This window comes from Vipera ursinii (assembly GCF_947247035.1).
Source record: "Vipera ursinii genome assembly, chromosome: 3".
In the NCBI taxonomy this organism is placed as follows: domain Eukaryota; kingdom Metazoa; phylum Chordata; class Lepidosauria; order Squamata; family Viperidae; genus Vipera; species Vipera ursinii.
The window spans coordinates 16,983,302-17,127,480 of NC_139516.1; the positions used below are offsets into that span (position 1 = coordinate 16,983,302).

A 144,179-nucleotide genomic window follows, 5' to 3' on the forward strand; every position below is an offset into this window, starting at 1 on the left:
ATGTTTATGACATTATACAGGTAGTCCTTGATGTATAACCATTTGTGTAGATCAGGGGTGTCAAACTGCCAGCCCATGGGCCAGATGCATCATGCCGAAACCGCGGCCACCCTAGCTCTGGCAATGGGGAAAAAGTCACAATACGTTGTGACACATCACGTGACATGGTGAGTTTGATACCCCTGGTGTAGAGACTGCTCAAAATTACAATGGTACTGAAAAAAAATGACTTATGACTGTTCTTCACACTTATAACCATTGTAGAACCCCCATAGTCACATGATCAAACTTCAGATGCTTAGCAACTGGCTCATATTTATGACAGTTGCAGTGTCCCAGGATCATGTAATTAATCACCTTTTGCCACCTTCCGACCAACAAAATCAATGTGAAAGCCAGAACACTTAACAACTGCAGTGATTCACTTAACAACAGTAGCAAGAAAGGTGATAAAATGGACCAAACCTCAACAAATATTTTGTTTAGCAACAAAAATGTTGCACTGAGTTGTAGTTGTAAGTTGAGGACTACTTATACTGCATTTTTATACTTTTTCTAACAAAAGCATATCTTTTTAGCTGAACCTTTGTCTATTCCGTTCCAATTTAGCCTATTAGGACTCACACTGGCCAAAGGCACATAAGTAAAACAACATGCACAGAAGCCCTGAAGCATTCAGAATGTAAAAGTATTTGTTAGGATGAATGATATCGGGCCCAGAATGGTGGGAGCAGAGCTGCCTCTGTGCCTTTTGCTTTCCTTCCATATATAATTCCCCTGTGCTAGGTTGAATGCTTACAGGAAGTGATTGAAAAAGATGAAAAGGTAAGGTTTTAGAAACACTAGACGGATGTAATGGAAATCTGAAGTGATTTGCAGAGCATCAGCTAGTCCTGTCGAAGAGGCTGTACGTAAGCACCTTTGGGAGTTCCCACACAGCACAGAGCATTGTATGATCCGAGATGGAGCAGAGAAATCAGCAGTCTTCATTTCTTTTTACATTTTTCAACACATTAATAAAGGAAAAAGTGAATTGAAGGTGAGATTTATCAAGTGTCTGTCAATTGGATGTCTGCACCTGCTAAATAAAACCCTACAGAGAAACAAATTGGACTGTCTATCCATTAAGTGTTACACTTAAGCAGGCAAATATAAAGTAATAATGGAGGGTTTTCTGTCAGGGTTTTTAAAAGACTGACAATTTCCTGGTCTGAAACATTTGATTCAGTTCCATAAAGCAGAGCAAACAGCACGGCTGTTTTTCAGTTCCATGCCTCAAAATTCAAAAAGCCCTCACAGCTACTGGATATTCTTCATTAATTATTCCAGTTTGTTCTATTAGTTGGATTCTTGCTGCAGATTTTGCATTAACTTCAAAATTAGGGATGAATTTGGAGATTTTGCTTGGTGCGACAATATCCATGACAATGAGAAAATAATGAAGAGGGGTGAGGTACTGAATACCAGATATTTCAGCTGTATTCATCCGAAATTCTTTTTTCTAGCCAATAGGTGTAGGTGTTAATAATAACAGTAATAATAATAATAAGTTGGAAGGTACCTTGGAGGTCATCTAGTCCAACCCCCTGCTCAGGCAGGAAACCCTATACCATTTCAGGCAAATGGCTGTCCAGTCTCTTCTTAAAAACTTCCAGTGTTGGAGCATTCACCACTTCCGGAGGCAGGTTGTTCCACTGGTTAGTTGTTCTAACTGTCAGGAAGTTTCTCCTTAGTTCTAGGTTGCTTCTCTCCTTGACTAGTTTCCATCCATTGCTTCTTGTCCTGCTTTCAGGTGCTTTGGAGAATAGCTTGACTCCCTCTTCTCTGTGGCAGCCCCTGAGATATTGGAACACAGCTATCATGTCACCCCTCACCCTTCTCTTCGTTAAACTACACATACCCAATTCCAGCAACCGTTCCCTATATCAGGGGTGTCAAACTCAATTTCACTGAGGGCCGCATCAGCATTGTGGTTGCCCTCAGGGGGCCGGGTGGGTGTGGCCTGGGTGGGCGTGGCCTACTGGGTGGGCGTGGCTAGAGTGCGTATGGCCTACTGGGTGGGCGTGGCCAGCTCTACATCGTTCGCATCAAGGGTGCCTATGGGGGCCTGGGCAGGAGTGGGACAGATCTGAGGGTCTCTGGCAGGAGGAGGGTCTCTGGGCCAGGGCCAAGGCAGTGGGGGCCGTTCCCTCACTGTTTTGCGGGCCACAAGAAACCACTTCGTGGGCCGTATCCGGCCCCCGGGCCTTGTGTTTGACATGTCTGCCCTATATGTTTTAGCCTCCAGTCCCCCAATCATCTTTGTTTCTCTTCTCTGTACCCTTTCTAGAGTCTTGACATCTTTAGATCTGTTTGTGTGTGTGTGTATACACACATATGTATACATACATAAGCATGCGCACACACATATTGTTCCACCAATATGGGTAAGAGGGCATCATTTAAAATGAACAGAAAAGGGAAGAACGGTATACAGTAATATAACTTTTCCATGCCTTAAAGGGCCTATCTTACACAATCTTTGGGGGTTAATTTTGATTTGGACTAATGCAGTTTTGAGAAAGACAGCTCCTCTTCCTCTTCTGTTATAAGCTCAAGACATTGGTGTATTCTATTATTGGTCTGAAAGTGAGCTTTAAAGTATGTATGCTAAGAGGACATTTAAAAAATGTATTAGAATGTTTTAATTTTAGAAGTGTTTTTAAAGAAAAGCTTAGTGTTTTAAAATGGATGGGGAAAAAATCCCTTTAAGGTTAAAGAATCTGAAAGAATGCAGTGAATTTTGTTAATATAAATGGTGATAGTTTATAAAGATTATCAAGTGCAAATAGAAATAAATATTATTTCAACAGCAAGGAAGATAAAGCATTAATGGTTAAATTGGTTGTTCTATTCAAAGAAGCAGATATACTTACGTTTTTTTTAATTATTATTATTTGGATATCACTTCTGGATTTTGTGCTTGTGATAAAAAAATGAAACTTTGACTTTGGTTTTGCAGATTAGATAGATTTGTTGTTATAGAAATGGCTAGTTATATACTAGTGTGTAACAATACAAAGCTGAGGTTGTAATGTTATACTGTGCTAAAAAGAGTCAGAAGTCAATGCCTTTTCCTTTTTCCCTTGCACCTCATATTTTCTCTCCCCCTTTCTTTTTTCTTTCTTTTCTTTTCTTTCCTATTTTTATTTTTCTATGTATTTTATACATTGATAAAACAATGAAAGTTACACACACAGAGACACATATGGTCCAAAGTCACATACAGACAGTCCTTGAAATTCTAATCACAACTGGGATTAGAATTTCCATTGCTAAGCAAGGCTGTTGTCAGATGAGTTGCATCCAATTTTACAACCTTTTTTTCCCCCATGGTTGTTAAACAAATCACTTATTTAAATGAATCATGTGGCTGTTAATGGAATCCAGCTTCCCGCATTGACTTTGCTTGTCAAAAGCCAGCTGGGAAGATTGCAAATGGTAATCTTGTGATCCTGGGTTGCTACAACTGTGATAAAGACAGGCAAGTCCCCAAATTTTGATCACGTGACTGTGGGGATGTTGTAATGCTTGTCGGTGAAAGGGCCAATCATATGTCACTTTTTTCAGTGCTGTTGTAACTTTGAGCAATTGCTAAATGAATGCTTGTAAGTTGAGGACAATCTGTAATGAGCATTCAAGACTGTCTGCAGTCTTGAACCAGAATTAGTCCAACAGCTTAATCACGGTCCCATAATGACTCTTTTCTCCCTGATTTTTCCTCCCTTATTCAAATTTTTATCTTGTTCTTTTCCTCCAGGGAATTAGGCTGGCCTGTTAGTGGAAACTGGAATGTGTGTATTTTGATTTATGCTGTTGGAGACTGTAGTTTCAAGTTGCTGGAGAATTATTGAGGGTAACTCTGTTGGGTTTTTTAATTGGTTGTAATTATTATGTTTTATTTTTCTGTTTGCTGTCCAGGGTTACATTCATTAAGATTGGTGGCCAGCCTTATAAATTTCTTAAATAAATAAGTAACAAAGCTTTCTGTGAGAGCCAGTTTGGTGTAGTTGCTAAGAAACTGGGAGAGTGGAAGTTCTAGTCCTGCCTTAGGCAGAAAGCCAACTGGGTGACTTTGGTGCTGTCAAGGTTTTGGTAATGGTTTTCAAGGCCCTACATGGCATGGGTCCGGAGTACCTCGGGGATCACCTGCTGCCGGCGTCAACTTCCTTCCGCCCTGTGCGTTCCCACAGAGAGGGCCTCCTCAGGGTGCCACCAGTCAGAGAATGTCGTCTGGTGGCCCCCAGGGGGAGGGCCTTCTCTGTGGGCGCCCCGGACTTATGGAATCGGTTGCCGGTTGAGCTCCGGACGGCGCCCAACCTTCGTTCCTTCTGATGCGATCTGAAGACCTATTTATTTGAACAAGCCGGCCTGGCCTGATGGGGGATGTGTTGGGGTTTTTTATTGTGTTTTTTTTACATTATTATTTATTGTTTTAGCTCGGGCTTTGTATTTAATTCTCTTTTTAACTTTTGTGCCTTGTATTTTATATGTGCCCTGTTCACCGCCCTGAGTCCTTCGGGAGAAGGGCGGTATACAAATATAATAAACTAAACTAAACTAAACTCTCAACTCTAGGAAGGAACCTTGCCAAGAAAACTGCAGGACTTGTCCTGGCAGTTGCCAGGACTTAGTAGTGATTCAAAGTCACCCCTAAAAGGAATGCTTTCTGCAAGTCAGTCATTCTTCAAGAATTGGGTCCATGGCCAAATGCCCTGACAGTATCTCAGTTACTATAGCAGGATTGCAGTCAAGGTCAGCCAGAAGGAAAGGAGAGATGGTGTTACGTGAAATCATGCAAATGCTAAAGTTTATTCCTGAAAGAGCAGCTTCCCATTTATCAGCTCTCCAGTGTCCCACATTGTACCACCTCATGGTAGGAAACTAACTGGTATTGTGCACTTAACTTCTGCTTTATATTTCAATCAATCAGAATAGAGCTGGAAGGGAGCTTGCAGGTCTTCTAGTCCAATCCCCTGATCAAGCAGGAGACCCTATACCATTTCAGAGAGGTGGATGTCCAGTCTCTTCTTAAAAACTTCCAGTGATGAAGCACCCACAACTTCTGAAGGCAAGCTGTCCCACTGGTTAATTGTCCTCACTGTTAGGATGTTTCTCCTTAATTCCAGGTTGCTTCTCTCCTTGATTATTTTCCATCCATTGTTTCTTGTCCTGCCTTCGGGTGCTTTGGAGAATAGCTTGACTCCCTCTTCTTTGTGGCAGCCCCTCAAATGTTTTAATACTACTATTATGTCACCCCAAGTCCTTCTTTTCTCTAGACTGGCAATGCCCAATTCCTGCAGCCATTCTTCAAATGTTTTTTTTTTGTCTCCAGGCCCTTGATCACTTGATCACAATAAAGCAATTCTGTCTCCTATCTTCCTTCCACCTCTTTTTCCTTCTGTCCTTTCGCACCTGAACACATTTATCATATTTTTTCCTTATGATTGTACTGCATGTGCCCCAAAGTGAACTTCACAGAAGAGTATTCCTTAATACATTAGGTTAACCTTTAAGATGCCACTAAATTCTTTATTATTTTTCTACATACTTCTCTGGAATCTTTGCAAAAGTGGATCATAATTACAATGTCCTTAGTTTGAGCAGAGTGAGAAAAATTCTGCCTTCTGCACCCTTTTCAGAACATTTAACAAAAAATAGTTTCCTTGGAAACACAATATGGGTTATTAAGTGTCTTTTGTTAAGATACACGCTTTGACCAGATGACTGCTAATCCAACTCACAGAAATTTTATAGAGAATTCTACAGAGAAACAGATAACAGAAATGGAAAGTTTTCTCTCTTAACATTAAACTTTCTTCTTTTTAAGCAGTGAAGAAATCACAGCTTTGGTATACCATATACTTCACATATGTCCATGTATATTTCCTGTCTTATTGCAGGAAAAGCATGAATCATATCTGTGCATTTTGGTCAACCACAGAAGAATGGACCTGAGTATGCTTCATCATCATCCACTTCATCTCCAACCCTGTCTCTCTGTATACGTTACTACTACTATATGTTATTCCTCCTCCTCTCTGTATACGTTACTACTACTACTACTACTACTACTACTACTACTACTACTACTGTCAGAAGCACCAAAGTGCTTCTGTGGTGAAAATTTGGTGGTGACATCACTGTTGCCCAGGGGACACTCAGTTGGGGGTTCCTCTTGTGTCCCCAGGAAATTACTCACTGAAATGGTATCCATTTATCTACTTGTGGTCACCTGCTTTCGAACTGCTGGATCATCAGGAGTTGGAGCATGTGACTCACCCCACCATGCAGCAGTGATTCTCACATGCAAGCCTGCCAATCGTCTGCCCAGCATTCTAACCTCGTGAGCCACTCTGCTCCTTTCTGTACAAATTGGAAACTTATGTCTGCCAGGCAGGTGTAATCATATAGATTCTACACTCTATGCAGAACCATGTTAAATTTGGATTCTTAATGCCATGGAAAGTCTACGAGGGCACAGAAAGCTGTCTTTGACAGACATGTCACCTTTAGCCTATGAAAGATGATGAGGCGGGCTGATGGGATTAACGAGGGATGGCTACACAATTCTAATGGTGCAAGATTCCAATGTAAAGGCATTTAGACATGGATCTCAATATGAAACAACTATTAAGGAAGGACTTGGAGAAACTAATACATAATCCAGAGATTGAATCAAGCATGAAAAAAAATTCAAATATGTGAAATAGCAATTGCTTGATTTGGTTAGTATAGGAGGCATTCAAGAGAAATTTGAACTTTGACAGTTGTAAACTTAAAACTTAAATGTTGTGGTGAAGGTGGTTAAATTGCAGCTTCTGAGAACTCTGGAAGAAGTGAGTTATCTGAACCCTTTTCCTATCAGGGTTCAGGCCTGGATATGGAACTAAGAGAACACTGATTATTCTTAGGTCACTTCTTGGGTGTAAGCAGGTGGGCATCCATCCTTGCTTTCTATCTTTCAGTGGCTTTCAAAACCCTTGATCCTGGTATCCTTCTGGACTGGCTCCAGGAATTGGAGGTGAGCGGCACAGTATTGTGCTGCTTCTCCTCTTTCCTCTAGTGTTGGTTCAGTCAATGTTGATGGGGGGGGTCTAGTCTGCAACCCCAATTTTGTGCCTGCTGCAGGACTTAGTACGCTCTTCCTTTCTGTTTGACAACTACATGAAGCCTCTGAGTAGGTCATCTGATGGTTTGAGTCAAGGTACCATCAGTATGCTAATGACACTCAGTTTATATCTCCCAGGCCACCTGATGTTGTAGAGGTTATGTGTCAGTATCTTGAGGCTATGGGGGGTCTGGCTAGCATACAAACCCAAATCTTTCTCAACCCAAGCAAAATGAATGGCTCCAGGTCTTTGGACCTCCTGGTTCTGGGAAAATTCCATTTTTGGTTTTGGATGGTATGGCCACTGACCCAGACAAAAATAGAGTGCAGTCTGGGGGTCTTTGTGTTCTTGCAGCTCCTTCTTAAAGATCAGATGCAGCCATGGCTAAGAGATCCTTTGTGCAACTTTGAGTTGTGTGCCAGTTATGCCTTTTTCAGGATTGGGAACCGGCTCATGGATATCATGCCCTAGACTACTGCAATTCACTTTACATGGGACTACCCTTGAAGAGCGTTTGAAAACGTCAACTGGTGCAGAACTGGTGTCAGTTATTGATGCTGAATACTCAGCACATGTGACATCACTGCTTTTCCAGGGAGCTGCATTGGCTTCTAGTGTGCTTCTATATGCACTTCAAGATGCCAGCTGTCACCTTTAAAACAGCATGGCTTGGAACTGGGTTACTGATGGAACCATCACTTGACAGGATGGGCATGCTCCAGGTACTATTAGCTGATTGAGCTCAGAAGGAGAGCCTTTTCTGTCCTGGCAGCTGTTCTATGGAACATCATCTTCCCCCCCCCCCACCAGAGTAGATTAGCCCCAGGTAATATCCTGTTGGCATTTCATAAAACCTTCAAAACTTGGTTTTGTGCCCCAAACTGGGACCCTAGGCTGTACGTCCCAAAGCTCCATTTTCAAGGCAACTGGAGTTTCTTAGTCCTTTAAAAATGTACCTTTGGGACATCCATGACCTGGATCTGAGAATCTCCATAGACAACTAGGCTGTATGGATGATTGATTGGATAATGCCTGGCTGCTATGCATTTTATTTTTATTTGTTGTGTTGTACATTTTATTGTAAGCTGTCTAGAGTCAGGTGAAAGTGAGATGGGCAGCTATACAAATTGAATAAGAAAAGAAACAAACTCAGGCAAACTTGGAACAGGGTTAATGTCAGTTCTTTGAACTATCTCAAAACATAGATATCAAAGGGAACCCAGGAATCTTGAAAGTCTGTCCAAATTTCTTTTTGTCAGGAGAAAATGACTGAATGCTGTATATCTTTTTAGAATACACAGCTTAGGAGGACAAATTCTATTGTTTCAACCTCTCCAGAATCATAGATCCATATTATAAGATAGCAACCTCTCTTACAATATAGAGTTTTCCTTTTTCCCCAAATAGAATTGCTGTGTGAAGGCTCTTAAGTAATTGGGAATTGTTATATTGAAAAGATAATTAACTGGCTTCAGGGAACAATTAATTCTATCCAAATTAAAGTAACTCAGACTTGTGACACAGCCAAATAACAATCCATATCTCTTTCTCTTTATTTAACATTGGTTCTGAGACTCCCTAACCCTAATACCAAGAGTTCCCCTGAAGAAATACCATGTAGTTGGGCTTTTGCCTCCAAGTGATGACTACAAGAAAACTGATATGATTTGTCAATAAAATGCTATTTCCCTGCTAGATTTTTGTTTCCCAAGCAGGATAGGAAGAGTATTGATGGTTTTGAACTTTAGCACTGGAGAAGACACCTTATCAAATCAAATAAAATAAAATCTTCATTATGGCCATAGACCAGCATGGCAGGTGGGAGGGGGTTACAGTCAATTAAGAAGCATTAAAAATGTACCAGAGTCTTTAAAAAATATGAAAAGATACATTAAAATAGGAATATGCAAAAACAAGAGTCAATTGGAATCCAAAAGAAAGGGTAGGAGCATTAGATGGATATAGGGTAGCATAAAAGTTAACACAGGGTGAAAAAATATCTATCAAATTTCAGAGCACTTGGTGTAGGGAATTAGATGCTCATTAAATCTATTTTATGGCACAGGTCATTATCCGTCAAATTTTAAGCATTGCTGCACAGATCTTAGCAACATTATATGTCAGGGGTGTCAAACTTGCAATGTCGTGTGACCTGTCACAACGTATCGTGACTTTTTTCCCATTGCCCACAATGGGGTGGGTGTGGTTTCGGCATGATGCATTCGGCCCGTGTTATATATTGTAGCCAAAATGGGACAACTCGGTGTGGCCAGCTCACCACTGCCAACTCATCACTGCCAAGTCACCACAAGACAACTCAACACGGCCAATTTTCTATGTGGACAACTTACTGTGAGCAGCCAGAGGGAGAGCTGGGCGGGCAGGTGAATGAGCATCTGGGCAGAATGCAGAATGGTGACAGTGGAGGCCAGATGAACCCCATTTTCACACACCCCACTGCCACTGCTGCGAGCCATTCAGAGGCAGCAGTGGTGTTCAGGCTGTTTGTAATGACCCAGGGCACAGCACAGAGGCAAAACAGTCAACTGGCAGTTCAAACTGCCCTTTATTTGCTCCATTTTTTCCCAAATGCTCCCATGTTTATGGCAAGCCCCAGAACAAATTAGCACACACACACCTTCAGCAGCCTCTGGCTGCATGTAGTTTCACATACAGTTAGATTAGAAGAGTAATTTACTCAAGGACATGTAGGTAACAAGGAGTGAGACATACATCCAAAATCTAATGAGTCTGTGGAAATACAAGCTTGCCTGAGCAGTTTCAGAAGAGAAGCCAAAATGCAATCCGAGGTCTTTGAACAGCAAATCAAGTTTGTCAGCCAGTCCAATGGTCAGAGTTTCAGGGTTTCCAAGCAGAAATCACAACACAGAACAAGAGATCAGAGAGTTGTTTCCAAGATCAGCAACAACACACAAAACTCCAAGAAATCAGTTTGTTCCTGTCAAATGCCCCTCCCCACAGTGTCTCCTTAAGTCTCAGTCTCCAGGTGTGCCTTGTGGAGAGGGGCGGGGTGCTCTCCTCATGAGTAGTTGAATCTGCCTGCATTGTTCTCTCCTTCTCTCCACTCTCCGTGCTCTAGGATCAGGAGGGGGTGGCCCTTGCTCATCGCCTGAGCTCTGTCTCTCATGTTCATCCTGTCCCAATCCTGAAAGGCCCTGGCCTGCCTTGGCCTGCTCTTCCCCACATTCCTCTGAAGCCACAGACACATCTTCTTCCACCTCCATAGGGTCCCCTTCCAGCTCATTTTCCTCAGCAGATTCAGGCTCCAGCAGAGGCATGACCCTCTTTGGTGACAACAATGGGTGGTCATGTCCCATTTTCATATCCCCCACTATCACCACCATGCTGAGCCCCTACTTTTCTTACCACTGCTGCTGCTGAATGGCCCTCAGTGGTGGTGGTGGTGGTAATGGCAGTGGGGAGTGTGAAAATGGGATGCGCCTGACCTCTGCCACTGCTACTCTGTGCTCTGTCTACCTGTTTGCTTGCTCGCCTGCAGGCTCTCCTTCCAGTGGGAAGCCCCCAGCTGATGCTGCCACTCTTTGCTCTGCCCATATGCTTACTCACCTGCCCACCTGGCTCTCCCTCCAGCTGCCCATGGTGAATTTTCCCCAAGGTGAATTGGCCTTGTTGAGTTGTCCTACCAGGTGACTTGGCAGTGGCAAGCTGGTGGCAACGAGCTGGCCCCTCTGAGTTGTCTTACATCCTGTTGTAGCAGGATTGGTATATGAAAGAAGCAGAGAAGTGTACAATTGTCCTGTTGCATCCCGGGTATTTATGAAGTAATGATGAGATGAGATTACTATGAATGTCTCTGTCATATAAGTACTAGGGAAGCATGTGATCTGTTGTTTCCAGGGATCCTGAGTCACAAGAGTATTGTCACTCCAGGGAAGGAATCTTATGGTATGGCTTCCGAGAAAACTGCAGGGGCTTGTCGAGTTCGGGTAGCCCCTGAGAATCAGTCACTATTGAAAAGAAGAAAAAGAGAATTGTGTATATAAACAGTCAATATTTATATACTGAATTATTTAATACTTACAGTTTCTGAACTATATCCAAATGTCAAAAACTGTTTTCACTCTCACTTTGCACTTTCTGGCAAATTATACAGTGAACGCCTATCATATGAATTAATCATCTAACCCTGTGAACTGATATACAGTAAGCTAGACTTCCACTTAAGACCACCAATAAAATAAATGTGCAGATTGAAGAACAAAACAACTACAGGAGCACCCGAAAGGGGATGCAGATGCTTTAATGCTTTGAGGAGGCATGACTTGCTCATTCTAGTATGCATTTGCAAAACACCCCTTAGGATTTCTTTGCACAATCCTGATGAGAAGCAGTTATGCTGTCTTCAATTAACTGCATTTAAATAAGATTCATCCCCACCCACCCACCCACATCCACCTCGGTTTGGTTTATGTTGGAGATTGTTCAGCTCCCTGTGCATCAGCCAAAGGCCAAATTGGACCCTTGACGCTACAAGTTGTGTGTTCCACATCTTCAACCCCTAAATCAAATGTTGGTGATGAGAAGTGTTGCCACCCTAACATGTTTCCTCAGGCCTTAACTTTCAGATGCTGAATGTTTAAAGATTTTGTTAGCTAGCTTAATGATGACAAAAATTGCATTTATCAGGTCAGGTGCCTAACACACAGGTTAATTTGAGCTGTGCTCTCACTTGGTGTATAGCCTGCAGGATTCAGCCACAGCTGTAGACCTTGAAGTAGTTTCAAAGATGATGCTATAAGGCAAACATCAGAATATTTCTTTCACCCCTGAATAAATTCAATTAGCCCCTTCACACAAAATTCTGCATGTGCAATACTTGGAAACATAGCTTTCAGCTCAAATAGAAGAATTTAGCTATGAAGGCATCTGTGTTTTTATTTTGGATTAAAGTAATTCCATCCTTATGGGGAGGGGAAGAGTCAGCTTTGGTATGATTCTTGAGGTCTTGGTGATTCCATTGATAAATCCATTTGAAGGATCCTCTCATGTCTTTGGAGGCATGAGAAGAATTGGAGGCAGTAAAGAATTGTCTAGAGATAAAGAAAATACAACATGGTTTTTCTGGAAATTGCTGCTAGGAGTGGCCACTGCACTTATTCTCACAGAATGCCACTAGTGTAATGCTATGATGGAGTCTCAGAAGCACTGAGGGGGAATTAAAATAGTGATTACTATTTATTTATTTAATTTATTTACTTATTATTTATTAAGAAAAATTATACTGTATTGGCTGCCCAAGTCACTCATGGTGATTCAGGGAGGCTTACAGAAATAAAACTCTAATACAAAACCCAATAAATCCCAACCTCCCAGTGACAATAATCAAACCAACCACTTGATGGGCTCCATATCATCCTTGGGTCCCCAGGCCCATTGGTAAAACCATGTCATCAGGGCCTTTTGAAAGAGTGTCAAAGTGGAGGCCAATCTTATTTTTCCAGGAATGCTGTTCCACAGGGAGGGAGCCACCACAGAGAGGGCCCTGCATGGTCCCACCAGATGCACCTTCTTAAGAGATGGGACCCATAACATGTAGTATGCTGTCTCCATGCTCTGGTGAGTCAGCTTGATATAAGTGGGAAAAGATGATCTCTCGAATGGCCTGATCTCAGGCTTTAAAGGTGACAACTGGCACTTAGCCACAAAAACTTTGGTTCAAGCATTAAGAGGAGTGCTGGGATCAAGTGATGGCACTTGTCTGGATTGCCAGCTGTATGTGAATCTGGCAACAATTTGAATTGAGTTGTCACTATTAAAATCCAAAAGATATTTGACCCCAACTATCCCTCTCCTCCCTTATGATTCTACCCATCTGTCTTTGGGATGTTGCAGAGAAGAAGACCTTTTTTCCATGGAGAATGCAGAACTGCCTCACAGTACTTTTCTGTCCTCTACAACGGGGGTGTCAAACTGCCGGCCCATGGGCCGGATGCATCATAGCGAAACCGCGCCCACCCCATTGCCAGCAATGGCAAAAATGTCGCAATACGTCATGACACGTCACATGACATTGTGTCACATGACATTGACACCCCTGCTCTACAAAGTCCTTTTTTTTTGCAAAGCATTAGAATTATCTGCCGCTCAGTAATTGACTTCTGATTGATTATTGGTATTTTAGTCCTTTATCTACTACTTGGTATGTTTGGCTTTACTTTTATGTTACTTCTTTGTGTTTATTATATAATTTGATTTAACTGGTGTCCAATGCAGGGGGATTTTTTTTAAAAGCAACTTCCTGCCTGAAAGCCAAAGACCTCATTTTCTATAGTTAAGCTCAGCAAATCATCCCAGAGCTATTCACCTCATGCACTCAGCAGGACAATTTGGTTGTGTGAATAGGACAATCACTATGTAATGAGTAAGCACAGAACTGCTGAACAGGAGCCACTAAAGCAGAGTTCTTTGGCTTTCTATATATCTTTTGTAACACAGCTCTAATCTTTATTCTAGCCCATCAGAATGCCTGAGGATAAAACAAGTTATACATAAGTTTAACTTTGAGGACGTTTCAATTTCATAAACCTATTTACTTAGGTTATGTGATTCAGTACAGCTTAGGTCAAAATTTCTCATACTAAGATATGGGCAATCATAGTTTTTTTTTAAAAAAGTACATGGGCAAAACAGCTGTCACTGGGTAGTTAGAATAAATGAATTAGTCAGTACATTTCTGTCTGCAACATGAGAAGAAAATATTATAGCATATAGCCTTCCTTGGACAATAAGTTGAGACTGATCTCCATTTGTGGATTCTAAAATAGTTTTGGATTCATTTCATTTTTCCAGCAAAGCATGTCTGATTACCAAGTGTAGAAGCAAATCAGACCAATCCAGGATTGCCCCCCACATTTTTTCCCATTTAAAAAAAGTGCAATAGTCAGCCAAAAGAAAGCTTAGTTTGAAAATTGAGTCACAGTAGATTTAGATTTTAGATTTTATTAGATTTATATACCGCCCTTTCCCAAAGGACTCAGGGCGGTTTACAGGGCATTTTAAAATCACATCAATATAAAATACAAAGTTAAAAGAGAATTAAAAGATTAAATTATCCCTGAAAATAAAACCCCAGTTAAAATTCTCAGCCTGGGTCAGAGAGTTCAAAGAGCCAAGTCTTCAGGTCCTGGCAGAATGAGCGGAGGTCAGGGGCAGTCCTGAGCTCCACGGGCAGCTGGTTCCAAAGGGCAGGTGCACCCACAGAAAAGGCCCTCCCCCTGGGTGTTATCCGCCAGCAATCTTTTACTGCCGGCACCCTGAGAAGACCCTCCCTCTGCGAGCGCACTGGACGAAGGGAACTTGATGCTGGCAGCAGGTGTTCCCTCAAATATCCCGGACCCAAGCCATTTAGGGCTTTATAGGCCATCACCAGCACTTTGAATCTCTTTGATTTGAGATAGGTACCACAAGATTGATTGATTGATTGATTGATTGATTGATTGATTGACTTTATATGGCACCCTTCTCATTATCCAAAAAAAGTCTGGGTGGCTTACAATACAATAAAGGAATAAATATAAAAATACTAAAGTTAACAAGAATTATATAAAACTAAGAACCAGGTGCACAAGTAGTGTAGAGGTAGAATCTTCTCTACTACACCTCCAGCACAAAGCATGCCAATTGGGGTGCAAGGAAAACAACAGAGCCAAGTCTTGAGGCCCTTTCAGTAGAGCAAGATGATAGGAGCAAGCTCACCTTCGGTAGAAAAAAACTCTTCTCTAGGAAGAGAAATTTCCTTAACCAATGGGAGCTGAAACAAGCCCCTTCAGTCAGAGTGAGTGGGGTGAGCCAATCCCATTGGGGTAAGATGATTCCTCAGAAAACTTGATCCCATGCCATGAAGGGGTGTAAAGGTGTTAACCAACACCTTGAATTGACTTGGAAACAAACTGGCAACCAGTGCAGCTCACATAAAAGTGATATCATGTAGGCCACCATAGCTTTGGTACCAATTGTATCGAAGTCCCAATACTCTTCAAAGGTAGCCCCTTGTAGAGTGCATTGTAGTAGTCCAAATGAGAGATGAATCAGAGCAAAGGTGAGCGAGCTGTATGAATATATAAAGATGTATAAATAAGTGAGCAAATATTAATGAAGGCAACCCCACAGATAATTCAATTTGCCCAAAGTTTGGCTCTGGAATTGCCAGTTCACCAGTGCTTAAAAGTCTGCATCACAGAGTGAACTGAATAAGCAAAGAGTTCCCACTTAAATTTAGAAGCAAGAAAATGAATGGAAGGTGGCTAGAGAAGAGGTACGTTCAGTGTGCATATGGAAAAGCCCCTTCCCAAATAACTGTTGGAACATGAGAATGACAGCCTGAACCAAGAGATGTAGAGCTTCATGATCTCCATCAGCATTTGTCAACCATGGCAGCTTGAAGATGTGTGGACTCTGACTTCCAAAATTTCTCAGCCAGCATCTGGGACCTGAAGTCCACACATCTTCAAGTTGCCAAGGTTGAGAAACACCAATGTTCAGCATGAAATCATGAATTTACAGTTGATTACAGAAAGATAGTGCCTCATTGAAAGTGAGAAAAAGGGCTTCCTATATTTAACAGCAGGGACGCGGTGGCTCAGTGGGTTAGTATGCTGAGCTTGTCGATCAGAAGGTCAGCAGTTTGGTGGGTCGAATCCTGAGTGCTGTGTAACAGAGTGAGCGCCTGTTACTCGTCCCAGCTTCTGCCAACCTAGCAGTTCGAAAGCACGTAAAAATACAAGTAGAAAAATAGGGACCACTACGGTGGGAAGGTAACAGCGTTCCGTGCGCCTTTGGTGTCTAGTCATGCCGGCCACATGACCATGGAGATGTCCTCGGACAAGCACTGGCTCTTCGGCTTTGAAATGGAGATGAGCACCAGCCCCTAGAGTCGGAAAGGACTAGCACGCATGTGCGGGGGAACCTTTACCTTTATATTTAACAGCATTTTGACAATGGAACAGTTACCCAAAGAACTGGTGGGCTCTTCTTTACATGATATTTTCAAGACAAGGTTGGGATGGTTTAATCTGAATTCCAGCACTGAGCCAAAAATTTTGTTTCCCCAAATGGCCCTTTCTAACTTTATGATCTTAAGGGCTGTACAGTGATTCCTTGGTGAAAGGGTCACTCCTGCCCTTTATGCCTTAAAATGGTAACTGGATTCACACACTGCTATGCAGTATGTGCATCCATATATCCCCAAATTGTAATATGGTTTATTTGATTTTAAGTTCTTTTTTTCTTGGTCATTGCATAACATCAAATATTTGTTTTCTGGAATTTGATTATCTGCATTCTACTGGGACTATCCTTACAGTCACCTACCTTTGGACTATATGTAAATTCCACATTGCATCTGGTGAAGGAATTCAGTAAAAACTTTAGCCAAAAGCTGATTTCTGCAAATAGCAGCAGCTATTTTGTATGACTTGTAACATCCTTTTGACTTGCAAGGATGTTTCACACAATTCCAACTTTTTTCCCTGTTCCCTCTTATAGCCTCACGCACAACCGTCAACTAGCCCAGATACAACTGATAAAAACTATAAATCCTAAATAGGTGACTGTTATTATTTTGCTGTAGATGAAAATAGACCAATAGATCTATTTTCCAAAGCACCAGAAGGCAATACAAGAAGTAATGGATGGAGACTAATCAAGGAGAGAACCAACTTAGAACTAAGGATAAATTTCCTGACAGTGAGAACAATTAACCAGTGGGACATCTTGCCTTCAGAAGTTGTGGATGCTCCTTCACTGGAGGCTTTTAAGAAGAGATTGGACAGCCATTTGTCTGATGGTATAGGATCTCCTGCTTGAACAGGAGGTTGGACTAGAAGAACTCCAAGATCCCTTCCAACTCTGTTATTCTGAAGAAAGAAAGAACCTAAAACAAAGAAAGATCTTAGCACTGAATATGACAATAAAATTCTAATTAAATGCCCTGTTCTGAATCACAGCAATGGATCACATTGTTTGAACTCATTTTTCAGAAGGACTCTTCCATTGCAGGCTGCAAAAGGGAATCAACTCTGGATCCATTTGTTTTCATGTTGTAAACAAGTAAATCAACTAATCCATCAGCAAAAGAAGTACATCTTTTTAAAATGAGTGTCAAAGAAATATTGCAAACTATACTGATGCTCAATGAAAGATTTAATTTCTATTAGTCCTTAATCACTTTCTTCCGAAAGATCATCAAATGTGATTTTCCCCCCATATATTTTTGCAACTTTGGTTTGCAGGAACAAAGCAATATGACTTAATGAAGGAATCCTTGTTCCCCTTTTATATTTTTATTCTTCTGAGAATAGACTTGTATCTGTAGCACTTGTGTATACTTTCCAGACATACAAGGACTCCTTGACTTTTAACAAGGAACTGGAAAATTCATCACTGAGTGGTATTGTCATTAAGCAAGGTATCACATGTCCACACTAGATTTTAAGAACTTTTTTGCCATGGCTGTTAAGCAAATTACCCATGGTCATTAAATGAAATATCATGTGACCATGACTTGTAATTCCATGACCTGATGTCCTGGAACCTTAGATGACATTTGGTTCGACAGTACCATAAACAGTAAGATTTTTGGTAACGGAATGAACCTGGTTATTTATTTGGATCCTCAAGCTGGCTGTTGACATTAACCTCCTTCTGGTTTCCCCACTGACTGCTTATCAGAAGCTGCAAATGGTGATTCTGTGGCCATGGGAAGCCACAACGATTGGAAATCCAGGGAACTTGCTGAGCATCCAGATCTTAATCACATGAGCAAGAGGATGCTGCAATGGTCATAAGTATGAGGGCTGGATGCAAGTCACTTTTTTCAGCTCCAACATAACTTTGACTAGTTGCTAAAAAAAAGTTGCTAAAGTGAGGAATACTTGTATATATAGAATATGCTCATATTTGAACTGTGTCCTGAACTGGTATAGCAAAAGTTGGAATGCAATGGTAGAGACTGGGCCACTGGTCATGACCCCCTTCTCCTTCTAGTGATTATTAACTGTGAGCGGTATAGGTAATAGAATCAGGCTGAATTACAGATCTGTGTTTTTCCCCTGGGATGTTATCTTAAGCTTCATGGTGATGTTAAAAAAAAGGTCCAGTCATATCTGATTCTAGGAGATATTGTTCATCTCTGTTTCTTGGCCAAAGGAGCCAGCATTATCTGAAGACACTTCTGTGGCCATGTGATCAGCATGCCCATACACTCAGGTGCATGGAATAGCAATAGCACTTAGACTTATATACTGCTTCACAGTGCTTCACAGCCCTCTCTAAGTGGTTTACAGAGTCAGCATATTTCCCCCAACAATCTGGGTCCTCATTTTACCCACCTCAGAAGGATGGAAGGCTGAGTCAACCTTGAGCTGGTCAGGATCAAACTCCTGGAAATGGGCAGAGTTAGCCTGCAATACTGCTTCTAAACTACTGCACCACCATGGCTCAATGCTGTTACCTTTCCACCAAAGGTTCCACTCATATTTGCCTGCTTTCGAACTACTAGGTTGGCAAGAACTGGGGCAAGAACAGGAGCTCACCCTGTCACATAATACTTGGCTCTTGAATTGCCAACCTTTTGGTCAGCAAGCCCAGCATCTTAAGGACTAGGCCACCCCACTACCCCTAATGGTGACATTAGCAATCTGCAAGAACACCTCTATTTTTGAAGATATATTTTAATCCACAGAGATCAATTAATCCATTGATATTTTGAATCATTTAATTCCACTTAATTGTCTTCTTTGCTTATGAATATATGTTAAGTCAACTATTTGACTTAACTTACCTAAGAGCAAACAATATCAAGAAGATGGAGAATTCAGAAGAATTTAAAACTAACATACAATTGGAACCAAAGGCTTTTCTTTTAGGACTAATGGATAGACAGCTGGGGGGGGGGGAAGTCATGGAACTTTGTTTTTATATGTGACAGCTGAAGTAGTTATTATATACTCAAAAGTGGAAAGCTTTGGCACTATGCAAAAGGAAAGAATGGTTGGTGAAGATGATGGAACTTGCAGTGATGGTTAATCTGACTTCTTTGATTAGAGAGAAGACAGCATCTATATTTATTGCTGTCTGGAAATCCCTTGGAGATTTTTTTTTTTTGCCTGAAACTGAAAAGATAAACTTTTGCTTTGGAGTTTTGATGATTAGAAAACATTAGGTAACAGAAAAAAGAGCTTTTTTGTAACCACAGAATAAGAGGTAATAAGAGGTAATCATACTTGTATTTGCTACAAAGGAAATTGGAAACTTCTTTCAATTTTTATCTTTTCTTTTGTCTATCTTTTCTTTTGCCTATTTTATCTTTTCTCTTACACTTTTGTCTTCTCCTTTCTTCTCCCCCCCCTTTTTTCTCTTTCTTTATATTTGTATTAGTTTTTGTCAGTTTTTAACCTTTTAAAAACTTCTAATAACTACATCAGCTCTTTTCCAGTCCTCTGGTAGTTCCCTGGTGCTCCAGGATCTCTGAAAGTTATAGTTCAGTGGTTCTGAGATCATATCTGGCAGTTCCTTGAGAACCTTGGGGTGTAATCCATCTGGTCCTGGTGATATGAACTCGTCTATGGTAGATAGGTGCTTACTTACCATTTTCTTGCCTATTTTAACTTGTATTCCTAATAATTCTTACCAGAGATCTGAATTGACTAAAATGGCTTTTCCAAATAATTCAAAGTCTGTATGAAGTTTAGGGTGAAGAACTCTTCATGCCCATAAGCTGCAGAATTTCCACCTCTGATTTTTAACTAAAAACATGTTGGGCGATGACATGCTGAATATTTGTGCATGTATTGCACGTGGATTACAGTACCAAACTATAAATGGGTCTTGGCTCACTCCCTGAGGACTATAAAACAGTCTCCAAATCTCTATAACCTTTGGCTGTTATAGAAGATTAGAGTTGGAACAATCCATTTAGGCCAGAGGTCTCCAATCTTACCAACTTTAAGACTTGTGGACTTCAACTCCCAGAATTCCTCAGCCAGCATGGCTGGTGTGGGAATTCTGGGAGTTCAAGTCCACAAGTCTTAAAGTTACTAAGGTTGGACAGCCCTGATTTAGGCCATCAAAGTTACCCCATGTTCAGCAAAGGAATCCAAATAAATTCTCCCCCCCCCGCCCCCAGAAAAATAAAATCTGCTGAAGGAAAGCCTCCACCTTTTTGGATAATTGATTCTACCCTTTTCTGTTCAGGAAGTTTTTCTGTCGTTCAATATGAAACTGCCTTCCTGCAATTTACATCCCTTATTCTGTACCTTTTAGTCAAGAAAAATGAAAAGTAGATCTTGATCTTCTAAATGAAATCCATTAATGTATTTGATGAATATTTTCCTATTCCCCCTTAATCTTTTCAAGGTCAAACATTCATGAGTCTTTCAATGTCTCTTCATAAGACCTACAGTCCTCTGGCTATCTCAGTTGTTTTTCTCTGGACCTGTTCCAGACACAAATGTCCTGTTCCAGTGCAAAATGCTGGGCTAAATTGAGATTTGTTGTATTTCACTACAACATGCTGTTGCTGATAATTTACAAAATGTATGTCCAAATCCTTATATATGTATTTGATAGGCTGGTGGTGTCAGCATACTATAAGGAGAATGTGAAACTCTTAAGAAAGTCTGGTTTTCCAAGGCATGAAATATTGCTTATTTCTTTGCTAATCTCAACCAGCCACATGGACAAATAGGGAATAGCCTATTTTGAAGTCTGTATTGATTCCTTAGTTTGAGAATCGAGATTGTGAACAGAAGCATCCCGTATCCTGAGGAAATGAGAGCAAACAGCCAGCCCAAACAGGAATCATTGCTGATCTAAAAATAGCAACGTACAACAATAAATGTGCCGTCCATTTCTCCAAGTTTAAATTAAAGCAGCACATTTTCTGCATTACTTCAAAGCAACTAACATGACAATATATTAAATGTACGTATCTGTCTTATCCCTTCATTTGAATTATGCTGAAAAGCAGATCATCAATTATCTAACAGTATGCAGATTTCATCAAGATCAGTATGAGCTGATGAAAAAATAAAATGTTGCTGCTTATTGTTAACACCAGGTTTAGAGAGAAGGATTGCCTCTCTGTCACATAAAAATAGAACTGCTGACTTTAAATAAAAACTTATTGAAATTTGCAAACTTCTTTATAAGTAGTGTAATGAATTTGAGATTTTTTTTAAAAAAAAAAGTAGAAGCAAATAAAACTGGCAAATCTGCGCACATACATGCGGGGCACTTAGTTGGTAATTACCTCCTAAAATCTGAGCTTGAATTCCTTCTTTCTTGGGTCTAGGCTAGGACAGCTTGCCATGAACAACTTGTCATGGTCAACTGATCCCAAGAAACAATGGCAACAACAAGTGGAAAACCTGACCAATAAAACTAAGTTGCTGCCTTCCTGTTTCTAGAAATTTATAATCAGAAAAGGTGTTGAGCAGGGGGTCTTCAAACCTGGCCCTTTTATGACTTGTGGACTTCAACTCCCAGAATTCTTCGGGCAGCATGCCTGGCTGAGGAATTCTGGGAATTGAAGTCCACATGTCTGTTGTGACTCAGGGCCAGCCTGTGGGTTCGGCAGCCGGCTCAGATGTATCGGATGACTCAGATGAGGGGGAGGAGGAGTGTGTGGGAGACGAACCGGCTGATGATGGCTTGGAGGCTTGGCAGAGCTCCCAGCCGGGGCCCTCTTCTCAGCTGCGTGAGCCCGATAGTGCGGAGGATGATGACCCACAGCTGGCCCTGTTCAAGGACGCCCGACGCAGGAGGCAGTCGAGCAGGACCAAGCAGAGAAAGGCTGCGGGTCTCCTCGGGAGGAGGCAGAGGGAGGCCACGCCCTGAACTCTAAATAAAAGGAGTGTTTGGGGAAGGGCTGGTTGCTGAAAGCAACCCTTCCGTTTGAGGATTCAAGTTCCAGTGTTTTGTTTCTTGTTCTGTTGTTCGTGTAATAAATCTTGGCAGACGCTTTGCAGCCTCAGACGCTCTCCAGTCTCTACTGTTTGAACAGGGGTTTGCCTTATTACAAGGCCGGTAGTTGGCTGGTTCAGAACAATGTCATAAAAGGGCCAAGTTTGAAGATCCCTGGTGTTGAGGATTGCAAAAAAAAAAAAAAAAAAGAAAGAAAGAAAAAGAACTCAGGGGTCTCATTGTGGAATGTTGAAAACCTATGATTATGTCCATGTATGAATGGTATAAGCTTCTTTTTCATTGATACAACCGGTTCATAAAGGATTCTTTGAAACCTTGAATGATGTTGCTAATCAAGGAAAGAGGAACCATTTGTTACAGTGATTTGATGCAATAGGACCTTCTCTGCTATGGCTACCTTCTCAACAGCATCAGACTCTGATGAATAAATGCTGGTTTCTCTTGAATGCAATGTCCCTTTGAGCATTGCCTTAATCTGCAGGGCAATACCATGGCATCCCTATCCAGCAGCATCTGATATTTTGTAGTTTAAAAATCCCACTCAGGGTTTCTTACAGTATACTGCATGAGTGTGAGCAGAAAAGGTTTGCCATGGGCCCATATATGTGTAGAGAAGACAGATCCATTTCATTCAGTTTCATTGGAAAGACCTCATTTGATGGAATGCTGGGGTCTCATGCTGGCACTATAGCTCTGCCAGTAGCAGAAGAGATAAAGAACAGAGGCCGGATACAGGAAATGAGAAGTTCCAGAAGTCAGATAAAAGGAGAAATAAGTGTAAGATATTTTTTGGCTTTATTAGCTATAAACCCCAGTTTAGCCAAGGATCAAAGCATGGAGCAGGATTGATAAGCCAAATAAAGTTCTTGCTATTTTTTTCTACTCATGGGCTCCTGTTCCTTTGAGATGGAAAAAGAGAGACACCTAGTGTTTAAAGAAGCAAAAAAATATATATCTTATTCACATTTTCCAAGGCATTTTTATTTTCCCAATCAGTTGAGAAATATCTGTTTAGAAGGTCTTTGGAAGCTGAGTTTGCAAATGGAAACGATGTGAGATTTCTATTGTGTTATTCTTTGCTGGAGTCTCAAGGCATCATTAGTCAGTACTTGATTGCATTTGCATATTTTATTTTATTTTGCATTTAAAATAAATAGCAGTGGAGGTTTAGAAAGAGAATACATGCAGGGTGCTCCAGGAGGCAAAAGAGTACTATAATAGGAAAGAGAAAAAAGAAAACTAATTGTTAGAGTAGAATTAGTGGGGGGGGAGAGATGATTTTAGGGAAAAGACAAAGTGGATCTATAACTTTTACAGAATTATATGTCACTTTTGTCACACTTCATATGACATGCCTAAAAAGGGGGAGGGCTTTCAATGAACAGATACGGTCTCCATCTTGACTTTTTTTAACCTCTCTTGTAGACACCCCCCATAACTTAACGTATCTGCTGCTTCAGTCGTTGTTGTTGAACTGAATCTTATTTTTTTTAAATAAATATATTATTAATTTTCTAGTTTTGCAATCATAAGTACTTAACAAACAACGTATTGTCTGGGTCCATTAGTAATTCAGTAGTACATATTAACTTCTTCAATCTAAATCCAATACTACACCATCCAGTGCTTCCTCTCTTTTTCTGGTGGTACACATTTTTCTACACTAGGCAAATACAATTCTTATTGCTGTTAATACATATACAATTGAATATCAACATCTTCATCACATTTTTCTAATATTATGCATAATATCAATAGTGGCAGTTTAAAATATCTTTTTTAACCAAAACATATCTCAATTGCATTTGCACTTAAAATCCATTTGTTCAATAAATATTCCTTTTTTCCCGCCTTTAAATTTTTTTTGATTTTCCATCAATGTTCAAAGTTTCTCTATCGCTTATAGTTTTCTCATAATAAATTATATATGGGTAACCAAAAGCTTCCCTTATTCAGACCCTCTTAGCATTTTCATATTTCCCTTCTCATACCAAAATATAGCATTCTAGTTGTAGATCCTACCTTTCTAGTTATAATAATACTTTTATTTCTAACAATTATCTATTCTCTTAGCCATGTTCAAACATCTATTTAATAATATAATATCCCATCTAATGGGTCAAAATCTCTATTTTCTTCAGTCTTACTCTAGCTTTCTTCCTTTGCCAACTAACTTTCCAAGTCAATGCATTTGAATCATCAAGCAGTTCTTCCTCTAGTTTTGTGTATATTGTTTGGAATAAGAAAGACAATTTGATTAAAGCATTTTTGGAAGAATGCTCAGCCCATTTATATTCATTAAACAGCCTCCCTCCTTCTCCAACTTTCTCCAATTCTCCTAACAGCTTTATCTTCCATTCGATCAGCTCTTCTTCCTTATTCTCAAATGTGTTCTGAGATCTTGACAAGTAAGATATATTTTCCATTTCTGGTATTATTGCTATGTCTTCTAATTCTTCATTTGTCTGAGTCTGTCTGTTGATTCCTTCCTTTAGGTCCTCCATCTTTGGATCCGCTGCCTCTAGTTCCTTCTTTGCAGTTATTTTCTGAATTTGTAGGTTTAGATTAGAAAATTGTTCTTTTATCTCCTTTGTGTTATTTTTAGTCTCATCATGAGCTAAGTCAATTGTCTCTTGTATTGATTTCAACATGAAAGAATTTCTTTCTGAGATTCATCAACATTTTCTTGTTGGTATGTCAAGCTGGGGACTTTAAAGACAAGTATTAGGTATGGTTTTTTAGCATTTAAAACTAAGTATGTTTTATTTTTGTATAGTCCAAATTATTTAGGGATTTAAAAAGTTTCAGTCAATTGTCATTTAAACTCCAAATTATCCAGCCAGCCTATCAGTCCATCCTTAAGCCTCTTCTAAACAAATATAAGCAAAATTCAAGTATTTTTTGTCCAATGAAAAACATATCCTTTCTGTCCAGAGAGAAAAAAGCAATTAAAAGTTGTTCATCAATCAAAGATTTATAATCTAAAGTATTCCATCATAAGCAAAAGTCTTATCTGAGTCTGGGCTTCAAGCCAAGTTTCCTTTAAGCATAATAGATTGTAATGCAGTGGTTCACCACTAGATGTTCATGACGCCGTCTTCCAGTTTTTTAAAATCCAAACTTATATTGCAAGCTTTTCAAGTCTCTTTTCTAACAAAGTCTCAAAAGCACTTTTAGTCCCCAAATTTCAAAGCTATATATTTGTATTGATTCCAAATTAATCTTGTAATTTTCTCTGTTTCCCCCCCAAGCAATTAGTTCGACGCTTTTCTTTTCCTGAGGGAATGGGACAGAAATTCCCCTTTCCTCTCTCATCAGGGAGGATTCTTTGCTTTGGGTAGTTTTTTTCCAAGAAAAAGTCTTAAAGTCATAGAGGATAAAGTCTTACTATGTTGTTCAAAAGTTGCTGGTTAGTATTTATTTTCTTTGGTTGTCAGCAGCTTCTGACTGGTCACACGAATGTGGCCAGTCATTCCCCTGCCAGTTTGGCTATTCATACCTTCTGCTTTGAAACAACCTAACAGGATGAGGTTCCACTTGATGTATTCTGGTTCGATACATTTGAATGCAGTGGCTCAGTGGGTTAGGATGTGGAGCTTGACGATCAGATGGTCGGCAGTTTGGCAGGTTGAATCCTGAGTGCCGAGTAACAGAGTGAACACCTGTTACTTGTCCGAGCTTCTGCCAACCTAGCAGGTCAAAAGCACATAAAAAATGCAAGTAGAAAAATTGGGACCACTACGGTGGGAAGGTAACAGCATTCCGTGTGCCTTTGGCATCTAGTCATGACCACAGAGATGTCCTTGGACAAGCGCTGGCTCTTCAGCTTTGAAACGGAGATGCGCAACGGCCCCAAGAGTTGTAAATGACTAGCACACATGTGCGGGGCAACCTTTACCTTTACCTTTACATTTGAAAAGTGGGAAGCCACAGTTTCTGAAGACTCTGGAGACTGACTGCAAAAAGAGCAGGGCATTTACTGTATGTACATACCTGGTCCTCCTATCACTAAAAGAAACCAGGGACAGATTTTGATCACATGGTCGAAATACTTCCTGAGAATAATTAAGAATAATTCACAAGAGTAGAATGAATTAGCAAAGATTTGTTGGGCTCTCTTTTGATGGAGGTGCTGAAGGACGAGCTAGGTAACCATCTTGGGAATTGCAATAATCTGGAAACATACAGACATACTTGTGTATGTGTGCACAAATGTGAGTGCACATATAGGTGTGATATGAGAGAAAAAGTTGTGTTATGTATTATTGTTTACATTATTATTATTATTATTATTATTATTATTATTATTATTATTATTATTATTATTATTATTGACTTTCCCCCTCTTGGATAGGAAAAACATCAGAATGACTCTAAATTAATCGTAATGGCACTGAAGGAACCTGATCAAATTGAGTGTTATAGATAATATAATAGATATATCTCATCAAGCCCATATTTGAAATGATATCAAGTTAAGTAGTTGATCCTTAATCTGCTTAAGGACTGCTTTTGCTATAATTTTAAAATCAGTACAGTAGTTGTCAAGAACAAACAAGCAGCAACAAATGACAACAGCAATGCCATACTTCTTAGAGAGTGCATAGGGGTTTAAAGTGTTCTTATCAGAATCTAAAAATTAATCCCAAGAGAGAAGGGTGAAGAATTATGTATTATACCAGTAATATTCTCATTTTCACAACATTAAGCAAATACATTCTTGCTATTATCAATACATACAAAATTAGCTATACACATTTTTCTAGTGTTTATACAAATAGCAATAAACTCAGTTTATAACATCTTTTCTAACCAACTTATATTTCAATTGTATTTGGAATTAAAGTCAAGGAAAGCATGGGATCGTGCAGTACTGAACAGACCCACACTGAAGAAGTTGAAAAGTAATATTGAGTAACAAATGATCCCAGACATCACATTGTTTACTGAGCACATATGATTTGTAATTGACAGAAAACTAATAAAATCTTTTAAAAAAAGAATTATGTTTTATAGATCTGCATTTTTCTTAACTCATGAAGGAAAGTACAATCTGAGTTTCCTTGTTTTAGATACAACTTAGAACAGAAAATTTTCATTTAAAATATGATTTTAAATGAAAAGTCAATTAAAGTTACAGGGTTTTTATTCATTTGGAACAAAGGAAGGTCAATCTGCTCTTGTAATAATGAAGTGACACAGAAAAGCATTTAATAACTTGAAATCTGAAGCTAGCACATTTCAGCCACATAATTGTATACACTGTTTACAACTGCAAAATAGCAGTGCAAACTCTTATAACTTGGACACTTCATTTATGATTAATGATCAGCTACTATTACTTTAGGTTGCCTCTCAGCAAAGCATCTTAAGCATTTCATAAATCCCATTGATTTCAGCACATGCTTAGCTACGAACAGGATCACTCATTTTCCTGCTTTTACTCTCCATAGCACTTGAGAAAATGAAGTGGGATTGGGAGGTTGAAAAAGGAAATAAAATCTGCATACACACATAGAGAGAGAGACACACACATAGACCTTTTCATTTTTCATTGTAAGGAAACAGAAACTGGATCAGATCATTATTTCATAATGGCATTGCATTGTTGCAACACCAGCCCCATCTTTTTGCAATTGACTGATGGTGAGTTTGTCAATGTTGATGGTGTTGAAGTAGTGCTCTAGATGTTTTGGGATTGCACCCAAGGTGCCTATTACCACAGGATCCAATCTAGATCGGTCACTGGGACCAGAGGTTTTTGTCTTCCAAGCTTTGGGCCTTTGCTGGATCCTATCTTCAGGGAAGTTCTCTCTCTAGCACAAGTCCAAAAGCTCAGAAGAATAAATCTCTGGTTCCAGTGACCAACCCAGATTGGATCCTGCAACATTATCCTGGGACACATATATTTGCCTTCATTCATGCCTATTACTATTGGTATTATCTTTTATTTCTTTTGCCACAGTCATTCCATTTGTATTATTATGGTTTATCGCACAGTCAGCCAGATGTTTATTCACTTATCAAGACCTTGTGATTTGTCGCACAGTCAGCCAGATGTTCAGACTGGATTTGGCATTTTTGTCTATGTATTGAGTCCTGTCCAAGGACCTGGGACATGTGGGTATTTGAAGGTGCTACAAATAACACTGCAAGATGTAAGCTATTCCAAGTAAAGCTACCTTTTGCAAGTCTGATGGCGAATTTGTCAATGCCAATGGTGTTCAAGTGATGTTCCATTCATTCTGGGATTGCATCTAAGGCACCTATTAAGAAGCTAATAGTCTGCCCAACTGATCCTGATTATCAGCAACAAATACATGTGTGTCTCATGAATTTCGGCAGTTTGTTGACATGACCCGTCATATACAATATTCAAGTCATACAAGAAATACAGAACAATGTAACATTATCTCTGCAATTTTGTTTTCCTTCCTACAACTAATGCAGGTTTACCAAATATCAAGTGCTGCCTATTCAAGGATCCATTATTTCAAGGCCAATGCAACGTAATTACTTGTCTCACAAATAATTGGACTGTTCAGCAGAACATAAAGACTTTCTGTATCAATTGCTGAACAAATAAAGTCTGAATAGAAATATTTACTGAGCTACTATTTTCAAGACAAAGTAACAGATGCTATCATTTAGTAGAGGGAATGTCTTTATCTCCTAGATAAAGATTTGCTTACTCCCAAACTGCCATTTAGATCACTTATTTGCATGAGTATTCATGTCTGAAAATGAATGGTTTTCTTCTTTCTTTCTTTTTTTAAAAAAATCTTTGTTTCAGGTAAATAAAGCTCACTGTGTAACTGGGACCAGTGCCTTTAAACAATGAGGTGTATTGATTTCCCAGACTGAGAAACATAATGCTATTTAACTTCCTTTCATTTCATGTTGATCCCTTTTGCCAAGGCAAACTCTATTTTACAATGTCCCTAATGTTTTGTTTTCATTATTTTAGTGTCTAATTTTTTTGTGCAGATCCTTCTGTTCTGAAAGGCCTTTGGCATTTTAGATCCCATCACAGTTCAATGTCAAAGTTCCTTTTCCTCATTCACAAAGCAACATTTGGCCTAAGTAGGCGTACTTGCTTCAGATTATTCACTGTTAATCAGTTCATTCATTCTCCTGGTTTTTTCTAGAGAACTCAAGCAATGTACCTCAGTTTTTCCCCTAATTTTTATCATTGCAACAGCTCTGATTCTTATGCTGATCTGAGAGTGATTGATACCAATCAGACATCAATTTCAAGGTCAGGTGGTGATTTGAAGCTAAGTATTTCTGGTCCATGTATTTCTGGTTTATGTTTGAAACTCTAAGCATATGCAACACCAGATCTTGTTCTTCTTTTGCCTTTCTCCTGATAATCTGGCATCTCTGATGAATCGCTAGGCATTATTTTCTTCATTTGGAGGCTCACAACAAAGACATGTGCCATCCTCATGCATTTTTATTCTTCTCACTATTAATATCCCATTACATGCCTTGTGAAATCTCAAGCTACTGAACATTTGGACTATACACGTCCAAATCATCTCACACAGATTTCTTTATGTTTATTTCTGCAGATTGTATTTACTTATTGCTTTCTCTCTGTGTTCTAAATGTTAATTACATGGAGCATCATCCAAATAAATCTCACATAATCTTGAGAAAGGCATGTCCTTTTTTCCTCCTAGTATCATCCCATTAACAATAAGGATCTCTTTTGTCATTTTTACATATGTGTTTATGTACTTAGCATGTAGAAGACAGGCATGGTTTCCAGAATTTCAGAGCGGATCTGGGGAAAAAAATGTCCCAAATCCTGAAAAGCAGTTGTTAGTCTGTGCCAAAATACTGCCTAGATAGGAATTTCCTGCGTTCTTTGAATTTTAGTGAAATTGGCTTTTACTGCATAAAGCAATCATCTTACTAATGGCTTTCATGTTTTGCTACATCCATATTCTTCTTTTTATTGTTGGTACTCTTTTCTTAATATCTTTCCTTTTATTTTCATCACCTTCATATTAAATTTCATTGCACATTTTGATTTTTGCTTTATTGGTTCACTATAGATGTACAGTTGCAGTTATGAACTCAGCTTCATTTTAAAAAGGAAAGAACAAAGAAATACAAAATGTTTGTAATATTGTTTATTTGATTCTGTTTACCTGGAGTTTGGTGTACATACACAGGTAAAATTTAGTAATTATTTCCACTGATAGGAATGTGTACATGCAGTTGGACGTGCACTGAACATTTTGAATTTTTCTATACAGGTAGTCCTTGACTTACAATCACTCATTTATTAACCATTCAAAGTTACCATGGCACTGGAAAAAAGTGACTTATGACTATTTTTTCACACTTGGAATTGTTGCAGTATCCCTATGGTCACATGATCAAAATTTGGATGCTTGGCAATTGGCATGTATTTATTACAGTTGTAGTGTCCCAGGGTCATGTGAACACTTTTTGCAACCTTCTGATAAGTAAAGTCAATGGGAAGCCAAGTTCACTTAACAATTGTGTTACTAATGATAGCCATTGAAACTCAACATTAAGAAAACCAAGATCATGGCATTTGGCCCTCTCAATTCCTTGCAAATAGATGGGGAAGAACTGGAGATAGGGACAGATTTTATTTTCCAGGCTCCAGGATCACCACAGATGGGGACTGCAGCCAAGAAATTAAAAGGGGAGGAAAGCTATGGCAAATCTAGACAGCATACCAAAAAGCAAAGACATCACCATGCTAACAAAAGTGTGTATAGTCAAGGCTATGGTCTTCCCAGTTGCAATGTATGGCTGTGTAAGTTGAACCATAAGAAAGGCTGAGTGCCAAAGAATTGAGGCCTTTGAACTATGGTGCTGGAGAAGACTCCTGTGAGTCCCTTGGACTGCAAGGTGATCAAACCGGTCAGTCCTAGAGGAGATCAACCATGACTGCTCTTTAAAAGGCCAGATCCTGAAGTTGAAACTCAAATACTTTGGCCACCTAATGAGAAGAAAGGACTCACTGGAGAAGAGCCTAATGCTGGGAAAGATTGAGGGCAATAGAAGAAGGGGACGACAGAGAATGAGGTGGCTGGATGGAGTCACTGAAGCCTAAATGGACTCCAGAAGATGGTAGAGGACAGGAAGATCTGGAGGAATGTTGTCCATGGGGTCACAATGGGTTGGACACGACTTCACAACTAGCAACAACAACGATAGCCAAATCTGGCTCTAGGTTCTGCCTCTTTCCCAATAAGCAACCAAGTTGGAAAATCATTTAAAAGCAGTTTATTAGGGTACCTTGATAAAGTGGGATCTCTCTATGAGAAGGAGAGAACCCCAAGGCCCATGTTACATTCCTTTTTATAGTTAACACAACAGAGAAAATTGAGAGAGAAAAGTTGTGCCAATGAAGGACAATATTTGTACCTCAGGGTCGAAATGAGGGGTCCTTGGTGCTCTCTGAGCTTACTTGTTTTCTTGCAGATGTTTCATTACTAGGTTACATCATCATCAGTGCTAGTAAGGAGTGCTGTTTGCTGTCAGAGGAAAGTTGATTGGACAAGATCAGAGTAACCCCTCTTTGCACAGTAAACCAGCTACAAAGCTTGTTTGAAATTAGATAACAAGATGCCAGTTGACACTAAGACACTTTTCATTATCAGGAAAAGACATCCAGACATCCTTCTATAAATTGTCTTTTCAGTTTAGGAATGTTAAAAGCTATCTAATCAATCCATACAACCATAGGACAAAAGTCTCACCAACTTAACGACTGCAGTGATTCACTTAACAACTGTGGTAAGAAAGCTCATAAAATGGGGCAAAAATAGCTTAACAACTGCCTTGCTTAGCAATGGAAATTTGGGGATCAATTGTGGTCATAAGAAGAGGAGTATCAGTAGTTAGCTACAACTGATTGGAAGTGATGGCTGTCAACTGACCAAGTAGGCACCTGTGTTCCCCATAGTAAAAAAAAAAATGGCCACGGCACACCCTTTGCCAGTAGAACAAGCAGAAAAACTATACAGGTAGTCAATGACCAGAATTGAACGTGGAATTACAGTCATAATTGATGCTGGTCATTAAGTGGGTCACCATGTGACATCTGGTTTTACTACCATTTTTGTGGTGTTAAATGAACATGACAGTTGTAAAGCTACCATAGTCATTAAGTGAATGCCATGGTCATTAAGCAAACCCATTGTATGCAATCAGCATCCTTTACCAGAAACCAGAAATAAATGGCAAAAATACATGGTAAACATTCTTCTCCCAGGGTACTGCAAACAGCTGTAAAGATAGGCTGGTTGCTGAGTGCCCAAAATGTGATCACATGACCCTGGGGAGGGTGACCCTCATAATTTTGAGGGAATGGTACAACTCATCACAGCCAACTTGCTGCAGCCAACTCACTATGGTGAACTCAGCATGGGACAACTTGCCACGGCCAACTTGCCACAGGACAACTTTCTATAGGACAATTCAACAATTCAATTTAATTATTTAAAATAATAATAAAAAATATTTTAATTTTTGTCATTTGCATTTCATTTTGTCCTTCCTTTTGCATCCTTTCTTTAATGATTCTAATACACCATTTCTTTGATATTAGTGTAACTCTTGCTCCATGACAAATTGGCTGTGGTGAATTGGCCATGGTGAACTGGCCATGGCAAGTTGGCTTCAGCCAGTTGTCCTAGACCCTAATTTTGAATGGTTGCACCCTTTTAAGACAGGACTTGCAATATAAATCAAGCACAATCTTTATCAGTATAAATCAATCTTATGCACAGCACAGGACTAATCATCTTTGGAAAACTAAGTCTGCTTTTCAAACACAAGCTTAGAGCTCTTTCAAGAGTGCTTAATTAAAAAACAAAAAGCACTAGTAACAGCTCACTCCATCAGAAAATACTACTGAAATGAGAGGTGGCCAAACAAGATGTGGATGAGATGGAAAAGTACCTTAAGAGAGCCAAGATCAAGATGATCCATGGGCAAAGACAGGAAGGAGCCAGGAAAAATCTTGAGGAGCTGGTGACTGAGAAGAACTCTACAAAGAGGCAGCAGAAAGGAGAATAGATTAGATTATAAAGGGTGGCAAAGCAAACATCCCATGTTTGGAAAACTGGGCAAGGGGGGGATAAGGAGAACAAATAGTAAAGTTTGGCATATTAACAGTCAAGCAAGGCGAAAAAAGGGCTGTTAGCATTCCCAAGCCAGTACCATAGACCGCTAAGTGTGGGAGGGGAATAAAAGATGGTACTGGGTTAGCATTTGAAATCATGAAGGAAAGTTTAAGAGCAAGGGTTTAAATCACATAATTATATTCCTTTGTTTGTATACCTTCGCTTAAGCATCTCTTAGTGTACAAATTCATGTGGATTGTTGGTCCCTTTGTATATAACTACTTGGATATTAGAATGGTGGCTAATACACTGGATGTGTGTATGTTTCAGGGTTCATTCCTTTCTCCACCCATCCACCAGCACTTTGTAGTAAAGTGTAAGGAGTTTGCATGACGCCCCATTGACACTGAAGAACTGGACAGCATTTACAGGTAGTCCTTGACTTATGACCACAACAGAGCCCAACATGTCCATTGCTAAGCAAGATGGTGTTAAGTGAGTTTTGCCCCATCTTACGACGTTTCTTGCCACAGTTTTGAAGTGAATCACTGCAGTTGTTCAGTTAGTAACATGGTTGTTACATGAATCTGGTTGCCCTATGGACTTTGCTTGTCAGAAGGTCACAAAAAGTGATTACATGATGCTGGGACACTGCAGCCCATCATGAATATATGCCAGTTGCCAAGCATCCAAATTTTGATCACATGGGGATGCTGCAAGAGTTCTAAGTGTGAAAAACAATCGTAAGTCACTTTTTTCATGCTGTTATAACCTTGAATTATCACTAAACAAATGGTTGTAACTCAAGAACTACCTGCACACAACCAAATGTCTCTGCAGAAACCAGGGCTCCAGACCTTTGTTGGAAGAAAAATCAGGTCCAATTCCAAGCTGGGAGGGGAAAAAATGGAGGCTGACTGCTTAAGAAAGAGGGCTCCTGTTTATTGATGAGCAGAACCAGCAAGAGCATGCAGTTCTGGGACAGCTGATCAAATGGAGTTGAGAGTAGGTGGATCTTTATGGGCCTCTGAGACTTTGAAGTAGAAATGTTTCTCGGTTGTGCAGTGAGGGGAGCTTTTGTGTCTTTTGCTAATCTAATTGAGGTGGGTTAATCCTATTATGTCTTAAGGTCATGTCCTGTCCTTGGAGCTGGGTGGGGGAATGTAAATTCTTAATTCCATCAGCTGTGGAGGTTGAAGGCATTTTTCTTATGAATAGATTGACACAGTTTTTCTTAATGGATTAAAAAAAATCTACATTTCTTCTTCAGGGAAAATATTCTATGCTGCCTTTTTAAATATTCCCCCAAATATTTCATTCTCTGGGGGGTGGGGGTGCTGACTTTCCACACCTTTCTGCAGCCCAGACCAAAATGCCCATGGAGTTTAATGCCCAGCAGCCAAACAGAAGGATCATAGTTGGAACAGGGTGGAATGACCTTTAAGAGCTAAGCAACTTCCAACCCAGATCAGGTCATCAACCACTTTGCTTAAGGAACATTAAAGAACTTGTCTGCAATAAAAATTAGCAGAAGAACCAGGAAAACACTTTTTTTAAAAAACAAGAGATTTACCACTCTAAATATTAGTGGTGAGTGAATCACCCAAGAGGTACTTCAAATAATCAATCCAAGCTGTTTAAGTTGAATCAGCAGGAATCAATAAAAGAAATAATTTGATTGAAATCACCTTTTGACTGAAACTTCAAATTGACTCTTCACAGAACATGAATGAGTATATATAATGGAAGGGTGGTAGAATAATATCCATAGTAGTTCAGCATTACATATTATATCAATTGACCCAGTCCAGCAAAAGAGATCTCTATAGGCAGAATTATATTTTTAAAGTTGAAGTAGAGAGAAAAGGTATTAATCTGGATGTGCATTTATATTGCATTTAGTTCCTCTTGGACTTGTTGACTGCATAATTTGTTGAAGAAGGGAGGGTCTATCTCCACTGGAGATCTCAGTAGTTATATTGTAAGCATGCAACTAAAACAAAAAAGTCTGAATTCTCTGGATTATAATTAAGTAGTTTTTTTAATGGCATTAATTGCACCTGTTTCTACAATTAATGCCATTAAACATGTGTAGAACATACCATTTGGTAACTTAACCCAAGCAATTTTTTTCTTTTCTAAAATACATGAATGGCTGCATAAAGTTCCCTTTCAGTGCTCCATCACCACCCCTCCACCCCAATTAATATATCAACAGTTCTAAAGTTAAGCAATGAAGGTAACAAAAATCCAGCATTCTTTTTAAGCCTTCACAAATTGGGAGAGTGGACACATTCCACAATTCCAACAAATTGATTTTTATAAAGCCTAAGTGGGTGTATGATTGCAGGTAATGTATCTTGATCTTTAAGTGTCAGGTTCCCAAGCTCAGAGTGAGGATGAGCTGACAGAACTAATATGCCTGCTTATGTTTCTATGCTCTATTAGCAGTGTTTTTGGAGTAGATGCCTGTAGCTTTTCATTAGCATCTTCTCTAGGAAATTGTAAGAATCTTAACCCTTCTTTGCTGCTGTGATGATTGTACTATATTTCTGGGTCTTACATTAGTTTATGTAGACACCACAATACACAGTGTTAGGGCAACACCTTTTGGTCAAGCAGAGCACAGCAAAGAAGCTTGTTTGGAGAAAGATGATCACAACGTTATTTCTTCCGCAGTCATCAGTGCTGAGAAAATCCTAAAATTCTACAATGTCAGAATACATTTGGAACAGAAGCAAACAATCATGAACAAACACCTTAAAAGGCTCAAGGACGTAGAAAGAAGCTTTACAAAAAAAGTCGGGGGATTTTGTTTCAAAGTCAAATGCACACACATACGCATGCAAACACAAGTCATTGTGAAAATCCCATTTGGTTCTTTGATGGAGGGTATTCAATGAAATCTGCCAACAGCAGGATGACACTGCCTCATACATGATGAAGGGGAAAGGGAGAACAGGGTTTGTGTTTAAAATATCTGTATTTGTTGGGGCAAGTTTTGAATGTAGTTCCTGGACCAACTTTTCTGTAACCCTGCAGTCTCATTTGTCTAGTAGCCATTGTAGTGGAGTGGTTAGATTGCAGTATTGCAGGCTAATTCTGCCAACTGCCAGGAATTTAATCCTGACAGTTTAAGGTTGATTCAGCCTTCCATCCTTCCGAGGATGGTAAAATGAGGACCCAGATTGTGAGGGCAATATGCTGACTCTGTAAACTGCTTAGAGAGGGCTGTAAAGCACTGTGAAGCAGTATATAGGTCTAAGTGCTAGTGGTACTATTGCTAAAAATCAACAGTATGATGGCTTATAGTTTTGTGCCAAAGCTATTATAAAGTAATGAAGACTATAGTATAAGCCATATGTAAAAAAATGAATATAAACCCAGAAAAAATTGCCTTCTCTCTGTATAAAAAAATCTGACAATCTTGTGTCATGTTTCTGCCTGCCTAACAATTATCTAAATTAACTTTAGCTCCTGCTTACCAAAGACTATCCATTCATTTTCATCTTCCTGTTTTAGACACTAAATATGATAAATATGTTTTGTTTCTCAGAAGCTTAATGTTAGGCATATGGTGATAGCCTACATAGTTGGGTTGAAAATATATAAACTATGATGTTGTGACTTTAAGATGTTAATTAGCCAATGGGTGTGTAAGTGTTCTCATGGCCATAAGAGGGAGCTAGGAACATAGCTTTTTTCTCTCTTTGAATTCACTGCTCTCTCTATTATTACTGTTTTGCTGTACTATTTGGAATACTCCTTGGACTGTTACTATTGTGTATGACCTGGACTGTTTTCTTTTTGACCGTGCATTTTTGTTTTTACACCACCTCAAAAGTAAAGTACTTTTTGCTTTCACAACTCAGTGTACTCTTGTGGTTACTGTGTGACTCTTACTGCTCTCAGTACCCTTTCTTGTCTGTGCAACTCCTTGGTAGCACAAGGAGACCTCTGCACATCAATTCCTAACATTGGTTATGGGCCCAGCCCTGTACTGAGAGTTAGTACACACAGTATCATAGCTGAGTTTGTGTTAGCTATCTGGTATAAAATGGGACAAGAACAGTTAACACGCATCTCCTGGATAACTCGGTTGGATGGGACAAACTATGTTTCCTGGTCCACAAAATGCTGCTTGCTTTTGCACAAGGAAGGTGTTGTGACTCAGGGCCAGCCTGTGGGTCCGACAGCCGGCTCCGACGTATCGGAGGACTCAGATGAGGGGGAGGAGGGAGACGAACCGGCTGATGATGGTTTGGAGGCTTTGCAGAGTCCTCAGCCGGGGACCTCTTCTCAGCTGCGTGAGCCCGAGAGTGCGGAGGATGATGACCCACAGCTGGCCCTGTTCAAGGACGCCCGACGCAGGAGGCAGTCGAGCAGGAACAAACAAAGAAAGGCTATGGGACTCCTCGGGAGGAGGCACAGGGAGACCACGCCCTGAGCTCTCTATAAAAGGAGTGTTTGGGGAGGGGCTGGTTGCTGAAAGCAACTTTTCCGCTTGAGAAGACAAGCTCTAGTGTTTTTGTTAACTGCGTAATTAAATCTTGGCAGTAGCCTTTTAGCCTTGGACGCTCTCCAGTCTCTTCTTTCTGATAAGGGGTTTGTTAGAAGAGGGCTGGTTCAGAACAGAAGGACTATGGACTGTTGTAAATAACCCATCTGATACTACTGCTTGGGATCCAGATGACGAAGACAATGCAAAAAAGATAGACAACTTTAAACGTAGCAATGAAAAGGCACTTTTCATTATTGGACTAACACTGAATGACCAGCAGCTTGTCCATATTCGTGGTGAAAAGTCTGCTGCTAAGTGTTGGGACATTTTGCGAAGGCTTTATGTTTGAGACAGTGTGGGTGCACATATACACCTTACACGTAAGCTGTTTAGGGCTCATCTGCAAAAGAATGGAGATATGTTGACCCATTTAAACTACATGAAGACAACTCTTCAAGAGCTTCATGAAAAGGAGCTGATTTTTTCAGAGTTGCATCAGGTCTACATTGTCTTATCCTCTTTGGATGAAAGTTATGACGAGTATGTTTCTTCTTTGGAAGTCCTGAGCAGAGAGGAACTGACATTGACGAACATTACTGGAAGACTGCTGGAAGAGTCCAGAAGAAGGCATGACAGAGACCAGCTGAGAGAGACACAGCCACTAGAGGAGCAGCAATTTACCACTGCTTACAACGTCAAGAAATGTTATTCTTGTGGGGCTAGAGAGCATATAGCCAAATTCTGTAGAAAGGGTAGAAAACAGAATGTTTGCGGTGGGAAAGCAAAGAAGGGCATTGGTTTGGCTGTTTCTGGTGAACCAACATCCAGAAATAATGAGCTGTGGGTGGTTGATAGTGGGGCTTCACAATGTATCACCAAAGAGAGGTTTGTTCATATGAAAAACAGCAATCAACATGTTTCACTGGCCAATGGTTGGAGGATGAAGGCCTCTGGTGAAGGTAATTCCTATTGTCCATACATTGATGAACAGTTACCTATGTTGTATATACCTAAGCTAAGATTTAACCTTTTATCCGTAAGGGAATTAGTTAAGGTTGGGTTTGTGGTAACGTTCAAAGGGGAGAAATGTATTATAGAAAGGAATGGAACCTGTGTAACTGCTAATTTAAAAAATGGTTTGTTTGTTCTCACTGGTAACCCGGTTAGTACAGCTAATGCTAACTCTATAAGTGAGAACAAGAAGCAGCATGATGAGTGCATACATTTACTGCATAGGCGGTTAGGGCATGTGAACTTTAACTCACTACGTAGAACAGTTGAGTTAGTACAAGGCATAAAACTGAAGCCATGTAAGAAATACCTGAATTGCAATGCCTGTAATCAGGCAAGGCAACTCCTGCAAACAGGTTAAACTGTTTCAAGACCACTGTCCCTTTGGAAGTTTTATTTGCAGATCTAATTGGACCCATGAAGCCTAGTTTAGAAGGATCATGTTATATTTTAAGTATCCTTGACCATTACTCTCGTTATGGTTTTTGTTATCTGCTTAAGTCAAAGGCAGACACTTTCCAACAATATTCAAACTGGCTTAAGTTTGTCGAGAGGAAAACAAAGCAAAAAGTTCAGTGCATAATAACTGATAACGGCACTGAATTTACAAACAAGCGGTTTGTAGATATGCTAGAATCAGCAGGCATTGAGCATAAACGTTCAGCCCCTTATGGGCCTCAACATAATGCATTTGTTGAGAGACGTGGGCAAACGTTACAAGCCATGATGAGAACTATGTTGAAAGATTCTGGCTTAACAGATAGACTGTGGGGGGAGGCAGCAAAATGTGCAAACCATGTTCTAAATGTAGTGGTTAATTCTTCCACTGGTAAAATACCATATACACTATGGCATGATAAAAAACCAAACCTTGATTACCTGCACATGTTTGGCACCCCAGCATAGGTCCACATTCCTGCACAACTCAGGAGTAAAGGCCAACATACAGTAGGGCTAGGCAATTATACTTTGTGGGTTATGAATCTAATCATAGATCCTATCATTTCTGGGAACAAGGCACCACCAATGTACTGTATATAGTAGTGCAAGTGCCAAATTCCTTGAGCACATTGGTTGGGATAGATTAGAACAAGAAACAGTTAACACAGATCCTCTAGTATTTGAGGACTCCTCTGATGACATAGCTAGAAATAATAAGACATCTTCTGTACCTTTAAAAAAGGAAGATGGGATAGGGGAGATAAAGGAGGGAACAGAGGAAACACCAGTACAAAGCCCTGTACTACCTAGGCGTTCAACGCGCATAAGACGGCCACCAGATCGTTATGAAACCAGTGTAGTATGCCAAGTTGAATTAGAGCCTTCCAACTATGATGAAAGCATGGAAAGCTGCAATGAATAGGGAATTAAAGTCTTTGCAGGATCTTAAAGTCTACAAGAAAGCAAAACTGCCACCTGGTGAGCAAGCTATAGGTTGCAAATGGATTTATAAAATAAAGAAGGGTGTAGATGGGTCTGTAACCCATAAGGCATGTTTGGTTGCTCAAACTACTGAGGATTATGATGAGGTGTTTGCACCTAGTCTGAGGGCAACCACTTTAAGAGCAGCTTTGGTGTGGGCAGCTAAAAGCCAATATAAAGTTAACCATGTGGATGTGGAAACTGCATACCTACATGCTCCATTGCAACACAACATTTATTCAAGAATACCACCAGGAGTGACCAATGATAGAGATAATGATTGTTGGAAGTTAAAGAAAAGACTTTATGGATTAAAACAATCAGGTTATGAATGGAATAAATGTATAGTCAACGAGTTGAGTGCGATAGGTTTTGTAGCCAGTGATGCTGATCCATGTTTGTTCAGGAGAGAACACAATGGAGTATTATCTTTACTTTTACTGTTTACTGATGATATTGCAATCATAACGAAGACTGAGCTAGAAGCACAGAACATCATTTCAAGGTTGCAAGGTAAATTAACAATTAGGAACCTTGGAGAAATAAGCCACTATTTGGGGTTAGATATTGTTAAAACAAATAGAGGTTTTAAGATTTCACAAGCCAGTAAAATATCTCAGTTATTAAAGAGATACAACATGGAAATGTGTAAATCAGCAAAAACTCCGATGGCTGTAGATTTCAAGGACACTAATGTTGAGAGTCCTGTATTTGATAAGACTATGTACCAATCTTTGATAGGAAGCCTTATGTATCTTAGTAATTGGACTAGACCTGACATTTCCTACTGTGTAAACCAATTGGCTAGGTACAACAATGAACCAACTGTTAGACACTGGCAAGCAGCTAAACGAGTATTGAGGTATTTAAAGCAGACTATTCACTACTCGTTATATCTAGAGCCAAATTGTGAGTTAATCCTCACTGCATATGCAGATGCAAGTTTTGCCTCTGATACAAGCACTCGTAAATCTACTTCAGGATTGGCTATAATGTTTGGTGATTCTTTGATTGGATGGAAGTCTATCAGGCAAAAGCACATAAGCTTGTCTACAATGGAGGCTGAATTTTCCTGTTTATCAGTGTTATGTACAGAACTGCTAGTGTACAAACAATTACTGTTGGATATGGGTTTAAATGTAAATGATCCATTTATTGTGTATGAGGACAATCAAGCTGCGATAAAGATGGCAAAGAATGCTGCAGTCAGAACAAGATCCAAACATACAGATCTTCATTACTTGAATGTAAGACAATGTGTCAAAAACAAATTAATACTTAGGTGCATCTAATGATGCTAAATCTTGTTTAGAAAAGTTAAAGGATCTGGTTATGTTTATGTATAACAATAGCAATAGCACTTAGACTTATATGCCGGTTCACTGTGCTTTATAGCCCTCTGTAAATGGTTTACAGCAGACATATCAAATTTGCAACATCACATGACATCGCACAACGTATCGGGATGTTTTTGCCATTGCCGGCAATGGGGTGGGCATGGCTTCCAGGGGACGTGTCCGGCCCATGGGCTGGCAGTTTGACACCCCTGGTTTACAGAGTCAGCATATGGCCCCCAACAAACTGGGTCCTCATTTTACTGACCTTGGAAGGATAGAAGGCTGAGTCAACCTTCAGCCAGTCAGGAATTAAGGAATCAAACTCCTGGCAGTGTGAACAGAGTTAGCCTTTGATTCTGCATTCTAACCACTGTGCCATCACAGCTCACAGTATATTTAGCATAAAGAACTGAACTTGAGAATAAGGGTGAATTTCCTCACTGTGAAAACTACTAAATAGCAGGTGAGGTTCTTCCTGGAGTTATAGATGGCCCATCACTAGAGATTTTCAAAGGTTTTAGAATATTTGTCTAGGATTCCTGCCCTGGGCAGGGGGGTTATAACCTAAATCATTTTAACCATAATTATGATAGTTAAGTTCATGAGCTTTGATATCCTTTCTCTGTCACAGTCCTCAACTTACAACCACAATTGGAACCAGAATTTCCATTGCTAAGCAAGACAATCATTAAGTGAGTTGTACGTGGCTTAACCTTTTTTTAGCCATGGTTGGTAAGTGAATCATATGGTCTTTAAACAAAGCTGGCTTCCTCCATTGACTCTGTTTGTTGGAAGCTGTCTCAGAAGGTCCCAAATGGCAACCACTCGACCCCAGGATGCTACAAGTGTTGTAAATACATGATGGTTGCCAAGTGCCTGAATTTTGATCATGTGACTATGGGGATGCTTCAGTGGTCATAAATGTGAGGACTAGTCATAAGTCACTTTTTTCTGCCACTGTCAGATCCCCAAAGAAATGTGTTGCTTCTTTTCCTATAGTATATAAACATTCTTTGGGGCCTGCCATTCCGTTGGGAGGGGAGAGGTCTTGGGGATGCTTTGCACTGTCTTGCCACTTTGCCCTTCCCCCAGGAGAAGGAATGCAGCCGAATAATATCACCCTTATCCAAGAAACGGTTTGCATTTGGAGCCAGAGGGAAACAAAAGTGAGAGAGACCTTGAAGAGCATGCCAAAAGAGCCAGTTACCAAAACACTATGCCAGTGGCGTAGCGTGGGTTGTCAGCACCCGGGGCAAGGCAACCGGAAGCGGAAATAGAGGGGCGGGCAGGCGGTGACGTCACGGCACTGCTGAAAAGACGCACCCCGCAGCGGCGTAGACTTTCCAAGAAGAGTCGCGCGCATGCGGGATGCTTCCGGGTCCCTCTCGAGGGCTGCTGGGCGGGGCTCCGACCTGCAAGAGCCACTGCATTCAAGCTCGCACGTGAGCCCCGCTAAATAAAGCCACGCATGTGCACGAAGCTAGGCCGGCCGGCCAGCGGGTCCGTCTTCGCTCGGCCAAACCTGCCAGGGCGCCTGCGGGGCGCTTGCGGTTGGCCTGAGCCTGGGAGGAGAGTTGGCCGCTTCTATTTATTTTATTCAGTTTATGTGGCCACCCATCTCACCTGCCGGACTCATTTCGCTTTGCAAGAAAGAGCAGCTCGAGAGCGGAGCCAAGCCAACTCTGTGCAGCCCTTGGGGCTCCCTGAGCAGCTCAGTGCGAGCGCGCCCCCCCAGATGTTGCGCCTGGTGCGGCCGCCCCCCCCTGCACCCCCCACGCTACGCCACTGCACTATGCCACCTGTGGATTGGCTGCAATTCAAATGGACAGTGGGAGCCTGGGGGAAGGAGTAACGTTACTGCTTTTGATATACTGCTTGCACAGGTTTTTCCTCAGATCTCGCCTTGTTTTCCTCACTATCACTAGTCCCTAATAAAAGTTCCTTTTGAGACAATGCCTGTTTCAAGAGTTCTGCTTCCTTGGAAGACCTAGTTGAGGCAGGTCCTTACATAAGGTGAGATCTGAGGAAAAATCTGTGTAAGCAGTAATTGTTACTACACACACACATACACACACACACACACACACACACACACACACACACCAGGGTCCCACTGTCCATCTGAAACTTTGAATAGGTGCTAAATGGATGGTTGTAAGTTGAGCATTACCTGTCATTAACATGCTCTCATATCACGAACTAGCAAAAATGTAAAAGTGCTTCTCTGTGTTCTAAGCAGGTATTGAACCATTCATACAATATGAAATCTTTCCAGTGCATAATATTAACATGGGGTTTAAAGCAGGGGTTCCCAACTCCAAACCCCAGTCCATGGACCAGCAGCATGTAGAAACTGGGCCACACAAACAAGCAAAGCCTAATCTGTGGGATGCAGGCAGCACACAAAAGCACAAAAACCCCCTCCAATCTGTGGAAAAATTTCTCTCCATGGAAGGGGTCCCTGGTGCCCAAATGGTTGGGGGCTGCTAGCTTAAAGCAAAGTGTTGCTAATGCCAAATGGATTAGTATTATGGCCTACAGAATCTTGGGCATTATACCTCTTTTTGCGCATCCCAGAAAAGTCACGTGTAATCTTTCTAACAATATGGGAAAGGCTATTTTATTTCTAAAGTTCTGAAATACATATTTGAGCACTTGAACATGTAATAAACATAGAGACACAAGAATTATCTTTAGATAGCTTAACTGAGACAAAACCAGACTTTAATAGACAGGGACAACTGATTCCTGTTCCTAAAAATAAGCAACCATTCTTAAAAGTGGAAAAGTGCTACAGTCAGTGTTGAAACAAGAAAATAGACTGTAAACTACATTATTCAAGAAAACAGCAAAATGGATGAACTAAATGTTGAACAACTGATATCAAAGGACAAATCAACAGCAGATATTAACTATACATGAAGCCCATGCTGAAAGAAAGTTTCTTTGTTCCAGATGTGATTATGAAACACTGCAAATTACAAGTGATAATTTCAAGCCAGTCTCCTCCTGAAAATTGAGAAATAATCTAGCAGTTATAATCCAGTCTTTCTTCCCTTCATCTGCTGTCCAGTTTGATTGCAAGCCTTGGTGTTGGCCCAGTCTATCTCAACATGGACACACATGGCTTGTTAAAGTCCTTGGCTCCATTTTATCAATGTTCTGACCGATAGCTGGGAAAGGTTTCTGTTCTGTGGATCTTCAGTGGGCTATCTTCTCCAAATCAAACAAAAGGGAAAAAGAAAAATTATGTCAGCAAATTATCACATGTTCAGGATATAATCAGTTTGCCTGATTAAGCAGCTGCCCACTTTTACTGTTAAAACTTAGGTTTGAGATGCCCAAAAGCATCCTGACAAAGAAAAGTATTTTTTCCCTTCATTCTAATATTCAGATTTTTATAGAGCTTTGCACACTATCCATTCCATTTGCAAAACAATACTTGAGGTGTTGAAATGCCAATCCAAACCTCCTTCACTTTGTCCTCACCCAGAGGTTTCTGCAGAGAACTAAAGAGTCCAGATTATGGCCAAAACTACTAATAAAGCCCCGTCTTTTTCCTGTTTTCATATAAGCAGGTTCCAAAAACCAAGAGAGAAACACTGAGATTCTTCTAAGCCATTTCCTTTACTGTTCTCACCTATAGATAAAAAAAAATCTTGCCATGTCAAGCAATTACTTGACATGGATAGATACTCTGGGAACTATTGGGGAGCACTGTAACTGTATTTACTCTCTTTCTCTCACACTTTAAAGAACTCGGGCCATGGTGGTGCAGTGGTTAGAATGCAGTATTGCAGGCTGACTCTGCCTACTGCCAGGAGTTTGATCCTGATTGGTTCAAGGTTGACTCAGCCTTCCATCCTTCCGAGATTGGTAAAATGAGGACCCAGATCATTGGGGGCAATATGCTGACTCTATAAACTGCATAGAGAGTGCTGTAAACATTATGAAGTGGTATGTAAGTCTAAGTGCTATTGCTACTTCTCCATTGTCTCTTGCTCCTCTGGAATGCACTCCCTCCGTCCTGGGAATCTGGACCACATTCTATCACAGTAGGGTAGGGTAGGGTTTTGATCATGAAACTATGACCACCATCTTATCTTTCTTGATCCCCTGTGGACAATCCTTCATGAATAAAAAGAGAAATAAAACACTTTCTTGCTTTCAACAAAAACTGTTGCTAATAGTAGTAGTAGTAGTAGTAGTAGTAGTAGTATTGTATATTTCATATTTGTGTTTCTACCTGTGCTGGGCCTAGCAAGTAAAATATGATCTAGGAGGAGGAAAGTCATAACAAGCCTATGAAAACATAAGACTTGGGAGAAACACAAATTGAAGCAAGCACTGAAGGGTTGGGGTGGGGTGAAGACAAAAAAGCTGATTTTAAAAGATACTGAAAAGTATATTTACAGTGTGCCATTAATAGTCACTAGCTTTCAGAAAGTCTTTGTCCTTTATTTATTGGTCTATTTATCAAATCTGTAAAGCCACCTGAATGCATAATGACTCTGGGCATTTTGCAATGTTAAGGGCAAATTAGAACAACTAAACAATAACAGTGAGGGGAAAAAACAGGTAGCATCCAGGAAGACCAAACCAAGACACACTTTATACAATGCATTCCTTCATCACGCACCCTTGCCTGAGGCTAAAGGGGGAGGCCATTTTAAAGAACTCATTTGAATGTGGTCATAGAATGAGGACTCCCATCTCTGGAACAACAGGACTGCTTTCTGGGTCCCATCAGAGGACACTACTTACGGGACTTAAACATACCAACTCTGTCCAATCAAATAGAACAGACAGAAACTACAGGAGGCAAGTGGTCCATTAGATAGCCAAGCCCCGTGCCATTATGGCTTGAATTGCACCCAGAAGCCAGTTGGTAACTAGTAGTCCCTGATTTGTGACCAGTTCATAAACAACCATTAACCACTGTTCATAGTTACTATAGATCTCCCCAGAACTACTCCCAACTATTTTTGAAATTATGATGCCTTCTGGTGCTTTGGAAAATAATTTGACCCCGCTCTTCTTCTGGGCTCAATTACAGTTGTAAATGAAGGATTACATATACCTTTAATAGCACTTCTTTTTCATTACTTTTCTTTCCCATGCCTCACAAATAAATTATATTGGACATTATGGCCACTAGATGTCCTCAGAGATTATAAGACAAATCAACAAGGTTTGAACTGAAGCTGTAAAAATAACAGCAACATTTTTTTTTCCTTACTAGAAATAAGTTTATTTAGGAGAGATAGATATAAAATTTGCCTTTCATCACACATGAGACACAATTAGAAGTGCATTTAGAATAATTGCCTAACTGGAAGAAGGAAGCTGAAGCCTCCAGCCTGAGGATGATGGATGGGATTCCGTCGAAACGTTGCTCCTACACCTTCAACTCTACGTGGGAAAAAACATATATATGTTGTGTAAATTACTAACAAAGAATTAAGGGAGACTGAAATGCATTTCTAACTTATTAGTTTTCATCAGTCAGCCATACCCTTCTGAGATTCGAACCTGGGCTGATTGCACATTAGGCAGTTGTTTTTACCTCTTGAGCCACAGGATCTCTCTCGCTTTGTTAGCTTTCTGCAAGGGGAGATATGTGTCAAATGTTAACTATTTAGATTACCTTGCTAGGTCCCAAACATGGGGCAAATCTTTATTTCCTGTTTTCAGCTTATCTTGAAGGCCATCGAACAGGCAGTAGTCACACCGGACAGCTCATATATTTTGTGTAAATTACTAACAAAGAATTAAGGGAGACTGAAATATATATATAAGATTGAGAGTGTCTTGGTGACGTTTCGACAAGGTCCCACTCGTCATCTTCAGGCTGCCAAAGACACCAGCCTGAAGATGACGAGTGGGACATTAATATATATGATGGCTGCTCTGCTGCACTTTTTTTTCCTACAAGTGTATATCCTAAATAGTATTTTTATTTATATTGACTACCAGAAGGTCATTGGGTGTGCATAAGAATTTATTTAGAATGTAAAGAATTAAAACCTGGGTGGTTTTTATCAGGAACAGTCAGGATTTAGAATCTGATAGATTGCTGTTGGCTTTCACAATCTAAATATCAGCAAGATAAGATAACATGCAATGACTTTCAATAAAGACCTATTAGATTAGGTGAAATGAGGTGGTATGAAGATTAATCAATTAAGCCTGTGACTTAATTGTCACAGACTTTCCAAAATGGGTGGCTTGATCAACACTTTGAAGTCAGGCCACTTATTTAATTCCATCTGCAATCTAATCAAGATTACTTGGACGCTCAGATATAATTAGTAGGTTTTATTCACAAAATGTATATTTTTAATAATAATAATAATAATAATAATAATAATAATAATAATAATAATAATAATAATAATAATAATAATAATAAGTTGGAAGGGACCTTGGCGGTCATCCAGTCCAACCCCCTGCTCAGGCAGGAAACCCTATACCATTTCAGACAAGTGGCTGGCCAGTCTCTTCTTAAAAACTTCCAGTGTTGGAGCATTCACCACTTCTGGAGGCAGGTTGTTCCACTGGATAATTGTTCTAACTGTCAGGAAGTTTCTCCTTAGTTCTAGGTTGCTCTTCTCTCCTTGACTAGTTTCCATCCGTTGCTTCTTGTCCTGCTTTCAGGTGCTTTGGAGAATAGCTTGACTCCCTCTTCTTTGTGGCAGCCCCTGAGATATTGGAACACTGCTATCATGTCACCCCTCCCTCTTCATTAAATTACACATACCCATTTCATTTCTTAAATGAAAATAATTATGTGACATCTAAAAAGCATGTCAGCCACATTTTCAACTAAGAGGTCTTCCACCTTTCTCTTCATAGGTAGCAACAATCTCTCCTATGCAAACATGAAGGTTGCATGCTTTCCCTTCGTTCTTCCTCCTAATTTTACACTCACTAATTTACTTGCAACTTCCTCATTCATTCATTCATCCATCCAAACCATACTTTTTCACCACATCCAAATCAGCAAAGTGTGCTTTATCTGCAAAACTAAATCTGGGAACTATGGCCTGAAGTTGATTTCCAATTCTATTTGGAAGGCAAGCATCAAGATTTGTAATACAAGCATAATTTAAAAAAAATTAGTGCTTCCTTAAAAATGGGAAGCCAAAGAAGGTCATTACCCAGGAGAGAAAGAAAGCACTGAACACTGTCACTGATTAATGCAATACCATACTAAGGTGTGGCAGTACCTGTGACTCTGTACATTGGTGTATAAATGATTCTGAGGTTCAATATGCAATGTTATATGGGAAAGACCAAGAGCCACAGCCAAGGCAACAATAAGATAAGAGACACCATAGCTCACAACTGGATAGTGGGTGGGACAAGAGGTTCAGAAGGGACCCTCCCTATTTTCTTAGGATATAAATTAGATGGGGGTGGCTTTGTTGAGGTGAACTTTCAGACTTGCAAGTTTGATGTCAACTTCACAGTGTAAACTAGATCCCAATCAGATGAGCTAATTCTACTTCATTGTAAAACTACATTGAACAAAACCTTGCAAAGTACTTCTCTCCCTCCACCTCCTTTGCAGCCCAAGAAATTAGGGATGGTCCCTTCTGAGCTTCTTGCCCTACCCATTATCCAGTTGCAGGCAATGTTGTCTCTTATTGACTGTTTCCTTGACTACATCTCTTGGCTCTCAAGATCTTTCACGCATAACATCACCTGATGGGACTATTTTTGGAAATTTTATATCAGCACCCTACCTTGTAAGCCAAAGAGCTGTCCGGTACTGTGCTGCCGTGTGATGTGCTGCCAATAGGCACTCCGGGGCAAAGGGACCATGGTACCAAGAGAAACTGCTCTCTCAGTCATTTTCATCTGGAGCTGAAAGAGATGAATATATGAGGACCCCATGAAATACATCTTCAACATGTCACATCAAAACCTAGGTTGATTCTAATGCTTTTCATCTCTTCAAAGAGGAAGCTCATATCCCAAAATTAACGACAGTTTATATAACTTAAGAAAGCAGAAGAAAATTAGAATAATCTGGCTTTATCAATTAAGATTATTATCTTCAGTATTCAGATAGGCAACCTGATTATGTGCCGTTAAGTTATTTTTGACTCCTAACAAACACATAGACTCAGTCTGATATTAAACAGCTCGATACCCTCCAGTTCTTTGCTATGGCCATACTGAAGTTGATGGAGGTTCAAAAGTATCTGAAAATGCCATATTGTACTTCAGCACATATTCTAGATGTTTATGGTTCCTGGGAATGAAACCCATGAAACGTAACCCACAGGTTTGCCCTCTAAGCCTATCTGTCTTTCATTCCTTCTCACTGGCTTTTCTCAGCCAGATTCATAGTGTGATCACCTAAGAGGTTGTATTTACCCTTAATTTAATTTATATTGGATAAAATATATTGCAAACATGCAAAACAAACAAACACTTTTTCCAATTTCAGGAATCCTGGAAATAGTAGCTCTGCAAAAACAGGCCAAGGGCTTTTAACAACCAGAATGCAATGCATAAAAATGATTTAAATTACAGGAAGGCAGATTCCAACTGAATGTTCGAAAATAATAGCAAGAGCTATTCAACACTGGAACAAAGAAGCATTGGCCTCCCCTTTGTTAGACACGTTCCTATGAAGGCTTAGAAGATCATCTCTCAGGCTCCAGTACTGAGCTGGGCATTGCAGCTGGCCTAAGTGGCCATTTCTAACTCTGTAATTAGATTATTAGTGGAAAAAAGAGAGTAGAGATATCAAGAGTCACACTGATAACTCCTTTGAAAAAATGGATCCCATAAACCAAGATTTTAGCATACCACCTTGACTGAGAAATAACACTGATGTGTTTTTGTGCATTTATGCAGTCTTCCTTTGTTACATTTACTGTTAAGCATGCAGAGATAAACAATTTAGAGAGTAGAGAATTAGCGACACACCATATATTTAAAGTTGCATTCATTTTTTTCAAATGCTAGCAAGGTGGGAGATATCTTCAAAATACTAGCCTTACTAGAAGCCATTCTAACAATTTATCTCTCTCAATATGCGGAGAGAAAGAGAGAGAGAGAGGGAGGGAGAGAGAGAGAGAGAGAGGGAGAGGGAGAGAGAGAGAGAGAGAGATTTAGGGCATGGGTGTCAAACTGGCACGTCACATGACATGTCGTAACCTATCGCAACTTTTTTCCCATTGCCGGCAATGGGGTAGGCATGGTTTTGGCATGATGCCAAAACCATGGCAGGACCCAGATTGTTGGGGGCAATTAAGCTGACTTTGTAATAATGCCGCTTGGGGGTTGTGTGAAAGCCCTAATAAGCAGGCATATACATAGAATGAAGGCTACTGCTAAGTTTGTAAGCCGCCCTGAGTCTTCGGAGAAGGGCGGGATATAAATGGAATTAAAATAAATAAATAAATGATGCATCCGGCCCACAGGCCGGCAGTTTGACACCCCTGATTTAAGGTCTCTGGAGTAGAGAAATCACTGAAATAAAGACTAGATGACATTAGTTATTTTATGGGAATACCTGAGTCTTCTTGTTGGCAGCCAAACAAATGAGAGATTTTTTAAGATACATTGATAACAATGGGAGACAAACACTGATTGCTACATATGAACTTCCCCCAGGGCCACGTTTATCCTGCCATGTCTTGTTCCTCATGGGTCATTTTACTTCTGTAGCGTCTGCTCTGTTCTATCTGTACATCAGTCAATGAAAGCAACTTATTCTCCATTTCCAGCATAGTATCAAAACTTTCACCAATTCTTGGTGAGAAGTTTAAGTAAACCTGGCATTGTTCATAAATGTTCGTAGGTAAACTTGACTTTGTTTTTCGGATTTCAACTTTGGCCATCATTTAAAACTGATTACAGTCATTCTCTGATATACTTTCCAAAGAAGGGAAGGAAAATGTGTGATTAGGCTTCCACAGTATAAAATGAAAAAGGAAAAGCATGTTATGAAAATTGATTTCATAGTAATTCTACCTTAGGGAGGTTTTGCAGTGGAGGCAGTTAAGAGTATGCTACATATTATCCCACTTGCTCAGAATAATATAAAGTATGTTATTCTAAGAGTAGGGAAAATAAACCATGGCATGGCCATTCAAAGACAAAAACACTAGGGAAAGCTTATAATTCTTTTCCCCTGTAAAAAAAAAAGCATGAATTTTAACAAACAATATTCTATTAATGTCAAAGAACTTTGTCACAATTTCTTCTGGAAGAAAATTTGCAGAGTGTTCTTTTTTTTCCTCAGAGGAACCATGGCAGGATGAATGTTAGGCAGTGGTGGGATTCAGCTGGTTTGCATCACTTCGGCAGAACCGGTAGCTAATTTTTTGTTGCCCAGGCCCAGAATGGACTTCCGGAAGCGGCATCCACACAGAGAACCGATTGTTCACATATTTGAATCCCACCACTGACGTTAGGTACGAATGAGATTTTATCTAAATGTTTACACTTTCCCTCCTTCTCTCTTTCCACATACACATAGAAAGAGCAGAACCGAAGAGTGGCATATTTTAAAGGAAAAGCAGCTTTCTCCTAGCTTTTGCTTAAACTTTTATGAACTGCTGCAACAACTCCTAAAAGAGAGGACAGTTCTAGTATTTCTTGGACTGGCCAAGTGATAAAAACAATGCCAAGTGTCACCTGGTCTTTCCAGGGAGTACTAGATAAGAGAAGAAGTTTTTGTCACAGCTGTGATAAGCCTACCAGGCTTTTTGAAGGTTAAAAATATTTGAACAAGTTCTGAACCCCTTCTAGATTTTCAAAAACAGTAACTGTCTCCACTGGGATAAAAAATAAACAAAGCAGGAAACAGAAGAATGCAATACCCAATTTGAATTCTTTAACACCTGCATCTAGATTACAACTACACCATGCAATAAAAGCTTCTACCCACACTGTTAAATAAATATGTTCCATCAAGTAAAGCTTCAAAGGATTTTACAAAATTATCCTATATTTTACTGTCATGGAAACAATTGGAAATCTATTTTAGTAACTGTAGCACATTTTTAAAGAAAATGCATTTGAAAACAACTTAAAGGGTATCCCTCTGTATCTCTCATCTTTTTGAATTAGCAGAATCTTACTTGTTTAAAATAAAGGACAGGTAAAATATTTTTAAAAGACTATTTTTAAAGATATTTCAAATACTGTGATAGAGTAGAAGGATTGGAGAAAAGCATTTAATCAAAGGAAACAAATGTATTTAAATAAAAATTATTATTAATGGTCAGCGAAAACAATTTAAAAAGCACATAAAGAAAAAACTTTATTTGTAGACGGGGAATTCTGGGAGATGGGATCCACAAGTCTTAAAAGGTGCCTTTGCCCTAGAGGATATCCCAATACCTGTTCCTGAAAATCAGGAGGAGTATGGCCTATTATTCTATAACAGAGGCGAATAAAGATACTTGCGGCAATCTTCACTGCCCCTGTTCATTAATGAAACACAATGGCAGCTACAGGCTCATTCAATAAACCCATTGCTTAAAAACAAAGATGCAGAGTAATATATTAAGAGCAAACAGGCTAACTCTGCCCAGTGCCAGGGGTTTGATCCTCACCAGCTCAAAGTTGACTCAGCCTTCCATCCTTCCAAGGTCGGTAAAATGAGGACCCAGATTGTTGTGGGCAATGTGCTGACTCTGTAAACCACTTAGAGAGGGCTGTAAAGGCACTATGAAGCAGTATTTAAGTCTAAGTGCTATTGTTATTGCTATTGCTATTCCTGTTAATACCATCCAAACCTGAACTCTTGATTAAGAAGGTGGCTTATGTGGTTCATGAAATTAGGAGGCCTACCATGGAGCTTTTCACACTCTGCAGTAAGTGGTCATGTTGTTCTGCTATGGTCAAGGCAGCTGAGTGGACTTTCTGATAGATTGCCTCCCCATCTCTTGTCTGGAAAATGAATAGGCCTTCCCCAGTATCACACATCCTGCCAGAAAAAGAACAGAGTGTGGTCCCATGTGATCAGAATAATTTATAACTTTGCATTCCTATAACAGGGTCTCTGCTGAGGGGAAAAGAGGAGCAAGAAAGGATGAAACAAAAATAGCAGATAACAGTGTATTAAATTCAGATGAATTTCTGCCTTCCATATTTCTTGCAATGTTGCCACATTTCTTGATGCAGAAGTCGATCCTGTTCCAATTTTATGCTCCTTTGTAGCTTTTCCATTGCAAAATATTGCTACAGAAGTACATTTCTCTGCAGATTTTGATATGCAATTTTCTATCAGGTGTGTATTGACTGGAGAACTGTACCACAACATGCAGAGATGTGCAAAAATCTAAGGCTCCTTAGAGTCCACTTTGCATATGGTGCTTGCATTAAAATTTAAACCACGGTTATTAGTCAAACATAAGTATCACACATACATCCTTGGGTAGACAGATAAGCATTAGTAATTTCTACATCTGGGGGATGTAAATAAAGGCCATGCAAAGGACATTTAATGAAATTAAAAGCGCACCAAGGGAGAATAGTTACAATTTAAAGTTTATTTCTTTTCTGGAAGGCTACTTTTTAATACCCTTGAACAATGCATTCTTTCTCTACATGACAAGATAGCTTACAACCCATTATTCCATCTGGGGGCCAGATACAGATTAGAGAAGCAGCAGAAGAATTCAGATTAGTCCTCAACTTTCAATCACAAATGGAACCAGAATTTCTATTGCTAAGTAAGGCATTTGTTAAGTGAGCACACTCAAATTTATGACCTTTTTTGCTTTGGTTATTAAGTTAATCACTAATGCTACTTCTTCCATATCTTTGTGTTAAGCAAATCACACAATTGTTTAGCAAATCTGATTTTTTCCCCGTTGACTTTGTCGGAAGCTGGCTGGGGAAGTTGGAAATGGTGATCATATGACTCCAGGACATTGCAACTGTCATAAACACGTTGGTTGCCAAGCACTTAAATTTTGAATCATTTGCACGTGGGGATGCTGCAATTATCCTAAGTTGTAAGCAACTTTTTTTTCTGTGCAGTTGAAACTGTGAACAGTTGCTAAATGGATGCTTGTAAGTCGAGAATTACCTTTGTACTACCTTTGAATTTAGTTCTGCTGCCATTTTGGCTGACTATTTCAGCCAGCTTAAACTTGTACCTTTTAAGAGGACTTTCAGTACAAAAAGATTCCTTTTTTATTCCCTTTTGAAGCAGAAAAGATTTTGCCTCCAGGACTGAATATTCTAATTAATCCATTGTTAAATGTTTTTCTTGTCCATCACCCAGGCCAAAATCTGTACACGTGGGTGAATATATATGTGTAAATATACATGTATATGCACATATGGGAAGTGTGTTTTTATTATTCCTTTTAAAATGTCCTGAATAAAAAGCACAGGTCTAGAATACCTGTGTTGCATGCAGAAAAGTAACAGGTAGTCCTTGGCTTATGACCACAATTGAGCCCCAAATCTCTGTTGTTAAATGAGATGTTTGTTAAGTGGGTTTTGCCTCATTTTACGATCTTTCTTGCCAGACTTGTTAAGTGAATCACTGCAGTTGATGTTAGTAACCAGTTGTTAAATGAATCCAGCTTTCCTATTGACTTTGCCTGTCAGTAGATCACAAAAGGTGATCACACGACCCTGGGATACTGTGACTGTCATAAATATGAGTCAGTTGCCAAGCATCTGAATTTGGGGATGCTGCAATGGTTGTAAGTGTGAAAAATGGCCATAAGTCACTTTTTTCAGTTTCGCTGTAACTTTGAACAGTCACTAAATAACTGTTGTAAAATGAGGATTACCTGTATAGCTTTGATTCCGCAGTATCTTCAGATTGAGCTGAAGAAATTAAAATATATATATCTAAAAGGACCCAACCTGAAGCTAAAACTCAAATACTTTGGCCACCTAATGAGAAGGAAGGACTCACTGGAGAAGAGCCTAATGCTGGGAAAGGTAGAGGGCAAGAGAAGAAGGGGACGACAGAGAATGAGGTGGCTGGATGGAGTCACTGAAGCAGTAGGCGTGAGTTTAAATGGACTCCAGAAGATGGTAGAGGACAGGAAGGCCTGGAGGAACGTTGTCCATAGGGTCGCGATGGGTCGGACACGACTTCGCAACTAACAACAACAAAAAGGACCCAAAGAAGGTCCTTGGTAACCAACGTAATACCAGAAAAGATATACAGTCCAGTCTGAATCATATTTCTATAGCTCCCAATATAAGAGACCATAATCAGATTCACACTTGTCAAGAGATTTAGAATATTGGCTGTTCTCCCAAAACCAAACAGACCTACTTCCTCTGCCACCAAATATATTAATAGGAGAGAGAACAGTTGTTGCTGCTGTATATGTCTGGTGGCTTGGTGTGTGTTTTGTTAATAGGATATACCAGGGCTCCAATGCAGAGAGAATTTCCTGTTTTCAACATTATGAAGAAAAAAAACAACCCTGCAGAAAAGAATTTTCTAACCTTCCAGCTTCAAATGTAAACCAGGTTGCATCCCGTCCATATCGCCGGAGGGCACTTAAAGGCCAAGATACGAGTTTTATTCTGGGATTCTGTATGTCCCAAAGACAAATATTTTCAAATGTTATCTGCAAGGTACATTCTCCGTGCACATCTAAATTAGGTGACGGCATCAAATACACATGGAATCTCTCTGGGAGAAAAAGAAAAGTTTTAAATTAAAATCCTTGCAAAACTAAAAGCCAGCATAATCATAAGAAATCATGCATCACTTTCATGACATTTTCCAATATCCACATTGCTCCATAATTACCCCCACATTTTTTTTCCTAACAGCCTACAAAATGAAAGAGCAATGTTACATGACTTAGAAAACTTTATTTGATTGTACCACTTCCGTTGGCAGAAGAAAATCGTATTTTTGAATGTCACTGAAATAAACCACTGGTTGTAGAAAAGTAGTTCACTGAGGATAAAAGTTCAGTGTTGTCTTTTGTCTGACATGCTATTTTGCTCTATGGTTTACGTATGTGAAGCCACTTCAAAGACACGAGCCCCAGTGCAATTGTTAATACTTAAATTCTATGAATTTGGGGTACTGCAAGATTCAACCTATAAACTTTCTGTTTCCAAAACTTAGGAACTCAACAGGGTTCTTAGTGGTGTAGAAGAGTATCTTTTGAACATGAACAGTTCCAAAACCCTTGGATAAGCCACTGTTTAGCATTCCTCACATTCCTAACAACAGCTGAGATTGATTCTCATTTCAAATAATTTTTCCTTTGCTTAAAAACGTAGGATTGAAACATTTAAATAAGCAATGCTGAATCTACTTCTGTTGGGTGACACAGAGTTTAACTGCTAAGAGGGAAAGAATGGGGCAAGAGAGAGCAGAATATAAACAGAGATGTGACTTGCAGATAAAAAAAATATGACCAATTTAAAAGATTTAACAAATGAGCATCTCTGGATTTTTATCAAGCCATTTTGAAGGCACCCTGAACATGTCTACTTGTGGTTATATACAACATGTATTTACATACCATTCTGTTCCCTCTCTACACCAGAAGCCAATAGGTCAGGTTCTCCAAGGCTAATATCATTAATCTGAGTCCCCAGGCACTCAATTTGAAGGACTTTGCACCATTCATCTGCTTCAAGTTCTGCATACAAATGACCAAAAATCTGCAGATTGGCATGGAGCAATTATAATATTTACAGCTACCACAATTGTGCACACACACATACATTAGTCTATGCCATTAGACCTACCTGATTCACAAGCAAAAGTCCTGGATGTGTCATCATTAAAATATATCCCTACAGCATGTTTCCTTGTGCCTTTTGGCAACCGCAATATATTCTTCACATGATTAAGTTCTGTAACCTGGAATTAAAAATGAAAACAAAAAAAAACAGCCACTCGTGAATCTCATTAAGGCTGTTTTACAATGAATATTCTAGGTAACAGGTGCAACCTGACCCATTGACACCATCTATTTGAGGTAAAGAACCAAAAGCTCTTTTTTTTTTGTTTTCTACTTCCACAGGCCATTTCCACAGTCAGGTAAGTTTACCTGTGCCTTGTCAGAGTCTGGACTGTACCTACTGATGCAGGAAGGGAGAAATGGAAATACAACATAGTATACAGGTAGTCTTCAACTTACGACCACAAATGAGCCCATTTCTGTTGCTAAGCGAGACATTTGTTAACTGAATTTTGCCCCACATTTCTTGCCACATTTGTTAAATGAATCACTGAAGTTGTCAAATTAGTAACACGGTTGTTAAGTGAATCTGGCTTCCCCATTGACTTTGCTTGTCGGAAGGTTGCAAAAGGGGATCACATGTCCCTGGGACGCTGCAACCGTCATAAATATGAGTCAGTTGCCAACCATCTGAATTTGGATCACATGACTGTAGTGACGCTACCAAGAGTTGTAAGTGTGAAAAATGGTGATAAGTCACTTTTTTCAGTGTCGTTGTAACTTCAAACTGTCATTAAACCAACTGTGGTAAGTCAAGGACTACTTCTATGTGTATTAACTTAAAAGGACAAATGAACAGCAAAGGCCAAACATAATTGTCTGGAATATGGTTTATCAAGGAATTGTATTATGAATGTTGAAAGATTAGCAGGGTGATATACCAGCAGTCCCCAACCTTTACAGCTTGGCAACCCAGCGGAGAGGAGAGGGGAACCAGCCCACGCAAGCATCATACAGGTGCGCACACATGTGCATGCTCGCCCACTACTCGTGCAAGATGAGCTGCGTGCATGCAGGGCAGCCCGCTGCTTTTGCAAATTGAGCTGAGTGCATATGTGCTGGCCTGCTGCTCACACAGGTACTGGGCTGAGGCCTGGGATTTGGGAAACCCTGTGATATACAGTAGCCTCTTGGAGTTAAAGGGTCCTAAGTCAGCACATGAAAACCACCATACCTACATGTCTGTTATACAAGCAACTATTAAACTCATAAGCAGCAATGCTCCCAACTTTTATCCACTTGTAAGTGCATCTACACCTACATGCAGACATATCTTTCCTCTCTGGAGGTGAATGATACCGTACAGAATGTAAAAAAGAAATAAGAAGTAATAAGCTAAAGAAATTATAGTCATGAAATGAGAAAGAGAAAACCTGCTAAGTCATGTATCTGGGATACCAAAAAGAATGAGATATTTATAGGAACTAGGAACTTTAAATATAGAGTTAGGATGAGAATGTCAAAATAGGTAATCGATAAAGGGTTACTTCTCTTTGTGAAGAAAAGATTCAGACTGTCTGAGAACTTTACTTTACTTGTAAGGAGGAAATACCAAAATGGCTTTGTGGTGGTAGGCTGAGAGAATGGCTCCAAGAGATGCCAGGAACAACATCACAGTTGTTTGTTTGTTGTGTTTGTATGTGTGTGTGTGTGTGTGTGTGTGTGTGTGTGCATGCATGCATGCACATGTGAGTGTCTCTATATTTTTCGTATGTATATAGATATCATACACACAAAGACACACACAGGAGAGATATTTAGGGGGCTGGAGGCTAAAACTTGAAGAAAGGTTGCAAGAACTAGGTAGGTGTAGTCTAGTGAAAAGGACTAATGATGGCATGATACCCATGGTCCAATATTCGAGGGGATGCCACAAAAAAGGGGGGTCAACCTTTTTTTCTAAAGCACCAGAAGGGGGGAAAAAGCAATCGATGGAAATTAATCGAGAGAAGTAATCTAGAATGAAGGAGAAATTTCCTGAGAATGAGAACAATTAACCAGTGGAACAGCTTGCCTTCAGAGGTTGTGGATGTTCCATCACTGGAGGCTTTTAAGAAGAGATTAGACAACCATTTGTATGAATGAGCAGTGGGTCCCTTCCAACTCTGTTATTCTGTTGTTCCTGCAATCTATTGGAGCAACTCTCACAGTCTACACCATTGGGACCACATCCTCTCTAGTTTCTCCTTCATGCCCTGGTATTTCTCCAGTTTCTCATACTCTTTCCTTATGCTGCTGTCACTTGGCATTGCTACATCTTTCACCACTCTATTTATGATGATGATAACTTTATTGTCACTTTGAATGTACACCAATCGGCATACATCAAAATGAAATTTCGTTGCATACAGCTCTCAAAGGGTCACCACCTCCGATATATACTCCTTGTTCGGGGCCCGCTCAAATTTCACATTGTCTATTTTAGTCTCTAGGGAGTGAACAATGGCAAACAGGACAGATGGAAATGGGGCTCCATGTGGATTAGCCCTCAAATTCGCTTGTATTCTGACAACCTCGCCTTCTTTCCTTTTTCTGATCCTGACTCTTCCACCTTTTCCTTAAAGAGGCCTTGCTTCTTTTCGCCCCTGAAGCACGCTGCCGCCGCCACCAACTCCTCCAAAAGCCTCTCTCTCTTCCTCTGGGCCTGCCGACAGCCTCATCCAGTTCCTTTGTTCCATAAGCTCCAGGTCCTCTCCTCCTCTGCCTCCTCTGGAAACAGCCCTGATTTGCAATAGAATCCATCACTGAGCCAGCAGTCAGATCTTGCTGCTGGCAGAACAAATTCAAACAGTGCCAATGACTTTTAACGGTCTCACCGACAGTTCCAAAACAACTAGAAACTCGCCAGGCCAGCAAAGATTGTTGGTCGTATGTCGTATGTTATCTTAGTTCCACCATGTTGCTCAAACACATTAAAATCTTCCTGATCATGTGGCCTATAGCCCTTACTATCCCTCCCAAAACTATTCGCCTTCAAGAGCCAATGCAGCCGCAGCCATTCCAGGCGCCACCATCTTAGAATGCACATCACACAGAGACACACACATCCATTTCTAGGTATATTGTTGAAAACTAACTTTCTTTCTCTCTCAATTATCCATATAACACTTTGTCTTTGGTAGCCACTTTTTTTTCATTTTTCCCCAGCCTGTTGAAATCTGAATTCTGCTTTTGAACACTTACTCAATTTCTTTGTGAAGGTAACTAGATATAGGTGGGATATGAGCTATTGGTTGCCCATGATGGCTTTGTGAAGTTTAGGAGAGAACAATTTAATAAAAAAGATGTTTCTCAATCTATTCCCATTATCAGTACATCCTTAAAGGTCAGATTTGGAAAGAGCAATTGCTCTGTCAAAATTTAAAATGAAGAACGATGGGTTTCAACAAACATCTGCACTTTATCAGCTCATAAAGCAAACAATGAAGATTGTTCATTACCAATGACTATTATCTATACTGAATAAAGTTCTGATTTCATACTACAGATATCAAGAAAGATTCATCTTCCGAACCCAACATCTGCAAACCAAGACAATAAATACACTGATTAGGCAGAATTTCATTCAAAATTCCAAAGGAGGCAATGTTATCTGGAATGGAGTCTGAAGTCACATTGGATGTTTTCAGAGAAAGCCAAGTTCAAACTGTTGAGATCCTGGAAAACATAGAGCCCTGTCATATTAGAGCAACACCCCATCACAGGTGAGATGTGAGAACAACAGCTTTCTTATGTTGTTGCTCATTTTGAATTTTAATTAAGCTACATATTCAGGATAATAACAGAAAATACCAAAGATTAATAAACAAAGATCACCCCTTAAAGAGATACCTGAACTTCCCTACATTTAGTTTCAGTGAATGAGTGCAAGTTTTAACATTATTAGATTGTATCTCTAGCCACCTTACGCTAAGCAAAACATAGGTGATTCCCTGTAACTACCAGTCCTAGACAACTTTCTATGGGTCAACAGCCCCAATTTGTTCATTTAGGCATCTGATGTTACTAGAATAGTACAGAGATCACAAGATAGAACATGAGCTTATTTTTCTTGACAGCTTTTCAGATAATTTAAATATTTTAGTAGTTGAATTAGTGAAATGAAAATGTCTGACCTCCCAGAAACCTCTCACATTTTTTTAAGATGAAACACCGCCCCCCCCAAAAAATAGCCATTTTGCCATTGATCTTAGAGTACTATAGAGTGCAAACAGAACATTGATGGCCTTGGTGCCCACATCTACCCCAAGTTTGAAAGCCCCACATATGGTATTTATGGAGTCCTTGGTGCATTCTGAGCTTGGTTATTTCCCTGTGGACATTCCATTACAAACTAGCGATGTTACCTAGTTTGGTAATGAAACAACTGCATTAAAACAATCAAGCTCAAAGAGCACCAAGGATTCCACAGTTCAACCCTGTGTCACAAATACAAATTGTCTTCTGTAGTATCTGTTCCCATGGGGTAACTGCTATAATCTTCTAATAATTCTCCTTATACTGATCCTAACTTTTGTTATTTAAAATTAAATTGGTCAGATTTGAATTGAAAACTCCTTTCCAATGCACATTAGAGGATTCAGACACATTTGTCTTAATCATGGCTTGGATGCTGAATTCTGTCCCATACAAGGAAGAGGTTACAATCAGATGAAGAAGCATTTCATTCACAGGTCCTTCCTGATGATGGAAAAGTTCATCCAAGGCCTCATATCTATAAATAAAAGTGTTAGTTATAAGTTAGCTGAAGACATCACCAAGTCAGCTGAACAACTGCAAAAAATCACTGAAGTGATAAGAACAAAATTATCAGATCTGGCTCTGTGAAATTAAAACAAATTTAAATCTATGATACTTATTGGAACACACTAGTAATTTCAATAACTTTAACAATGGCTGTTCAAGCTTTATAATTCTAAATCTGACCATAAGAAACATTACATAATTAGGTCGTCAGTAATGGCAACCCCAATTTTCATCATCCATTCTCACCCTGCAGTAGATTCCAAACTGTTGAGTTCTTGATGATAATTGAAGATCTGTACTCACCTCAACTTAACAAAATCTTTCAAAACCAGTCTATACTATAAGCTAAAAGGGGGGTGGGGGCGGGGTTGAAGTCACCTCGAATTCAAGCTCAATTCCTAGTAGCATAGGAATAGGGGTGACATGATAGCAGCGTTATAATATCTTAGAGGTTGCCACAAAGAAGAGGGAGTCAAGCTGTTCTCCAAAGCATCTAAAGGCAGGACAAGAAACAATGGATGGAAACTAGTCAAGGAGAGAAGCAACCTAGAAATAAGAGAAATTTCCTGACAGTTAGAACAATTAACCAGTGGAACTGTTTGCCTCCAGAATTGTGGATGCTCCATCACTGCAGGTTTTTAAGAAGAGATTGGACAACTATTTGTCTGAAATGGTATAGAGTTTCACTGTCTGAGCAGGGGGTTGGACTAGAAGACCTCCAAGGTCCCTTCCAATTCTTTCTATTCTATTCTATTCTATTCTATTCTATTCTATTCTATTCTATTCTATTCTATTCTATTCTATTTATATGATATAGGAATATCTTGGCATTATACGGTTCTCCTGAGCTTTTTTCTGTATTTTTTTTATAAATTCCCAGTATAACATACACACTATAGAACCAGACTTATAATTGCAGCAGGTGTTAGGCAGTAGAAATCCAGAAAAAATGTAAATTAATAAAGTTTTAAACTTTATTAATTCTTATTGAAATATCTTAATACACCCTAGATAGACATTCTTAGATTAAAATTTTCCCCATGATATATGGTAATCATAGCAACATTTTGTTGGTGGCTAGTAACTCTGAGTTCAGAGACAGGAGTCCAGGATAAAAATTTATTTTGGGAAGTTATGCATAGCAAGAAATAAAATTCCCTTTTGAGCGAAAAGGGGAAAAGAATTAATTAGTACTTAATTCTAGACACTACATTCAGGCTCTAATTCCTTCATCATTCAGAGATCTTTGGATATAACACATTTTGTATTAATATTAATTTATTAATATTAATCACGTTTTGTATTAATTATGTGAATGGGAAAGAGAAAGAAATTCAAGATTTAGTTCAATAATTTGTCTACTCCAATTATATGCTTTCTATGCCAACCTAAAATTGGCACAAATTCTACAGACAAGCAATGAAGAAGATAAAAGAATTGGTTAGAATTAAAATATATCTTTATTTTTGTCCTCAAGAAAACAAGTGCAGGTGCATAACAAAGAAAAGAACCAGCATATTCATATTTTTCATAGCACAGAAAAACAAGGAATTGGACTAACCAGCATGTTCATTTCACATAATAAGTTTTTTTTCATATCAAAAATGGCACATTTAATTATGTGATGCAAATTAAGAAAGACCAAATCACTGGGTCAATATCTGTATGCAGCAGTACAACGTTGGTCACATTGAGAAGAACTGATAAGTCCTTGACCTTTTCTCTGTTTTTCTTTTCCCCATGACTTTTGGACATGGTTTCGAAAATCCTTAATTTTTTTATTTCTTAACATTCCAATCACAGCACATAATAGCAAAGCTTTAATAATCAATACTGTACACATTATGCATCAGGCAAATGTAGATGGGGAAAATTTAAGGGGATTTAAGAAGATTCAAGTTTGCACATAGCTTTTAATTTTTAAATGTTTCTCAAGTCAAATAAAAATGGATCAGCAACCAGAAGCTTATCTTTTTTGCTCCAAAGCTCTTAAACACCACACCTAAATCCCATTTTTAAAATATATTAAGCTGAATTGCCATTTACTTATTAAAAATAAGTAAAAGTCTAGTATAGTTAGCACAGCATGGAATTACACATATATTTTCCAGACAGAGTACATGATCCTCACATAATAGGGACACATACACACTTATTCACTCACACACTCCCTTCCTCTGTTCTCTCTCTCTCTGTGTGTCTCTCTCTCTCTCACACACAGACACACAGACACACACTCAAACAGTGGGGGATCAGCCTTTAGTATATTGATTATATTAACATTTAACTAGAAGGGCTGAAAACTATTAAATTTGCATGCCTTAAAAATGTATTCCTTTATTTATCTAATTTCTATAGCACCCTATTCAACCAAGTGACTCTGGTTTCTATATAGGTATAGGTAATACAATTAAGGTGGGGGCAAGGAATGGAAATATCAAGGTGATGATTCAGATCTCATGGTTAAACTGCCATCTTGATTTCCTTTGTCCCCACTGAGACATCCCTAGATTAAGTGCTAATAAAACCAGAACAATCCCATCTTTAACTGTCTTTAAATGACAGTAAACTATATATGTCTTTAGATGAATTGGCACAAAAGACCAATTTAACTCTGGATGTTTCATCACAGCAAGAAGCTACAGGAGAAGCCTCTTATCCAATCCTTTACCTCTTTCTTACCTTGTGATAACATCTGAAGTATGCAGCACGCTCATCCGAAAATTTCTCCATTCTTCTGGGCCCTTTGCTGGATGCTTTCTTGAAGACTAGCCAACATCTCTGATAAATCTATGAAAAACATACACAAATATACTTCCCCATGACTTGTATGACAATGATTTTATAAAAATATACACTCATAAATATCTACACAAACCTGTCCATTTAGATACATTTAAATCCTCCATCCAGGATTTAAAATTAGGTCTATGCAATTTGTCCCAGTGATTCCAAGAGACTTGAAGTGCAATTATTTTGGGACCCACCTCAGCAATTATACATCTCAAATAACATCATAGTTTTGAGTTAAGTGATTATACTGTTATAGAACAGTAAATAATTCAAAACCATTGTGCAACTATGAAAATTTTCAGATGTTCTGCACTTACTGCTTTTTTCTTCTCTTACATTCACTCATTAATTCATTATCAGACTAGACATGGAAGCCATATTTCTGAATGACTAAAGTAAGCAAGGAGAGAAGCAACCCAGAACTAAGGAGAAATTTCCTGACAGTGAGAACAGTTAATCAGTGGAACGACTTGCCTCCAGAAGGTGTGGATGCTCCAACAGTGGAGGTTTTTAAGAAGAAATCTGACAACCGTTTGTCTGAAATGGTATAAGGTTTCCTGCCTGAGCTGGGTTGGACTAGAAGACCTCTAAACTTCCTTCCAACTCTTTCTTTTATGCTCTTTCGTTTCAATGTCCCTAAGAAGTTCACAGATTACACAAGAATCCTTTTGTAAGTTTTTTTTTGGCTCTGTGGTGTTTTCATGTCATTTAGGTTTTTTTCAGATACTACATATGGAATAAAACATATTTTAGTATTTCTAGACTTCTCTCAGTGAGACTTTCTTTTACAGCTCGACTGATTGTCTTAGCAGTTTAGAAAACAAGGAGTAATATCAATATCAGTCACAGTCACTGTCCTCCTCCTCCTCCTCAGTCTTCCTCAACCTTGGCAGCTTTATGATGTATGGATTCCCAGAATTCTGCAGCCAGATTTGCTCCATTAGTAATTTAGGAGAACATTTCAGGACAGGCTTTATCATAAGGGAGCTGTTGGTGGCAGCCATTATGTCATTACAGAATGGAATGCAGAACTAAAGAGATGGTGAGTGAATTATTAATGCCATATCAACTTTGCAAACTATTCTGCCAAAGTCAGGTGCAATCTGACCCACTACCTGAATTAAAATATAATTTTGAGCAGAGGGTCGGACTAGATGACCTCAAATGTCCCTACCAACTACTACTACTACTACTACTACTACTACTACTACTATTATTATTATTATTATTATTATTATTATTATTATTATTATTATTATTATTATTATCATCATCATCATCATCATCATCATCATCATCATTATCATTATCATTCATTGCACAGTCAGTCAGATATTCAGACTGGATTTGGCTTTTTTTTATCATAAAGAGGAAGTCAAGCTATTCTCCAAAGCACCTGAAGGCAGGACAAGAAGCAATGGATGGAAACTAACCAAAAACAGAAGCAACCTAGAACTAAGGAGAAACTTCCTGACAGTTAGAACAATTAATCAGTGGAACAACCTGGCTCCAGAAGTGGTGAATGCTCCAATACTGGAAGTTTTTAAGAAGAGACTGGACAGCCATTTGCCTGAAATGGTATAGGGTTTCCTGCCTTAGCAGGGGGATGGATAAAGACCTTCAAGGTCCTTTTCAATTATTATTATGATTATTATGATTATTATCAATAATAATCATAATAATCACAGTCAGCCAGATGTTCAAACTGGATTTGGCATTTTTGTCTACCTATCAAGTCCTTACCAAGGACCTGGGATAGGCAGATGTGGTTGTTTGAATTGATGGTATTACAGATATTGTCACAGGATGGAAGCAGTTCCTAGTAAAGCCGCCTTTTGCAATTGACTAATGGTGAATTTGTCAATGCCAGTGGTGGTGCTCCAGTTGTTTTGGGATTGCACCCAAGATGCCTACTACTATTGGTACTACCCTTGCTTGCCTTTGCCACAGTCTTTCTATTTTTATTTGTAGGTCTTTGTAATTATTATTATTATTATTATTATTATTATTATTATTATTATTATTATTATTATTATTATTATTTTATTGTAGACAGTTTCTGTGCATTGAATCAACAAGGCAAATAGTGGGAGGGATTTCATGCAACAAAGCACCACTGAATGATTTTGATGTCCCTTCCCCATTTACTTATCCTCCAATCATTTACATCAGTAGGATTTCACTCTGGACCAAATACCTAAAACCTTACAATTTTGTATTCTCAAATCAGTTACTTAAAAACATGTCTGTTGTTTATTATATTGTCAAGAAAGTGTCAGAATAGAAGAATGCAGCTGGAAGAGAGAATGCAAGCCCCACTTCAATTCATGATGATAATGGTGATGATGATGCAACACTTCCTCAAATTTCTCTTGACCAATAGTAACCACATAGATTTTGTCAATGAGGATCTGCCCCTAATCTAATTCTTCAGCTCTTCCAATAGTATACACAACACTACTGTAACTAAGTCTACCCACCTTTCTGCTGGTCAAGTTCTTCTCTGTCCTTCCACTTTTCCAAGTATTAGATTCTGGTCTAGAGCAGGGGTATCAAACTTTTTTCCCATTGCCGCGGTTTCGGCATGACACATCCAGCCCGCAGGCCAGCAGTTTGACACCCCTGGTCTAGAGAGTTATGTTTTGATATTATATAAATGTTCAAATGGGGTAGAAACTGCAGTACATTGCAGCTTGTGTTATCTTAACAAAAGTGTCAGAACCTGTAGATGCCTTGGGGAAAATTTAGGATTGGGAATAGTCTTGAGAAAGTTCAGCTTCAAATAAATGTATTATGCTCCTACTTACTTTCCCCTTTCTGTTTCAACCTTATGTTATTCACCCAGTCATCAAATGTGACGGGCACAAAATGATTAAATGTTGTTTAGCAGGAACATGAAATGTAGTTTGGGAGGATCTTGAATAAGAAGATTTTGATAAGTGTAAATATTTATATATCTTGGTTGCAAGGCTTTGATATGTTGGAACGTTAGAAGATAAATGGGAATGCAGGATAAGCTTAACTTTTATTCATTGACCATGTAAGCCAGTTATAATCACATAATGACAACCACTACCTCTGATTTAGTCTACATTTAGTGCATGATCTCCAAACCTCAATGGAGAGCTTATAATTGAAAAACCTAGCTGAGTTTTTGGATTCTTCCCAGCTCCTTATTTTATCTTGCCTTCTCTGCTCTCTTCTGTCCTGATAAATGTACTGACCTACTATGGTTAATAGATTTTTCTTTAAGGACCAAATGTTACTGTGTTTACTTTACAGTAGGCAGGAACTTCTGATTCCATATGATGAGATAGAATGTAGCAAGCTGGATTCCCAGCAGGTAGGGGGTGCACTCCAGACAAATAAGAGTAACTCAGTCAAGATATCTTGTGTGAGAGAAAGAAGGTGAAGACAGCTCCTTCCTAATAATTCCCAGAGTATATGATGGATGCGTATAATAGAATGCTTAGCCTGGCAAGATTCTGTCTATAGGTGTAGACCAATAAAGAATTCAGTTTGAAAGAATCACTAGATGTCTTTCTTGGTTTAGGGGCCTATCAAACTAGGGCAACTAAATCTAGTACCACCAAGGGTCTGAGCTAACTGAAATGGACATAAATGACACAACATCTATAAGCTAAAAATGAAGGCATTGTAACCACAGAGAGTCTACTATTTCACACTTCAAAACAGCAACAGTTATTAACATGCAATTGTTATGTTGTGCATTACAACTGTAACGTACAATCAGGCTTGTTCTTTGTTAAAATCCATTTCCTTGGCAACAACTTCTCCTGCTGTGGCTTTAGAAGGCAGTGCACAATAAGTGCCTAGTATTTATAAGTGCAATACTTTTTGTAAGATTTGTAATTTCTTAAAAAATTACAGGTGGGTAGATGTAACCTCTGGAACAGAAATTTGATGGCTAGAAGATTAAATTTCAGTCTTCATGCTTCCCTCTTTTAACATATGCAATCAAGCCATCTTTTGTGATACCATATTGATATCACAATTGATTCAACGTACCACAGTCAAACTAATGGCAGAAAGTTTTTGAATTTTATGATCATGCCACAAAAGGATCACCCACTGTAAGGTAGATGGTCACTTAACACTGATTTGTCAAAAGGCAAAACAATGAGAATTTTCCTTAAGAAGATCCCCATGTTAGACCTTTTTTTTCTCTGGGTAGGTGAGGATTTATCCAGGCAAAACATTCGACTGAAAATCCTCAGGTTGCATTTCTTAAGTATACCTGTGAGATCTTTGCAAAACTCATGGGCCATTTTAAATTAAAATCATGCTAGATAAACAGTTGAATAGCTAAGAAAAGTCATGAAGAACAGGTATTCTATCTGGAAAATAAGGCCAGTTGGAGGATATATTATAGAATTCTAAAAGATACTGTGCTGAAACTAACAATGTATATGTGATAAGACACACATGTTGATAACCTTCTGCAAGGTGGATGCTATAAGACATATTGTCAGTTACTTTATTCTTATCACAAAGGATGACGACATCAGTGAACTGAACTCTGAAGCAAGAACTTCTCGGAATATAGACATTAACAGAATAAAAATAACAGAGTTGGAAATGACCCTGGAGGTCTTCTAGTCCAACCCCTTGCTTGAGCAGGAAACCTTAGACCAGACATGTCAAACTCGCGGCGTCACATGACATCGCGAGACGTATCAGGACTGTTTTGCCATTGTCAGCAATGGGGTGGGCGTGGCTTCCAGATGACGTGTCCGGTCTATGGGCTGGCAGTTTGACACACCTGCCTTAGACCATTTCAGACAAATGGCTGTCCAGTCTCATTTTAAAACCCTCCACTGATGGAGTGTTGTATAGCCAGTTCGTTGCAAGCAATAAGCAAGACAAAAGGTTGCAAACAGGAACATGCTTTATTGAGGCAAAGAGGAACAGAACTGAAACAGTGGCTGCTGCACAGCTAGTTATATGGTTGGCCACTAGGTGGACACTAGGTTTAAAGAGTAGACCAGAACTCTTGGGTTCACATGAGTCGAATTGACTCAGATCCCTTTGGCTGGCCATTCCTGGTCAGCCCAAACCAAAGTCCAATGTGTAGCTGGGTCAGCGGAGCTGCTGCCTTGTTTGGGTTGTCCTTCCCAGTCAGGAGACCCAAGTTGCACTCCCGGACTGTGTCCATCTACGGCCACCTCCCCGTTGTAATGACTGAATGAGTCCTCAGAGCATGTGAACTGCTCTGTTAGGCTGCCGGCTGCTGGCTCTTGTTGAGGACCTGCTGTGAGGTCCTTGTTTAGTGGCTGTTCTGTGAAACGCCTTCATAGCTGATCAATATGTTGGCAAATGACTTCCCCCCCATCCAGGACCACCTCATAGGAGAGGGGTCCTGAGACCTTAACAATTTTACCCAGCACCCACAAGTTCTCATGCCCGTAGTTCCAGGCCCACACCCCATTACCCACTTGCAACCCCCTTGGTGCCTTTTGGCATGTGGTGTCTGCTGCTACCCGGTCAGGATGCAAACTGTCCAGTTTCATGATTAATCTTCCCCAACGAAGCTCTGCTGGGCTTTTGCTCATTTCTGTGCAAGGCATAGTATGCTGGAAAAGCAAGAAATCAGCTAGCCTATGGTGCCAATCCCCTGAAACAATGCACTTGAATCACTCTTTCGTCATACGCACCATGCATTCAGCCTGCCCGTTAGACAAGGGGTGAAAGGGAGCCGATGTTACATGCCTTATGAAGTTAGCCCTCAAGACGGCCTGAAATTCTGATGCTGTGAACTGGGCCCTGTTGTCCAAGACTAAGACGTCTGGCAGTCCATGTGTAGCAAAAAGCTTCCTAAGCACCTGGATGGTCCTAGCAGTAGTCATAGTAGTTATAGGAATTACTTCTAAACATTTAGAGTGGCTGTTGACCAGTATCAAAAACAGCTGTCCCTGAAAGGGCCCAGCAAAGTCAATGTGAATCCTTGACCACGTTGTATGAGTCTCCTCCCATCGGTGGACAGGAGCCTGTGGCATCTGTGGTCTGGACTTTTGACATGTGTAACACCTGTGTACTTGGGCCTTGATAGCCTTATCTAACCCTCGCCACCAAAGGTAGCTTCGTGCCAGTGCCTTCATCTGGACTATGCCTGGATGGCCCTCATGCAGAGACTGGAGCACACAGTACCTTAATGAACTGGGGACAATAACCCTGCTCCCCCATAGAATGCAGCCTTTGTGAGCTGAGAGTTCATGTCTACGTGTGAAATAGCTTTGAAACTCAGGTCCTGGGCTATTTTCCAGCCACCCATGACAATACCCTGCTTAAAATTTTATCTGCGGCAGTTTCTGCAGTGACATCCCCAGCCTGGAGGGGAAGTTCAGGCAAATCAGGACCCAGATTGTTGGGGGCAATAAGCTGACTTTGTAATAATGCTGCTTGGGGGGGGCGAAAGCCCTAATAAGCAGGCATATACATAGAATGAAGGCTATTGCTAAGCACATTGGTTTTTGTTTAAATTGTAAGCCGCCATGAGTCTTTGGAGAAGGGCGGGATATAAATGGGATTTAAAAAAAATCTTGAATTGACAAGATGCGAGCTGCTGGAGCAGGATCTGGCTCCACGTGTGGCAACGGCAACCTGCTAAGGCCGTCTGCATGGCCCATGTCTTTGCCAGGTTTGTGAACCAGTGTGTAGCTGTAGGTTGACATAAAAATGGACCACCTTAACATTTTGGGGGAAAGTATTTGAGGTGTCTCCCTGTCTGTGATAAACAACCCCAATAATGGCTTGTGGTCAGTGAAGACCATGAATTTCCAGCTGTACAAATAATTGTGGAATTTTTTAACCCTGGCCATGATGGGCAGAGCCTCTTTGTCAATCTGAGCATAATTGCACTCAGCCAAGGACAATGTCCTTAAATAATAAGCAATGGGGACTTGAGTCCCATCAGCTAACAAATGGCTTAGTACAGCTCCCACCCCATAACGGGATGTTTCACACGCAATGCAGACTGACAAGTTTTCATTAAAGTGTGTAAGCACTGAATTTGAGGACAGTAGTGATTTTACTGCCTTAAAACTATTTTCCTGAAGCTTGGTCCACTTCCACAGGGGGTTCTTGTCTAAGAGCCGGTGTAACAGCTCTGCCACTGCGGCCTTGTTAGGAAGGAATGCACGGTAAAAATTCAGGAGACCCAGGAATGCCTGGAGCTCTCCTTTGGATCTGGTCAGTGACCATTACACAGGTACACCACTGAGCAACCTTTAAGCAGCATTCAAACAGACACGTGAATCAGTACAAGTAAAAATCCCAATACATTACATGGAGCACCCACAACTTCAGGAGGCAAGTCATTCCACTGATTAATTGTTCTCACTGTCAGGAAATTTCTCCTTAGTTCTAGGTTGGTTCTCTCTTTGCTTAGTTTCCATCCACTGTTTCTTGTCTTGCCTTCTGATGATTGGGAAAATAGATTGACCCCCTCTTCTTTGTCGCAGCCCCTCAAATGCTCCCCCTTCCTGGAGGCGGCCCGCCTTTCCAGCCGAGTATAATCTCGAGGAAGGTCCCATCTATTGGGATCCTGAGAGATGGCCGGGCACGGTTATGGGCCTCCGACGTAAACCTAACAGGAGGTCCTTGATTTGTTTTTTGTCAAAATTTTTTTGGGGGTTAGGGAGGAGGGAGGGTTCTTTTTTTGGTTGTTTGGACGAGGGGGGCAGTCCAACTACCTTTGTTCAGGCTAGTGCTGAGGCTGATCGCGGAGGGGAGGAGCGGGGGTCGGCTGCTTCTGGGGCTCCAGGGCCAGTCGTGGGATTGTCCATTCCCACGACGATAGGGAATGGCAGCAGGTGTAGGAACAGAGGGCCGTATCGGTCTCAGGGAAGGCCTCTCCGCTGCTTACAAGCGGTGAGGCACTCCGACCCTCTGGTTCCGCCTCGAGGTCCCGGGAGTGAGGATGTGCAGCCTCCTGAGCTCCGGCTGGTGTATTTGAATGCCAGGTCGGTCGTTAATAAGGCTCCTCTCGTTCGAGACCTGGTCGAGGGTGAGCAGGCTGACCTGGCTTGCATCACGGAGACCTGGTTGGGCCCAGAGGGCGGTGTTCCTCTGGTTGATCTTTGCCCACCAGGTTTCCGGGTGCTGCACCGGCCTCGGGCTCAGGGTAGGGGTGGGGGAGTGGCTGTTGTTGTGAGGGAGACCTTGTGTCCGCGGGAGGCCACCGTTCCCCAGACAGTCGGGTGTGAGTCTCTCTTTTTGAGATGCGGCCCTGGTGCGCAGTTGGGCTTGCTGCTGGTGTACCTTTCGCCTAGTCACGCAGCAGCAGCCCTGCCTGAGCTGCTTGATGTCCTCTCTGGGCTGGTGGTTGAGTTCCCGAAACTTATAGTTTTGGGGGACTTCAACCTACCATCGCTGGGAGGATCATCTGAGTTGGCTCGGGAGTTCATGGCTTCCATGACGGCCATGGACCTGACGCAAGTAATTACGGGACCGACTCATGAAGGAGGCCACACCCTTGACCTTGTTTTCTTGTCTGGACGGTGGTTAGATGATCTTGGTGGGGGCTCTCCAATTATTATGCCCCTGTCATGGACCGATCATCATCTCCTGCGGCTGGTCTTCCGTTTTGCCACCCCCCGCCGTGGGTGTTTGGAACCACTCAAATGGTACCGCCCCAGACGCTTAATGGATCCCCAGAGGTTCCAGGCGGCGCTGGGGTCCCCACCTGCCTCCCTCGCTCACAGCTCGGCCGAGGCCTTAGTGGAAGCCTGGGAAAGGACGGCCACTGAGGCCTTTGACCGAGTTGTACCCTTGCGGCCCCTGACCCAGATCCCGCCGGGCTCCATGGTTTTCTGCGGAGCTCCGGGAGATGAAGCGTCGGAGACGGGGCCTAGAGAGCGGTTGGAGGTCCAGCCGATCCGAACCCGACCGATTGCGACTAAGAGCCTATATTAGGTCTTATCTCGCTGCAATTAGGGAGGCGAGGTCCAACCACTTCGCCACCCTTATTGCGTCCGCAGATAATCGCCCGGCTGCCCTGTTTAGGGTGACTCGCTCCCTCCTAAATCAGGAGGTGAGGGAGGATCCCTTGCAGGGACGTGCCGAGGAGTTTAACCAACATCTGTCGGACAAAATCGCTCGGATTCGGACCGGTTTGGACTCTGACTGGGCAGAGTCTGACGATCAGGACACGGGTGGTCTTGTCGATATCATCTGGGAGGAGTTTGATTCTGTGACTCCGGAGGAAGTGGACAGGATCATGGGGAGGCTGAGCACCACCACATGTTTACTGGACCCGTGCCCTTCCTGGCTGGTTTATGCAGCCCGGGAGAGGACACGCAGCTGGTTCCAGGCAGTTATATCGGCTTCTTTGAGTGAGGGTATCTTCCCCGCCGTCTTGAAGGAGGCGGTGGTGAGGCCTCTCCTCAAGAAGCCTGCCCTGGACCCGGCTGTATTGAACAACTTTCGTCCTGTCTCCAACCTTCGCTTTCTTGCGAAGGTTGTTGAGAGTGTGGTGGCGCATCAGCTCCCTCTGGTCCTGGATGAAGCGGATTATCTAGACCCGTACCAATCGGGTTTCAGGCCCGGGCACAGCACGGAGACGGCATTGGTCGCGCTGGTGAATGATCTCTGGAGGGCTCGGGACAGGGGGCATTCCTCTGTCCTAGTCCTATTAGACCTCTCGGCGGCTTTCGATACCATCGACCATGGTATCTTGCTGCGGCGTCTCAGGGGATTGGGAGTGGGAGGCACAGTTTTACAGTGGTTCTCCTCCTATCTCTTGGGACGTTCGCAGTCGGTGTTGGCAGGGGGGCAGAGGTCGACCGCGAGGTCTCTCATTTGTGGAGTTCCTCAGGGGTCGGTCCTCTCGCCTCTCCTGTTCAACATCTACATGAAGCCGCTGGGTGATTCGTGGCTTTGGAGTTGGGTATCATCAGTACGCTGATGATACCCAACTTTTCTTTTCGACCCCAAACCACCCCAGTGATGCCCTCAACGTGATGTCCCGTTGCCTGGAGGCGGTTCGGGTCTGGATGGGGAGGAACAGACTCCAACTCAACCCCGACAAGACTGAGTGGCTTTGCATACCTTCATCCCGGGTTTATTCGGACATTCCACCTCTAGCTATGGGGGGTGAATTATTACCCCCCGTAGATAGGGCTCGCAACTTGGGGGTCCTCCTAGATTCACGGCTCACCTTGGAAGATCATATAGGAGCCGTGACTAGGGGGGCCTTCGCACAGGTTCACCTGGTGCGTCAGTTGCGGCCCTATCTTAGCCGGGATGATCTATGCACGGTCACTCATGCGCTCGTGTCCTCTCGTCTGGACTACTGCAACGCTCTCTACATGGGGCTGCCCTTGAGGACCACTCGGAAGCTCCAACTGGTACAGAATGCAGCCGCGAGAGTGGTGTTGGGAGTCTCCCGATACTCCCACGTTACACCTCTGCTCCGTGAGCTGCATTGGTTGCCAGTTGTCTTCCGGGTGAGATTCAAGGTACTGGTAACGGTATTCAAAGCACTCCATGGCATGGGGCCGGAGTACCTCAGGGAACATCTGCTGCCGGCATCAAGCTCCCTGCGCCCTGTGCGTTCCCACAGAGAGGGCCTCCTCAGGGTGCCACCGATCAGAGAATGTCGATTGGTGGCCCCCAGGGGGAGATCCTTCTCTGTGGGCGCTCCGGAGCTGTGGAATCAGCTACCGGTAGAGCTCCGGACGGCGCCCGATCTTCGCTCCTTTCGTCGCGATCTCAAGACATTTCTGTTTGTACAAGCCGGCCTGGCCTGAGGGGGAGTGTTGGGGTTGTTTTATCTTTTGTTTTTTAATTTTTCTGGGGGTTTTTAGCGTTGTATTTATATTGTTTTTAACTAGGGCAATTGTTTAATCTTTTTTAATGTTTGTATTTGCTATTTTATTCTGCCCTGTGAACCGCCCTGAGTCCTCAGGGAGAAGGGCGGTATATAAATGTTATTAAATTAAATTAAATTAAATTAAATTAAATATTGGAACATTGTTGTCATGTCATCCCCAGTCTTTCACTTTGTAATACTTATGAACTTTCAAGTTATGAACTTTCGCCAGTACGAACAATTCTATCCACAACTGCAATTTAGAAGATCTGGAAAGTCGAGAAAAGACTGGGAAGCGTTAGTTACTGGTGTGTTGGATATGTATACCACACACTTGATACTAACTCTTTCCTGCTGTCTTCTGCCTCCTTTTCCCAACTTCCTTTGCTGCCACTATGTAAAGTAAGAACTATATTACACCTGTTTTTTATGTTTGTTAGATTTGAGAACAAAACTGACTTGGAACTTAAGCTGTTCGTAAGTATAGCACTGTCTATACTAGGAGCACCAGGGGCCCATCATTAGTGTAATATTCCCAACAGGTCTCTTATAGGCCTCATCTCAACGTAGTAGCTTATGTTACAAACTTGGAATTCTATATTGTAAATACCAAAAAAAAAAAAAAATCCTATCACTAACCTGTAGTTTCTTTTCCTCCATAAGCCCAACAGTAAATTAAATACAAAGTTAAAAATAGTACAGTACAAGTTTACAGTACATCCAATAGTCCCAAAATTATATTGGAGACAACTTTCAAGCAACCATCCCATTTAAAGAAAGTAAAGTGAAACTAGATGGGGAAAGGGGTCCGGAATTATAGTTAAAAAAAATGAATTCATGCCTTCATCAAAGCATTGGTAGAATGAATACATTCCACCCCATTAATTTACCATTAAAAGGTCTATTCTATTAACATTGTCAACTACAATTATATGCATTCTGGTTTCACATCCCTATTTCTAATAAGTTTTTCTCCAAATTTCTTATTTCTCACATCATACAGGCAGAAATGAAGGAGTACTCAAAAGAGCACTATTTTTTAGGTTTTTTTTAGTTTTGCCAAATCAAATTACAATTCCTCTTACATATCAAATATGTTTGTCAGATGCCAAGAGATCTGTTCTTTGAGAAATGCAACTGAAGCCAAGAACCTTTTGGAATGCATTAAATAAACTGCATTCTGTTTAGATTGTTTCCCATTCTGGAAGTTTTAAAAAGAATTGCCTTACTGACCCCAGAAGGCATGAATTAGATCTTCTATCAGCAAAGCCTCAGATCTACCATTTGTTGTTTTTGTCCAGTTGCTGAAATCTCACATTTAGGATGTCAGCTATCAAAAATGCACCACAGCAGAAGAATGGTGATCCTTGATTGTACAATATGCAAGAGTAAGAAATCAAAATCTCTAAAAGGTATAGAGGAACTCCCTAGTTTTCACCATCTGATGAGGATGAGAAGGAAGGAAGGAAGGAAGGAAGGAAGGAAGGAAGGAAGGAAGGAAGGAAGGAAGGAAGGAAGGAAGGAAGGAAGGAAGGAAGGATAACAGTTGACTTTCAGAATGCATCTGCAGCTTGTGAAGACCACAGCTCTCCCCAGTTGCATCCCATTTAGTCATCTATAGAAATTCTCAATCATCCAGGTCATAGCTGTCCCTGCCTTTTGGAAAAAGCACTTTTGGGAATCCCATTTAGTCCCTTCAACCAGGATCCATCCACAATTCTACCTGGAGCAAATCCACTTATCAGAGGTGACTTTTCTTTTTTCAGACCTGATTTTGCCCATTCATTAAGTACCACTTCTTTTCTTAAGCCCCAGAGATGAAGTGAGTTGAAGGATCCCATTAAGCAGAAACAATGGATCCTTCATTGGACAGCTTCTCTGCATGTACACAATGGAGAATTCTTCACTTGGAGTGGATAAAATTACTTAATCATCCTTCCTGTAGACCATCATGAATAGATCAAGGCCAAACTTAGTGAGCAGGGCCTACCACACATTTGATTATTCCTCAAGATGGCCCCATTTTACTCCCAAAATAACAGTATGTTTTGTATTCTACATTTTTAACATAGAGTGAAGCAGTTCCAAATTGCAATTGATGTTTAAAACTTACATCTGTTCAACCTGTTGCCTATTCAACAATTCTACAGAGGAGAGGAAGCCATTCTATACATTGACCAAATGAGAAAGGCTTCCAAATGTCCTCCAGCTACATCCTTCAGAAGCATTTAGGTCAGGGGTCTTCAAACTTGGCCCTTTTAGGACTTGTGGACTTCAACTCCCAGAATTCCTTAGCCAGCATGCCTGATTTAGGTCTATAAATAAGATTATTGAATATTAAGCATTAAATGTTTAACAATTAATTTTTTCTTAAATAATTACATTATTGTTTCTCTGAATGCTATCATATCCATTGATAGCAGTTTATCAGATAATCTACTGTTTGTGTCTTTCTGCTCAATTGAATGTGGGTAAATGAAGCTGTTTGAAGAACACAGTTAAATAGAGACCCTCATTTTTCTTTTCTTTTCCTTTTTTCAAGTACTACTGTATCTTTGACAAGCCATTCAGGTGATAAAACTGTTGTCAGAGCATCAAGCAGAAAGTCTCATCCCAGAGCATCCACATATTTTGGATTTATTCTAAACATGTATTGGGAAGAAAGGAACTTCAAATTTAGTCTACTACTTTATTTTCCTTTGGGGAAAAGTATCAAGGCTCAAAAATACAACATCCATCTTTTGCAAGCAAGATAGCTGTAGCATCTCCAGATAGCATTGGGGAGGCGGGGGGAATCTTCTCTTTGAAACATTGGCAGTTGTTGGAATTAACCATTGTTCACATTTCTCTCTGCTAACCCAGGAATGGTCAGCCCATGACATCATGGTGTTCATCTTCAAATCTTGGCAATTGCAGGTAGAGTAGATAATGATAGGGGAAGCTGAGAGTTGAGGTTCAGCAACATAAAGAAGGCCACAACTTGTCCAACTTTGAACTATGTAATTTATAAATCACAACTGGAGGGATCCACATGCTGAATCAAGCTATAAACCATACACTTAGATATATAAAATTCATCTTATTAATATAAGAGCATCAATGAAATCCTTGGATTCCTGCTTTGGAAAACCACTATCTTATCTCTGTTCCAAGAAGCAGAAAAAATATTTTGCTTCCCACTTTGCCTTTCATCATTCCTATACCACTATTCCTGAGCCAGGGAGGGAGGGAGGGAGGGAGGGAGGGAGGGAGGGAGGGAGGGAGGAAGGGAGGAAGGAAGGAAGGAAGGAAGGAAGGAAGGAAGGAAGGAAGGAAGGAAGGAAGGTAGGTAGGTAGGTAGGTAGGTTACAGGGGCATCCTCAAAAGCCACATCCATTCTACTACAAAACATAACCTGTGTTCAGGTGAAAAAATAAAGCAATATCACTGTTTAGCAAGTTCAATGAAATGCATTGTCAGGATTTCATTTTTTGTTGTGTATAAGGAGTGCAGAAAAACATGCATAAGAACAAAGGAGGTTTAATGTATCCCTGAGTGCTGATTCTTCAAAATGATTAATTTGCTGCTTTCATTAAAGCCAAGGAATAGCAACGGCTTCACTTTTCTCTATTTATCCCAAGCATATGGCAACTATTAAGGCAGGTTTTTCACAGCCAAGGAGCTAAGCAGTAGCAGTTTGTTCTAAACACGGAGGATCAAATATCTGAAGGAATGCCAGAAATAAATGAGGTTGGGTCATTTCCACCAGCCCCAGACAGACACTTACAACTTCAGCTCAACATCTGCATAAACAAGCTGCCAATAACTAGGAAAGCTCACCTAATGACACTTTAAAACACTGAAAATGTAAGGGGAAAAGACAATTAGTAGATTCTGACAATAGGCCTTGGCATGGCTCTTAATTGTGATCTGCGTTAGAATTAAGTTTCTCATTGCAGCCTTTAAACATTTCTGCACTCTGAGCTATGACAAATGCCCCCATTAAACCAAGAAAGAACTTTGCAAACAAAGTTTGTTCATTGTGACATAATTTGCCTAACCGTACAGGGAATCATTGGTTAATGACATCAACTGGGACTGGAATTTCTATCACTAAGCAACATCATGTGACCGCATCACTTAGTGATGGCAGTTCCTGCATTTCCTGGTTGCCATTGTTAAGCAAATCACCATGAGCCATTAAGTGAAGATATCATGTGCTCTCCATTCGCAATCTCCTGCTGGCTTCCCCACTGACTTTGCTTGTAGGAAGCTAGAAAAGCAGGTTGCATGTGACCATGGGACATTGCAAAATTGCAACTGGGAGTCAGGTGTCCAGACTGTGATCATGTGATTGTGGAGGGTGCTTGACAACCAGAACTTCAAGGCTCAATTGCAAATACCAAAGATGCACTGCTGTGGCAGGTTAAGTGAGGACTGCCTGTAATTTATTGAACAAACTGTTGGGAGGGTACATGTAATATACTATTACGAACAATGGTTGGCCCAGTGGCCAAGATCCTCAGAAGGATTGAAAGCCACAATCCTGCTGAAGATACATCACACATGTAAATTGAATTTTCAGGAATGTTGTCTTTAAAAATTAAAGACATTAAATTAAATTAAAAATATCTTATTGGTGTTGTTATTTTATTTCACATTTTAGGACTAATATGAATGTTGATTTCAAAATGAGACACAGCATCCCAACAGTTTGCAGAAATCATAATGAGAAAGAAAAACCTCTGAGAGTTGCAAAACTTTGACGCTCAAACAGGGTATTATAGGATGCCAAATAAGAACATGATCTCATGAGAGTTCAGCTTTCCTAGGTAATATTGCAAGATTTCTTTTTTATGACTACCTAAAACTGTTTAGAGCTCACAGTGAAATTCTTTTACCTCAGATGATTAGAGAAATAATGAAATGTATATCACTGGACCTATTTTAAAAACATAGGAAAAATAGGCAAATTATGGAGAAAAAAACAGTACTTAAAAGACAAGACATTTCTTCTGGGTTTCAAACAGCAACCTTCCCTATACAAAACAAATGTTATAGCCATTATGTTATTAGAGCTTTCCTGATAGATAGTTCAAACTCAGACATGTCAAACTCGTGATGTCATGTGACATCATGCAACGTATCATGACTTTTTCCCCATTGCCGGCAATGGGGTGGGTGCAGTTTCATTGTGATGCATCCAGCCCATGAGCCAGCAGTTTGACATGCCTGTTCTAACTGATTAGAAGAGGGGTCTTCAAACCTGGTCCTTTTATGATTTGTGGACTTCAACTCCCAGAATTCCTCAGCCAGGCATGCTGGCTGAGGAATTCTGGGAGTTGAAGTCCACAAGTGTTGTGACCCCAGCCCAGCAGGGTGCTTTATCTTCGCATGCTGACTTGGAGGATGATATGGAGGAGGAGGAAGCTGACACGAGCAACGTGCCAGAGGGGCCAACTCCCCTGGTGAGTCAGCAAGAACTGACTGTGGCTGATGTGCCTATGGACCCCAGCCAAACGGAGGAGGAAACAGAACAGCAAGCAGAGGCCGTCAGCAGCGAGGCGGAGCCCCTATTGGATGCAAGAGAAAGACGTAGGATACGTCGTCAACAGCAGCAGCAACTATTGCAATGCCCCAAGAGGCGTGGCCGGGAGATGTAGGGCCACACCCTACAGAATATAAAAGGGGTGTGGCTGCACAGGAGAGGCATGGTGAACAATTTGTTGGTGTTTTGAGATTTGTAACGTGTCTGCCTGCGTCTGGGCTCGGGAGCTGCTGGCCGACTGCCAAAGACTTTGGAGCATTGCCTGGTAAATTACAGAGGTGTTGTGTGATAAACACTGGGAAAGAGTTGGCTGTGAGGGGACCAGCTTCTGTGTGTTCAGCCTGCATTTGGCTTCTGCTGGGCTTTTGAGCCTCTTTAAGGCTACTCATTGGGAGTGGACAGAACAGCAAGTCATAAAAGGGCCAAGTTTGAAGACCCCTGGATTAAAGTATGTTAAGCATTTAACCAAGATGGGAGGCCTTACTAAATTAAGGTCTCTCTTCTCACTATTGCTAGCCCATTGGCTTGACATTCCATTTATTGCAGGATCCTTCGGTGATCTCTTTCTCATTAGAATCACATTGAAAAGAGCTTTCATCTTACTGGAATAACAATGGTCTTGCAGGAAATGACCAAAGAAAGGTAATTTTACCAATTTAATACATGGATACATGTGTGTCTCTTTGTGTCTACATGTTATAAAATGAAAGTGCACTGTGCTAGCCTTCAAAGTAATGGTACAGGATCATTTCAAGAGAAAATGTGTGACAGATGTTTGAAAACATTACTTTAAATGATAGCAGGAGACAAAAAGTGCTACTTTTACATAACATGTAGTTGAGTCATGCTGTATGTTGGTACATTATCTGACTGTGGTCTTAGTTTAGATGCCTCTATTTGAAACAGGAATGGTTTTAAAAGGAGGCAAGAATGAGTGAGTCATTTGTTCTTGTGTCTTTCTTCATTTATAAAGTTCTTTATTTTTTATTGATTGATTGATATAAAAAAATAGATACCCATCTTCCCAATAGGGCAACTCTTCAACAATGCAAACAGTTCTATTATTTCCATTTTAAAAGATTAATTTTGGGTACGCAGTCCACATTGAGAAATCTATATTTTCTAATTGATGCCATGGGCTCTAGGTATTAGCCACTAGGGATCTAGTGCCAAAAGACCACACTGGGTGTGAGTGATAAATGGATTGGGCTGTTTGTCCTTTCATTCACAAACCGCTGGGCATGCCTTATGATATGCAACTGAACTACCATTGGTCTATCTATCAAAAATGCCTCTCTACTGGTTTGGATGATCAAAACTCCTCTGTGTTCCACTTCTCTGATAATGTGTCTTATCATTGACACAGATGTTTCTCTCTGCTGAGAACTATGGGCCTTCCTGTATTTATATATCTTTTTCTTTCTTTCTTTCTTTCTTTCTTTCTTTCTTTCTTTCTTTCTTTCTTTCTTTCTTTCTTTCTTTCTTTCTCTCTCTCTCTTTCTTTCTTTCTATTGTTCTATCTATCCATATCTATCATCTCTCTATCCTCTTTGGGTAAGCAATGTTATGTAAAACACAAAAAAGTAATAAGTAGTGAGCAAAAGAAGAGTGAGTCAAAAGCAGATAAAAGGAAAGTTAAATTCACATCAGCACCATTCATCATAACATTTCCTACTTTTATCTTTACAAATCATCCTATCTTCTATCACATCCATACTCAGATTTGACATTGCCTTTTGGTCTTCATATTGAGTACCTATCTCTTTTTGAGGATCTTATCAACTCCATCCAACCATGACATTTTTGATCTTCCCTTTCCTTTCAAATTATTGAGTCTTCCTTCAGATATTTGTTTGGCAACCGAATTTTCATTCATTCTCTTTACATGTCCAAAGCACCTTAGTTTAGTTATTTCATACTGATCACTTTCATTAAGTTTCTGCTGACATACACAACTCTCTTCTATACAACAAAACTGAGCAGAAGATCCATCTTATAGATGTATGTTTGCCTCTTTAAGCAAAAAGTTATTCCACACAGCCACTCTAATAATGTCTACTGTCTTTCTAGCTGCATTTTCTTATTTTAAAATTTTGCTAAGAAAAATCATGGAATATGAGCACTATGCATAAAACCCCTCAGTGCATTGTGACACTTCTGGAGAGAAACAATAGAGCTTGTGACCTTGTCAGTGATGGAGAATGAGAACATTCAAACCACCTCTCCTATGAAGTACAGCAGAACGTATGGCCTGCCCATTAGAGGCAGTTTGGTTAGTGGTTAAGACATCAAGCTAGAAACCGGAAAACTATGGGTTCTGCTCCTACCTTAGGCATGAAAGCCAGCTGGGTGACTTTGAGCCAGTCACTGTCTATCAGCCCAACCCAAACCACAGGGTTGTTATTGTGGGGAAAATAGGAGGAGGAAGGAGTATTAGGTATGTTCACCAGCCTTGAATTATTTATCAAAACAATAAAAGTGGAATATAAATAAAACATTCAATAAAATTAAATTACTTTCTGGCATGTGGCTTCTGTCTATAAACTAAAAGTGGCCTGTAGAGAAAATTACACATCTGTTCTTAGTGCTTCTTCTCCAAGGTTCAGAATAATTGTAAGAATAACTTTGCAAGGCTTAGACCTTTCACAAAAATTGTAGCAAGCATTAAAAATAGCTAAGTTCTGAATAGTGTATTTTGCGGGCTATTAATTCAGCTTCCTTTTTTTGTATCTTAATTTAAGTGAGAGATTTATTGTACCCATCTAGAAAATTACAGCATGGTCAAAATTTACAGATATTTGGCGCTATTAAAGGTAAAGGTAAAGGTTCCCCTGCACATGCATGCTAGTCGTTTCCGACTCTAGGAGCCGGTGCTCATCTCCGTTTCAAAGCTGAAGAGCCAGTCTCTATGGTCATGTGGCCAGCATGACTAGTCACCAAAGGCGCACAGAACGCTGTTACCTTCCCACCATAGTGGTCCCTATTTTTCTACTTGCATTTTTACGTGCTTTCGAACAGCTAGGTTGGCAGAAGCTGGAACGAGTAACAGGCACTCACTCTGTTATGCAGCACTCGGGATTCAACCCGCCAAACTGCCGACCTTCTGATTGACAAGCTCAGTGTCGTAACCCACTGAGCCACCGCGTCCCTATTACATTAAACATGCTATTATGTTAAACAATTGTTTCACATTCTTGTGCTGGAAATTTTCAACTTTATTACACAATACAGTCCAGACAGGAGAACATCTAGACCTGACAGTCAAAAGCAAACTTAAATGGGGTTAAAAGGTTAAATGCTTATAATGGAATTCAAGTGGATCTGTTTTGAACTTAGGTCTTTTTAAAAAAAATACTTCTGGCTCACTCAGGTCCCTTACCTTTCCTTTCTTCTTTATGTCTGTTTTTACTCTTTCTTTACCACTTTCTATATATTTATTATGAGTCAGTCTTTGAGAACTGAGTAAGATCATTCATGAATTAATCTGCTCATTAGATTTATATAACAGCTTTTCATTCAGCTGAAGGCAATGTGCATTTCATACTCACCTCTAATCTCTCCCTAGAATATCAATCTTGTGAGATTGATTAGGTTGAAAGTGTCTGGTTCAAGGACATTCAATGAGTTCTATAGTTGTTGCCCTTACTGATCCTAAGTCTCCCAAGTCTCAGTTCAATAAATTAGCCCCTGCACTATACTGATTTCCAGAGAAAAAGCATATAGCAATAGCTTTGCTTAACATATTTTCTTATGAACTTCCCAAAATACATCATTTTAAGAGGACAAAGAGAAGTAGGATGTCAGCATCATATATTCTAAACCAGTGTGTTTCATACTTGGTAACTTTAAGAGATGTGGACATGCTGACTGGGGAATTCCGAGAATTGAAGTTCACAAACTTTACAGACTTCATCTTAAAGTTTTCAGGTTTGAAAAACACAGTCCTAAACCAAGGTTTTTAAACTACAGTATATTCTGCAGAAACGTGGTATTTTGTGAAGGTTCTTAGACAGATTAAATTCACTCAAGCACTTTTTAAACCCTAGAGGTATGACTCTTTATTGGAGATTCTGGGAAACAAACAAACAAATAATACATACAGTACATGTGCCGTAGTTTCTTTTATCCCAGGGATTCCAGGGAACATGAATAAGTCTCTTTAACTAATAAGATGTACAGATGTATTTTATATACCTAACCACTGCTTGAGGATTTTTGATGTCCTTCAGATATGTTGAAATGGTTGAGAGTCTAGAAATGAGGTATAAGTCCTGAAAGAAGAAGCCAGGATAGTGGAGACAGTTTTAGACATTACTTGGAGTTATCTTGATAAAATGAAGGGTTATCACTGCAACAACATGTAGTTCAAATTCCTCTATCCACAAATCACCACCGACATCCAACAATCTTCATAATTAACACTATAGTTAAACCAATCCATAATAAGATGTTGTGATACTATACTTATATACTGTAATCAAATATGCCTGAAATTCATGACATGTTATCACTCTCTTGCTGCTTTAAATGTATTTGTTAAAGAGATTCCCAAAGCGTGCATATTACATTTTACAGCCTCTACTGAAATATGACAATGCTCAAAAGTGTAAAAAAATGAGTTTTAACCACTTTCTTTCTGAAAGTTATTTGTCATAATTTGTCACATGAGGAAAAATACAGAATTAAGCAGTCATACATTCCAAGGCACCCATCATTTACCCATAAGATCAAAGAGGTTGCCACAGTAACTCCATCACTGCAATGATGGAAATAGTTCCATAAAAGACTTGTATGCAAGATTCACATGGAGCAAATAATGTATATTGCTTATATGAACAACAGGTGGATAGATAGATAGATAGATTGATAGATAGATAGATAGATAGATAGATAGATAGATAGATAGATAGATAGCCTCCCAAATTCTTTATTAGCAATTTGAATAATTTGCATAGATAGATAGATAGATAGATAGATAGATAGATAGATAGATAGATAGATAGATAGATAGATAGATAGATATTTGATTAAATTTCTATACCGGCCTATTCCCGAAGGACTCAGGGCGGTTTACAGGGCAGCATAAAATACAATATAAAAATAATATAGAATTAAAATACATTAAATTAATTAAGCCCAATTAAAACAACATTTAAAAAAGCTAAAACCCCTTCAGTCCAGGCCTGATAGATCGAAAAACCAGGTTTTCAGGTCCTGGCGAAACGAACACAGATCGGGGGCGGTCCTAAGTTCCACGGGTAAATCATTCCAGAGGGCAGGCGCGCCCACAGAGAATGCTCTTCCCCTAGGAATAGCCCGCCAGCATTCCCTAACCGGCGGTATCCTGAGAGAGAGAAATGAGAGAGAGAGAATAGAGACAGACAGAGAGACAGACTTCCCAGATTATGCAAAAAGTTTTCAGGAAGATTTGTGGTACTCTACATCTGAAGTAACTTTTAGTCTGAAATTTTTATTCTGTAGTCTGACAGTTGTCCCTTGGATTTTGAAGAAATAGAATAGAAGAGTACTGACATTTTTTATCTTTGGTTTTGGAGAAGACCCCTGAGAATGCCATAGAAAAAGAATACAAACACAGAATAAATCAATCCAGAGTTCTTTTTTGAGGCAAAAATGAGCCAACTCAGATCATCATATTTTTAACATATTATGCAAAGGCCTGACTTTCTTGACAAATGTATATTCTTGGGAAGGAGAAAGGAAAGAGAAGAGAACAACCACCAAGAAGGTGGATGGACTAAACTGCAGCAGTGATGGGTGCACAATAGACTGGACAACCATTTGAATGGGATGGTATAAAGTTTTCTGCCTTGAGCAGAATGTTGGACTAGAAGACCTCTTAGGTCCCTTCCAGCTGTGTGACTCTAAGTCAAGAGCAGATTATCCTTGAGAATGTTTATCCTGTAGTCATTAAATCCACCTGGTGCCACAAAATCAATCAATCAACAATTCTATAGGCTGCAAATATGTCTTGACTACCTTTACTAATATCCATTTTGTTTCAAACAAACTTGGATGAGTAAAGTTCATTATACATTGTCTAAGTGTATAACAACAAAGGCCCAGAAAAGATAGTTGAGTCAAAATGCTTCCTGTTATTAAGCATCCACTACTGCCGCTAATTTTTTTCTTTTAAAAAATGACTCAGTTCTTTAATAACACAGTCTGTCAGGGCAAGATATTCAATAGCTCAAACATGGATGGATTTTGTAATTTAGAACCAAACATGACTGGGAGAGGAGGAGTGGATACCAATTATAAACAAACTAAAAGTACTTTAATGTCACCCTCTTAGATGGAAGGAGTGGTGCTCCCAGCCATGATAATGATTGATTGATTGAATTTATATGCCCATCTGACTCTCCCTCCTGAAAAGGTCACCTTTGGATCCAAATATATTCAAGATCTATTAATCTGTCCCCAACCTTTAGGGGGGAAATTGTTGAAAAACTAGTTGGTCTGCAGCTCATGAAAACCTGGATAAAATATGTTCTTTAGAACAATTTCAGTTAGTTTTTAGGTCAGAAGACAGCTTTGGTAATGCTTGTAGATGACATGTGATGGAGCCAGGATGGCAGTGGTGCATCCATCCTTGATCTCGCAGGAGTTTTTTTTAATACTGGTGACCATGGAACCCTTCTGAATCAGTATAGGTAGTCTGCAACTTACAACAGTTCATTTAGTTGTCTATGAAGATGCTCTAAATAAACTCCCCAAAGATGCTTTTTCAGGAGGCAATTGGACTTTTTTTTGTTTTTCTCTGAAGATGTTTTGCTTCTCATTCAAGAAGCTTCTTCAGCCCACCATCCAGTCAGAGCTGAAGAAGCTTCTTGGATGAGAAGCAAAAAGTTTTCAAAGAAAAACAAGAAAGTCCAGTTGCCTCCTAAAAAAGCACCTTTGAGGAGTTCATTTAGAGCATGAGGACCCAGATTGTTGGGGGCAATTAAGCTGACTTTGTAATAATGCCGCTTGGGGGGGTGTATGAAAGCCCTAATAAGCAGGCATATACATAGAATGAAGGCTACTGCTAAGCTTGTAAGCCGCCCTGAGTCTTCGGAGAAGGGCGGGATATAAATGGAATTAAATAAAATAAATAAAATTTAGTTCTAAGTTGCAACATCACTGAAAAAAGTGACTTATGTTCATTTAAGGTGCTGGTACTTACCTTTAAAGCCCTACATGGCCTAGGCCCGGGATATTTTCAGGACCATCTGCTGCCGGGAACGACTTCCCATCACCCAGTGCGCTCACACAGAGCGGGCCTCCTCAGGGTGCCGTCGGCTAGACAATGTCGGCTAGCAAACCCCAGGGGGAGGGCCTTCTCTGTGGGAGCGCCAGCCCTGTGGAACCAACTCCCCCTTGAGCTCCGGATGGCCCCGGATCTCCGGTCCTTTCGCTGCGGCCTTAAAACTTTCCTTTTTCATCAGGCTGACCTGGACTGATGACAGGGTTTTTTAAAATGTTTTTAATTTTAATTGTTTAGTTTAACTTATTTATTGGGGCTGTTTATTTAATTTCTTTTAACTTTTGTATTGTTGTTTTTATTGTTGTTAGCCGCCCTGAGTCCTTCGGGAGATAGGGCGGCATATAAGTCCCAAAAATAAATAAATAAATAATTTTTTTACACTTATGACTTGTGATCGCTTTTTGCGACCTTCTGCCAAGCAAAGTCAACAGGGAAGCCAGATTCACTTAACAACCGTGTTACTAACTTAACAACTGCAATGATTCCCTTAACAACTGTAGCAAGAAAGGACATAAAATGTGGCAAAATTCACTTAACAACTATCTTGCTTAGCAACAGAAATTTTGGGCTCAGTTATGGTCATAAATTGAGGATTATCTGTACTGCAGATTGAGAATTTGGAGGATTCAAAGAACACGCACAGCCTTCAACTCCCACAATTCCTAGCTGGACAAACTAATTGGGAATTTTAGAAGTTAAAGTACAGTTTAGAGGGCACCATTGAGGAATGATGGGATATGAGAAGCCCCTACTTTAAAGTCAGACATCAGGTTTTTTTAGTTGCCCACATATCAGGTTTTCCTATTTGAAGACTACGTTGAGGATATAATAGCAACTTAGTGGAGAAATTTAGATGCTCAGAATTACCATTCTTTCTTGGTTTGTATTATCTGTTCCCTAGTGAAACCTAGTTCAATTTAAGTCCTGTCATCTGATCCAAATATATGTCGTAAGGTTGTATACTATGCCCTTAATGTCTTCCTGCTCAATCTTTTCTTGGAATGGAAATCCAATGAGCTTCTAAGCTGTTTGTTCCGGTAATGAGTTCAACATAAATTCTCACTCAAGAACATAGGAAGTATTACTTCCATTGCTTCTGATTTCATTGGATCATATGAGCACGACTTCTTTTATAACACTATTTTTAAAAACTTACTCAGAAACTGATTTCTCAGTTTTTAACAAGATACTTTGCAACATTTTGAGCACAGTATAAATAGGAATTAAATGGACAAATGGTAAAATTGAGCAGCTGAAAGAAGGTGCAATAAATATATATATTTTTTATTTTTAAGAATATGGCATGGCTGCTAAGGAATAGGTAACCTATTTCCCATTTGACTATGATAAATAAATGATTTTCTTCAGCATATAAGGTGGCAATTCTATTGCAAATCTTGTTATTTCCATACCATCTGAGTTTGTTCAATAGAAGAGTAGTTCAATAGAAGAAAATTCTTAGAACTCAACAATAATTGGTCAAATAGATTGCCATTCCTCTGCTATGCAATTTACTTTAATATACATTTGGAACATAAATGAATTTACAATGAAATAAGCAGCACAACGTATCATTGAAAAATATTATTCTTTGCAAACGTCTTTCCTTACTGTATAGCAATCCCTGAAACTATCTCATTTGTGTTTGTGTGTGTGTGTGTGTTTGTGTTTGTGTTTGTGTTTGTGTGTTTGTGTGTGTGTGTGTGTGTGTGAGAGAGAGAGAGAGAGAGAGAGAGAGAGAGAGAGAGAGAGAGACAGAGAGAGAACCTGGCACAGTGATCCTGGAAAAAGCCATCATCATTATAAATTTCATCAATTTCTGTCTCAAAGCAACCTAAATTAAAAGGCATTTTTATTTCCCCAATCTTGATCTTGTCATTATCTAATTAGCTTCTGCTGGGAAAAGTAAAATTGTTCTTTTTTTGTTTGTTTGTTTGTTTGTTTGTTTCATTGCACCCATGGTAGGGACAATGCAGTTGAGGCAGGTCCTTACAAATGCCTTATTTTAATAAATTTTATTCTGAATTTGGATGGTTGATCAGATTGCACAACCTGGAGTAAATTAGCATTTACCTAGTTATAACCTCAAATCAGGTCTGTGCAACCTTATGGGTATATAAAACTCAAAAAGATGATTGTTTCTTGACTCCAAATGTTGGCTAAATTTTTAAAAAGAATTGGTTGCAAAGAAATTTGAGAAATTGCATCACAGAGCATTATACCTTCACATTATATGAGTTCCTTCTTAGCATCTTTTGCCCATCTTATCTTCCCATATTCTTTTAAAAAGGGACTTCAATAAGGTTCTGAATTAATTCACTCTTTTTATTACTAACATAGAAATGAGATCAATCTGTCCTGCATGTACTCTTTGATGTTCATTCACTCTTCTTTTCTGGCTTCAGTTTGAAAATGTGTATGTGTGTGTGTGTGGGGGCAAACTTATTCCCTTTTACTGTGATTACAATGGCATCATAGCTATATCGATACCATCAAGGAAAAACAATAAAAATAGAAAGAGTCTGCATTAATGTCAAAGGAAGTAATGTGGGAAGGATTAAAGGGATCCATTGATGCAAACATCTGGAAAAGCAAAGAAAAAACACTGGGATAGTAAGAAGGGAACATTCCCCAAGAGGAAAAGGTAGGCACTGACAGACCAGTCTCTAAAAAGGATAGCCAGGGAGACTTCCCTTCCCTGCTCAAATGGAGAAGTCAAGAAGCAGAACAATAACCAATCAGGTGAAGACCCATGTGAAGTGCTAGGACCACTTTACAATGCCTTGGTAAGGCCACACTTGGAATATTGCATCCAGTTTTGGTCACCACAATCTAAAAAAGATGTTGAGTCTCCGGAAAGAGTGCAGAAAACAGCAACAAAGTTGATTAGGGGGCTAGAGGCAAAAGCATACAAAGAATGATTGCAGAAATTGGGTATGCTTAGTTTAGTGAAATGAAGGACTAGGGATCACATGATAGCAATGTTCCAATATTTGAGGGGTTGCCACAAAGAAGAGGGAGTCAATCTATTTTCCAAAGCACCAGAAGGCAAGACAAGAAACAATGGATAGAAACTAATCAAGGAGAGAAGCAACCTAGTGGAGAGAAGCAACCTAGAGCCTTGGTGGAGCAGTGGGCTAATGCCTCCTTAAGTAACACCAGCTGCCTGCAATTAGTGCAGGTTCGCATCCCACCAGGCTCAAGGTTGACTCAGCCTTCCATCCTTCCGAGGTAGGTCAAATCAGGACCCAGATTGTTGGGGGCAATTAAGCTGACTTTGTAATAATGCCGCTTGGAGGTGTGTGTGAAAGCCCTAACAAGCAGGCATATACATAGAATGAAGGCTACTGCTAAGCTTGTAAGCCGCCCTGAGTCTTTGGAGAAGGGCAGGATATAAATGTAATTTAAAAAAAAACTAAGGAGAAATTTCCTGATAGTGAGAACAATTAACCAGTGGAACCAGTTGCCTTCAGAAGTTGTGGGTGCTCCATCACTGGAGGCTTTCAAGAAGAGACTGGACAGCCATTTGTCTAAAATGATATAGGGTGTCTTGCTTGAGCAGAAGGTTGGACTAGAAGACTTCCAAGGTCCCTTCCATTCTGTTGTTCTGTTAAGTCTTGCGATGACCGCAATCTGCACTGAGCATCCAGCCCTGCTGACAATATACTGTAACCGAGACTGGAATTTTTGGAGTTGTTCACAAAACAGGCAGGAACAGCATGAGAGGTCAGTAGCTTAGGGACCAGTGCAGAATTGCCTGGTGAGCAATTCTTCGTTTTTTTGTGATTCTGATATATTCGTGTGACTTCATTCTTTTCCACCCTGCTCCTGCTTCCTCAGGGGCCTTGTCATTTTTAAGCTAGCATTCCAAATTTGATCTTCTTTCTTACATGTTAAGTGTTTTGCTTCAGAAAATTCCTCTTAGCCATAATTTAACTTTTCACAGTAGAAAAGCTGGAAAGTAGTTAAAGGCGATGGTGTTGACATGATAATATAGCAAAAAAGAAACAGAGGATGTATCCTACTTAATTTTTAAAAAAAATTGTACTGAATTTTTCAATGAAATATTTTAACATGTATAGGAATTTGCATGCAAAAGCAAACATATCTATGTGGTACATCCAGTGGTGGGATTCATCTGGTTCGCACCACTTCTGCAGAGGTAAAAGGTAAAGTTAAAGGTTCCCCCGCACATGCGTGCTAGTCATTTCCGACTCTAGGGGCCGGTGCTCATCTCCGTTTCAAAGCCGAAGAGCCAGCACTTGTCTGAGGACGTCTCCGTGGTCATGTGGCCGGCATGACTAGACGCCAAAGGCGCACGGAACGCTGTTACCTTCCCACCGTAGTGATCCTTATTTTTCTACTTGCATTTTTACATGCTTTCGAACTGCTAGGTTGGCAGAAGCTGAGACGAGTAACAGGCGCTCACTCTGTTGCGTGGCACTCGGGATTCGACCCGCTAAACTGCCGACCTTCTGATCGACAAGCTCAGCATCCTAACCGACTGAGCCACCACTTCAGCAGAACCGGTAGCTAATTTTTTGTTGCCCAGGCCCAGAATGGACTTCCAGCAGCAGCATCCGCACAGAGAACCAGTTGTTCACATATTTGAATCCCACCACTGGGTACATCCTAAAATGACTGCATATAAGAATGAATCCATGTAGTGCATTCCAGATATATGAAAGAACTTACATTACCCACTTATTGTTTTGTCTTGCACATTTGTGTATGTGTGACTATCTGCTGCTCACTTTCAGGCTTCACAAAGGTAGCTGCAATTGTTTAGGACAAACAGTGCCCTGCATCTTAAATCCACAATTCAGACTAAGAGTGATGATTCATTTGGAAACACTATTAGCAACTAGATTTTAGTGTACAGATAAAATCTGAGAAGCTGGGGAGAGGGGGAATTATGTTTAATTTAATTTAACAATATAACATAGTCCAACCTTTCTGTGTCTAGGTGAAATTGGAGCTTAGGAGGGAAATAGCTATATATTTAGGTTCTACTTTACTTTACACCTTGGAGTAGGACTGATTAGTACTTGGGAAATCCAAATGCATCACTGACGGACTGCTGAGTGAATTACAACATCTCATCTACTTTTATTTCTAACATACTTAATGCCATAATCATGTTGCTGCTATCTCAACTCCTTCACTGCCACTGATCATAAAATTGCCCATCACTGCTAAAGAATATGAGATAAAAGTTACGAAGAAATAGGTATAACTATTCTCACTCAGTAGAGAAAAAAAATTGTGAAGACTTTGAATGGCTCCTATCCAAAACTGGATACTGGTATTTCCATATCATGTCCTCAGATTCCCTATTTAAATAGGATATCAAAGTTGCAGGAAGGAAGTCTCTGTGGAATGTCCAGGTCAACCCTGCTGACATTCTAAAAATAAACACAAGCTTTCTACATGGAATTCTTCTTCATGTTACAGTCAGTGGCAGAAGAGGATATTATTTATGAATGCAGGGCCTGTAACATGTGAACATGGATTTTGATAAGCCATAAAAAATCTTTAGGAAGCCTGCAAGGGTGATTTAAGAACTAGGAGGAATATCATGAGACCAAACTAGAAGAAATGCCTATGTCTAGACAAAAGCTTTAGAGAGTAGATATGGTGAATGTTTTGCTAAGAGTAGAATGTTTCTGTCACAGTAATTGTACAACAGCTCATTAAATTCACCGACAGGAAGCAGTGAGTTTGAATTAGAACATATAAGCAGATAACCTTTATGTCAGGAAATAGAACACAAAATTCCATTTTGTTAATGGATAATCTCTATAATGGATTGTATTATTAAGGCATTATTACTATGGAAGCAAACTACTTTTGTGATTAAAAGGAATTCAACTCACCCTGCAACATGGACAGTGTCAGAGCCAAACAAAATATTAGGGCAAAAGAAGCATTTGACATAGTTTAACACACTGAATAAAATTCACTCATAAACATTATGATTTAGTATAGTCTATGAAGCCAACAATTGTGTTCAAAGGGACTTACTCCCAAATTTATAGCTATATGTTCAATGTATAAAATAATGATACTGCTAAGCTTGTAAGCCGCCCTGAGTCTTCGGAGAAGGGCGGGATATAAATGGAATTAAAATAAATAAAATAAATGTCATAAAATAAAAATTTACAAGTTTTTTTAATTAAATTTTCATTTTAACTATAGTTTGGAAGTTACCATGGCTTCATTCTTGGGCTAAAAATGGAAAAGAATGTGCTAAAATAAATATAACAAATAATAATATTTTCCTCTTTGTGAGCCAAGGATGGAATTCTTTTATATGAATAAAATGCCATGATTTAGAGATGTGATAATTTACTTCAGAGCATATCCACTGCTATAGAAATAATTCTTTTTATGAAATTGTCCATTTAAATTGCATGTAAAACTTTTTTTTGTTTTGGTTTATTTTACAAAGAGTAAACAACTTAAATTATATGTCTGAAGAAATCATTAACTATCTCTCTGTAATACACTTTCCTGTAGTACATATTTGTAATTTCTTCTGCCTACATCTGCACATATGCATGTAGATTATTTTATATATTTCAATGTTTTATCTGATTTTATACATTTCCCTTGGTTATGCCACACACTTTGGTGTTCAGCTATCCATAAAAAACTATCAATAGTATTTCATTTCAACCAATTCTGATATTTAACAATCTTGAGGAGTTCTTGGTGCTCTCTGAGCTTGGTAATTTATTTGCAGATTTCATTATCTGAATAGGTAAAAAAACGATCTATTTTTTTAATTTTTAATTTTTTAATTCCTAGCTTTTTTCCCCCTCAGGGGCAGGGTCCACTTTTTAAATTAACCAAATGTTTATAACAGGAATTGTTTATGACAGGAATTGTCTGGCTGGCTTGTTGCCTAAGCCTGATGTTGTGGCCTGAGAGAGAGAGAGTGACTCTCCCAGAGTCACCTAGCCAGCTTTCATGCCTAAATTGGGACTAGAACTCACAGTCTCCTGGTTTCTAACCTGGTGCCTTCACTGCTAGGCACAATTAAAACCCCAGCTATTCTCTTCTATTTAACAATACAGCTGTTGATTATGAAAAGTACAGTGAAATCCATTATGGTGACCAAAATCCAACGTGCTCATTCCTACAATTTAGAAGCAATTAATGCTGTTAGATCAAGAGTAAATAAACAAATAAATCTGGAGGATTATTAAGACAGCAAAGAGATACAGAAATCCCCTTGCTCTCTGTAGCCACATGGGGTCACTTTTGCTACCTAAGGTAAAGTAAAGGTAAAGGTTCCCCTGCACATGCGTGCTAGTCGTTTCCGACTCTAGGGGCCGGTGCTCATCTCTGTTTCAAAGCCGAAAAGCCAGCATTTGTCTGAGGACATCTCCGTGGTCATGTGGCCGGCATGACTAGATGCCAAAGGTGCACGGAACGCTGTTACCTTCCCACTGTAGTGGTCCCTATTTCTACTTGCATTTTTTGCGTGCTTTCGAACTGCTAGGTTGGCAGAAGCTGGGACGAGTAACAGGTGCTCACTCTGTTATGCGGCACTCGGGATTCGACCCGCCAAACTGCCGACCTTCTGATCAACAAGCTCAGCATCCTAACCCACTGAGCCACCGCATCCCTTTTTTTGCTACCTAAATCTGGGCCTAAAAATAAGGGATTTCAGTCTGTTGATTTTCTTCCCTTTTTTTCCTCTTCATTTTTTTTAAGAGCTGTCCTGTGGTGTGCCTTTCATTGTGTTACATTCTGAACCACTTTGATTACATTGGCTGAAAGGCCGTCCATGAATATTGTTAAATAAACAAATCCTGAACTGACCTCTAGTTATACAGGACTCCTTAAAAACAAGAAGAAAATAAAAGCAGTTTGTGTCCCTTAAAAAGATTTTATTCAGCCAGTGGATTTCCTATCAGCTCTGAGGTCTCCGCATCCATTCCCCTTGATGCCCTCTGGATGAGCGATGAAAGAATTTTACAACTTTTGGGCACCATTATATGTCCCAAAGTTTTCTGAAAGGGCTTTAAGTAGACAATAAACACAAACACATCTGATTTATTATTTTTCAAGGTAAATGATACAGAGGGAGCCTTCATGTTGTGTGACCCTGTTGCCACTACTTGTAATACACAGGCTTTTCACCTTGGCTGCAGCCTTTCTCTCGACACATGGATTTCATTCTTCAGTATTAACTGCAGTATAAAAGGTTACTTTAAGCTCTGAGAGACCACTTTGCGGTTGTGAATTCTGGCCTCCCAGCAGCTCATCTGTCCACAGTGCATATAAATTTGGAAAAGAGACTATATGCAAGCACAGTATGGTACAAAGTCATTAGCCGCTTTTAAATCTGCTGCAAACGAAAGCTTTATCTAGATCATGGTTTGTAACCTTTTTGTACCATGAAAACCTTTGCAAGTTTCATGAAACCTATAGACACTTCTCAGAAAAATGACTGAATTGCATAAAACACATATAGATGCTATTACAAAGGAAACCAAAGATGCTCAATTTTTAAAATATTTTAAGAATAGCCAATATGCATATATTATTAATATAGGTACTTCTTTATTAATCCATTAAATCAATGTTAATGCATGCACGTTTTATGATGTATGCTGCCCAGAGTTGCTTGTTGAGATGGGTAGCTACAGAAATCAAATAAATACGGCAATCCTCTTTTTTTAAGGTGTAATAATTTTGAACTATGGTGCTGGAGAAGACTCCTGTGAGTCCCTTGGACTGCAAGGCGATCAAACCGGTCAGTCCTAGAGGAGATCAACCCTGACTGCTCTTTAGAAGGCCAGATCCTGAAGCTAAAACTCAAATACTTTGGCCACCTAATGAGAAGGAAGGACTCACTGGAGAAGAGCCTAATGCTGGGAAAGGTTGAGGGCAAGAGAAGAAGGGGACGACAGAGAATGAGGTGTCTGGATGGAGTCACTGAAGCAGTAGGCGTGAGCTTAAATGGACTCCAGAAGATAGTAGAGGACAGGAAGGCCTGGAGGAACGTTGTCCATAGGGTCGCGATGGGTCGGACACAACTTCGCAGCTAACAACAACAATTTTAGTGAGGTTTATTTTGTTGTCTATCTATATTATTGAATGAAAGGCTACATTTTAGTTGTTGTTGTTGCAGTGATCTTGGAGCCCAGGAAAATAAAATAAAATCTGTCACTACCTCCATTTCTTCCCCATCTATTTGCCAGGAATTGAGAGGGCCAGATGCCATAATCTTGGTTTTCTTAATGTTTAGTTTCAACCCAAGTTTTGCGCTCTCCTTCTTCACTCACAACAAGAGGCTCTTTAGTTCCTCTTCACTTTCTGCCATTAGAGTGGTATCATCTGCATATCTTAGGTTGTTGACGTTTCTTCCGGCAATCTTAATTCCAACTTTTGATTCATCTAGCCCTGCCTTTCTCATGATGTGTTCTGCATATAAATTAAATAGGAAAGGTGACAGTATACAGCCTTGCCGGACTCCTTTCCCAATTTTGAACCAATCAGTGGTTCCGTGTCCAGTTCTCACTGTTGCTTCTTGGCCCGCATATAGGTTTCTCAAGAGACAAATAAGATGGTCTGGTATGCCCATCTCTTTAAGGACTTGCCACAGTTTGTTATGATCCACACAATCAAAGGCTTTAGCATAGTCAATGAAGCAGAAGTAGATGTTTTTCTGCAACTCTCTAGCTTTCTCCATGATCCAGTGTATGTTAGCAATTTGATCTCTAGTTCCTCTGCCTCTTCGAAATCCTGCCTGTACTTCTGGTAGTTCTCGATCCACATACTGCTGGAGTCTAGCTTGTAGAATTTTAAGTATAACTTTACTAGCATGAGAAATGAGTGCAATGGTGCGATAGTTTGAACATTCTTTGGCACTGCCTTTCTTTGGAATTGGAATGTAAACTGATCTTTTCCAATCCTGTGGCCACTGTTGAGTTTTCCAAATTTGCTGGCAAATTGAGTGTAGCACTTTTACTGCATCGTCTTTTAAGATTTTGAATAGCTCAGCTGGAATACTGTCACCTCCACTAACTTTGTTGTTGCTCAGCATTTCTAAGGCCCACTTCACTTCACATTCTAGGATGTCTGGCTCGAGGTCAGTGACCACCTCATTGTGATTGTCAGGGATGTTAAGCTCATTCCTGTATAGTTCTTCTGTGTAATTTTGCCACCTCTTCTTAATCTCTTCTGCCTCTGTTAGGTCCCTGCCATTTTGGTCCTTTATCATGCCCATCTTTGCATGAAACGTTCCTTTCATCTCTCCAATTTTCTTGAAAAGATCTCTGGTCCTCCCTATTCTATTGTTTTCTTCTATTTCTTTGCAACATTTTAGTTAGACATTAGTAAAAATAAAGTTGATAAGTTTCTTCCATCTAAGTTCATACAAGCCAAGAAAGTACATGGACCACAGGTTGAGAGCCCTTATTCTAGAATCTAGATAGTCATCTAGTACATGTGAATTGAAAGATAGAATCAACTGTTCTTTTCAGTTTCTCAGGTTCAAGAACCACTTTCTATGAGGAACTAAGCCTATATACTTGAAAATCTCACCATGCATTATCTGGATCCCTTAAACAAAGAACATGAGCATGAGGGGAGATTATATAATGGCACTCTGTAGATGTAATTATATGGCATGATTAAATTTACTTAAGCTTCTAAAATCATTTTGAGGTTGAGACTACGGTTAAAGTTATCTATCTTAGCCACAATCAATACATTCATCACTCCACATGCAATTAAATCCATAGACATGGTGAGGTGGACTGGTAGGAGAGATTTTTTAAAAATTCAATTTTCTTCCATCTATTCAATTTATACCTCATATTAGCAAAAGTCCAGAAAGCTAAAAAAAATGTTAAAAATCAATATAAGGATTAAAAACATATTATTTGCTTCTCTGATTTTTACACTACCTTTTTACTCTGGTAAGTACTCAAAACATCTACAAAATTTAGAAGCAGAATATAAAAAATACTGATTAAAGGAAACAATAAAATAAATTATGTTTATTTATTATGCTTGTACGTAGCTATATTTTATGATGACTCCCAATGGGTAACAACATAAGCATACACATCAAAAATCCATAGTAAACCAATTTAAGTAATTAGTTTCGAATTAATGAAATTAACACAAGCACAGTAATGATAGGAATCATGATAATAAACATACATAAAAAATATCAGAGCATCATATAATTACTAGGACTGGGATATTAACAAAATTACTATGACTACCAATTAAAAGCTTATTGAGATGAGTTGCTCTTCTAAAAGCAAAGACCTGGGGACTGAGTGCAACCTAAAGTCTTCTCCTAATTCCACAGCAAGAGGCCTCTGACAATAGAGAGCTCTTCAGATGAAATCCCCTGAAAGACAGGAAGCCATACAGATCTTTATTTAAAGACAAGGACCACAGCAAGTCTCTTTGACCCCTCTCTATTGAGGCCGTCTATGTCAAAATTGAACAGCCTTCTCTCAACAGAGGGGGAGTGATATGACATCATTTATCTCCAGTCTACAACACAGTCCTTTCAGCAGTTCCATGAAGGCTCCACACCCATTTGCACTACTCAGGTGACCCTGATGACACAGATAAGCCTCCAGGTGGCCTCAACAACTCACTAAAAAAAGTGCAAATGTCCAGCAGTCTGCAAGGAACATAAATCCTTCCATTCCCCACCATCCAGTCAGAGCTGAAGAAACTTCTTGGATGAGAAGCAAAATGTCTTCAAAGAGAAAAAAGAAAGTCCAGTTGCCTTGTGGAAAAGCACCTTTGGGACAGCCATGACCTGGATGACTGAGCATCTCCATAGACACTCTTACATACTTAAAAGCAACACCAAAATGCACATCAAAAGGGAATCCTTTGTCATTTGCCTTTGCTTTGCTCCTGTCATAGATGTCAGTGTACTTCCACATAATTACCAAGAATCAAGACTGACTCACAGAAGTCTTCTTTATTTAAAAAAACACTGCATATTGTGCTTAGTAAATAAGTTGCTATCAATGCAGATCCTTTCAGACAGCCATTGGGCGATGCAGGAGCCTTGCTGCTGAATTTTGCACCATTCATTTTTTGCATCTGTCTCCCTTCTAAAAATTCAAGGCTGGCCAAAAGTACAAAAATACTGTAAATAAATATAAAGTAAGGCAGCATGCACTGCACCTCCTGTTCCACACAACAACAACCTTCTTCTTGAACCGAAACAAAGAGGGACTGGCGTAAAGTGTCCTAAATGTTTCTATAGCTGATGGGAGATGAAGAAATGAGGAATCCTTGGTGCTCTCTGAGCTTGGTTGTTTTCTTGCAGACATTTCATTGCCAAACTGGGTACCATCATCAATACTAGCGGGGAATGAGACTTGTTTTCATTTTGTATTCTACTGACTTGCCCTGTCAGTGTTGGTTGGTGTGATCTTGGTGGTTCTTTGGTTCTCTGGTCTGAAGAATGGTTGCAGGAATTGGGTATGTCTAGATTAGTGAAAATCAAGGTTAAGGGAGACATAACAGCAGTGTCCCAATATTTGAGGGACCACCACAAGGAAGAGGGGGTCAACCTATTTTCCAAAGCTCCAGAAGGCAAGACAAGAAACAATGGATGGAAACTAACAGAGGAGAGAAGCAATCTAGAACTAAGGAGAAATTTCCTGACAGTTAGAACAATTAATCAGTGATACGACTTGCTTCCAGAAGTTGTGGGTGCTCCATCTCTGGAAGCTTTTAAGAAGAGACTGGAGAGCCATTTGACTGAAACGGTATAGGGTCTCCTGCTTGAGCAAGGGGTTGGACTAGAAGATCTCCAAAGTATCTTCCAACACTTATTCTATGTTCTTCTAATGTTTGGGCTGCTTACTGTCAGCAGTTCTTTGATTAGGAAGTTTGGCAGTTCCTTCATTAGGATATAATTTTCTTTATTGTTAGTGTAATGTTAATCTCTGCTGATCTTGGTGTTGATTGCTGTTGAGGAGGTTTTTGGTCTTTGTGTTCCCTTTTTGACCTTTTGATTGTCTCTTTTGAATGGTAAGTAGACTTGAAGTTCTCATTTGTCCTTTTAACTGCATCCCACTAGCTCTCAGTAGCCCTGGGAAGTGAATTGCAATAGTCAACATGGGATGTATTAAAGGCCTAGATCATTGAATCTGGCCAGCCCAGGAAGAGTCACGTTTATCGTACTAGACACCATTATACAAAAACACAATTCGTAGATAGCACAGTGGCTACCTACAAATCCTGTAATCCCCAAGGATCAAATAACACTCTCAGACAGAGAGGACGTGTTATTTCAGGAGGAGTTGAACACTATCTAATCCCAGTTAAGCTTTCATCTTTAAGTCATATTTACCAATCCCATTGTGTCTGGATTTAACATCAACTTGTTCTCCCTTATCCGCCCATTATTAGCAAAAGAAATTTCTCTTCTATTCTGAAACTGGAGGGCTGGAGAGATTGGAAGCTGGACATGTTCTTGCAACAATTTATTTTCAAACTCTTGGCTGGAGATAATGGAATTTATATTCCAAAATGCTTAGTAGGTACTGGATTATCACCTTGGTCTATATAACCAGGGGGTTACAAAAGTTATAATTTGGAACTAAAACTCAAGGAGTGTCAGTTATGATTTAGCCATAAAGTTCCTTGGGTTAGTGTAAGATAAGAGTTCACACATCTTATTAATCTCTAAAGTAATTTATGTAGTTTTTGTTTAGCATGTTGTTAAAAACCAAATCAATGTCGTTTATTTCCTAAATGCCATTAAATAAACCAGAGCAATAGTACCAAGAAAAATCAAATAATGATCTCTCACTTTTCCTAGTTGACCTTATGTATTTATTGTAAAACTAAAATGGAGGAGGAAAAGTAGACATTCTTTGAGCACTTTGGAAGAGAGGCAAGACAGTGATATAATACATACAATCTCCAGCCCATGTTTTTTTTCTTTCTTCAGAAATGTCTGAGCTTTGGAGATGCTATAAGTGTACAATGGAATTAGAATTGAATAGAGCTGTAAGGGACCTTGGAGGTCTTCTAGTCCAGCTCCCTGCTCAAGAGGAGAACCTATACCATTTCAGACAAGTGACTGTCTAGACTCTTCTTAAAAACCTCTAGTGATGGAGCACCCATGATTTCTGGAGGCAAGCTGTTCCACTGGTTAATTATCCTCACTGTTAGGAAGTTTCTCCTTGATTCCAGTTGGCTTCTCTCCTTGATTTAGTTTCCAACCATTGTTTCTCATACTGCCCTCTGGTCACTGAAAACTAGGAATCATATTTGTACAGGTAGTCTTCTACTTAAGACCACAACTGGGACCAGAATTTCCATTAGCAAGCAACATATTTTATTTTTGTGACCTTTTTCACAACAGTTGTTAAGCGAATCATTGCAATCCTTAAAAGAGTCATGCAGTCGTTAAGTAAATGTTACTTTCCCCATTGACTTTGCTTGTTGCAAGCTGGCTGAGAAAGTCACAAATGATGCTTACGTGACCCTGGGATGCTGCAACCATCATAAGTACATGCTGCTTGCCAAGCAGCCACGTTTTGATCACCTGACCATGGAGGTGATGTGACAGTGGTCAGTGCCATTGTAACTTTGAATGGTTGCTAAACCAACGGTTGTAAATCGAGCACTACTTGCATATAGTTGTATATAATTAGGACTAGGTTTCCAGGCACACTGTGTGATTTATTCTTTTCAACCATATAGCTCTTCCGTCACTCACATATATGCAGGACACTGCACCAAGCTCATACCGCCTGAACCATTCATTTATAAAGAAGCTCTCCTACTTTTATAGTAGACAGTGACATTTACTAGCCACCCAGTGAAATGAAGGGCGCTTGAGTTGAAATGGTATCCCCGTTTCTTTTGAATCTGAAACATGATCTCATTTATTAAAACTGTAGACAACGTGCCTCCAAAGAATTAAAGCCTTGCAGATGTCAATGAATCAACTTCTCAAGGGAAGCCAGATTGACTATTACTGCCAAAAGAGCCACCAGTGCATCGCCAACAGTCTGGTACAAAACAGTCCAGTGCACAATTTTAACATACGACTCCTAATATTTTCATGCATAGCTTCTTCTTCTTTTAATTAAAAATGTGCACTGGATGGATATATGATGAAATAATTGCTTAAACATGAAAGAAATGCTTCAACACAAACATAACAACCAAATTGAGGCCCTTCTGAAAATTAGAGATGCAAACCTGATCCAAGTATTTCTTCAACAAAAATTCCCATGCGCTATTTTCTACACACCCAAACTAAGCAATCCACTCTGCACAGTAGGAATTCTGGTAGATGCATATGAATGTTATATTCCTAAGGCTCCAGTTTCAGATTTATCTAGATTTATTTTCCATGTCAAAGGCCGTGGCTTACTGACTTCCCAGAGCTATAAAAAGTTTCATGAATGAAGGAATCCCCTGGGGGAAACACAGGATCAGCACTGACCTGGAGGAACATTTTTACTTGAATGGTATTTCCATGTGACCCACATGCAGAGTGACAGCACATTTTAAAGAGACAGCTAACAAGAGCACGATGGCCAGAATTGCTTAATATCATCAAACTATAGAATTGTCTGGTGGCAGATAATGAGATACATGACTCACTAAGTGTAAACAATATATATTTTTCTACTTCTAGGGCTGGTTTTATTCAAGTGGGATGAAGTTCTGTGCAGTGCAGTTCTGTTCCTGAGAGTATTTTGCATCAATTTGGACTTTTCAGTACATTTATACTCCTAAGCAATCAACCTACTGAAGCTATGAGATTTACTTCTGGGTAATATATTGCATTACTGGTCTCTTATCTCAAACAGTTGTGCCAGCACAAACCCATGTATGTTGATTCTAAATGATGCCTGTTGCCTTGACAGCAATCCTATGCACATTTTACTTAAAGTATGAACATCTATTTCTTTTTATAAAAAGCAAATGTTGCACCGTTGCACATCACCCATCATCACAGGTCTAGGTGAAGTTACCTAAGATTAAGCTGCACATCTCCAAGGTGCCACAAGATTTGAAACTAAACCCCCGTTGCAAACGCAAATTGTACAGCTGCACTGAAGTTTGCTTGCTCTTTTTGCACTAACAGGGCTCCACTTCAGGAACGAGAAGGAAAGAAGTGGAAAGTTAGGAATCACGGACTGCCTCAATCAGTCAATTCCCGATTTCTAAATCAAGTTTCCTATCAAGCCATTGCCTCCAACCGAATTCCCACGAGACACCACTCACCCGAGTCCCGTTTGAGGAAGAATTCTGTGACATTCAGGACTCGCTACTCTACCAGCCCAGCTGAACCCCTGAACATACCTATTGAATGCCAGCGCAGATCTCCTATTTTCCACTAGCTGAACCGCTATCTAGAAATGTGCCTTGCAAGGCTTTCGGATATGGGACGCAGGGATCTGGGAAAGCTCAACTCTCTGCAAGGTATAAGTAGTAAACAAACAGAACACTAAAGCAGCCGCTGGCTTGCTTTTCTCTGGCAAGTCTCAAAACACGCCGCTCAGTCTCGGATGAAATGCCAAGGGGAGAAGCGGGGATGGGGGTGGGGTGGGGGAAACACCCCCAAAGCAATCGCAAAATACTTACGCCCAAACGTCTGCTCCTAATCTTGACATACCCTTGCTTTACGATATCGTTAAAATTAGAAGCCATCCCGGGTTACGGCAGACGAAGGTGGGCTGGAGCAAAGTTGCAAACGCAACCCAGTTTGCAGCTGCGGGTGGCTGGTTTGGCTTCTCGCTTGGCTGCCGTTTGAACTCCCCCCACCCCACCCCACCCCACTCCACTCCTGATCGATCCGTCTTTGGGATAAATCCTCCAATCCTGACCCAGAAGCTCGGCAACCAGTACGACTGTTTTCCTGGTCTCTCTCTCTCTCTCTCTCTCTCTCTCTCTCTCTCTCTCTCTCTCTCTCTCTCTCTCTCTCTCTCTCTCTCTCTCTCTCTCTTTGCTCTCCCTCTCTCAGAGAGAGGGAGAGAGAGAGAGCGGTAGCTTGAACGCCGCCGAGGTCGCAGCGGAATGAGAGGAGGAATCAGCCCAAATTCTCTTCCTCCTCCCGCCCCCCTTCCCCACCCCCCACCCCCAGTTCTTTCTTTCTTGACTTCCCTAGTAGGGAATACAGTTCCCTCTCTTGCTTCCTGGATGCAGGAGCAACTTTCTCTCCTTGTTCCACTCACTTTTGATAGGACAGAAGTAGCACTGGCAACTAGAGAGGAAGAGGGAGTGACAATCCTATAGAATAAAAGAAAGAGAAGAGGTGGGGATCTAATTTCAAGATCACTAAGCTTCCACTCCAGGATCTTTGTCCAGTGCCAAGAAGGGACTGACATGATGATAACAATAAGAATTTACCAAGTTTCCTTAAGCTGCTGTCCTTCAGCTGTGGTGAGCAATAACTTCCATGAGAATTGTAGTTCAACACATCTAGATGAAAAAATAAATGTGCCCCCTCCGGAAGATATGGAGTGCATTTCCTACAGTCTATGGGAGCAGGCAGCTATAATAAATGTAAATTTACGGTAAAATAATAATTTCCTCCTTTATGAGCTGCTCAGAGCCTCTTAATGTTGAACATTATCCTGAAATGTATTTAGTGGACTCTGAAGAAGCAAGATGGAAACAGCATCAATGCGTTTGAAGTTTGGCATTACCAAAATGAAAATACCAGGGATTGCCAAAGATATAAACAAATAGATCATTGAACAAATCAACCCAGAGTTCACACTCAAGGCACAAATGTTTAAGCTCAAATTATCTTACTTTGGACTCGTTTTCTGAAGAATTAGTTCTCTGGAGAAGGTTCTGATGTTGTGACTGGTGAATGGAATGAAAAGAGGATGACCAACAACCAAGAAGAATGGATAACCAGTTACAGTGGTGATGGATCCACCATTGAAAGAGCTGAAAGACCAGGTTAAGACCAGATTGTCATGGAGAAAAATCTACCTATGTGGTCAGTAAGAATTGACACTGACTTGATGGTACATAATCAAATATGTATTTAGTAAGATATACCAACGTTGGAAATATTGCCCTTTACATTGTAGGATATATTAGATTCTGAATCTAGACAAATTAAACAATATAAGGCCCATTTTGTCAAGGTCATCCTAACTGGGTGACCCTTTTAGAAATGATAGTTTCTCAAGAGGACATATATAGTGGTGATATATCAATAATACCTGGAAAACTATTTGCAAAGGAACATGATTTTCTAAGAAGTTGGAGGGAAGAAAACCTGAACATCAGTGACAAGAGATGTTGGGTTCCTAGTGTTTTCACAACCATCCTACTCTCACCATCATTTGTTTTAAAAAAATAGTGTGTTCTAACATGTGTTCTGTATCCAAGGAGAATTGTAAATACTTACATTGTCAATGCAATGAAGATTCTGCTTCACACACCTTGGGTTCAAAGAAGTGCTCATTGCAGATTCTGAAGCTGTAATCTAACACCACCTCAGGAAATTTAATTCTATTGGAAATATATGTCTCAAATCTTAACCACATTTTTTCCAGCCCAACACTTTGCAACTTCTAATACCAAATGATATACTGTAACAAAATTGAACATGAGAATTTTCTACATTCAACACTTGTGCTCTAAATGATAATGATAATATAACAGCTGCTATTTAGCATTAACTCATTAATTCTTACAGATTATATATAGATGTTCTACAGGATGAGTTGTCCCTTTAAGTTATTGCTGGATGCTTCTTCACTTTCTATTCATCTTTCCCAGCAACTGGGTCTATACATGTATCCAAAATATTATAATTTGAGACTGTTCATTTGTGCTTCATGTGACAACTCCAAATTGACTTGATTTATGATAAATTTGTTATCTGGTATTCTCAGGATTCACCTCCATCTCTGAAGTTCAAGGCATCAGTATGCTTTCTATTCCATTTCTTTAAAATCCAACTTTTGCATTTGTGGAGTAACACAAAGAAAACTATTGACTGCACAAATCTAATCTTTGTGCAATACATATAAACACATCACAGCATCTGAATACCTTCTCCAAGACCTTCACTGCCACCATATCAAGTGTTAGTCTGCAATGAATTTCTTGACTGCTTGTTCTTTTATTACTGGTATGTGATCTTCAAAGGCAAAAGCAATCCACCATTTCAACGTCTTTATTGTCAATTCTAAGACTGGCTGCTGAGCCCATTGTGATTAATTTGATCATCTTTATATTTAATTGTAATCCCAATTTTCACTGTGCTCCCTGATTTTCATTATTAGAGCTTGCAATTGATGTGCATTTTGGCTATCAAAATCCCAATAAAGATTACTGATGCTTTTTCTCCAGATATAAAACTACATACATCTTCCACTCAAGCTTCTCTCAATATATATTCTGCATATAGATTGAATAAATAACGGGAGAATATACAGCCTTACTTCATTCCTTTACCAACCAGGCACCAATCTACTTCATCCTTTTCTGCCCATACTGTCTTCCTGTCCTATGTACAGATATTTTATGAGGACAATAAGATGTTGTGAGATTCCTACTTTGCTAAGGATATTCCACAGCTTGACATGGTTAACACAACTGAAATCCTTCCCATAGTGAGTGAAGCGTATATGAATGTCTTTTTGCTATTCTTTGGCTTTCTCAATTACTCAGTGCACATCAAGAAAAATGTCTCTTGTTCCTCAGCTTTTTCTAAAACCAGCTTGAACATTTTCTTTTCCATGCAGGACTTTAATCTGTGTTAGATCGTCCTGAATATTATTTCACAAGCATGCGAAATTAAAGATATTGTACAATACTCTGCATGCTCTGTTAAGTCTTCTTTCTTTGGTATTGATATGTACACTTGCTTTCTCCAGTTTGTTAGCCATTCTTCAGCTTTGCTGGCACATTTTGGTTAAACCTCTACAGATTCCTGCTGTACGGTATTTTGGTATATTCTTTCCATCTTTATTAATGTATTGCCACTTCTAGTTTCTTCTCTTTTGTTGTTTGTTGTATTTTTTTTCTTCTGGTCTCTTTTCATATTGACCCTTAACAACAACTTTGATTTCATTCCATATTGTTCTGGACTTCCTAGAGATCCTTGAATGTCCTCCTTGAAAAATGGTAAGATTATACTCACTCTCTTATCATGGAAACTGGTTGATTTCGTTTTTCCACTTCATCTTGGTGTGGAACTTCATATTTGATTTATTCCATGCTCAACCCCTGGTCACATCGTCATTGTTATAACTGAGATCTTCCAGCTCTTTCTACCAATAATATAGGCAATTTGGTTTCTGTACACGCCATCCAGTGATGTCCATATGCTATTGCATTGCCTACAGATTGTGTTAGCATCTTCCCACCTTTCCTTCCTTGTGGGGAGAAACATTGTCTTGTTATATTTGCTCTGGATAAGCTTAAATGGAGACAAATGCTGCTACTCTGGTAATCTTCAAGCATTTTCCACCATATTATCATTAGACAATCTCAACTCTATGTTAGCATTTATAATTGTGGGAGAACAAAAGGTCACAGTGAAGTCTTAGTGGCTCTGTTATTAGTAATTTACATGGATAGTAATTATAATTACATTATTCTGTAGAGTGGGAACCATGTTTTAGTGTGTGGTGCAGCTTCACAAAGATTTATTTTGGCAAGAGAAGGAGAAGCAGTACATGATTCCAACAAAATGATCAGCAGCTCATTCCAGAGGTCTTCAAATTTTTGCCCTTCTGAGCTGCTCTTCCTGAAGATGAGAATATGGAAGATTCCACTATTTTTTAACTATTTGAACAGTAATATCAACCTTTAATGGTCTTTTCTGAAAATAGGGAACCAACAACTTCATAGAGCATAAACCCCATTCAGCTCTTATGCTAGTTTTAAAAGATATGACTGTTCTGCACATATGGACACCCTTGTACACACATACAGGTTATAAACATTGGAAAAGCTAACATATAAATGAGCTGAGTTTGTATATATTCAGCAATATTTGCTGGTCTTATGGTTCAGTCTAAGGCCCATTTTAGGCTTTACAATGATCAGCTTGATGCTTTCAGGATATTCAGAACAACAGATATCTAACTGTCCAATAGAAGAGAATATAATGCAGCTCAGGATTGAATTGTAGAGTCCTTGATGCTCTCTGACCTTGGTTGCTTGCTTACATATGTTTCATTACCCAACTAGCTGAAGACACACACTATTCTATTGCTCATTTACCATCTTTGAAGCTTAACTGTATTTTATTTTTATATAGTGTATTAGGTGATAAACTAGGCAGAACTACTGTAAATAAATGCCATAAATCAAGATGATCTGCAGCTCTGTCTTATCATCAGTTTTCATGTTAGTTTGTTAAATTTATTGGCTTCCCACATTAGCACAAGATAATTCTGGATGGCTTACAATCGAGATTATATATATATATATATATATATATATATATATATATATATATATATATATATATATATATATATATATATATATGGATCCTTGGTTTTTCGGGTTTTTCCCCGCGTAGAATTAAAGGTGTAGGCGCAACGTTTCGACGGAATCCCATCCGTCATCATCAGGCTTCTGCTTCCTTCTTCTGGGAGAAGCATGTGGCTGTTTGTTCCTCTTTTTTAAACTGCCAGAGGGGGTGTGTTCTGTGGAGGTGTGATCTGATTGGGTAGGGGACCAAGTGTGTTCTGATTGGGTGGGAGTGTGTTTTGAATGGTGGGTGTGTTCTGATTGGGTGGGGGTGTGTTCTGAGTGGATGGGCTGGTCTCAGCTGCCAGCTCCAGACCTGAGCTGGTGAGTTGTGCTGCTTTTGTTCGGCTTCGTGTTTGTGGTGGTGCCATGTTTTTATAGTGGGTGTCAGTTTGTTTATTGTGTGGTTTGGAGGGGTTTAAAGTGGCTGATGTTGCAGCTGTTGCAGCTGTAGTTAGGTTTCTGTTTTGTGGTTGTGTGTCTTTATCGTTGTGGGTTCGGATTTGCTTTTTGAATGGTTGTGTGGTGGTGATGTCATGTGATGTTATCATGAGTTTGGGTCTGGTATCATTCTTGGTGGTTGGGCTTCGTCTGTCAATCAAGGCGGGTTTCCAAATGGCTGGTAGACGAGAGGTATCATCTCGTTTATTCATGCTGTGGGGGCGTTTTTCTATCTCAATGGCTTCTCTGATTATTCTGTTGTTAAAATGTTCAATTTTGGCGATAGTTTTGGTTTTTTTTAAATCAATTTCATGTCCCGTGGCTTCAAAGTGTTGGACCAGGGATGAAGTTTGTTCTCCTTTTCTGAGTGAGTTTTTGTGCTCTTCAATGCGTGCACTTATTCTTCTGTTGGTTTGTCCGATGTATGTGGTGGGGCAGGTGGTGCATGGGATTTCGTATACTCCTTGGTTTTCTAACCCAATTATGTCCTTGGGGTTTCTTAGGATGGTGGATATTTTTCTGTCTGTGTAGAATGCTGTTTTGATGTTGTGTTTTTGGAGGACCTTGCTGATTCTGTCTGTGGTCCCTTTTAAGTATGGGAGGAGGGCTTTGCCATTTTCTTGTTCTCTGTCTTGGGTTTTTGTGGGTGTCTCTCTTCGGATTAAGTTGGTAATCGTGTTTCTTTGGAATCCATTGGCTGTTAGTACATTAGTGAGAGTGTGTAGTTCGGTTTTTAGGTGTTGTTCGTCAGCTAGGTGTTTTGTTCTGGAGATGAGTGTCTTGGCTACGGAGTTGATCTGTGCTGGGTGGTGGTGTGAGAGTGCGTTCAGATAGCGGTTTGTGTGTGTTTTTTTATGGTAGATAGTGTGTCCTAGGGAGCCGTTGGATTTCTTGTAGACTAAGACATCAAGGAAGGGAAGTTGATTGTTAGCTTCTGTTTCCATGGTGAATTGTATTTTGGGGTGTAGGCTATTGAGGTGTATGAGGAAGTCATCCAGTTTTTCTTTGCCGTGTGGCCAGATTACGAAGGTGTCATCTACGTATCTGAGCCAGAGTTTGGGTTTGTGGTTGGATTTTTCTAGAGCGAGGGTTTCAAAGTGTTCCATGTAGAGGTTTGCGATGACAGGTGAGAGGGGTGATCCCATGGGTGCTCCTTCCATTTGTTTGTATCTTTGTCCATTGTAGATGAAGTATGTGTTAGATAGGCAGTGGTTGGTCAGATCTAGGATGTGTTTTGGGGGGTTGTATTTATTTAGGATAGCTGTCAAGGCTTCTTTGATAGGCACTTGGGTGAAGAGGGATACAACATCGAAGCTCACAAGTAGGTCCCAGGGCTGTAAGTTTAGTTTACTTATGATCTCTATGAATTGGAATGAGTTTTGTACGTGTGAGGTGATGGAATTTGCATAAGGCTGTAGTTGTTTGGCAAGAAATTTGGCTAGATTTTGTAGAGGTGAGCCTATGGAGCTGACTATGGGTCTGAGTGGGGTTCCTTCTTTGTGTATCTTGGGCAGACCATAGAGCTTAGGACATCTGGATGATTTTTCTCTGGGAATGATTGTTTTCTGGATCTCTTCACTGATGGGGGTGGCTTTTATTTTTGATTTTGTGGTTTTTTCCAGGTAGGTGGTGGGATCTGTCTTGAGGAGTTTGTATGTGGAGTCTCGGAGTAGGTTGGATAATTTGGTATGGTAGTCAGATGAGTTCATTACCACCGTGGCGTTGCCTTTGTCTGCTGGCAGAATGATTATGCTGGTGTCATTTTTTAGGTTAAGTAGTGCTGTCTGTTCCTCTTTGGGTAAGTTGCTTTTGGGTGGTTTGCTGGTGCAGAGGATGTTGGTAACTTCGAGTCTGATTTGTTGGCGTCATCAGGGTTAATTTTGGTCAGGCTGGATTCGACTCCGCATATAATGGTTTCCGTGGGAATGTGTTTGGGAGCGACTGCAAAATTAAATCCTTTAGACAGGACGTTGGTTTCGGCTTTGGTGAGAATCCTATCTGAGATGTTGTGCACAGTTTGTTTCATGTGTTGCTGTGGGAGAGGAGGGGTTTGTTTCTGGCGTTCCTTTAGTCTTCGGAGTTTATTGGTGTGTGTGTCTGTTTTGTAGGCAGTCTCTGTTTCAGCTCTCCAGACGGCGATTTGTTTGAATTTGTCCCAAAGTGTGGGGTGGATCTTGTTGCTGAGTTTGAGGTGAAGTGTGAGGAGGTCTCTGTTGATTCGGTCCAAGAGGAATCTTTTTGTGTGGAGTTCGTTTCTGATTAGGGCCAGTTCTGTTCTTATCAGGATGCGTTTGATGGCTGCAGAGTTGGAGTGGAATTTCAATTGGAAGGATGTGGGGATTAAATTTTGATCTCGGCAGTTGCGTAGGAATGTGAGGTCACACAGAATGGAAGCTCTTCGTACTTCGAGTTTTTCGTAGGTCTTGGTTAGCTGGTAGATTTCCTCCCCGTAGAGGTAAGATATTTGTTTTCTGAGGTTTTCGCGGGTGCCTGTATGTGGATCCTTGGTTTTTCGGGTTTTTCCCCGCGTAGAACTAGAGGTGTAGGCGCAACGTTTCGACGGAATCCCATCCGTCATCATCAGGCTTTAGCTTCCTTCTTCTGGGAGAAGCATGTGGCTGTTTGTTCCTCTTTTTTAAACTGCCAGAGGGGGTGTGTTCTGTGGAGGTGTGCTCTGATTGGGTAGGGGACCAAGTGTGTTCTGATTGGGTGGGAGTGTGTTTTGAATGGTGGGTGTGTTCTGATTGGGTGGGGGGGTGTTCTGAGTGGATGGGCTGGTCTCAGCTGCCAGCTCCAGAACTGAGCTGGTGAGTTGTGCTGCTTTTGTTCGGCTTCGTGTTTGTGGTGGTGCCATGTTTTTATAGTGGGTGTCAGTTTGCTTATTGTGTGGTTTGGAGGGGTTTAAAGTGGCTGATGTTGCAGCTGTAGTTAGGTTTCTGTTTTGTGGTTGTGTGTCTTTATCGTTGTGGGTTCGGATTTGCTTTTTGAATGGTTGTGTGGTGGTGATGTCATGTGATGTTATCATGAGTTTGGGTCTGGTATCATTCTTGGTGGTTGGGCCTTGTCTGTCAATCAAGGCGGGTTTCCAAATGGCTGGTAGACGAGAGGTATCATCTCGTTTATTCATGCTGTGGGGGCGTTTTTCTATCTCAATGGCTTCTCTGATTATTCTGTTGTTAAAATGTTCAATTTTGGCGATAGTTTTGGTTTTTTTAAAATCAATTTCATGTCCCGTGGCTTCAAAGTGTTGGACCAGGGATGAAGTTTGTTCTCCCTTTCTGAGTGAGTTTTTGTGCTCTTCAATGCGTGCACTTATTCTTCTGTTGGTCTGTCCGATGTATGTGGTGGGGCAGGTGGTGCATGGGATTTCGTATACTCCTTGGTTTTCTAACCCAATTATGTCCTTGGGGTTTCTTAGGATGGTGGATATTTTTCTGTCTGTGTAGAATGCTGTTTTGATGTTGTGTTTTTGGAGGACCTTGCTGATTCTGTCTGTGGTCCCTTTTAAGTATGGTGATGACGGATGGGATTCCGTCGAAACGTTGCGCCTACACCTCTAGTTCTACGCGGGGAAAAACCCGAAAAACCAAGGATCCACATACAGGCACCCGCGAAAACCTCAGAAAACAAATATATATATATATATATATATATATATATATATATATATATATATATATATATATATATATATATATATATATATATATATATATATATATATATATATATGTTTGTTTCTGGACAGACCGGTTTGTACACCTTGATTTTTAACTGCTATATTTCAGTTATTGAAATAGCTATTCTAGTCTCCCATTTAAAAATCTTTAACTCTTTGTCAGCAAAAAGAAATTTGAATGCACGCGCACACACACACACACACACCAAAGAGCATAAAACGCAATACTGGATCACAGCATAATTCACAAAAGATCATGATGTCATCATGATCTCTCTGCATGATATTCCCCAAACGTGTTTATAGAAATACATGTTTAGCATAATAAAAGATTGGTCCAAGTTCTTCCTCATAGCTTTTTCTACGCTATGCTAAGCTTAAGCTTCCTGTTTTCAAACCACTGGTCCTAAATACTGCTATATCCTCTATCTCCCACTATCTTTTTTTTCATTTTCACACTAAGGCCAAAGAAAGCTTGCATCACTCATCTGTGGTTTATAAGCACTAGTATTAGACCCAATCTTCTCATCTGCATGCATACATCTTCAATTAGGGAATGTGCCTTCCGAAAGAGAATATAGGTTCCTGGTATACTTAAGCCCAGCATCTTTCATTAAACACTCTATACATACAATATGCAATCTGATGCTGAAACCCTATTTCCTTGTAGCAAGACAATATTTTCCTATATCCACTTTAATCCCTATCCAACCATTGTTGTTGCGAGGGCAACAGAGAAAACATGCATAAAAATGAATAAAAGTCCTTACAGTACATGTAGAAAAGCATAGATCAGTCTGTCTGCCTGTTTATCTTATCTATCTATCTATCTATCTATCTATCTATCTATCTATCTATCTATCATCTATCTATCATCTATAATTCTATACTTTTCTATTACAGACATGTCAAACACAAGGCCTGCATGCCAGATCCAGCTGTGATTGGCCAATATTTGGCCCGCAGGAATGTCTTGGGGATGGTGAGGGACTGGCCCCCACCACCCTGACCTCGGCCTCACCCAGCCCAGCAGCCCCCAAGGCATGCGCACAGGAGGCAGTGAGCACACAGGGGCCAATGGTGTCTGACAGCAGGGGCTGCATAGCCCATTGTGAATACTGGGCTGGCCCTCCAGCTGCAATGCTGTGGCAGCACTGGCAGCATGTGGAGTTTGTTTTAAAATAAATTTATATTTATTTCAGGTTGAGTTCTGGATTCTATATGATGTCTTTGTAAGCATTTTTACAAATTTATGTAAAGATATTTAGAGATAACCTTGGGAAACATACAAAAGAGCCTTCAAGGCAGGACTTGCAAAAAAGATTACACAATCCAGAATTGAAGCAAGCATGAGAAAGAATCTCAGAATAATCCTGCCTTTGTTTAATATAAAACAGAACATAGAGAAGCCTGGACAGGCTTTCAAGATTGACTTTTCTGGAGAACTTGTGGTGTGTTTCTTCATCAAGAATATCTCAAAAGACTGGTATCCTCAAAGCATGTAGATGAAAAATTTTAGAGCTTATATTTCACCATGATTTCATTTGGGGAAAATAAAGTAGAATAGCCACTTTTATTTTTAAAATGAATTACTTTAAATCATAATTCCCTAATATTTATTATTGCCACAAAGAATTCTGGAATGATAGCAAAGGTAAAACATAAGTATGCCAAATAGAAGCTTTGGGTTTGACCCCTAAACTCTCTTTAAAAAATGCTGAGATGTGGAGAAGGTGATACTAATCAGATTAGCCCAGAAATTGCCAAGTTTTTCAGGCTAGTGAGCTCATGTTACATTTGGAGAACATGTTATGAACTTTCACACAAAAATCATTGCTGTGGAGGGAGCTTAGAAGATGCTTCCTAACATCCAGAGTTATTTGTGTCCCTTGGAAGAAGAATTGTCACATATCCAAACCAAAAGCTGTACCGCAACTACCCATTATTTTTATTTTCTAAGAAAAAAAATTGGGGACTGTTTGTGCCCTGAAGACATTTTTGGATACCAAGAGGAAAGTACTTTACTGATACTTTGCTTTGCTTTTTTCTAATTAAAAACACTGATATCTTTTTTGTAAGGCAGAAGAAGGACACCAAGAAATTCTGAAGACACTGTGGACAATGCAGCTAATAGTTATGGTGTGATATATAAAGTTTAGCAGCAAGATGCCTCTGAGTATTTGTGGTGGGAAGACAAGAAGTCCTACCTGTATATTTTGCAGTGTCATGTAACCTACTGTGAAGATATGGAATACTAGATGAGCCTTTGATCTGTTCTGGGTCTTACTATGCGCTCTGTGTAAAGGACTTCTGTAGAAAGACTAAACAAGATGATATCCCTGGGCTGTTACATTCTCATGGAGAACCTTATTGCTCACAAGATTCTCTGCTTTTTTTGTTTTTTAATCTAAAGAAGAGCTAACATCACCAAAAAGCAACATCTTGAGTATCACCATTATTTATAAAGATGTCTACGAGCCATACTACAAGCCCAAATCCCAGGTTTAAAATGTAACAATTACAAAAAAGTTGCTGAATACAACTTAGCACTTTGACTGGGTATGGTTAGGCTTTGTGTCAATGATAGAGGAAGTGATTGGATATAGCCTTACCAGTCTGCTTTCTGTTGATGGCCACGTCCTCCATGGTAGCCATTATGTGAAAGGTGTCTTTACATATTCTTAAACTCCCAGGGTGCCTGCTAACCATTGTCTAATCTTAACAACATGAGGTCATAAGCAGTGCTCTGCTGGCTTATCTAGTCCATAAGGCTGTTCTTTACAATGGTCAGCCAATTGCACAAGTAAGCCCACTAGTCTCCCAGCAGATGCCTATGCGGGCAGTCACACTGCTTTCAAGCTAATAGCCATTGATGCCAATGACTCCCAATTGGATCATTTTTTTTTAAGTCAGCAGAGTTGGTGGCCATCTCCACATCTCATGTTAGCAAACTCTGACATTTTTCTGTCCTATCACTTGTTCATCTCTGTTTCTCCAACTCCTCGTTTCCAAAGCACTGAGACTGCAATTCTCACAAAGTTTACATCACAAGCTAATTTTAATTAATAATTATGATGTGCCATTCAGTCTCTATTCAGACTGCCATGGTTTTAATGATTTAAAACTTCAGTGTTTTGAGATTTGATTGATGTTTTGATCCATGCACACATAATGAGTTCTGTAATGTTGATTTTTTTTCTTTAATTTTTGTCAAGGTCTTTTGGTGAAGGTGTTGCCTGAGAGGCAGTATATACACCTTGAAATGAATGAATAAAGCTAACTCTGTTCAGTCTGCTTTTGCTTCCCCACCATCACCTTGTCAGTACAATACAAGAATAAAAAAAAATCAACCAGTTTTAGAAGCTGTTCTGAGCAGCACTGAAATGCAGCCAAATAAATATTTTTCTTCTTTTGTCCCCATTTAAAATCTCTCTCTCTCTCTCTCTCTCTCTCTCTCTCTCTCTCTCTCTCTCTCTCTCTCTCTCTCTCTCTCTCTCTCTCTCTTTCTGTCTCTCTCACACACATAAATACTTATATTGCATGCTAAGATTTCTTTTTTAAGCCATTCTTGTTTCTTTCCAACTCTGAATGAATGCAAACATTATCTGGAGCTCACTGAAGCTTAGCCTAATAAAGCAATTACGACAACATCTTAATGAAATGGCTCTCTAATTAGCATGCCAGGCTCTTGTTGACTCATAAGAAGCAACATGTCCATTGACTGAAGAAGAATCCAGGCAAAATAGAAACAATGACAGTCAGCAGATTTGGGGAACAGTAGGTGATGAGCAGGCATGTTTAGTTTAGTTTAGTTTTATTTAATTTGTATACCGCCCTTCTCCTTGGTAGGGACTCAGGGCGGTTCACAGGGCATATATAAAAAAAACGATACAAAAATTAAAAAAGATTAAACCAATGCCCAGTTAAAAACAGTAATACAATTCTAAAACAACAATTTAAAACCCATAATCCCCCGTCAGGCCAGACCAGCTAATTCAAATAGGTGGGTCTTCAGGCCACGACGGAAAGTTCGGAGGTCTGATGCCATCCGGAGCTCCACCGGCAGTTGGTTCCATAATGCCGGAGCGCCCACAGAGAAGGCTCTCCCCCTGGGGGCCACCAGTCGGCATTCCCTGACTGGCGGCACCCTGAGGAGGCCCTCTCTGTGGGAACGCACAGGGCGGAGGGGAGTTGATGCCGGCAGCAGGTGGTCCCCGAGGTAACCCGGACCCGTGCCATGTAAGGACTTAAAGATCATAACCAAAACCTTGAACCTCACCCGGAAGACAACTGGATGGAAGGATGGAAGGATAGATTATGATAGGACGGTGGTGATGGGAGGAATGGAAAGATTGTGTTTCTTTGCAATCATCTGGTCATAACATTTAACACTCTCTGAGGCTACTTGGTGTTCTATCAGCGTCCTCAGGGTCACCTGAATCAGAAGTGTGGGATCTTCTTGGAACAGCCAGAAGGACTGCATTGTATACGGGGGATAGGTGGTGTGTTATTCCTCCCCCTCTGTTGAGAGAGAGGTGTTCTAGCATAGATGGATTCTTTTATCCCTCTTTCAAACCATTGGTCTTCTCTATCCAGAATGTGGATTTTGCTGTTCTCAAAAGAGTGACCTAGCCTTTCAAATGCAGATGGACTGCTGAATCTTGTCCTGATGGGTTAGATGTTGTGTCATGCACTTATGAATGGATGGGAAATGAAACATTTTTTTTCTTCTTCCTCAAAAAACAGTCCAGTTGCCTTTTCAAAACAAAAAAACAAAAAATACCCCACACCTTTGAGACATTTGTGACCTGGATGACTGTGAATACCAACACTTCTACTTGCAGCATCTAGTGGATCATGACGTACCTAAAGCTACCTGGCTACAGGTATATTTGATCTGTTTATGTTAGCTGTCTATCCCCAGTCATTTGTTCTTGGACATTGGATCTGATATCTAGTCTTAGTCTCACCACTTCCCACTGTTGTTAAATTTGTGGTCTTTAATCCAAACTTTATATAAAATAACTCTTTTACTCATTCCCTCCCACATACTTATTTTTGATGTTGACAGTGTGCAATGACATTGTGAGAATGGACGATCCGCAGTTAGAGATTTAACACTGAAGGTTAAATTTACCACAGAAGTTTACAAATGGTACTATTAGGAAAGATTGTCACAAGAAGATTAATGTGGAATAGGTGTGCTTATTCCTGTCCAGCTTCAAACTAGTAAAGCCCATTAAGATGAAATCTATACCATCATGCCAAACTGTCGTTGTTTGTTCTTATATCTATCCAGGGAAACTGAGTTATCTTCTTCACAAGGAAATCAATACTGGCTATGACTAGGCTTTGTTTCATGCTAAGCAAACTGAATGACAGCCTGCAGCTAGATTTACACGTGATTGGGGTTCAAATGCATTGGTGAAGTGAAGTTCTTGATGTTATGGAAGCCAGGTTGAAGTACCCCAAGGAAAAATCCTTGCCAAATAGCTTGGATGGACATTGATTTCGATCAATACAGTGCAACTGTGTGTGTGTGTGTACTTACAATTGCACTGTATTGATCTAAAACAATGTCCATCCAAGCTATTCAAAATGGTCAAAGAACTTTAATGTCAAACTCAAACTCAGAAATACCAAGGATTGAATCAGATGGGTGCTGTTTTCAACTTGCTACCTACATTGTACTACTGCCCATCCTGCCTACTTACAGTTAGAAAACAGATAAGAGCAGGAGGTGATAAACAAGCTATCCAGAATCAAAAGACAGGAGACTGTCCAAATCATGCAAGGAAAAAACAAGAGCTAAAATATATGAGGGAAAACAGGACATAAGCCATACATCAGTGTTATATATTGAGTGTTAATTGTTAAACAGACAGCTCAGCTGGGCATCAGCTGTGTAACACCCGGCAACAACATGTGGCGTCGTAACTCCCGTCCTATTGGTCAGGCCATTCTGGCTGGACGCTTTTAGGATGTGGATTGGTCGCCAGCTTGCCGGCAACAGTATTTAAAGGAGCTGAGCTGTGGAGACTCTGCCGGTTCCATCCACAATAAACCTGAGCACTGACCCGGTGTCATGTCATCTGTTCCTGATCGGTCTACCCACAATACTTAACAATCAGGGTAGTAAATGCCATCAGACTGGTGTTGCAAGAGCCAAGGCAACAGGATTATTGCAAATAAGGATTTAATGAGGGCTGAATTTCAGAAATCTGATCAAGGTTTTGAAACATATTTACAACTCACCCTTCTCATGACCCTCCTCCATTTGAGTTTGTTCTGTTTCAGATAATTTCAGTAAGTTTCATTACAGATAATGAACCACTTATCACCACAACTGAGCCCAAATTTTTCCCTTGCTAAGCAAGGCAGTTGTTAAGTGAATTGTGCTCCATTTTATGACCTTTTTTGCCACATTTGTTAAGCAAATCAGTGCAGTTGTTGAATGAATCATTTGGCAAATCTGGTTTGCCCCATTGACTTTGCTTGTCAGAATCTGGCTGGGAAGTTTACAAATGGTGATCACATGACCCTGGAATGTTGCAACTGTCAGAATCCATTTATATCATATTCATAAATGGAATGTTTTCAAACATATCTCATGGATTCTGCCATCTCCCGAAGAGAAGAGGATAGATGTGTATTGAACCGGCAATAGGCATTTCAAAGGAAAGGAGAAGCCTTTTGAACTGGGGAAACAAAAGGGGGGGCTAGCATCTGGCTTTTGTCACGGTAGACAGCAATAAACAAAAGGGTCCTAACTTCCTTTTCCCCACGAGATGGATGATACGAGAGGAAGGATGGGGGGGACTGACCAAATGGGGATTAAGGGGGGTTAAACCGGGAACTCTTTATAAGGATTTACATCGTGGAACCATTAAGCCCTGTCTCATTTCCTACAACCGAGCATATCATAGTAAAGATTTCTTTTGGACTAAAAACCTGACTCCAAGAGTTTTTGTCTTCCTAAGACGTGGTTTGGGGTGGGTCCTGACATTAGACAGGGCTTCAACGAAAGTCAACCCGGGAAGAAGAACCTTACCGGGGGACTTTGCAAATAAATATGATGTCTGACGATGAAGCAAGAAGGGAAGAAAGCCCCACGGAGAAGGAGCCTTCCCCCCAGCCGAACTCCCAGAAACATTGGGAAGCTGAGGCATCATATTCCTCCTGGGAGGAAACGGGGGAGCAGCACGAACAAAAACCCCGGTGGTCGATGGGCGTTGGAAGGAAAAGTGAGTGGGAAAAGGCTTCGAGAGAAGTGACCCTGAGACAGAGCGACCACCAACCGGAATGGAAACAAGAGATGGAGAACTCCCTGCACGCCAGTGAGGAAGAGCGGATTCTGGAAAAAGCTATTGACTTGATGAAAACAACCCTGAGCTCACTAAGGGAGGAGAGAGCTGGAAACCACAACACCTGGGGTCGCAACTGGAGGGGTAACGGAAGGAATCCAACACCTGAAACCCCAGGGCTGTCCAATGGAACAGCCAGTTGCCAAGTGCCAAAATTTTGATCACCTGATCATGGGGATGCTGCAATGGCCGTAATTGTGAAAACTGTTTGTAAGTCTCAGTAACATGGTAATTTTGAATGATCACTATAAGAATGGTTGTAAGTCATGGATTACCTGTTTTGCCTTTTTCACCTTCTAAGATGGATTTTTTTCAGGCTTCACTTTTGGCTATCAACATACCTACATCTTTGTTCTTGTGGGTTCAGAGGCATTCCAAATTCTTCCAGCTTCAATTAAATGAAAAACTGGCCAGAATAATCTTGATGGGTTCTTCTTTCATTAAATAGTTATCTGTCTTCAGCCTCCTCCTCTGATTCACAGTAAGCTGACTATGGCAGTGATTGTGCAGAGGCAAAAACATCTCTGATTTCTTCCCTGCCATCACAAGCCATTCAGATCTTCCTCATTAGAAAGCAAGCCTTCTTGGGTTGCCCTAGCAGGTGAGATGAGGGCTTCAGCATTTGTAACAGTGCCAAAAAAGAGAAAAGATTCCACATTTTGGAAGTACACAACCTTCGGCCTAAAAAAAGAACCGCTATGTGAAAGATGCTATTTGCAGACTTCCATCTTTTGTTAAAATACAGGCTATAAAATAATGCTATTGTATGCAATGTACATAGGTCCTTCATTTTTTAGCAACAGAACAGGAGGAACCTGGAGAATTTCAGGAAAATTTAAATCCTAGCCTGTGCCACTAATTTAGCTCCAGTGCATCTGCTACTGTACTTACCTTCATTATGAATGTGGAGTTTATATATTTTGCATTGTTGTCAAACTCAGCTCACATTTATCTCAATTTGTAAAATACTGCCATGCCATAGCCAATTTCCTTCACATTAGCCAGTTAGTATAGAATTATCTGCTCCACTGTTACTTTGAAAATATACAAAACAGCAGATCTTTTTCTGAATCATTGTGGCTGCCTGCTCTTATATATATACTGGCCGTGGCTACAGCAAGTTAGAAATTACAATTATGAATTGTGGACTTAAGAAATTCACTGCTCCTAGGATGTGAGGATGGTCTCTTGTTTAGGCTAATCCTAGTGAACCCTGAGCCAGAAACCCAAAGGCAGTACAAACATGTTAGAGATTTCAAACGTTAAGAGCTATTTTGGTGTATTAATTAAGGTGCTGGATTAGAAAAGGGAGATTGTGAGTCCTGCTTAAGGTATGGACGCCAGCTAAATAAGTTCAAGCCACTCTCTCTTAGAACTTCTTGTCCTGGGAAAAGTAAGAGGAGGGGTACAGCAAATCCTCAACTTATGACCATAATTTCTCATTAAGCAATGCAGTCATTAAGTGAGGCATCACATAACCACACCCAATTTTAGCCTTTTTTTGCTATGGTCATTAAGCAAATCACCTATGGTCATTAAGGGAGACATCACATGATCACAATTTGCAACCTCCTGCTGGCTTCCCCATTGACTTGCCAGCTGGGAAGGTGACAAAGTGAGATTGTGTGACGCTTCAATTGCTGTAACCATGAGCCAGTTGCATCCAGATTGTGGCCACATGAATGTGGGGACACTAGGGTGATTGTATATGTTGAGAACTGACTGTACTTCATTTTTAAGTGTCATCCTAACTTCGCTAAACTGGTGACCCAGAATCTTGGTAGTCTAAAATGACAAATGACAGATTCTACTGGAACCCATATAACCTAAAGTTATTTTGAGAGGTTGATTTGCCTTCCCACACGCCCACCATCTAAAAAGAACTAGCATCTGAACAAATGCACTGTTAAAAATGTAATTTCCTTCTAGCTGCTACAGGAAATTCACATCAAGTTTTTCCTGTCCAGATGGCAGAAACCCCAAACATGGGAGAAATCCATATGTTAGTTTGAAGCTCTAGCTGTTGTTGCCAAAGTCAGTAGTGGTAATATTTTGGCAGTTGAAAAACAGACAGAGCTAAATTTTCTCCTTCTTGTGTGTATGTTCAAAAGAATACATTTTAACAGGAGAAACAACTCCTTAAAAAAATCAATGATCTTATTTCCTGGTTTTAATGTTCAATATTGTCCCCAAATCAGCATTAAATAATGCATGGCCCTTTGTAATAGCAAATTATCTAAATGGTAATAACATGATGTTTCTTACAAGCTTGGAAAGCAGAGATTTTGTTGCTGTTTGTGTAGACTTTGTATTCAAACAGTAATAGAGGGCACTAATGGAGTAAGGATATTTTAATCATCTGTTGTTATTTACCATTTAAGACCTGCTGTTAGCCAACTGAACATTAAACAAATCTGGTTAAATCCAGCAAGAGAGATTGCACAGCCAGAAGCCTTTGTAATAACTTTCTGCTTTCATTTAGATTAAGGGGGAAACTTGCTGCCTGCTTCTATTCTAAGGATTATGTTATTCTCATCACAATCATCCTGTGCAAGCCATGATTATGTCACCTACATCATACCATCATGGCCTAAACTACATAATTGCAAATATCAAATTGTGTGTAATATGAGTCATTTGTATTCAACTCCCCTCCACAAAGGAGATGGATGGTTAAAGAGTTCATATACATAAAATAAATAAACAATTTTGGCCTTAACTATTAGGATCAAGTGCAGTACTGTAGTAACAATCAATTCTGGGCTCCTTTGGGAAGAAAAGCATGCGATAAAAATAAATAACTTCATATTGTCACATCACAACAAAACTTAACATAGGTCAGTCAATGAAATGGAAAACATAATCCAGCTAGGAATATATATATGAGAAGGAATATATTCAAATCGTTGTGAGTCTCCAGTAATGGGTTTATTCATTTGTTATTTATTGAGCAATAAGAGAAGTCATCCCTCTCACACAGTGAAGGTGCATGACTCTGCTTGTTGCCATTGATTTTCACTGTAGTTTCACTTAGATGAAGGATTTCCATGCCTGTGCAAAAACCCTGCCATAGATGGTGATGGGGGGATTTTGATTGGCCCATTATTCTCTCTTCTTTGATGGCAAAATTCCATTTATGAACATCATTGTGAAAAACTCTTCCACCTTGCATCTGTGTGCATAGCTGGTAAAGACTGTTGCCAAAACAATCTTATGTAGCATGCTGTGACTAGACCAGAGGAGATGGTTATCCTTATCTATTTGCCTGCCTGCCTGCCTGCCTGCCTGCCTGCCTGCCTGCCTGCCTGCCTGCCTCTGCCTGCCTGCCTGCCTGCCTGCCTGCCTGCCTGCCTGCCTGCCTGCCTGCCTGCCTGCCTGCCTGCCTGCCTGCCTATCTATCTATCTATCTATCTATCTATCTATCTATCTATCTATCTATCTATCTATCTATCTATGAAATAGCCATTTTCTTCCTTAAGTTGTTGCCATGTTTCAGTCCATACAAAGCAGATCTCCTACAAGATGGCAGTTTGAGTTGAAAAATCAAGATTCTTTATCTGTAACACTTAATAAGAAGCCCCTTTCAGCTTTAGGAAGAAGGTACCGGTGTGACATGCTTCAGACACTCACAAGAGAAAATAATATTTTGCATTCTTTGCATCTACACACTAAAGAATATTTCTGTTTTGGCCAATCATTATGATGCTTTAGGACTGAAAATGTGTTTCTTTTCAGCACCTACAATTTAAAAAATATTATCCAAGAAGTAAAAAATAATTTCTAATTTGGGGAAAACATTAGCAGCAGCTTAAAGAAGATGGCCTACAGAGGTGGGAAGGGAAAATAGCTGGAGAACAAAACAGAAAAGTTTTCCATTCAAAAGTATTATTGTGGTTGGTCGCAATCAGCCAGATGTTTAGACTAGACCTGGCATTTTTTATCCACCAACTGAATCCTTCCCAAGGATCTGGAATAGCCAGAAGTTATACAATGGTGATAAAGGTACTGTCGCAGGATGTAAGCTGTTTCAGGTAAAGCTGCTTTATGCAGTTGACTGATGGTGCTTTTGTCAATGCTGATGGTGTTCAAGTGATGCTCCAGATATTTTGGGACTGCACCCAAAACACTTATTATTCTCTGTTCACAAGAACGGGAAGTCACAGCTGCCAGTTCTTTAAGTGCTGTTGGCTTTCATATGCATCAAGTTATTCCCAGCAATCTAGGATGTTGTAAAATATTTGCATAGTGTATGTGCAGATCCAATCAGTGTGATCTTTTGCAAGATCTTTGTGATCTTCTCCAATTCTATTATTCCCTAGGTTGTCGTCTCAGTTTTAACACTTTCTGGTGTGTTATGGGCCAAGACTTGATCAGTTTGTATTCGGAAATCACACACTATTTTAATCTGCTCATTGTCAACTAGTATTACAACTGCCATTATTACTATCACTACTACAAGACAAACTCAGCAATCTTAAATATGACACATCTACATCATTGCCTGCAATTAAATGCACACTAATTTAGAGACGTTTTCTAAAAATAAATTAACCTCCCCCAAAAAACCCCACCTCACAAGTTTGCAATTAATTATGGTAAATTGGGATTTTTGCTGTTGGTTAACAACAACAAAAACCCCCTCATATTATTTAAATAATTCTTCATTGATTTGTTTGGTTATCTTTTGTATCCAGTGATCTGAGAGTTGTCAGCTTTTTTTTTAATTGAAAAGTTTTACAATACATTTTATCTTTAGCAAAACAAAACCCCTCCCAACCCCCTCCCCTCCCACCCTCTTCCCACTCCCCAACCCTCCCCAACCCCTCCCTCCCTTCCCCTCCCCCCCCACTTCCCAGAGCAGAGTACAGGGTATAAAAATACAAACAATCATAATCTAACTTATGCAAACAATCCTAAACTATTTAAACTATCGCACTTTAACTCATATAGATAAACTCCAAACGTATATATATCATATCAATAATTATTCAAATGCAAAATAATACTTTTTAGTCCCATATTTGCTCCGTAGTATCTCTTTGTTGCAAATAGTCTTTCAGGTGCACTAAGATCTTTACCATATCCTCGAAAAAAAACCCTCTACTGTCCATTCTTCTGTAGTCGGTAATTTTACCTTTTTACTAGAAATCTTACTACCATAGTTAAGTTCAACATCCATTTAATATCCACCACAATAATATCAATAATACCCAATAAGAACAATCACAGATAAAACAATTTTATATCAATTATTAAAAACTATTCTTCTTTCCAACTAGACTTTAAATTTCCATACTAAAACCAAGTTTATACAACCTTTCCTTCTCCCAATATATTATACAACTTAAAATACCATACATTACTCTCCAAACTTAAAAAAAATTATATAATCACATCATTCTTATATTTTCTATTACATGTTTCATTATCACCCATAAAAATATTACAAGTTAACTTTCATCTATAATTTTTCCCAAAGTTGCACCAGAGCATATCACAAAGTATATACCTGGAACACAATATCCACCTTCTTATCATACCATAAATATACGTACCAACCAAATAGCAAATCATAACCTACAAAATATCAGTAAGCACTACTACAAATCTTCCCACTTAAATTTTCATAATCATCTTAAAACTAAAGCAACATAAAATATTACATAGTTATTTTATAAGGGTGAAAAATATATCCCCAAATATTTAGCCCTTCTAACAATTTCAATTCCCATAATCCTTATTACATTATTATCTCCTGCAGTTATGCAACTAAATCTTCAGGCTTGGTTCATTCGTCTAGAAGCAGCACGCCTCTTCCAATTTCTGGCCTTCTCCAGTGATACTGAAATTTGATCCACTCCTGTAACTTTCTCATCTGTCTGTATTATTCCTTCAGCACCTTGTAGATTCTCCCTGTATCGTTGAGACTCTCTCTCACCTTTCTTCTTTGTAGATTCCAAAAATGGTATGGGGGTTGCTTTTAAAACATTACTATAGAAATCGCGTGCCTGAATCACCGTAGTAAAACAATACCTCGTACCTTCCTAGGTCACCACCATACCCACTGGTATCTGCCATCTAAACTTGATATCACGTCATCTCAATTCTTGTGTCAAAAAAGCAAATTCCTTCCTTTTTCTTAAAATTCTTGAAGGGATCTCTTTTAAAATCAGAACTTTTTGCTCAGCAATTACAAAATCAATATTATAGGAGGCCTGGATAACTTCATTTCTAATCTCTTTGTAAAATAAACCACCACATCTCTGGGTAATTTCCTTTGTCTTGCAATCCAAGAATTAACACGAAATTTTTTATCTATATCTTCCATTATTTCATCTGCTGGTCGTCTCAGCACCCCTTCCAAAGCCTCAGAAAGAGAGAGTTGTCAGCTTAATTGGCTGTCAAGACTTAAGGAAGGAAATCAAGCTGGCTGCTGTAGTACCTATTGGGAGCATCCTGTAATAGCAGCCTCCTGAATTAATAAAATATTCTTATTTTTAAGTTATTAAACAAGAAATATAAAAATGCATCTCATCCCATCAATTTCCTGGCCTTACATATCACCCTAACCCTTTATTTGTTTAACCATGGTCTGATAAACCGTAACTGGCTGGGATCACACACTCTAAAGCCATAAATGATGGTTTTCAAGCATAGCACTGAGCCCAAATCAACTACATTATAGTTTGGGGCAAAGTGTAAAGAAATCTATGTGATTGTGTCCACCATAAATGATTTCATGGAGAAAAGTAAGCTATATACCTGGAAGCTTATGTTCAAACACTAAGAACAATTATCCCAGAACAGCTATGCTGGAATAAATGAAAATATTGTTTTCATTTATTATTCTGTATATTAAAGTATAATATAAATTATATGATACTTAATATAATAGGTATATTATATTATATTACATATCACATTACATTTATATTATTGCATTGTATTGCATTGCATTACATTACATTACATTATACTGTATATACTGGAGTCAACCAGATATCTTAGCATGAATATATCCAAAAGAGAAGATCCCTTCCTTGCTGTTGCTCATCAGCAAAGAGCTATACATAGGATATTAAAATGTCCATATGACAACCAGTTTGATGTAATGGTTAAGTCACTAGGCTAGAAGCTGGGCAGTCATGACTTAGGCACAAGACCAGCTGGGTGACTTTGGGTCACTTCCTCTCTCTTAGCCACAAGAAGGCAGTGACAAAATTTATCTTGCCAAGAAAATTGCATAGACTTGCCAGGAGTCAAAACTGACTTGATAGCACAAAGACTAAGTCTTTTTTCCATATTCCCTTTAAATCAGGAATACAAAATGCAAAACAAGGGCATTAGGCAGAAGCTGTACTAGGAAAAGGATTATTTAGTGATGGGCAACCTGAGAGTTTATGAAAATGAATGGATGTATTTCTCTTCTAAAAAAAACAATTTATAACTCTTTCCTTGTCACCATTAATTGAGTCCTAACCATACTACAATGTTTTTCCTGCAATGAATGTCAGGAATCACTGTTCTCAAGCAAACAATGGTCTTCCTGGATATCTCTCTGAACCGCCCACAAATGAGATTTGCTTTATATCCACAATCTGGATAGCAGACTAATAGGGTCAAAAAAGTTTCCTAAATATCTATATCTAAATGGCCAGTAGGTTGATAGATGAAGAAAGCTAATCCTTGCAAAGTTGAATTCTGGTATCTATTCCCTCAGCAGTTATTAAAGTCATCTTCTTCTATTACTAAACAATGTATGTATGCTGGCCATTTCATGAGACCTCCCTGTTTATCTTTCCTCACCTTCTAGGACTTAACAGCAGAAGGTGTCAATGTAACCAAGATGGCTTCCTTCTGAGTGGTCCTTGGTGCTCTGAGCTTGGTTGTTTTCTTGCAGACATTTAATTACCCAAACTAGGTATTAGTGCTAGAAGCACTGATGTTGTTACTTAGTTTGGGTAATGAAATGTCTGCACGAAAACAGCCAAGCTCAGGAAGCATCAAGGACCCCTCATTTCAACCCTGAGCTACAAATATTCTCCTTCATTGGTGGCTTCCTTCTTTCCTTTTCTTCTTCCTCCTCCTCTTTCTTCCCTTTTCAAAAGCTGAACAAATGCTGCCTCAGGCCAGTACAGCAACAGCTGTTAATTTTATTCTGAAAGCCATTTGCTTCAAATGTTTCAGCCTGAATTTAGTTTCTGGGGCAGACAGGCAGAAGGACATGTTTTCTATGTGAGCATCTGCCAGCAGAACCAGAACCATTTCATGCTTTCTGAGCAGGTGAGAGATGAGCTCACGTGGAATGGAGGAAATTAACTTATAAGGCATCTGTCTCTCTTTTTCCCCACGATGGGTCCCCTGCTCATTATAATAGATGCAGCAGCGCTTCATCAGGCAGATCTTCCACTGTGTTCATATGCACATAGTGTTTTTGTGACCATGTTTACATTGCATGCAAGGACTGGAGATTCAGATTTTGAGCATTAAATATCAAAATGTGTTTGTGTGTGTGTACCTCTGGGTCAGACTTGACTCCTGGTGAGTGCCTGGACAAATCCCTGTAGTTCTCTTGGTAAGATTTTGGAAGTGGTTTTCTACTATCTATTTCCTAGGGCTAAGAAAGAGAGAGTGACTTGTCCAAGCAGTGTCCAAGAACCGGACACAATTGAATGGAAGAAAAAAATGCTAACTAAAATAAACGGATGGAACTTTTCAATCTGGGGAATTCCACAATTACTTTCCTTTCAAATAAGTGTGTGTGTGTGTGTGTGATTGATCTACCAACTGGGCAAAACTTCAGCATAGAGATAAGCACACTCCATCCTATTGATCACGTATTGTGTTGCCTTATAGAGTATGTTAGAAGTGGGACTTTTCTGTCCCTTGAGTTAACACAACGGACCATATAGTGACACATCTACAGAAACAAGGACCTATAACAACCATGGTGGTGAAGTGGTTAGAATGCATTATTGCAGGCTAATTCTGCTGACTGCCAATTGCCGGCATTTTGGCTGCTCGAATCTCACCAGCTCAAGGTTGACTCAGACTTCCATCCTTCTGAGGTCAGTAAAATGAGGACCCAGATTGTTGGGGGCAATGTGCTGACTCTGTAAACCACTTAGAGAAGGCTGTAAAGCCATATGAAGTGGTATATAAGTGTAAGTGCTATTGCTACATTTTGGTACAAAACAATAGAAATTATTATCAGGAATGATTGCCTCCCTAAATAAACACAAAGATAGTGGCACACACACAGAGAGAGACGTGTTCTGTTTTCCCCATCTCTGTTTCCAGATGGGGACAAAACAGCCCTAGGAATAGTAATTCTGAGTGAAAAGTAAATTTGATTAGAATAATGTAGCAATTCCACACATGCTGAATCACAGACAAGGTCTTTTAACATACGTCTAGACAGTAGGGCAACCTTGGACCAATATCTCAGTTAAAGAGAAAGAGAGGGCAAATAGGAAAACACAGCACCTCAAATATTTGGAAGCTTTTCAGACCCATATATTTCTTTGCAGAAGCAAGTCTTGACCATTTTAAAATTTCAGCCCAACAGCATCACATCTAGGTTTTTGGATTTTGCAGACTCCTGGTTGAAAACTTCTTATTACATGCTTCCTTGCCAGCTGGATGAGACTTCAGAAGCTAAATTCTAAATTCAGTTGATGGTGCAGAAAATACAGCATCAAGATTGTTCTTCCAGTTTGAAGTTTGCATCTCAGCTAGTTGTCAGCACCGGCAATTAGAGAGAAAACATTGCCCAAGTTGTAAATTGATGCCATTTGACCTAAAAACTGCCAAGAAACATATACTTCAACAAACACATCTATCCATCCCTTTTTAAGCAATAGATTCCATTTTGCAAACTGCTCTGGGCTATGGAAACATAAGAGGAGAGGATTGTTGTATTCCATTCATTGCAATGCATAGCATTTTTCAGTAAAGTCCACACACAAATATCTCAGTCCTTAATATATTATTTTAAGTTTTCTGAAGCAGTGACATCAGAAATAAACTCTACAGAGGCACTAAACAGGCAAAGTGAATTTTGCAGGTGGTAGCATCAAGCATGTTTGAACCACACCCTAATACCTAATACCCCATAAAGGTTGAAGCCACCTCCATTAATCAGCAAAGCTAATTTTTTTTAGTATCAGCTGAACTCTTTAAATGGGAAAGGCAAAAGAAGAAAAAGAAAATTATCTCACACATAGACTTCTTTACTAAAAAAAATCCACAACATTGATCATCAACAGAGACAGCTTTAGAAGGATATTAAGTGAATTTGTGGAGAACAGGGCTCCAGTTTATGACAACTACTTTTGATTTCTGTGTATCACCTCTTGGTAGTTTGCTGTTAATATCAGTGCCTAATCAACATCAGTCTATTGCTATTACATAACTCATGTCCTAATGACTCTTCAGCAAGTTTACTGCTTTTGGAGATAACCAGCAGTTGGTACAAAATATGATGGCTAGATTTCCAACAGGTCAGCTTTGTCAAGCAAATATAACATCTATTCTGAAGTCATTCAGAAGTACAGTAGATTCTGCCCCAAATCAAAATCTTGGTAATCACTTTTAAAGTCCTTTACGATGCAGGACCAGGATTGATCAGACAATGCCTTGCTAAAATAAGATCTGCCCATCTAAAGGGATCATTTAGAGAGGATCTTTCGTAAGAAGTTCCCCTTCCTTAAAAATTTTGTGAGAATTAGCCAGGCAATGGCACTTATGGGTTGCAATTCCATTGTATGGAATAGTCTCCTCCTGGAGGTATAGATGTGCAAGTATTTTGAAAACAAGCTAAAGTAGCATTGTTCCAGCAGGCATTAGGTTACTTGAATAGTGCCTTAGATACACTAGAGTTTTTTTAATATATTGATTTGTATTATCCATATATCTCTTTCTACTCTGTAGTACCCAGCCAAAGGTCCATTTGTATTGGGGCAGGCTGTATATATTATAAAATAAGAAATTAAAAAAATATGTCCTGCTTGTACTCAGTTTGTGCTGTTGTTACTATCTAGCTCTGTTTCCTGTTGGACCCTCCCAAATACTAACCAACAAAGAAAATGAGCAAGAACACAGTTATCTTGCCTACAAGACTTTATTTCAACTGTTGATGGGGACTGAGGCCAGCTTTACAAAAAGAGGAATGTTGATAAACAAGCCAACCTACTGTATACAATGAAAGGCCATTTGTAAATATTCCTATTGATATCTTTCCCCAAACTCATATTCTGATGATTATTATTCAAAACCAAAGGGCTTTGCTGCTTATGTCTCTATAACTCATGACCTTGTCAACTTCTGCATTCTAAACCTAAAGATATGTAATCAATAACTGTCCCAGAAACTAAAGTGATATTGATTTGTGTTTTTAATGAGCCTGACTGCTATAATAGATCTGTTTGACAACTGCGTAATCTAGATTTTATGAACTCTTTAAATATACTGTTATATAATAAAATAGGACACTAGCAGGGCAGAGTAAACTGCCTCTTGAATAAATGACAACATATAATTAAAGCTTAGGCAGGAATTTATGGATCCTGCTGTGCAAATGACTGATGATCTATAGCTGATTCAGATTTGCTAGGCTTGGGTTTTTTTTTATGCAAGGTGGTAAATTTTGACAAGAGGAGCAAGGAAGAGGATTTTCGGATTAGTCAAAATGCCATCATTGATGAAAACTTAATCATAAAATCATAGGGCTTGAAGGAACCATGAAGGTCTTCTAGTCCATCCCTCTGCCTAAGGCAAGAGACTTTATACCATCCTGGACAAACGACTGTCCAATTTTTTTCTTGAAAACCTCCAGCGATGGAGCATCCACAACTCTGGGAGGCAAGCTATTCTATTGATTAATTGTTCTCACTTTTAGGAAAATTCTCTTTAGCTCCACATCGGACCTCTCTTTAATGAGCTTCCACTCGTTGCTTCTTGTCCTGTCCTCAGGTGCTTTGGAGAATAACTCCATTCCAGACAGCCCCTCAAGTACAGGAAGACTGCTATCATGTCACCCCAATCCTTTTCTTGGTTAGGCTACACATATCTAGTTCCCTTAACCATTCATCATATAATTTAGCCTCTGGAAGCCTTAGCAGTGTGGTGGTGAACCTATGGCACGTGTGCCACAGGTGGCACACAGAGCCCTCTCTATGGGCACATGCACCATTGCCCCAATCCTCGGCCTTCAGCTGGGTTTTATAAAACCTTTTTGCTTTAGGCCTCCGCTGCCGTGTGCAAAAAACAGGAAAAGGTTCAATCAATCAATCAATTTCAACTTCTCGCAGGAAAAAAAGATGTCACAAAGTTAGAATTGATTGATTGAACTTTTTAGTCACACCCAGTCTGCCATTACCACCGCAGCCACACCCACCCAATGGGCCACACCCACCCAATTGGCCACACCCAACCCAATGGGCCATGCCCACCTGGCACCTTATGATACATAAGTGGGTTTTGGGTTGCAGTTTGGGCACTCAGTCTCAGCACTTCGCCATCACTGCCTTAGCATCTTTGCTGCTCTCCTCTGCACTCTCTTTAGGGACTCGGGGTTTTTTTTTAATTGGGGCAACCAAAACTGGATGCAATATTCTAAATGTGGCCTCTCTAGCACAGTACAGAGTGGTACTAACAATTCTTGTGACCTTAATGTGACCTTAATGCTATCCCTCTGTTGATGCAGCCTAGGATTGCATTGGGGGTTTTTTGGGGGGGGAGGTTTTTTTTGGACCCAAGCAAAAAAAAATGTGCTACCTTATATATTGTTTCCTCCATGAAGGGAGAGGTAGCCTAAGGAGCAATGCCTCTGTGCTTCCTCCTACAGGCCAAAAGGAGAGTTGTTACTGCTTGCTGCTTATCTACTTAAAGAAAACTCATTCTGCTTTGACTAACCCATATATTTCCTCTCCAGCCATCCCTTTTTCAAAGTTAGGTGATAACCAACACCATGCAGTGTTGTGTTGACATGATCATTCATTAAATATTATAGCAGTATTTCCATAACACTTTTTATAAGTTAGAGGAGAAGTAAACTAAGCTCCTTCCATGGACAGGAGGTCAGACAATGGAAGACCTCCAAGGTCCTTTCCAACATTATAATTCTGTTCTATGTTCTATTGTCCTTAATCATTTCCTTCAAAGAAAAGGCAACGTTGGATTTGATTCCATAATCACAAAGAAAGTCCAATTTTACCCTAACCATGCTTGCCACTGTTCAATCAAGCTAACATCTCTAATTTAGAGACAGTCTTGCAAGCCACTCTATAATTGTCTGCATCCCATCCAATTAGAATGCATATGCAGTGTTCTGACATACCCTCAGGATGCAGCATATTTTCTCCACAGTTTGATCAACCTGGTTCTGTGAGGGCAGGAAATCTCACATATGATTTGTCCATATGTTGCTGAGCCCAGCTGAGCTCTTAACCTCTAGAAAACCTTGACAATGCTGTGGTTCAGCCTGCAATGTGTTTGCGATTGCTTTTTGGGATCACTGCCATCACTGATGAACATATCCATAATCCACTAGTCGCTTTTTTATTATTTGGAACCAAAAGGCTTAGTTTCTTCCATAGATGCCAAAGCATTCCTCCTTCCCCCCCCCTTATATATCACAAAAGTAGGGGAGGATGGGATGGAACTGAGAATATCATCATTGCTAAATCCAGCAACCATAAAAATGACAGCAACAAGTATATTTAAGAATTCCACAAATTGCTAAACATTTTACTTGCTATTCATCCCAGGAAGCTACAGATCACTAGAAGTACTATTTTGCTGCAGTATTTTTGTCATAATAAAGGTTCTCTGAATACAGTATCTTTGCAAACAGGTGTTCAGATGTCTTGCCATGAGTTCTCTTGGGTCAACAAATGTTCATTAACTTACATCAGAGGTGCCCAAGCTTGGCAACTTTAAGACTTGTGGACTTCAACTCCCAGAATTACCCAGCCAGCCATGATTTCTGGTAGTTGAAGTCCACAAGTCTTAAAGTTGCCAAGTTTGGATACCACTGACCTACATAAGTTGTGGAACTCCATCTTGGTTTGTCAGGAATACCAAGTTGTGGAAAATACCAATACCAAGATCTGCCATCTTTTCTCAGAAGTCTGTTATTTTGGGTCTCTCACTTAGTCTTTCTCCTCATCAACACAGCAATAGCCCCTCTTTCCTGGGAAAAAATGTTATTTCTCTACCCTCAAGATCACTATCAGCTAAAAACCCACAAAATGACTGACTAGGTGCCTCCTTGATAGGGTAGCAGAATCATTAGGAGCCTGCCAGATCCATATACAGACCTCAGAAACACAACACATCTTGTATCTTTTGTTATTTGTCACTTAACAATTATTTGTTAATATTGAACTGAAGAATATGCCCACATTTTCAATTTGGTGTTGTTGTTTTTGTTTTTTGCGATGTTGGGAACTATTGTACTGTCAAATGCCTAATATATAAACAGCCTTTTTATTCCAGCCAAAAGTAAAGTTCAGTAGAACTCACTGAAGATGTTTGAAAACCATTATTGTTTGAAAACCATTGTTATTATTATCCTTAAACGTATACATGAGCTTTCTACTTATAGAATCATTCAAGACCATAGTTTACCGAGAGTATTAACCATGTTTTTTCTCAACTAAACCCATCACCTGATTTATATGATACACAGAACTATTTAACTAATTATATTGGCTGGAGCCACACACTATATATTAGTGAAAATATGGTTGATTAGTTTATAGTGCAATATCTTGTGCCACCTTACAGTAATCTGCAAATTCAGAAACACCAGTAGGTGATTGCAAAGAGATACAGAAAATTTGCCATTCGTATTTGGAAGCCCTAACAATAATGGAGTCACATAAACAGCCAATGTGCATACATACCCAGAATGCTGTCTTCATTTTCTTCAGTTTTATAACAGTAGATGATAAGATGATGATGATGATGATCCCTACCTCTGACTTCCCAAAAAATTATGTTATTCTGGCTGGGAAAATTAAAGCATGTGGTTTTGCCAAAATGGGTATCACTAAAAATAAATAGGTTGATCTTGTAAATTCATTCTGACTGCAACTCATTGTTACCGTTTCTATTAATAAGCTTACAGCTTGAATATTACTTCTGCCAAGAACATAATAGTTGTTTTAAACCATAAAGTATGGATTGGCATGTTTAATTGTTTAGCACTTTTAAATTGTTTAGCACTTTTAAAACCCACATTTTGAAATGTATACTAGATTTTAATTTGTACATGAGCATGTATTCTTATAGGATTCAGGTTAACCTAAGATAATAATCTGGGATGTTTCTGGGTGATCAGTGGTTGATGTTTTACTTAATTTAATAACATACAATGATGTTTTTTATTGCACTTTGCAATATATTACAGGTAGTCTTGACTTAAAACCATTTCTTTAGTGACCATTTGAAATTGCAATGGCACTAAAAAAATATTTTATAACTGGTTTTTACATTTAAAACCATTGCATCATCCCCATGAGCTCATGATCAAAATTTGGGCACTTGGCAACTGGTATGTATTTATGACCGTTGCGCTGTCATGTGATCACCATTTGTAACTTTTCCAACTGGCTTCTGACAAGCAAAGTCAATGGGGGAAGTCAGATTCGCCTAACAACCACAGGATTCACTTAACAACTGTGGCAAAAAGGTTGTAAAATGGAATGTAATTCACTTAGCAGCTGTCTTGCTTAGCAGCGGAAAGTTTGGGCTCAACTGTGGTCATAAATGGAGGACTACCTGTAAAGGCAAGTGAAAGGGGGAGCAGAATACCTTAGAAATTTTTGGTGTAGGCAGCCTCTTACAGTTTTCAAGGGTTGAAAATTTGGAAGAAGTATTGCTAGTTAAGAAACCTTGGGCTTAGAGAAGAATGGCCATGCAGAACAAGAAACAACAGCTACTAGTGCACTCTGGAATTTCCCCCAAAAGTTGCAGAAAATTCAGGCCATAGTTGTAATGGGATGTGAGAATAACCTTGGGAGACAGGAGGAGGACCACAGCCTAGACAACAGTCAGACAAGAAAATCTCAGTCCACAGAAGGAAAGGGCATGGAGAAAGTATCTAAGAAGGGACCCCACCCTAGTTCTTTGAAAAGTAAAGGTGGGGAGAAGTGCTTTTTGACACTTGTAAGATTCTGTTACTATAAGCTTAGCATAATGGTAGCATTAGTATTCATGGTTTTGGTTTCTTGTCTGGACTTCTTCAAAGGGCTGGCAATAGCATAGAATCAGTTAGTTGCCAAATACAATAAATAAAATAATATAAATGATTAAAGGTAAAGGTAAAGGTTCCCCCACATATGCATGCTAGTTGTTTCCAACTCTAGGGGCTGGTGCTCATCTCTGTTTCAAAGCCAAAGAGCCAGCGCTTGTCCGAGGATGTCTCCGTGGTCATGTGGCCAGCATGACTAGACGCCAAAGGCGCATGGAATGCTGTTACCTTCCCACTGTAGTGGTCCCTATTTTTCTACTTGCATTTTTACGTGCTTTCGAACTGCTAGGTTGGCAGAAGCTGGGACGAGTAACAGGCGCTCACTCTGTTATGCGGCACTCAGGATTCGAACCGCCAAACTGCCGGCCTTCTGATCAACAAGCTCAGCGTCCTAACCCACTGAGCCACTGCGTCCCATAAATGATTACTGGGGCAGAAACTGTGACATCATCTTGGTTTGGTAAGAATATGTTGATTGAAATCTTGAGTGCTGACACCATGACTTGGCATGGCTGACCCAACTCCCAAGTAAGAATATAAGTAAAAGCTAGATGAAGTGCTTAGAAAGGCATCTTTTTCACCCAAATATTGTGATGATGCAGAATTGTCTTTCACAAAAGACTGTCTCAGCTTGGTCTAAGTAAAGGGAATAATCTCAAGTGTGGTTAATTAATCAAGCAGTCTAGTAATGTTATCTGACTGATATATTATCTGGGATTGGGTGATTCCCTCTGAGGATGGTAAAATACTAACCTCATTTCAATCTCCATTTAAACAGATTGGACAGAGTGAGTTGCACACTGAATTAACACCTTTAAATGCATCCCTGTTATAAGGCAGGGGTCTCCAACCCCCTGGTCCATGGACCGGTAATGGGCTGTGGCATGCCAGCAACTGGTCCGCACAAACAAACAAATCCCCATTCGCGTGATGCAGGCAGCACACAAAACCATGTACTCTCCGGTCCACAGAAAAACCTTTCTCCACAGAACAGTTCCCTGGTGCCCAAAAGGTTGGGAACCTCTGTTATAAGGAATAATTCAGCTGAAGTCAGATGTGCCTCAGTTGAATTTGAAGCTCAGAATTACAATATGTGTTCTGCTTCACTCAATTTATCTAGTTCCTTCGGAGCTGGGTGTATAGACTCCCCATTGATTCCATTTGTAGCAGAATTGCTAAATATAGTAAAATGTGAAATCAGTGACTCACTTACCAGATGTAATTTTGGATTGTGCTATAAAATAAATGAAACACCCAGTCCCTCCCACTCAAGAAGGAAATAATCATTGATTATATTACAATCATTATGTTAAGACAAAAAGAAAAAAAATCCAATTTCCTAAATTAAAAACTATAGTAATATCTATATCAACATGTTGCATGTCAGCAGGTGTTAAAATGAAATCATCTATCTTCCTAACGACATAATCAGAAAATGCCAGAAAACCATTCTTGCTTGTTAAATGACCAGCTTCCCATTGTTGTTCCTGGGTCATATATGGAATTTGTCAATCCTGTAGTGAATAATAAATATTTTAGAGAAAAATGACAGGGCTTCATAATTCACAACTAGTGAGGTGCTCCAGGTAGTTCTCATTTAGCAATTGCCTCATTTAGCGACCTTTCACCATTATGGTGATGAAGAAGTAGCTTTGCAATGAATCCTCACATTTACAATCTTCACAGATCTATAAGGCAAAGGCAAAATGAATTAAGATCATAAGCAGAGTCGTATGTCATTTTGCAACTTTGCTTAACAACCAAATTCCCAGATCTAATTGTGGCTAGTAAATGAGGACTGCCTGTAGTTCTTTCTTTCCACCAGGTTTAAAGGGAGCCTTTTTAAAAGGTTAATTGAGGACTCTACTTCTAATATTTTGATCCCATCTATCCAGGAATCAAAATATTAGCCCTACCCTTCTTAATCAATGATTCCAGGACTTTTTCATTATCAAACTCTATGGCCTGAAAAGTTTGAAAAACCTGGTCCAGAACAAGATTCTCCTATGGAGTGTCCTATACCTGCCTTCTTGAGAAACAGTTGCATACCAGGAAAGATCTGCCTTCTCAAAAATGCCCATTTATCAAAAAGCAAACTAATAGAGTTGTTTCTTACTCCACCCTACAGCTCTGATGCTTTTTATTAACTCAGTTTAGCTTTGTATTTTTTTTTTCTGAGCAGGTGATGCAAATTCAAGAAGGACCTACATCTACTTATCCAAACATTTTGGGAAATAAATAAGAATCCTGGAAGATAGCACTTGGCTCTGCGGCATACTAACATTACTTTTAAAAAATGCTCTAAAATAAAACAACACAAAGTATATTCCGGAGTGTGGTGGGAATCAAAGGAGTTTCTTAGGTACAGTGGTAGCTAGATATGTTATTCAGGTTAAGAATAACTGTTGCAGAACATGACATGAGCCCATGTACTGCATCATTTTGTGTCACACTGTTATGTATTGGGCTTAATTGTAACACCACGTGGTAAGCTGGAGCTACCTAACTGCTCCCAACAACTCAGACACCCTGTCTCCAGCGCTGCTATTGGCTGCCCCTAGGCAGCAATGGGTTGCTTTAAACCTATTGGCTGCCACCTAGGGGCCAGGCTATAAATTGCTGCAGGCTGCAGCTCAGTTCCTCAGTTCAGATCCTGCAAGCAAATAAACATAACCATTGCTGAACTCACTCGCCTTGTCTTCATTCCTGCGCAATGAACTCACTACACAACAACACAAAATAGTTGAGTTCAAAGGGCTCAATCCTTTGGCGCTCAGCCTTTCTTATGGTCCAGCCTTCACAGCCATACATTGCAACTGGGAAAACCATGACCTTGACTATACACACTTTTGTTGGCAGGGTGATGTCTCTGCTTTTTAGTACGCTGTGTAGATTTGCCATAGCATTCATAATTATCTCATTAGATGATTTTGGCCAGACACCCTCTCTTAGCCCAACCTATTGTACAGATTATTATAGAAGGACTCTTATATATGCCAACAATGAGTCTATGAAGGAAGTTCAAATAATATGCCTTTCCAGTTTAGATTACCTCCCCTAGGGAAGTCTCAACACAGCCATAGGAATCAATAGTTTTCTAAGAAACTGATGGAGCAAAATATAAAGATAAAGGGAGAACATATCAAAGTCCTCCTATTTTTCCCCCTTCTGCTTTATTTTTTCCTTCTTCTTTTTGATTGGTAGCTTTAAAAAAATGGAAGCAAGATACACATTTAAGGAGGGAGCAATCCTTTTTGTTTGGTTTATCTTCTAGGCCAATATAACATTTACTCAGAAGTCAGAATTCATTCAAAGGCCAATTTGTCCTTGGTGAAAGTAATGTTTATTCCACCTTGACATTTTCAACCATAGAATACTTCTGATTCCTGGCTTTTTACAAAGCAGCATTTTAGCACTGAAAACAAACAAACAAACAATGCTTGGTCTCTGCCTCCAATCAAGAAGGAAGCAATTTCTGACAAAGAGTCAGGAAAATGTATGAAGATTTTAAAAATTCTTTTTTCAACTATTGTTGTTTTTCTTGGGTTGGGGAAAAGCCATTGAGCTCATTGATGGGACTAAACTTTTCAATGCTTTGAAGAGATCATGTATCTTTGTCAATGGAACATTGTTAAAGATTCAGCCTAGACTTGCTTCAAAAAATGTATAAAAAAATATAGTTCATATAAACAAGTTTATAGAAGGGACCTCAAAAGTCATCCAACTTCCTTCTAATGTTGTCTATTCTGCTTTCACACACAATTTATCCTATGTTCTTTGCTGTATGAATTGGCTAGTTCTTTTTGTCCTGACAGAAGCAACGGGAAATAATTCATTTTGTTCTCCATTTTTATACCTACTCTTCAAATACTTGAAGATGGGCTATCGCATCTTAACCTTTTCACCAAGCGAATCCTAACATTTCCTAGAATAGCTGATATCTGGTTTCTTCAATTGGCTTAGTATCGAGAAATTGCTTGAAATTGGAAAGAAGGAAGAAAAGAAGTGGGCTACTGCTTGCTTAAGCCCCACCCATAGGATCCCCACCCATATAAGACAAACAGCCACATGGAAAGCAACATCCTAATAAAAAAACCTATGAAGAAGAAAGTCACACTCCCGCCAATACTGGCAGGCCAAGCTACTGTATATAAACAGAAAGAAAACCATACACGCAATAGCCCTGATAATATTACCTAGTCAGATAACGAAATGTCTACAGGCAAACAACCAAGCTAAGAGAGCACTAAGCAATCCATGCTACAATAATCCAGGCATCTCAGGCAATGACCAGGGAGTAGCACAAAAATACAGGGGGAAAAAATCAGCTTTTTGTTGCCATCAAATGGTTATCCGGATGGGACATGTTCACCAAACCACCATTAACATGCACTCTCCTACAGATTATGTCTATAGAAAAATGTAACCTTTGGAAACAAGAAATAATAGTTATTCTCTTAGATGCTCAAGAGAGGCCTTCCTCCAATCTCACTCATCTAAAACTTCAAGATGCTGGTACTGTCCAGCAGACAATCCTTATGAATCTTACAGCCCAGGATCTAGGAAATTCCTTTTACCATACCAGGGGCATGATTGTGTTTCTAATGTTCTGTTCTGTATTGCTTTAATTCATAGTCCTTATTGTGACAGGGTTCAATATTTATTTCACACTATCTGTTTGTGATAAAGAGAGGCTTTAACAGTTAATGAATTGCAAAAAATCTCCTTAAGGTTTTTGGCATTTTCCCTAACGGTACCCAATTTCTCATAGATTCAATACAGAATAGGGACAAACAGGGACACACAAAGGAGAAATTAAACAAAAAAAGCCAAGACGTTCCATGGTTTCCATCTTAACTTTTTGACACACCTCCCACAGAGACCTTTGTATAAGAACTAGATTTCCACAATCAGTTAAGTATACTGGCAAATTTGGTCCAATTTAAAGCAGCTGTACCTATGTGAATATTCCTGAATAAGGGAATAATTAGATTTCCAAAATAGCAGATGAGAGTTAACACTGTTTCTCAACAGGTGCTCTGATTTTGCTCCTCACCCTATTGTTTATTCCCAACTCTCTCCCCCCACCTCCCATATAGAGTTAATAAAATGACCTCCCACTCATACACTGACCATGGAAGAAATGAATCAGTTAATTGGGGGGGAAGCATGACACTGAAAATCAATGCATTTTGTTGCTCTCATGGAAAAGGTAGGGAAAACTATGTTTGAAGACCTCAAGTTGTAATATATTGTGGCAGTTAATTACCAAAAAGATAAAAAGAGAAGAACAATCATAAATCTTTGAGTCAAAGGTGATTGGTTTATAATCTGCTCAGAGTTGAGCTTTTAGTTTTCATTCAATTTGATGAAAGAGCTTGTGTACTTGAGATTCCTTTCAAAGAAGAAGAGAATGTTAGATAAATGGGTGCAATGCACAGTTCTAATTCTTTATTTATGAAGTCTCTCTGTGTGTATATGTGTGTAAATGTACTGACTCTCATTGTCTAGTCATCTTTCCAGTGGTCAGCAGCATTTTGAGTATCTGATGCTTCAGTTAAACATCTAGAAAAGAGGCCATGAGGGATCTTCACACAGTAGAGTAATACTATGTTTGCTTACTGAAAGTCTTCTCTTTGAGAAACTGATTAGAGAACTTGTAGAGAACTTTGAAAGGTCATTTGTGCCCAGGTCTAATAAGAGCTGATGAAACTAGTGCTTTGCTGCTTGAAGAAGTGTTTCCCTGATATCCATAATTTATGTTGTTATAATTCTAACTATAACAGAATAGCAGAGTTGAAAGAGACCTTGGAGGTCTTCTACTCTAACCCTCTGTTCAAGCAGAAGACCCTATACCACTCCGGACAAATGGCTGTCTAATCTTTTTTTAAAAAAACTTCCAGCGATGGAGCCTCCACAACCTCTGAAGGCAAGCTGTTCCACCAATTAATTGTTCTCACCATCACCTTAATTCTAGTTTGGATCTCTGTTTGATGAGATTCCTTATATTACTTTTTGTCCTGTCTTCAGGTACTTTGGAGAATAGCCTCCAATTTACTGTATATATGAACTTTATCCTTGTATGGTGATCATATTGGTATCCATGAGAACCTTGCAAAGTTTGACAATACCCTAGAAAAGATCCTCCTGTGATGTTCCCACCACTGCTGCTCCTTGCACATACTTGAACTGATATCACCAGGTTCACCACTACAAATACTTCCTTCTCTTTCTTTTCACTTGCTCTTATAGTGTGTTATCATGCATGCCAACTTCCATTTGATGCCCACTAGGCCTAACAATATTTTCTTTATTTTAAAATTAATTTCATTTTTTTAAAAAAATGGGAGCTTATCCATGAAACTTACAGTAATATTTCATGCATATCTTTAGAAAAAAAAATAGCAGCTGGTTGCTGAGAAAGAAAGAAAAACTAAATAGTGAGAATTAATGGGCAGTAGATGGTTTACCGGGGAGCAAATTCTCTAGTTTGCCTTCTGGCCTATGAGTGGCTGGATATGACAAACATGTCAGCCATCTTGTATTGGGCAAATCTCCCTTTGCTAGG

At 39.7% G+C, this 144,179-nt stretch overlaps 1 protein-coding gene across 1 annotated transcript; it reads right to left on the minus strand.

Moving 5' to 3' along the window:
* Positions 1-44,321: 44,321 nt before the first annotated feature.
* DOK5 (docking protein 5) lies at positions 44,322-105,066 on the minus strand (the record flags this gene model as incomplete). The annotated part of the gene is made up of 8 exons (XM_083357443.1): positions 44,322-44,716; positions 49,252-49,372; positions 53,324-53,459; positions 55,958-56,147; positions 56,998-57,117; positions 57,227-57,341; positions 64,651-64,758; positions 105,001-105,066. 8 exons carry the CDS (start codon positions 105,064-105,066, stop codon positions 44,658-44,660), a joined length of 915 nt encoding a protein of 304 aa, XP_083213569.1. The 3' UTR covers positions 44,322-44,657.
* Between the last annotated feature and the right edge of the window lie 39,113 nt (positions 105,067-144,179).